Consider the following 144,179-nt stretch of genomic DNA (forward strand, 5'->3'; position numbering starts at 1 on the left):
AACAATCAGACCCAATATAAAAAGTCACAATAACTTTAAAACAATTTATATCAAATCAAGCAATAATAAATTCAATAAGCCATTAGAATCCAATAGTAAACACTAACAGATATGCAGTTTCTTCTGTGATTTTCATCAGTGCCTAACTAACCAACTAACTAAACACCGGTTGCGGGATGTTGGAGGGGGAAGCAAGCAGCAAATTCTGAGAGGCTTTTCCTTTCGGATTATTGGAAGAGGTGCTATTCTGCATTTTACGGTAGGGGCGACCCTCTCGCTCCTCCCACCCACCCCCTTCACTCTCTCGGCCGCCGCAATCGCAGCCGGGCTTAGTGTGGCGCTGCGCGCCGCAAACTCTCTCTCTCTCACTTTTGCGCGCGCGCTTACAGGAATGCCTCGGGCGGCGAGAAAGGCGCTTTAGAAGATGCCCAGGCTGGAGCCAGCTTGCTGGCGGGCGGGCGGCATGGCGACGAGCGGCGAGGCGGCGTCTCCCCTTTTGCGGGGCTGAGGCTCTGAGGCTACTGCCGCCGCCGCCCGGCGCACAATGAAACTCTACTGCAAAGTGGTGGCCCTAGCGCTCTGCCTGGCGCTCCTGCTGCTGCTCTACCTCTTCGTGGGCAGCGACGCCGACGAGCCGCCTTTGAAAGCGGCCGCGGGGGGAAGCCGCCCGGCGCGCGCCTCTTCCTCCTCCGGCCCCGGCGGGGAATTCGCCGCGGGGCGCTTCCGACCCGTCCAGGCTGCGGAGCGAGAGGAGGAAGAAGAAGCGGCGGCGGTGGCGGCGGCTCAGGTTTCCAAGAGGGAGCCACGTCTCCACAGAAAAACGGGCAGGCGCGGCGCTGCCCGAGGGAAGTTTGCGAACGTGAGGTAAAGCCTTAAAAATTAGGCATTTTAAAATATGCATTTTTTAATGCATTTTATTTATTTCTCCACTAATTGCATTGTCTTCTGCATGCTCGTCTGTAATGAAACACTCTAGGATCTGTTTTTGGCTGGCATGGGGAGTTTGCAAAGATTGGAGGGGGGTTTGTTTCTTCAGTGTCATGTGGTCTCGTCACGCTCCCGACTCGCTCGCAGCCTCTGATCCTGTGCACCCCGTGAAAGTTTCCTTGGATTGCATAAAGAATATAAATCGGAAGGATGTTCGGGATTACAGCGCTAAGGGGCTGCTCTGCAGGGCGCAGATTAGCAGGCGGACCTGATGCGCTTTCTGGGTACCTAAGGATGTGTGAAAAGGATGTCCTCTCTGTCTCTCACTCAAGCACACACGCTTGATATATGTAGCATGCACCCACACTTACAAGGAGCAACGATTGGTCCGGGCAGTGAAAATTGTATCCCTTTTTACACCTACCTCACATTGCTCAGCTGCCTGCCTGCCAGTTTTGTAATTTCCTCTGGGCTGCTTCCCCTTACCTTTGGGGTTGGTGTAGCAGAGTCACGCTGTCTGAATTGTGCTCCTACTTTTTGGGAAAAGATGATAAGGCTGTTGACACATGGTGCTGCGCACGAGTGCAACGAGTAGCACAGATGCTCATGTGAATGGAGTGTATGCTTGGTGAATTTGAAAAGTCAACGCAAGGACTGAACTCCAAAATGCGGAGTACTGATGGAATGAATGCACTGTGACTGCCCATGCGTTGAATGTATATGATCATGCGCAGTGTTGTGCAGAGATGGGACACAGTCCTTTGCTGAAATGAATATATGTACCACACAGGACAGCACAATATGATTTGTTCTATGGGATCTTACCATAGTACGTGCCAAGGGAGGAATGATGGCTTTTAAAGTTGCACTCCAGTTAAAAACCCATTTACTGAAATGAGAGATAAATAATCTGCCGCCTCAGCCAACAGTGATGTGAAAAATAGCCCTTTCCAGAAAGGCTTCCTGGATCAGCAGCTGAAGTCAACCTCACTTTTAATTCATTTTGTGGGATATTTGTGCCTTTCCCTGTTTAGGTTTGCCTTATGTTTGATGGTTTTGCTACACAGCCATGATCTTCATATTAGGGCAGATGGGCAGAATGTACACTTGTTACTTGGGAAGGGTGGTATGCATCATCTTCAAGTATATACTTGTCCCAAAATAAACACTGGCAGTTCATTTCACAAATGCTACTAACACATATTTCTGAATGTTACGTGTGAATCAGCTTGCAATTCCAAGTGCAACTTCTTTTATGTCTGCTCACTAGTTCAGCAAATTTCCATTCCCCAGAGCAGAAAAACTTCTGGGGTAGGGTTCAGTTTCTCTTCCTTGGTTTTATGGGTTTTTTATATGCATTTCCATTTCCATTTTCTCATTATTCTTGAGCCTGGTGAGTCAATTGATGGCTCTTTTAAGATAAGCTTCCGGCAGAATTTTAAACAGATTCTCTTTTTTGGGGGGGGGGTGGAATTGTATTTTCCTTGCCTGGTTTTCTTTTGAAATAGTCATGGCTAGACTTATGAAGATAATGTTAATATTAGACACAAGAACATGGGCTATAAAGATTTTTTAAAGTATTTCACACAGGACTGTTTCAAACAGGAAACAAAAACATTATTGTCTGCCGCACTATGAAAATGTTTGGAAGTTAAATGCACCTTTCTGTATCTATGAAGTCCAAGTAGATGAGTCATTAGAGAACTGTGTTAGGGGTCGCCCCTCTAATAATAATAATAATAATAATAATAATAATAAAGCAAAGATGGGGGCCATTTGGATATGGATAGTGGTTCTAGCAGAAGGGGAGCATTTCCCCTTGAAAATCATGCACATAGCCCCCAATTTGCTATTTTAGGGGGAAATGTAGGTTAAAAGCTAAATTTATGCTGTCCCCCTCCCCGTCGCACAAATATGCTCTAGTCTAGTGCATCAAAGTGAAGGAGAGGGGGCCATGACAGGTGTGTGGCTTTAATGTTGCTGGCAGAATAATATGAAGCTGAATAAGACACCTTTAATCCAGACATTTGATTAAATGTGTGTGAACTGCAGTTAGGAAAACATATTGTAATTTACTTTAAAAAGAAAAAAAGAAAAAAGGTGAAACTAGAATGCTGGAACATAACAACTTTTTAATTCATGAAAGTATAGATAATTGCTATGTGGTGTCCCTGAGCTGGGAAGCTGCTCTCCCATTCCTTTTCTAGCTCAGTGTGACCTCATCTATCAAACAAACCCTGTGTGTCTTTGATTCATGATTTCACAGAGATGTTCTGAATGAAAGACTGCCCCATTCTCCGAGGTCTTATTCTTCACCCTATTAAAGCGGCTGGTTTCTTACCAGCATTGTATCTGATTGTGAGCAAGGGATGTTTATTGTGACCGGGAGTGGATCATGGACTGAATTCAAATGGGTGTATTAAGGCAGGCTTATCTTCCATTAGCAACTATACCTCCTGAAGTTGTTTTTCTTCAGAGCATATCTCTTGAGTTTATCGTGGACAGTACCAAACGAATGAGAAGCAAATGTGGTTAAAAACTCGCTGTGAATGGATAAGCGAGGGTGCGATAGTTAATGCTGGACATAAAAGGCTACAAGGATATGGCACAAAGGCCCCTATGCCAGCAGAATGTGACCCAACTGTGCTGGCTGGGGCTGATGGGTCTAGAATACCTGGAGGGCACTAGCAGAACTGTGCGAATACCCTGGGGCAACACTATGGCACCTTATCCTTCTGTACCAAAGCAACTGTGCCAATATAGCACCAGAAAGAGGGTTACGACGCAGTGGCTGGAACTGGGGAAGAGACAGACTTGTGCCGTCCCTTGAATGAAAGATTGGGTATACATAACAGAGCAAATAAATAAACAGTGCACAGGGGAAGGGCCACAGCTCAGTGGTAGAGCATCTGTTTTGTGTGCAGAAGGCCCTGGGTTCAATCCCTGGCATCTCCAAGTAGGCCTGGGGGAGACTCTTGCCTGAAACCCTGGAGAGCCTCTGCCAGTCAGTGTGGACGGCATTGAGCTTGATGGAACAATTGGCCTGACTCAGTGCAAGGGAGCTTCCCGTGTTCCTTTGTATATATGCCTGGCCCCAGGTTAGGAGCACTTAGGAGAGTGCTCCTAATGGTGATGGGTGAACCGGGAGGTGGAGCACTTCTTTGCACAAGAAAGGAGCACCTGGCGACGGAGTCCATTGCTGGCTCCTGTCTCACTCAGGCTGTGTGCCTCCCGTCACAAGGAAGCACTGACAAGCAATCTCTCTCTCTCTCTCTCTCTCTCTCTCTCTCTCTCTCTCCCTCCCTCCCTCCCTCCCTCCCTCTCTCTCTCTCTCTTGATGACGCTGGAGCACATTGCTAACACTTCTCTGCCTAGAACCCCAACAGGCACCTCCGTATGGGACTCCCAACAGCCAACAGTGACCCCAGCCCCTCTGCGAGAGCTGGGAATGACGGGACAGAGCACCCCACACAGGTAAGCAAGGGGAGCGGGGTGGGAGGGAATGTTCTGCAAAAAGCGTATCTGCTGCAATCGTATGTCCCTTGCTCCGTGTGAATATTGTCTCTTGCCCAAGCTGTGCAGCTGCAATGCCGTCCAGAGCGGCATCTGCTACATGGGGCAAGTGCTCACCCACCCCACTCCCTGCTGGCAAGCTCTCTGTCTGTGAATGCAAGGCAATCCATTCCAGCCACTGCCAGCCAAAACACTCACCATTATTTTGGCCTTGCAAGATCACCGCCCAGATGCATGGTGGAGTAGAGCAAGCTGTTGTCATGTCTACTGCAGCCCCTGAGGGCAAAGGAGCATATGAGACCCCAGTCACTGTAGACTGACGCATGAGCACTCATGTATGAGCACTGTAGACTGCATGAGCACCTTTGTTTCCTTTTCTCTCTCACCTCCATGCATTTATCTATTGTGCATCCAAGGCTAATACTATTCCTGCCTGTTTTGATCATTACCCTCTCTCTGCCTTCCCTTCCACAGGACCTTCTCCCACACGCTGCTTTGTGCAGACTAGGATGGGATACCTACCTTGTGACCAGCACTAGTGGCCAGGATGCTCCCAGACAGCTTTGACAGCTGCGTGATACCTGCGACGGTGCTCATGACATAGCGCTGGAGCCACGAGGGACGTGGCTACCGTCCGGCCTTTGGAGAGCCACTGCACCAAGGCACAGGAGCCCTAACGCAGCGATTGGTTGGCAACCCTACACAACCCTGTGTACCTTTCTCTCTCGGGATTTCCTCCACCAATAAAAGCTATGACTTCGCCACACGGCCTTGCTTCTTTCTTGCCAGGGACCCCTTTCCCTCGCGAGTATGACCTTTGCTCCACTAGCCTCTGAGAGGGGGAGTGGATAGCAAGGTGAATGATTTCTGGGCTGGCGGCCCCTCCATGCTGTGCTGACTCAGGCTGGTTTTACTGTGAGGGGGCAGCAAGCACAAGTGGGGTGGCCGTGCTGTATGGGGTGGTCATTTAGGAGTGGTGGAAGAATTGGTGACAGAGAGCACGAAAGGAAAGGCAAAATAGCAGGAGAGGTTGACCACATGGGCTGCCAGGGGAGAGGAGTGGACAGAAAGGGCTGTTTGTGCCCTGTCTCATGCCTCCTGATTGCTAAACAGTGCCTGCATGGCTTGATTGTGACTAAGTAGAAGGCAATCCCTCTTTGCCTTTTGGAGTGGCTATGATTGGTGGGCGCACTGGTGGTCTTGCTGCCGACGTTGAGGATGCTTCTGTTGAGATCAGGGTGTTTCTTTCATCCTGTTTGGGGTGACTGCAGGATAGACATGGCGCAGGAGTCGTGGCTGCATCTCCCTCCCCTGGCGCGTTGGAGTACAGGACTGCTCTCCCAAGTCACCCCTGCATAAATGAATACAAATAATCTGTTCCAAAGTTTGATTTTATCTGGGTGTTATTTATTTGCAGAAATTTCAAGTGCTACTTACGAAGTCTCTGTTGGCAGGCGCCGTTCATCAGTGGAAACCTTCAGAATAAAGAAGCAGGGGCGCAGATTTTTTCAACTCTCCCATCTTCTTGTGCTGTGAGAGTTTTTGTCCAAATCTTTATGGAGCAGTAGTTCATTCTGTCCAAAGATCCATTGATTAAAGTGAGAATAATGCTAATGAGGGACACGGAGAAATATATCCTTTCAGTTATTTACAGTTTTCATATCAGTTAAATATGTTTATATAATACTAGGGAGGCTGTTCTATTTTTAATGGAAGTTAATAGTTTTAACAGATCTGAACCCTAAGCGTGGTTGGGGAACCATGTGGCATGCAGGCCAAATTAGGCCCAGCACATGTCCCAGGTTGGCTCATGGGGCCATTTCCCCCAAACCACAACCACCTGCCATACACCTAAAATTGTAGAGTAGGGAGGGGCCACGAGGGTCATCTAGTCCAGGGGTTCCCAACAAAATTTTCTCGAGGACCCCTCATCGAGCCGCTATTGTGACAGGGACCCCCATTAATTCCTAATCCTAAAATTAAAAAGTGAGAGCCAAATTAAGAGTCTTTTTATATTTTATATTTATACGTTTTTTACAGTTACAACAGAGTACTCCATCAGTATACTCCAGCCTACTGCCTTTGTCGTTTTAACGAACCACTTTTTTTACCAACGGTCCATTTTTAACTACGCGAACTGTAGCTTCCGTGAAAAACAACACTTTGTTTACAAACACTACTGTTTTGCATAGAGGCAGCGCGCGCCAGGGAGGAGGGAGGGGAATGGAGAAGACAGGGTACCTGCGCAGTAGCGCACAAATGAAGCCGACACGCGCAAAGCATCTTGGGGAGGTGAGCGTTAGTAGAATGCGCGCGCTGCCTCTTTGCAAAACAGTAGTGTTTGTAAAGCGTCACCTAACGGCATACAGCAGAACTACTGCCTCTATCTAATTCTAGTTTTGCGCTAGACTCTGCTCATGTAGGAAGTGGCCAAAACAAAAAATCTGTTATCATACGAAATATATTTAATATATTTTTTATTCTAATAGCATCTTGCGGACCCCTCTGGCATAGCTCGCGGACCCCTGGGGGTCCCCGGACCACCTGTTGGGAACCACTGATCTAGTCCAATCCCCTGCAATGCAGGAATCTTTCGCCCAGTGTGGCACTGGAACCCACGACCCTGGGATGAAGAATCTCATGCTCCACCAACTGAGCCATCCAGCCTGATCAAATGATTGCTGTGATAACAGCTAGAGAACCCCTTCCATTGATTGCAGTCAGTGAAGCAGCAGGGATGGCAACAGGAATACAGGTGGGGAAGAATTTGGGGCTAATTTGCTTGAACGTGGACTGGAACTCATTTTAGAGCTGGCTCAGGAGCAGCAAAAGTAGTGACTCACTCTTTTTTGGCTACCATTGCACTGGCTTGTTGTCATACCTTTTTCTGGGTAGCCGAAGAACGCAAAATAATTCTGCTTTGTGCTGGAAGGAACGAGTACTTGGTGGCCCTCTGCAATATATTTGCGTGGCACTTTGCCTAAAATTGTTCACATCTGGCTCCGATTTGGACTCCACAGCATATTGTATAACAGTCCCTGGAAGCGTCCATGGCGTCTCCCTTTTGCAGTTGTTTAGATGAGTTTCAGTTGCTGCAGGCTGGAGATAAATGACCAGAGTTTGCACAGCTGTTTATCCAGTGACCTGTTCTTTAGAATGCTGGCCATCCAGGGTAATTTTAGTTTGCTGGGCTGAGTTTTGTGGTAAATCCTTTAGGGAGCAGTTGGATATATTAAAAGATATACATATAAAGGGATAGATCGGGCTATCCCTTTATTGATGTATTCCATAGGGAACTTTCTCTCAAGAGGAATGTTCCTGGCAAACTTGTTTGTAGGGGGATTTTTAAATACAAAAAGGAGTAAAAGAGCTTTGTCTTCAGCAGAGCTTGTGGCCTGGACGAGGTGTTTATCGTTCTGTATGTTTGGCTGAAAACCTGCTGATTCTGTTGCTACTAAAAATGACAGTCAATTGCCTATTTTAATTCAGATTTTATTGCATTCATTGAGCTATTTATTAAAGGTGCTCCAAGAGCCCATTGAATGAATAAGAACAGAATGAACAAATGCATGTACCGGTAGTTCTGCATAGAATTGGCCTTCATACATATTAAGGACTGCAATACACCTAACCTAATACAGTGAGGCATGCATAGGATTGTGCTGTATGTGTCTCACTAACATTTCAGTGAGATTTAAGAAGATGAACGTTATATAAAGCATAAGGATGCCACCTTGAATCAAGTCACCCTTAATCGCATGGTTACTGCTCGGCTGAAAGGTTTCTAGGGCTGCCTTTTGGCAGATACCATAAGAGCACTGTTTTGTCTGGATCTGGAATAGTTCGAGACTGACAGGAACCAAGCTGTGCTTAAGGACGGAGTGTGGTTTATCTAACCCTCCTGGCAAACAAAAACATTGCCTCATGCTTGGTCTCTTGCCACAGAGCACACACTAGGTGAAAATAATCTCACAGAGTTGCTGGCAGCGGTTGGTCCACCTGGGGGGCTGAAACAGCTTTTATGGCCCTTCCAGTTGCATATTTGGTGGCCAAGTATCAAAGTGATATTCTTAGGAAGTGCTCCTCCAGGTCTTTAAGCAACGTTGTTTGAAGTGCTTAACACACAACTGCTGTCTGTTGATTAGGCTAGCAGCCAGTTTGTATCTTAGGAGATACTGCCTAATAAAGATGCTCTTCAAAGCCTCGTTTGTGTAACTTAATTCTTACCCAACCACTATTCCCCCCCATTATTTTATAGTTTGTCTGCTCTACTTCCTCTCCCAATATACACCAGTATAGGCTCTTGTTTATGGGATGCAATAAAAGGAGCACAAAACAATAACCAAATATTCCTGTTTATATAATTTTGCTGAGTTTCTCCTCCAAGGCTGTTCTTTGCTAGTTATGTCAGCTGGCATTCCAAAGGAGACTTAGCAGCCTGGTCTTAATCATGCTTATTCAGAAATCTCACTGAGGGCCAAACCACCTGTCCTTGTCTTTCTCCCCTCCCCATGCAGCACTAATGGAATATGAAGGGGGGTGAGGGGAGCGGAAATCTGAAAATGAACATAGAACCAAAATATTAAATTCTCCTTCCGCTGTGGCTGATGGTTGCTCCTGTTTCTTTTGGCTCCCTCTTATTAATTGCATTTTTATTGTGTATTGTCTTTTTAATGTTTCAAGCTGCCTTGTGAAAAAGCAGTCTTGTATTTACAAAATAAGATGCTCATACCCTCCCCCAGAGCACCCCTTCCATAGTCTTCATCCCACAGGGATGCTATTCAGAAGGAGAGCACCTAACCTGGTTCAGGTCTCCAGTGTCCATTGGAGTACCTAGGGGTTGACCACCTCCAGGGGCACAGGCCCAGTGGGGTGCAGAAAACGTGCCTCTCCACGCTGGCTAGGAGCCAGCTCACCCACACTCTTTCTAGGCCATTCCTCTGCAGCTCTGGGTGGCTGGGTGAGGCATGCAGGCTCCTTTGAGTGTCTCAGCGGAGGAATCCGGTTGCTGGCGTAGGCTGTCACAGTGGCCCTGCGGAGTCATCTGAGAATTACCAACTCCCTCGTGCTTTGGGTACTTACTTGGAAACAAGACATAGATGTGCAGAGAATGGAGGTGATTCCATAGGATAGAGCTTTCTAAACTTTTCATGTTGGTGACATACTTTTTAGACGTGCATCCCTTTGCGACAGTAATTCAGTTTTACTTAGTGAACTAACCCTTTTCCACTGCAGCCAACACACTAACATGTCACAGCACACAGTTTGGAAAGATCAGCCACAGGACTTACCTCTGTCCTACTTCTCAGGTGCTGAGTCAAAGCCAATTTAGCAAGCGGCTGAATGAACTCGTATGTTCATTTTAGTTTATTCCTCGTGTTAACCCCAAAGGCTCGTGGGTAGGTAACAGAGAAAAGAAAACTTAAGATATCCCTTCTTAATTTAGCTTCAGCCTAATTAAAATAGTCAAAAGTGTAACAGATGTTAGGACCTGCAGGTTTCTACCTGGTTCTTTGCTTCCCAAACACCAGATGGAAGAAGAGGGCAACATCAATTTATCAAACAAACAAGCAAAAAAGTAGAAGGCCAGAAATAGTGCAGGCACAGCTCATTTATACTTTTTTTTTTTTTAAGAAAAAGCAAAGCTGATCTGTAAACAATATGATTTTTATACTGCTCTACAATAATGCAATTCTCACAGTGGTGAATGGGAAAAAATACATTGAAGCTTGTTGGCATGTGCCTGTCTCAAGATACAACGGATTGCGCCTCTATGCACTGAATGCACCGAAGTGACCTCCCCAGGGTGCAAGATCCATGCGTCTCAGCCTCTCTGATATGGTCCAAAGGAAAGCAGAACAATGCATTTGGCACCAGCTTGGCTGCAGGAGTTGCCAGAAGGAGGCGTGCAAAGCGTTATTCAACCTTCTTACGGACTCCTCCAGATCTGTGCAGGGTTTAGCCTTTTCTCCAAACACCCCAGAACAGTGAAACAAATAGTCTGCAACCTGAAATGCAGTCGTTTGGGGCCCAATTTTCCCCAATCGAAAGGGTTATCCTCTGTATCAAACCCGAGGGGGAAAGCATTGAGAGTGGTATTGCTCAGAGGGTAACATCATGTGGGCAGTGCAATTTAAATTGGAATGCAAAGTGCTGCAAACACAAAATAAACTCGGGTGGACAAGTCTCAATACTTCCTGCTTAACTCTTTGTTGTTTTGGTGACAAATTACATGCTTTGTTAATCATGCTTTCAAAAGAAAAGTGTGCTTAGCCTTTTCACTTTTATTTTGAAACTAAAGCAGACCAGGGGGCCTAATCCAATGCCATGCCCTCAGTCAGAGGCCTATACTTGGTTTCCCACCGTAAATCACTCCCCTCAGTGCTATTGTATTTGCCCTTGAAGGTGCTATTTGTGACATGTGTGTGTGTGTGCGTGTGTGCATGCGTGTGTGCTGTGGCCAGTAAATACTGTTTGTTGTGTTAGCAGCGGTTGCCAAACTTGGCCCTCCAGCTGTTTTTGGACTACCAACTCCCATCACCCCTAGCTAATAGGACCAGTGGCCAGGGATGATGGGAATTGTAGTCCCAAAACAGCTGGAGGGCCAAGTTTGGTCACCACTGTGTTAGAGGTACTGCTAGACTGTGGCAAGCGCATGTTAAATTTCAAAGTTGTTACTGTGTTTCGTAGTTGCTGAGGGGAGCCCTTAGTATTTTTGTGTGTGTGTCCTGGTGTGGTGAAGTGGGTTAGTTTTGTTTCTTATGAGATAGGCAGAGCGGCACTGGCTGCTTTGTGCTACATCTTTTGTAGAAGGCAGAGTTGAGAGCTGTGGCTATTTTGTTGTGGTATTTTGTAACTGCTGCATTTCGGCTTCATATAGATAGCCAAACAGATAGGCTTCTAATCGAACGATGTATTGTCCCATGTGTTGGGAACTGATTTCACAGTGTCTTAAAAGTCAGCAAATGTGTTTTACCGGCCAGTACAAAAGAGGGTGATCCTCTGGTTTTCAGCTGGTGGAACGCCCTACTGCAGGAGATGAGGGCCCTGCGGGATCTGACATCTTTCCGCAGGGAAAGACTGAGTTTCTCCGCCTGGACTTTGGGCTGGACTCAATCTACTCCCCCCCTTCATTTATTTTTATTTTCTTATGGAACTTCTTATATGGCATTTGTCTATAAATTTTCCCTCGGTTCTTTTGCTGGCCCATGTAGGACCAGCATGGGTAGTTGGCCCCGGTGAATATTTGACATTTTCTCCCTCTATGGCTTTGATGTACAGGCTACCACTAAAATGAGGCTGCATTTTAAGCTGCATTTTAAACTGTATTCTAACTTATACAGTGGTACCTCTACTTACGAATTTAATGCGTTCCGAACGCACATTCGTAAGTAAAAAAAAATTGTAACTCGAATCCCATAGGAATGCATTGGGAGAAAAAATTTGTAAGTCGAAGCAACCCTATCTAAAAATTCGTAAGTAAAAAAAATCCTATCTAAACCGCATGCAAGATGGCGGATGGAGCTCCGTTCGTAAGTAGAAACATTCGTAAGTAGAGTTATTCATAAGTAGAGGTACCACTGTATTTTATATTTCAATCAACTGTTTTTTGTTTTGTTTTGCTTTGTTTTTTTTATGTTTTTACTGTATTTATATTTAGTGTTAGCCGCCCTGAGCCCGGTCTTGGCCGGGGAGGACAGAGTATAAATAAAAAATTATTATTATTATATTTATTATTAAGTTCATTTTCAGTTGTTCTCAGTTTTGCCACACCTCAGTCAAGCTAGCTATACCAGAAGTCATGTTTTGGGGGGCATAAATTAAACCCATAACAGTTATTGGAACCTAATCTTAGCAACCTTTTCTGATCTTTCCTGGCTTAGCACCAAAGCTTGCCTTGCTAAAAAAAAATGAGGCGGTGGAGTGCTTGCACGCTGCCCTGCGAAGTCCTCTGAGGGTGAATTCCAGGGAATCCCCCTCCAGCCTACTCAGCCCTGACACAAGAATCATGGAGTGGCAAGAAAGGCGGCATTGTTGAGGCTGACAAAGGCAGCTTTGTGGGTGGAACAGCTTTGTCTTTGTCTTCTCTCTCCCATTATCTCTCCAGATCATCCTCTCTCTGCCCCTGTCTGCCACCCTCTGGTTTTACTCTCCAGCACTCCCAGTACTGTACCCCCCTCTGTTACAAGTCAGTTCCTTACAGCTTCTCTCCCATCCATCCCACTTCCCATTATCTTTCACAACCCATCTTCTTCTGTTTTAGGAGAAATGGCAAGCCTGGTGGAGTGTTGGTTGCTTTGTGCTTCACGGAAAGCTGCGCTCTTTGCAGCTGTGTGGGCATTTGTTGGGTTGCACTTTATGCGGTATTCCTTGTATTCCGTAATTTCTGCCTTTCAGTGCATTGTTGCACCGTGAATTGACTTTTCCTTGCTAGAATCAAAGAATCATAGATTCATGGAATTGTTGAGATAGAAGGGACCCCAAGGGTCAAATAGTCCAATCCCTAGCATTGCAGGAATCTCAGCTAAAGCGTTCATGACAGATGGCCATCCAACCTCTGCTGAAAAACTTCCAAGGAAGGAGAGTCCACAACCTCCCAAGGGAGTCTGTTCAACTGTTGAACAGCTCTTACCATCATAAAGTTCTTCCTGATGTTTAGATAGAATCTCCTTTCTTTGTAACTTGAAGCCATTGGTTCGAGCTCTACCCTCCAGAGCAGGGGAAAACAAGTTTGTTCCCCCTTCTATGTGACAGCCCTTGAGATATTTGAAGATGGCTGTCATATCTCCTCTCAGTCTCCTTTTTACCAGCCTAAACATACCCAATTCCCTCAAACTCATAAGGCTTCGTTTCCAGGCCCCTGATCATCTTGGATGCTCTGCTCTGCATAAATTCCACCTTGTCAATATCCTCCTTAAATTGTGGTGCCCAGAATTGGACACAGCATGGGCGTACCCAGGATCAAAACTGGGGGGGGGGGGCACACCAGCCACGCCTCCACCCCCAGCCACCCGATTGGCTGGCTGGCAATGATGTGGCCAGGATCCCCCAGGAGGCGTGGTCAGTGTCCACGCCCCCCAGAGGGAAAGGGGCCATTTTCCAGACATTGCTGAGGCAGCGCGCTTGTGCTTCTGCCTCGCCCGCTCCTTTACCGGCAGCGGTGACTAAAACGAGGCAGCAGCAACGAAGCTGCCTCCTTCGAGAGAAACCTGGACCTGGACCTGGGCTAACTTCAGCCCACACTACTTCAAGTCACAGCGAGCACAGCACAGAAAGTGCTGCCCCACAATGCTTCGCGGCACCTCATTTGCAAATGAAGTGCCGCAGAGCATTGTGGGGCAGCACTTTCTGTGCTGTGCTCGCTGTGACTTGAAGTAGTGTGGGCTGAAGTTAGCCCAGGTCCAGGTTTCCCTCGACGGAGGCAGCTTCGCTGCCCCTGCTGCCGTTTCGCTTCAGCTGAGCAGGCTGAGGTGAGGTGGAGCACAGCTGGCAGCATCGTGCTGTGCTCTCTCTTTTTTGCTTCTAGGGGGGGCAGCTGCCCCCCCGCCCCGTGCTGTGCCTATGGGACACAGTATTCCAGGTGTGGTCCGACCAAGGCAGAATAGAGTGGTACTGTGACTTCCTTTGATCTAGGCACTAAACTTCAGTTGATGCAGCCTAGAATAGCATTGGCTTTCCCCCCTGCTGCATCACACTGTGGACTCATGTTAAGCTTGTGGTCCACCAGGTTTATCACCTGTTGACTCCCGAAACTAGATCCTTTCCACATGTAAGAGTCCCGGTGCTTTCTCCATTAGCTGTTTAAAAGGAAGCAAAGCTCTACAACCCCCAGCCCTGGCAAGCCTTCAGGGCTGAAGTTGGCTCCAATGCCAGCTCTGTGGCACCAGACCCAAAGAACCTGCGGCCAGGAAGATGAGAAACCCCCTTTCCACCTTCTAGTACTTCAGAAGCAGAAGGAAGCACATTTCCACTCTGGGAAGATGCCAGGGATAGTTTCTCTGCGATGCGCATAGTTATTTTATTCCAGACTAGACCAAACTAAACACTATGTTGAGTCCCTTAAAAATAAAAAAGCAAATAGCATCAGTGGGTGTGGTAGTGCAGGTAATTTTCAGTATCCCAGCAGGTGGAAAGGGGGAAATTATTTATTACATTTTATTACCAACCTTATATCCTAAGGTCCTAGGATGAGTTACAACAATTAAAACACAGCAGTACACAAAAACGTTTTAAGGTAACTTAAAATTACAGGAAAAAAGGTGGATCCTAAAAATTAACGTAAATGATTTAACGCTTTCTTCCCTGATGCAGCCTATTGAGATCAGTGCCGGTTTTTTCTTTCCCAGCGATTCCAGGAGTTCATTGTGCTAGGATGCCACCTTTGATTATTCAAGGCTATGCATAGTGTTAGTGGCCGTGCTTAAGGGCTACATTGGTGGCACAAAAACACTCTTAACATCGCAACATCAAGGTGTAATGAGCAGCTGGGGTTTTCTACCTGCTTCGATTGTAGCACGCAGGGGCGAGCTATATCAAAGCTTTCATTTTCTGTGTACAGCTTGATTTAATGATGCAATTAAGAGTAAGAATAGGAGAAGTAGGCAAAAAGCAGTGCCATAAGAAAGGGGAAGGAGCACAATCCATGCAAGCAGCCAATTATGCACTTTAATAATTCAGCGGGTTTTGCACTAATTGGCTGGAAAGTAAATACTATTTGCATAAGTGCAGTGTGCCATTATTTATCCACTGCAAGAAATTGAGCTTTAATTAAGACAAAAGCCCGTGGACTTTTCAGCAATTAATGAAATATATTGCGTTCTTGAACCAGTCAGGTACCAAACGCTTGTGTCCCTTAAGGCGCGAGAAGATTTATGTTGCAATACAGAGCAGCAGCTATTGCATGCAGACTTCATTTTAGTTTCGGTGGGGGGGAGAGAAGGGGGGGGGATCCATTCCGCTTACAAATGAAGTACCCTAGTTGCAGGACTGTTTATATCCTTGCACCAAGGGAGCCATGATTCTGTGTTGAGAATAAATTGTTCAGATGGATGACGTTGTTTTGCATAACATAGTTTCAGAGAGCATGATCGCTCTTTGCAGTTCCACGTAATTTTGAATTTTGGAGAAAATGGTGGTGTGGAGCAGGAGGGAGCATTTGTAAGTAGCAGAGAGGTGACAGAGAGGGTATGAGGGAGGGGGGAAGTGTGATAGAAAGCCATGGAAGAAGTAGCTATGCTGGGCATATTAGAAACCCTGTCTTCTGAACACTGAGGCCTTCGGTTTACATTCACTTTGTTTTAGGGGTAGTTTCTTAAGAGTTCCCACATTCTCTTTTTGTACATTGCATCTCTTCTTTCTTCCCCTCTTGCCCACTTACAGGCTGCTCCCATTACAGGGATGGTTTTATCTCAGCTGCTCAGTCATTTGTCACATCTTGTTATTCACGAGTAAACGATGGGTAGCTAATCTGTGGAGCGAGCAAGTACAGTAGTAATTTTGAGAGCTAGGCAGTTGGCAGAATGAGGATTGGAGTGAACAAATGACTACTATTTAGGCATAGGGAATCAAATACAGTGGTGCCTCGCAAGACGAAATTAATTCATTCCGCAAGTCGCTTCGTCTTGCGATAATTTCGTCTCGCGAAGTGCGGATTGGCGCGGCGAAAACAAAAAAACCACAAAAAAATCCGTCTTGCAAAGCGCGGCCATAGAAAATTTCATCTTGCGAGTCACCAAACACATCGCAAAATGCTTTCGTCTTGCAAGTTTTTCGTTGCGCAAGGCATTCGTTTTGCGAGGTACCACTGTAAGTAGGATGCAAGTCAGAAAGGTTCCATTGGGAGTAAGCATGGACCAATGGTACCAAATAGTATGGGAAACAGTCATATTAGAAAAACTAACCAATAAACTGAAACTGACACAGGGACAAATGGAAGAAGAAGAAGAGGAGGAGGAGGAGTTTGGATTTGATATCCCGCTTTATCACTACCCGAAGGAGTCTCAAAGGGCTAACATTCTCCTTTCCCATCCTCCTCCACAACAAACACTCTGTGAGGTGAGTGGGGCTGAGAGACTTCAGAGAAGTGTGACTAGCCCAAGGTCACCCAGCAGCTGCATGTGGAGGAGCGGAGACGCGAACCCAGTTCCCCAGATTACGAGTCTACCGCTCTTAACCACTACACCACACTGACTCTCAGGTGAAGGCGCTTTCACCCTGGTATGGCTCCTTTTTTTCACGTATCACAGCCCAACAAGACAATGACAAGAATCCACCAACAGCATACAAATCCCACTCACATATGAAAACACAGTTCACCACAGCCAATCACAAACAAACAACCACACCCTAGGCCCACCCCAACCTCTCTCACCACCAAAGGAACACAAGCGAATAGCAAAGAGAACCTGCACAAGCGACGCTGACACAAAACCCCACACATACATTAAGTAAAATAGAAACATCGCCACTCGACCCCACCCCCACCCACCATGGCCCCCTCCACCTCTTCCCCCCTTTTCTTCCTAATGTAACACTAATGTCTCAACAAATGAAACTGATCTGTAGAAAATGTAACTTGAAAAAGGAGGCATTGCACAAACTTTTGTAAACCAATAAATCTTTAATAAAAAATACGTTCTTTTTTTTAAAAAGAAAGGTTCCAGTGTTTTTGTGTTACGTCCTCCTCCTCCTCTCATGGTTGCAGGAGTCACTCAGCAAAGAGCTCCGGAAATTCACTCCAAAATCTCCTAGAAACTTGTGCCTGCACGTTTGCAAGCGTATCTCTGCAATCAGAAAGGGCTGCTGACCAGATGTGAGAGTCCATTCAACATTTGGCACTGGTGACGACGCTTCCTGTAACATTTGAAGCCACTCAGACTCTTACTTGACAGCCAGAGTTACATTTCTGAATTTGCTATTTGAACCTGAAACTAAAACCAAGCTATACATAAGGAAACAATTGTGACGATGGGAGGTAATAAAGGAAAGCTTTAGGCACCTTAAAACTGCTTAGGTAACATGATTAAAATTACCCTGGCAAGCTCTTTGGATCCAGTCTAAGATCACAACTGCCTTGGAAAGTGGTGGACACTCCTTCCTTCCTTGGATGTTTTTAAGCAGAGGTTGGGTGGCCCTCGGTCATGGATACTTTAGTTGAGATTCCTGCATTGCAGGGGGTTGGACTAGATGAGCCTCGGGGTCCCTTCCAACTCTACAGTTCCCTGATTCTTTTCATATTTATAGTATTTTGCTTATTTAATATAAAACCTCCAAAGATGATGATTTTTGTCTCACTTTAAATGTATATATTTTTAGGAGACCAAAGGACCAGAAGCATTCTGCAGCCTCGCTCTCATCTCCACAGTGGATGCATCTTGCGGTTGTAGCATGTGGCGACCGGCTGGAAGAAACTCTCGTCATGCTGAAATCAGCAGTTCTCTTTAGCTACAGGAAACTCAGATTTCACATCTTTGCTGAGGATTCCCTGAAACCCCAATTTGAGAGGAAAGTGAGTCCCCTGCACTATTTTCTTTCTTTCTTTCTTTCTCTCTCTCTCTCTCTCTCTCTCTCTCTCTCTCTCTCTCTCTCTCTCTTTAAAGAAACACCAACCAAATCTAGATCTTTGATTATAAGCTTGCAGATTCACTTGGAAATGCTCTGACAGCCACAAGTTAATGAGCGGATAAACTCTCTTTCTAGTAGTAAGCCCTCAATAGAGCTCTGCCTGAGTAAGAGCTTTGTTTTAATTTGTTTGACTTTGTAGAGCAATAGCATTTCCCACAAAAACAGCCTCCCAGGAATTCTAATCCCCTCACTTTCCTCCTTGTGCTTTTCAGCTACAGGAATGGCCCCCTTCGTACACAAAGAAGTTTGAATATAATGTCTACCCAATCGCCTTTTCAGTGGGAAATGCTCAGGAATGGAAAAAATTATTCAAGCCATGCGCTGCCCAGCGGCTCTTTCTCCCGGTAAGGCACTTGGGGGGGAAGTTCACCACCCTGGCCCCACTTACCTAGGAGTAAGCCACATCAAATTCAGTGGGACTATCTTCTGAGTAGACGTGCTGAGGACTGCAGCCTGAGGTAGCTGAACCCAAGAAACTGCATTGGCCTTAGAAATGTTGAGAAATGTCCCTCGCGCACAAATTGAAACGGTCTGTTTGCTTGCGGACCTGTCAAACAGCTCCTCCTATCCTACCCGTCTTTCCAAAAGCCCAACAAGGTGCCAGTCTCAGTGATGTTTTGTTTTATGTTGGGGAGCACTTTAAAAGCCCCCCTTCTTAAGGCCCTTGCAGGTGAGGGTTTTGCTCCAATCCAAACCCCCATCCAAGCCTGCTGCGAGTGACCGGTGCCTCCTTCCCAGTTAACGCTTATTTGTGCTCAGTGTTCAGGTTTTTAACATCATGGCCCTAGCACACACCTGCTGTTTACTGGTTCATGCAGAGAAGCAGACAGCAGGCAAGACTGAGGCGCTTTCAGCTGTAGCAGGGCTGGGTCAGAGGGTGACAAGCAAGCTGGCAGTAGCCAAAAGACCACCTCCTTCCCATACTTGCAAGGGTTCCATATATGGGCAAACTCAAAAAAACTCAGACCCAGGGGATTCTGAAGCTCGTGTCAGGTCCCCGGGGATGCTCTTGCAAGATCTCACAGGACCTTCTGAGATCTTGCGGGAGCATCCCAGACTTGGCATGTTGAGAGGGCCTTGCTTGCCAAGCAAGGTGGAGAGCTTAAAAGCTCCTCTTTTTTACACTGAGTTTTTTTGGAGCAAAAAGAACTTTTAAGCTCTCCGCTTTCCTTGCATTTAATTTGCAGTTTTTTCAGTCAGCGGCCCTCAACCATGTACAATTGAAATTGCGCAAGTTAAATGTGCATAAGGCATGATCGCACTGTATTTTCGGGAGCCACCCTATATTTTTGTGATTGAATTTTTAATTGCAAGTTTCGAAACTGCCTTTTAAATTGTGGAAACCTGCCCTGGTCCCTCAGGGCGAAATAGTTGTAACAATAGCTAGTCTGTAACAGTGCTAGCCTGATGTAAAGATCTGGGATCACACATCATAGGAACCGGAGCCAAGACTTAAGGCTAAGTGGCAAGGACCTAGGCCAGAGAGCACATAACCCAGGCTGTTCTTTCCTCCAGCACTGATCTAAAACCTACTGTGATCTGAAACACTCTGTTGTTGAACAAAGCACTGCTGTGCTTCTGAGGCCATGCACTCCAGCAAGATTGGCATGACCCCTGCTGTCCCTGGGATTGATGTGCGGCGAATATTTGACACCTAGAAAAATGTTGTACAGTGTGTTCAGAGTATGCATTTGGAAGCTTCCAGTTGGAGCAGAAGTTTCTGTCTTCTTCCTCTCTTTAATCCATCTGAGCCGGCTTCTTAGCCCCATGTGCACACATCAAGGCAAAACAAAGATGAGTAAAGGCGAAACAGCATTCTTTTAATCTGGCCAGTTCTGATGTTGCTGCTTGCTACACTTATTTGGACTTGCCTTGTCCAGCTTTGCTCTGCTGCTGAGTTTCTTTGGGCCTTCTTTTTTTAAAAAAAATATGTATGGAAAACAGATGCTCCACCACTGAGCTACAACTCTTCCGCACAGCCTTAAGTTTAACCTAAAACTATTGTGACAAACCTGCAAATTCTCTACCTTGCTAGCAGGCAGATGCTCCAACTTCTCATTAGGCATAGCAAGCACGCAGCAGCAGCAACAGCAGCAGTTTTACATGTGATTCCTGCCCAAGCATACAAAGAACATCATGAAGTTATTAACTAACTTCCTCACTGCAAAACCTGGAACTGGAGCCTTATCAAGAAACACCACCTGGGAAGACTTGTAGACAGCACCGGTCGTTCCCAGGATGTATCTCAAGAGAACCAGCTGGCTCATATGTACTATAGAGAGCAAAAAGGTCCCAGAATGTTGGCATTCTGCAACCAGAGATGTTTTCTTCGAAGAACCGCAGCATCAAATTACAGTTTCAGCCCATGTCCTTGCTGCTTGCTGCTTGTTCCCTAGTTTTGAAATAATAGTGTTAGTTGCCAGTCAATAAAAAGCACAGTTTGTTTCTCTCCCCTCCTCCATTCCTCCAGTATACTGTAATAAGTACCGTGTGTTCTCTGACAGACATAATATGTTATTTTCTCACAACATAGCCCTTATTTTGGAGTTCTTCAAGTGGCAACCCTATCACCAGCCCATAGCTATCATATGTAAAGATGGGAGCAAGTTTTGGTCATGTCTGCCTTTTAAGCAACAAATAGTTCTCTGTCACAGACTGGTTGCCAGTGCGTGGAGTTAAAAGGGGGGGGGGTGTCCTCTGCTTATAGCAGCTTTGTGACAGGGGAAATATGCTTTCTTCTATCCCCACAGCACTGCAACAGGGCAAGTCACAGCTACTGACCATCTCCCATCATAAATCTGCTAAAGGCGTATAAGAACTTACCCTCTGACCAGGAGCCAGGAACCCGTGTCACAGGACTGTTTTAATTTTAGCAAAACCTAATTATCTCAGAGTTTCTTAGCTCTTGCTTGGCCAAATCTTTGATTAACTGGATCTCATCCAAGGAAGAGTTGGTCCATTCTAGGAGGAGTTTCCCTTAATAAACCCATGCTAAAACACCTTTCCCTAGATTGCCAAGCCTTAAAGTTCATCCAACGATATTTGGCTAGCCTCAAATGTTGGTGCATTTAAAACAGGGCAGGGAATGGTGATACTGTATTGGGAGAGGCCATGATAAATGGCAGTCGTGACTTTGCTAGAAGTTTTCTAGATTCTGCTGCAACAATACATATGTGTTGGAGAGACTGGAAAGAATATGTGCAAAATTATGAAGGTGCGGGGAAAGCTGTGAAAGAAGCGCAATTTGTAGTCATAATTGTGCGGCAGAGGTGACATCATTGTCATAAGTGGAGTAAAGCACATTGTCTTAATTGAAGCTTTTCAATTACAGTGTCTCCTGTATAGAACGCTAACTTACTCTACCAGTTGTGGAGCATGTGCCGCAGATCAAAAACAAAGCCAAAGATAAAGCAAAGTTTTAAAAAAAACTAAAAATGCCTCTCCATAACCATTAAATAGGCTGGAATATTTTCTCCAGAATTATTTATTGATGCATTCCAATATGCTATATCAGGGGTGTCCAACCAGTGGATCGCGATCCTGGTAAATCGCTGGCTGATCCTGGTAAATCGCTGGATCCTTATCGTGTACAAAAAGCTATGGAGAAAAGCTTAAAAACTCTGTGCAATCTTCCCCACCCCCACCCCCCCAAAAAACTCAACCACTCTGGGCACTTCTCTCCTAAAAAAAGCTCAGCAACTCTGGGCAATCCACCTACCCTACACATGCTCCTCCTCCCTCCAATGACTATGGTTAGGTCACTGCCTATTTTTTCATACTGGGAGTAGATTGCAGTCTCTTGGGAGTTGGACCTGCCTGGTCTATATCTTCCAATAAAACAGATATTAATTTTATTTAAGAGCCAAAGTACTGATTACTTTTTTTTTGTTTATTCCAACCCTTTTCTCTCTGCCCAGCCCCCACTTTCATGCTTGGAAGCTTTGGGCAATAATATCTTGAGCACCTAATTGCAGAAGTGGAAAATTGCTCTTATTAAATTTGAAATTCAAATACTGAGACCTCAAGGGTAATCTAATGACAATCAAGGCTTTTCCTCTGCTGAATATGTCCCATGAGTGTCAAAGTAAATGCGGCCACACACTTTGAGACATGCTATTTTTATACCAATTTAAAAGCGCACGGGTTTGTGATATGTCACATTCTCTTCTTCCAAGGTGGTATACATGGTACATCCACTCTCCCCATTGCAGGTCTGGGGAAGAGTGGGAGACTTCCCCAATGCATTGCATAGAGTGGGAATTTCAACCACGGTTTCTTCCCACACCTGAGGCATTCTGCTGGCCATCGAATAAGAGTTTTGTGGGAAAGAAGGCAAAAAAAGGGAGGGATTTTCTGCATCCTTAGAAGTGAAGGAAAGTAAGATGGGGACGGGACTACTGTGCTGCTTTTGAAGAAATATTGAAACCTACCTACACAAGTGGGGTTTTTTAATAATGCAATTACTGAAATTATGAATGGATACGTACAGAACCAAGTGTCCACAAGAGGGCACACTGTGAACAAGAATCAACAGCCTGATTGTTATTATCCCTTTCGATATATCCAGGTAACTCGTGCATCAATCTTATCTCTCATTTCCAGCACTTCGAAAGTTACTTTGAAAACCCACTGCCAGTCAGAGTAGACAGAGCTGGGTAGATGGACCAGAGTTCTGAATATGTTCAAATGATTATCTTTTTTTTGCTAATTCTACATTCAGACCACACAGTGGATTCTGGCCATTCAGCAAAGTTCTTATTCAGAGTAATTCATGTGATCAGGCAAGCGATGGCAATTATCAGGAGGGCAGCCTGAAAATATGAAAATTATCATATTGTGCCTCTCCACAGGGTGGTCTTTTCCTTGCCTGAAATGAGGACCACCATTTCATTTCATAACCCACTGTCCAGCTAAGCTGTTACCTGTTACCCCATCCTCTCTCAGTACAAACTTAAACTAGTCTTGTCCTTTTAGTAAAACATGTTTTGTTGTTTATATTGATTTTGTTGCTCTGAAGCTTCATGATGTGATGTGAGATTTACTTTTATTATTTCCTGTTAGTTGTTTTTAAAACCAAACTATAAGGCAGAAATGCTTCAAATGAAAACCAAGAAACGTTCCCTGTGGCAAACCCCTCATTCCATCAGCTTCTCATGCTCCCTAATTCTCTTGAGCGCCAGAACATAGTAGTTGGCTCAGTTCACCCAGTTGACCCTGAGGAGCTTATTTATATTGAATGTCTCTATACCGAGCAGGAATTTGGATCAAAATGGTATGTTCTTTTTTGTCTTGCATGTATACACAGAGTGAATGAGTTCTTGGCCTGTAATCTGTCTTCTTTGGCCTTCCTGACTTTGATGTGTATTTGTTTTTCCCTACACCCTTTACCTTCCAACCCCAAAGACCATTTTAAAAGATGTAGATTCCCTTCTGTATGTGGACACAGATGTCCTATTTTTGCGACCCATTGATGACATCTGGGGCTTCCTGAGAGCATTCAATTCCACCCAGCTGGCTGCCATGGCTCCAGAACACGAAATACCAAAGATTGGCTGGTACAGTCGGTTTGCTCGCCACCCATATTACGGAGTGACTGGGGTAAATTCTGGAGTCATGCTGATGAATTTAACCCGTATTAGGAATGCCCAGTTCAAGGTAAGAATGGCTTTTGATTTTGTTTCAGGGGCGTAGCCAGGATGAAAATCAGGGGGGCAAGGGGCGGGGGCAAGGGGAGGGGGAGGGGCCACAGCGGGGCAAGGAAAGCTCCCATCTCCCTTGCCAGCTTTCCCTCCTCCCGCCCCGGCGATCGCGACTCCCTCCTCCCTCGCCTCGAACGGCAGGGGCGAGGGGGCGCCAGGATCAGCCCGAAATTGGGCTGCTCCGACTCCCTCCTCCCCCTCCTTGAACGGCAGGGGCGAGGGGGAGCCAGGATCAGCCCGAAATCAGGCTGCTCCGATCCCCTCCTCCCCCTCTGCAATCGCCGGGGCAGGTGGAGGGAAAGCCCCAGAGCCGTGCAAAGCGGTTGCCTGGCTTTCCCTCCGCCCGCCCCACAGCCAGCCGGCTAGAAGGGACGTCTCCCTTCTCCCTTGCTGGCTGTGGGGCGGGCGGAGGGAAAGCCAGACAAACGCTTTGCGCGGCTCTGGGGCTTTCCCTCCACCCGCCCCACAGCTAGCCAGGGAGAAGGGAGACGGCACCGGGCAGCCAGCAGGGCAGGCTGGCCAGCGGCCCTGCTTCTAGGGGGGGCAATTGCCCCCTCCTGCCCCCCTGCCTACGCCCATGTTTTGTTTGTTTGTTTTGTTTCGGAAACACTTTTCTCTCCCACCTCAGCTGGGGATTGGTTTCCACTCCTGCGTGTATAAAACTTCCTCATGGTTTTATATACAGTGGTACCTCGGTTTATGAACACAATTGGTTCCAGAAGTCTGTTCATAAACTGAAGCGTTCATAAACTGAAGCAAACTTTCCCATTGAAAGTAATGGAAAGTGAATTAATCCGTTCCAGATGGGTCCGCGGTGTTCATAAACCGAAAATTCGTAAACTAAGGTGTTCGTAAACCGAGGTTCCACTGTAAATGATTTCCCACAGACTGAAAAACTAGCTTGGACTGTTGTTTTCCGAGGAATGTGCCTTGACTGACAGAATCAGTCCACTGGCTTCTCAAATTGGCCCAGAGTAGCATAGCCAAATGATAGTTAACTCGAGAGGCTTGTCACTGTAGGTCTTCAAATGCTGTCACACTGAGGACATCATTTTGTCACTACTGCTGGTGCATTTCACATCTTCCCTTCCACCGGATTAAGAATGGGCAGTATCCAATTAAATCGTTGCGTGCGTGGTGAGCGCGCCACCGAAATTCCTCTCCGTCTGCTCCCTTCTGCACCTCACCCTCCAAATCTAATCCAGGGTTCCCCAAACCTCTGGGGCAGTTTTGGGCACAGTGCAGTGGGAGAGGGAGGAAGTCACAGTCTTTGAAGTCATTCCATGTGTGCAATGATTTAATTGCATACAACTGCATATTCTTCAGGCAATGTTCCTGCCAATTATTGAGTACCATCATCTCAGAGGACTTCTGGTTTCATTCATGGATGCAAATCTTCCCCCAAAAGATTGTATAACCTTCAGATGAGACCTTAGTACTGGGGATCATAGGAACCTGCTGTTTGTCCATCCGGATCAACTAGGGAACAGACTCCCTTGGAAAAGTAATGGACTCTCCTTCCTTGGAGGTTTTAAAGCATAGGTTGGGTGGCCATCTGTCAAGGCAGCTTTAGCTGAGATTCCTGCATTGCAGGGGCTTTAACTAGATGACCCTTCCAACTTTACACTTCTAAGTGCAGTATTTGCTCAGACTGGCAGTGACATTTCATAACACCCCCTGTTAGGGTTGCCAAACTCAATAGAGGACAGGACTTCTGTGCCTTTAATTGCCCTGCTCTCTTTTGAGTCTGGAAACCTTAAAGAGAAACCAGCAGACCCTTTGCTTGGAAATTAAACAAAGGGTCTGCCGGTTTCTCTTTAAGGTTTCCAGACTCAAAAGAGAGCAGGGCAATTAAAGGCACAGAAGACCTGTCCACTATTGAGTCTGGCAACCCTACCCCCTGTTCAGTTCTTTCAACTGGAGATGCGAGATTGAATCTAGCCCTTCATGAAAAGTACATGTTTTGCCACTGAGCTATGGCATCTTCCTGTAAAAGTGTTAAAGCTACAGTAAAATAGCAGAGCTGCTCTGGAGGCTTTTTCCAGCACCCAGTACGGACCACCAGCTGACCCTCTCTGGCTTTGAGCCACCTTTCTTCTCTTGTTGTTGTTTAGTCGTTTAGTCGTGTCCGACTCTTCGTGACCCCATGGACCATAGCACGCCAGGCACTCCTGTCTTGCACTGCCTCCCGCAGTTTGGTCAAACTCATGTTCGTAGCTTCGAGAACACTGTCCAACCATCTTGTCCTCTGCCGTCCCCTTCTCCTAGTGCCCTCAATCTTTCCCAACATCAGGGTCTTTTCCAAGGATTCTTCTCTTCTCATGAGGTGGCCAAAGTATTGGAGCCTCAGCTTCACGATCTGTCCTTCCAGGGAGCACTCAGGGCTGATTTCCTTAAGAATGGATAGGTTTGATCTTCTAGCAGTCCATGGGACTCTCAAGAGTCTCCTCCAGCACCATAATTCAAAAGCATCAATTCTTCAGCGATCAGCCTTCTTTATGGTCCAGCTCTCACTTCCATACATCACTACTGGGAAAACCATAGCTTTAACTATACGGACCTTTGTCGGCAAGGTGATGTCTCTGCTTTTTAAGATGCTGTCTAGGTTTGTCATTGCTTTTCTCACAAGAAGCAGGCGTCTTTTAATTTCGTGACTGCTGTCACCATCTGCAGTGATCAAGGAGCCCAAGAAAGTAAAATCTCTCACTGCCTCCATTTCTTCCCCTTCTATTTGCCAGGAGGTGATGGGACCGGTGGCCATGATCTTGGTTTTTTTGATGTTGAGCTTCAGACCATATTTTGCGCTCTCCTCTTTCACCCTCATTAAAAGGTTCTTTAATTCCTCCTCGCTTTCTGCCATCAAGGTTGTGTCATCTGCATATCTGAGGTTGTTGATATTTCTTCCGGCAATCTTAATTCCGGCTTGAGATTCATCTAGTCCAGCCTTTCGCATGATGAATTCTGCATATAAGTTAAATAAGCAGGGAGACAATATACAACCTTGTCGTACTCCTTTCCCAATTTTGAACCAATCAGTTGTTCCATATCCAGTTCTAACTGTAGCTTCTTGTCCCACATAGAGATTTCTCAGGAGACAGATGAGGTTATCAGGCACTCCCATTTCTTTAAGAACTTGCCATAGTTTGCTGTGGTCGACACAGTCAAAGGCTTTTGCATAGTCAATGAAGCAGAAGTAGACGTTTTTCTGGAACTCTCTAGCTTTCTCCATAATCCAGCGCATGTTTGCTATTTGGTCTCTGGTTCCTCTGCCCTTTCGAAATCCAGCTTGCACTTCTGGGAGTTCTCGGTCCACATACTGCCTAAGCCTGCCTTGTAGAATTTTGAGCATAACCTTGCTAACGTGTGAAATGAGCGCAATTGTGCGGTAGTTGGAGCATTCTTTGGCACTGCCCTTCTTTGGAATTGGGATGTAGACTGATCTTCTCCAATCCTCTGGCCATTGCTGAGTTTTCCAAACTTGCTGGCATATTGGGTGTAGCACCTTAACAGCATCATCTTTTAAAATTTTAAATAGTTCAGCTGGAATATCATCACTTCCACTGGCCTTGTTATTAGCAGTGCTTTCTAAGGCCCATTTGACTTCACTCTCCAAGATGTCTGGCTCAAGGTCAGCAACCACACTACCTGGGGTGTACGAGACCTCCATATCTTTCTGGTATAATTCCTCTGTGTATTCTTGCCACCTCTTCTTGATGTCTTCTGCTTCTGTTAGGTCCTTACCACTTTTGTCCTTGATTATGGTAATCTTTGTACGAAATGTTCCTTTCATATCTCCAATTTTCTTGAACAGATCTCTGGTTTTCCCCATTCTATTGTTTTCCTATATTTCTTTGCATTGCTCATTTAAGAAGACCCTCTTGTCTCTCCTTGCTGTTTTTTGGAAATCTGCATTCAGTTTCCTGTATCTTTCCCTATCTCCCTTGCATTTTGCTTGCCTCCTCTCCTCCGCTATTTGTAAGGCCTCGTTGGACAGCCATTTTGCTTTCTTGCATTTCCTTTTCCTTGGGATGGTTTTCGTTGCTGCCCCCTGTATAATGTTACGAGCCTCCATCCATAGTTCTTCAGGCACTCTGTCCACCAAATCTAAATCCTTAAACCTGTTCCTCACTTCCACTGTGTATTCATAAGGGATTTGATTCAGATTGTATCTTACTGGCCCAGTGGTTTTTCCTACTTTCTTCAGTTTAAGCTGGAATTTTGCTATAAGAAGCTGATGATCTGAGTTACAGTCAGCTCCAGGTCTTGTTTTTGCTGACTGTATAGAGCTTCTCCATCTTTGGCTGCAGAGAATATAATCAATCTGATTTCGATGCTGCCCATTTGGTGATATCCATGTGTAGAGTCGTCTCTTGTGTTGTTGGAAGAGAGTGTTTGTGATGACCAGCTTGTTCTCTTGACAGAACTCTATTAGCCTTTGCCCTGCTTCATTTTGAACTCCAAGGCCAAACTTGCCAGTTATTCCTTTTATCTCTTGATTCCCTACTTTAGCATTCCAATCCCCTGTACTGAGAAGAACATCCTTCTTTGGTGTCATTTCTAGAAGGTGTTGTAGGTCTTCATAGAATTGGTCAATTTCACTTTCTTCAGCACCGGTAGTTGGTGCATAAACTTGGATTACTGTGATGTTAAAAGGTCTGCCTTGGATTCGTATCGAGATCATTCTGTCATTTTTGAGATTGCATCCCATTACAGCTTTTGCCACTCTTTTGTTGACTATGAGGGCCACTCCATTTCTTCTACAGGATTCTTGCCCACAGTAGTAGATATGATAGTCACCCGAACTGAATTCGCCCATTCCCTTCCATTTTAGTTCACTGATGCCCAGGATGTCGATATTTATTCTTGTCATCTCATTTTTGACCACATCCAGCTTACCTCCATCCATGGTTCTTACATTCCAGGTTCCTATGCAATATTTTTCTTTACAGCATCGGACTTTCCTTTCCCTTCCAGGCATATCCGCAACTGAGCGTCCTTTCGGCTTTGGCCCAGCCGCTTCATCAGCTCTGAATCTACTTGTACTTGTTCTCCGCTCTTCCTCAGTAGCATGTTGGACGCCTTCCGACCTGAGGGGCTCATCTTCCAGCGTCATAACTTTTATATGCCTGTTGTCTTTGTCCATGGAGTTTTCTTGGCAGGGATACTGGAGTGGCTTGCCAGTTCCTTCTCCAGGTGGATCACGTTTAGTCAAAACTCTCCACTATGACCTGTCCATCTTGGGTGGCCCTGCATGGCATAGCTCATAGCTTCTCTGAGTTATTCAAGCCCCTTCGCCACGACAAGGCATTGATCCATGAAGGGGAAAACTTTCTTCTCTATGAAATGGTAAAGTAAAAGGAAGGGCTCATGTGAATGTTGACATAATAAGAGTGAGCAAGTGTTCAAGCTATGTTGCTTCACGTTTTCTTTAATTGCATGCATGTAAATCATGATACCACTTGGGGCACAGAAAAAGGAGGATAGAACCCATGCTTCTGAGCGCTTTTGGATTTGATGGCCTTTCAGGGTCAGCCAAATGAATGGTCAGTTGAGGATACAGAATCACCTTATCTGAAGGTAGAGCTTGCATGCTGGCAGTCGACACGGTTCCCCTTCGCTGGCTCCCTGTTCCGGCATGCAGAGCAGTTCTTCCTTTCTGTTCTGTTTGGTTCCAGGAACGCTGAGAAAGGTTGCTGCTCAGAGCTGCTACGCCTTCCTCCTGCTGTGATTTCTGCTGGTTTCTACTTTTCTTTCTTTATCGTTTATTCCTGCCTTTCAGAACAGCATGATACCAACAGGCTTGACATGGGAGGAGATGTTGTATCCTTTATACCAAAAGTACAAAAACTACATAACTTGGGGAGACCAGGACTTGCTCAACATCATATTTTACTTTAATCCAGGTACACGATGCACAGACTATATATTATAGGCATGTGTAGATATATGATGATGATGATGATGATGTCTCATTGGAATATGTGACAGGGTGGTGTATAGACTCTGCCTCATTGGCCTGTGCTACCAATCCTGCAGATGAGAACAGGTTGTGATTGTTTTATTGACGGAAAGTGATAGACAAACACTTGCATTAAATAAATAATTTCCCCTCACCCACTTCATGCAATTTGCATGGTAACTATAACCGTGCTGCGAGCTGTTAGCTGTTGCGTGGCTCGAGCCCAAAGGCAAAATATTGCCATGGTACTATAGAGATATGGAGGGCCCTGGAATGACCATCTTGCTGTGTGAGTAGGGCCAGGAACTGATTGCTAACCACACATATTTACTACAGTGAGTAAATGGCTGGCTTCTTAAAATCTGCATGTGTGGAATAGATTTGGACAAATTAGCCCATCTCCCTGATTCGCATAGGTTTGGGGCTCATGTTGTTGATTCCCCTTTCCCTCTGTCACAGACTCAAGGAGGTGGCTTCCGATTTCACCAATCTTCCATTACCTGCTATGTTTGAGCCAAGAACTGTGATTAGTGTTAACTATGGTTTAGAGCTGGGGTCGGTAACAAGTACAGTTTAGTGTTGCATCCAAATGCAGCCATGGACTCTTCCACATGCTTACTATTCATGTCATAAAGTATTTTCTCATCTGTTACTCCACAGGCCCTAGAAAATTTCCAAATTCTGCCATGCCTTCTGTTCCTCCTCTCTGCAAAACCCCTCACTCCATATTATGTAACCAGGGAAAAATTGTATTGGAAAAGCAGACACATGATTCGTTTCCAAATTGTGTAGCTTTCCTTATTTCAGAATTTCTGATAACATTTTGAAGGTTTTGTGTTTAGTGCCAAATTCTAGATGTTGATTAATAATTGTTGTCATCCCCCCCCCCCATTTTTGCTCAAATTGGGCTTTCTAGAGTGTCTCTATCTGTTTCCTTGCCAATGGAACTATCGGCCGGATCATTGCATGTATGGCAGTAACTGTAAAGGAGCAGAGGAAGAAGGTGTTTCTATTCTCCATGGGAACAGAGGTGTCTACCACGATGACAAACAGCCTACTTTCAAAGCACTCTATGAAGTGATACGTGATGTAGGTGTTGCCCCGCCCAGGGAGACAGTCTCATGCCATGTTTTCACATGTGATATGGTGCATCTAGTTGAATTACCTTATGCCATGCATTTCTGTTTTCATGCAAAGAGCTCAAAGCAGCATAAATGGTTTCTTCCCCCACTATTATAGCCTCAGAACAAACCCTGTGTGATGGGCTGTTTTCACAGCAGGCAGTTCATTGTGTAATAGCAACACTTTATTTTTTAGGGTACTTGGTTAAACATCATTAACAAAGCATCTTTGTGTGTGTGTCCCGTTCAGGTTCTGTTCCCCACCTCACCCCCACCAGTAGTTCAAAAGACCCCTTATTTAACTAAATGGAATGGATGTGTAACTTCCCCAGATGTAGATCATGTTTCTGTTCCACCTGGGTTATGGCCCTTATAGATTGCTCATCCATTTTTTCTAAACTTCCTTCTAGCCATTTCATTCACCATGCTCCACAATCTCCTCTCTAGGAACCAACTTTGCCGCTTTAACTCCTCACTTTCCAAACAGAACTGCCTTTATTGCCTTTTCTTTTCTATCCGCCACCCTCCCCGGCAAGAGAGGAGAATCATGATCTGAAGCTTATTGAGTGGGAAACTTGAGTATTTAAAACTATTCCCACACACAATGGACCCAGTACAGATAGACCCATGTTCTAGCTGCAGTGCAGCCCAGTTTTCTCACCAGCCTCTCAGCATGCAGGCCTAGATTCAAAAAAGTCCGAACGTAGTTCAGTATCTGCAGTAGCTTGAGATGGCATCACACACACACCACACCAACTTAGATGGATTGTCTGAATTTGTAAGTACCGTGGTGGTAAAGGGGGAAGGAGGAATGAGAGCTATTCATGGCCTTTTTTTGGAGGGGGAGATGTTCAGGTTAAGATCTTTGTGACAGAGTGAAACTGTGTGTGTGTGTGTGTGTAAAATTCAATTCCTGGTGTTTCACATTGCAATCCTGGGATAGGCCCTTGCCTAAGATCCTGGACACTATTTGTAATGGTGTTGGTAGCTTCCTCACGAGTAAGCAGCTCGAAACCCCATGCTTGGTTTTTACAGGGTTTTATTACCGTATATACATATGTACAAGACAGAGCATCAAAAAGCATGACTGTATTAATCCGATTTAGAATCTGGAAGCGCCTCCCTTCGTGACTTCCGCCAACATAGCTCCCTGGGCACCCTGAACCTCCTCCGTTGGTCCCTCCTCCTTTCCCCCCATCTCTGTTGGGGTGAGGGTGCTTGTGGAGCACCTTCTCCACTAGAACTGCTCAGTTGAGGGACCGGTGCTGTAGCTCCTGGAGCCTTCCCCTCTTGAGTGCTTTGTTCTGCCCTCTGCAACTCTCCCTCTGGAGCTCTCCTCTCCTCTACATCCCTAAGGGTCTGCATCTCCTCCTGATCCCCAGTCCCACCTTCCAGAGGAAGCTGCCAGGCGCTAGGCCAGGCATCCCCAAACTTCGGCCCTCCAGATGTTTTGGACTACAATTCCCATCATCCCTGACCACTGGTCCTGTTAGCTAGGGATCATGAGAGTTGTAGGCCGAAACATCTGGAGGGCCGCAGTTTGGGGATGCCTGCACTGGCTCTGGCAGCATCCAAGAGCCCTCGCTCCAATCCACCAGGCTCTCCGCTGACCCCTGGTGGTCCCCTGACACTATTGGTCAGTTAATTGATAGAACTGACCTAAATGGACTAATAGTGCAATTTGGTGTAAAGTTTCTTATATTTTGATCAGGAAGCTTGGGTGGGGGGAAAACAACTTTTGGAGCAGGTAACTGCATAGAATAGGGTTGCATGAGACAGGAGCACATCAGCAGCATGTAATGTTGTACCACAGCGTGTCTTGACAGTCAAGCTCCCTGCCTCCGCAGTAAAATCTATAGGAAAAAACTCAGCAAAGCAATGATTATAATAGTTATTACTTGTCTGTCTTTTAATCCCTTTTCTTTTGTTCTTTAGTTTCCCTTTGAAGACAATCTCTTCCAATCGATGTACTACCCTCTCCAGTCAAAATTCCTTGATACTGTACACACTTTATGTGGCCGAATTCCTCAGGTTTTTCTGAAACAAATCGAAAGAACCATGAAGAAAGTCTACGAAAGCCGGGTGATCGTCAACGTTGGGGCCAACTTCAGATTATAAGCGCAGCAATATATTTTGATACGGTTTTCATATTCTTATCCAGTCCTCCTAAGGTACATTAGGCTATTTTAGGCTGCAATCCTATACTTCCCTGGGAGCAAGTCCAACCTAACTCAGTGGGGCTTACTTCAGAGTAGGCATGTATAGGCCTGTGCCATCGGACAGTTTGCAGCTTGAGCAAAAGTGCCAGTTGGGGTATTCATTTATTGGTTTGGTTTTAATGGTGCACACACACAATTAACGAGGTTGATGATGATGAGAGTGGACATGGGTGAAAGTCTAGGGATTTCACTGGAAGATGTCGGGATTTTTCTGCAATTGATTGCTAAAGCACGGAGTCTGGGCGTGTAAAAATTTTTAAAATTTCAGCTGCCCAGGAAAATGAATGCCTTGAAGTAGGTAGAGACAGATATTGGGTGAATCCTGAATTTCTGTGAGAAGGTCACTTTCTTCTTCAAAGTCATTACTTCTACTTGAAAGAAATTTTGTTGACTATGCTCACAGGTATCACTTAAGTTTTACAGTGGCAGAGGAAGGAAATGCATTAACTTTTCCTCACGTAATGAACTTGTTGCTCTTCTCTCTCTACTTCCTAAGACTGGTGTGAGGAGCCTTTGGCCCTGCAGATGTTGCTGTACCGCAATTCCCATCAACTGGCCATGGTTGCTGGGGCTGAAGGGAGTTTTGGTTCAGGAAGATCTGGAAAGCCAAAGGTTCCCCATGCTTGTCCTAAATCTTATCAGCATTTTGGACCTTGATACTTCCCTCGTGAACATCTTTCCTCCATGGTGGTTACCAAAGCTAGTGTAGGAAGTACCAATGAAATACAAAAGTTTGTTAAGTTAACAGACTAGCACCAGAGCCAGATACAAGGAAACAGTTTTGCAACAACAAACATACCATCACAGCAATCTATCAACTGAGCATTAATTAGGATCAGTGTGTAGGCTGCTTCCTTTGAGCCAAACATGAAACTGAGGGAAATTCATCCTGGCTGTACGTTTACATTGCACTGTTATATTTGAGACAGGGCTATCTATCTTCTCTACAGCAACAGGGGAACTTGCTGCTGCAGAAGCGCACTTGGTAGATTGTAGTTAGAGGTCACAAGCCACTTGGAACATCTTCCCTGCAAGCCCCAATGGGTGAATTGAAGATGCATAAAACCCTTGCTCAACTCCTGTGCATTTGAAATTCAGTGTGGCTGTATAAGGGGCAGTTTATGAACTGTGCAAAAATTAGAGGTGGAGTGGGAGAGATGTTAGGTTAGTAACAGATCTTGAAACAGGCTGATGGCTTTGTCTTTTGGGTTTTTTTAAAGTAAGCTGTAAGTAGATTTCATACTTGTCTAGGCTGAAGTCAGCCTGAGGACTTGGATCCCTTCCTCTACTGCTAATAGCAAATGCCTACTAATTGCCATGGCACCAAGTGCAGACTACCTGCTTTTGGTTGCTTTTGCCATGCCAAGACCCCACTCCCCCAGAGACACATTTGTCCTCAAAAGTATATTATGGATACCAGTACTGTATAAATTTATAGTGTCTCATTGATTTGGGATACAAGCCCTCCGATTTAGCAGCCGTCTTCCATGCACAGAAACTGTTAATGACTTCTTGCTACACAGAATAAATAAGGAGCTGCTCCACTGTTCTTTCTTGCACACAGGGGATCCTGTGTAGGAAGTTCCTATGTGTGGGTAACAAATGAGAACAAATGGTAGAATAAAAAGGCGATAGAATAGATTCATCTATACCAAGTGTTGTCCATGTGGAAGTTGCTGCAGTGGCACAGAGCAGTACAGCTAGTCAGTCTGCATTGCCGCACTGCCTGTGCACATCTCGAGGCTCATTCAGACCTGGAGAAGCCATTTTCAGGGTCAAATATATGCAGCCATTTTGTTTAAAGCATCACCAGCATTGATAGGGCTCTGGCTCAACCACCCTCACTAGTGGATGCAAAGTTCAATGGTGCAAAGAGGAGCATTTCTATGACTACAGCACCAACAGCGGCAAAGGAACGAGCAGTGTTGATAGTGCAATATACGACACTGTTATAATAAGTACCAGTGTTGTTCCAGCACCATCTCTTATCATTTCATAGTATTTATTACCACCTGTGGGAGAAATAATAACTTACTTTCTCTCTGCCAGTGTTTACGCCACTAATGAGAATAGCAGGCACTGCCGGTGCTATTTCCTTGCCACATGTTGTTGTTGTTTAGTCGTTTAGTCGTGTCCGACTCTTCGTGACCCCATGGACCATAGCACGCCAGGCACTCCTGTCTTGCACTGCCTCCCGCAGTTTGGTCACACTCATGTTCGTAGCTTCGAGAACACTGTCCAACCATCTTGTCCTCTGTCGTCCCCTTCTCCTAGTGCCCTCAATCTTTCCCAACATCAGGGTCTTTTCCAAGGATTCTTCTCTTCTCATGAGGTGGCCAAAGTATTGGAGCCTCAGCTTCACGATCTGTCCTTCCAGGGAGCACTCAGGGCTGATTTCCTTAAGAATGAATAGGTTTGATCTTCTTGCAGTCCATGGGACTCTCAAGAGTCTCCTCCAGCACCATAATTCAAAAGCATCAATTCTTCGGCGATCAGCCTTCTTTATGGTCCAGCTCTCACTTCCATACATCACTACTGGGAAAACCATAGCTTTTACTATACGGACCTTTGTCGGCAAGGTGATGTCTCTGCTTTTTAAGATGCTGTCTAGGTTTGTCATTGCTTTTCTCCCAAGAAGCAGGCGTCTTTTAATTTCGTGACTGCTGTCACCATCTGCAGTGATCAAGGAGCCCAAGAAAGTAAAATCTCTCACTGCCTCCATTTCTTCCCCTTCTATTTGCCAGGAGGTGATGGGACCAGTGGCCATGATCTTGGTTTTTTTTGATGTTGAGCTTCAGACCATATTTTGCGCTCTCCTCTTTCACCCTCATTAAAAGGTTCTTTAATTCCTCCTCGCTTTCTGCCATCAAGGTTGTGTCATCTGCATATCTGAGGTTGTTGATATTTCTTCCAACAATCTTAATTCCGGCTTGGGATAAGGTGACATGGGACTCTTTGGTCATGGTGCAACACAGAGTTAAGTGTCCCTACATTCATTAATCTTGATGGGCTTAAGCTCGCTTATGTCTGTGACAGATTGTGCCTCACTTTCCTGGCAACAGATGAATACAGCTGTTCTTCTGAAGCAGAAGTGTGGTAACAGCCCCATTCCTGAGGGAAAATGCAGAAAACGCAGAAATGGGATTGCATCATTCCACCTGTAGAATTTGAAGAACTGACAGAATGTCTGCTGTAATTCCCCCCTCCCCCCTCAACCACCCCCATCCATACTCTGTGCCACCCCCCAACCCGTTTCCTGAAGGTTGAAGAACCTTTCAGAACAGATTTGGGAAGAGGAAGTTCCGTCATGCAATGAAAAATCCTTCCAGTGATGGAACATTCACCATAGCGCTACTTTGAATATAACCTCAGGTTACTTAGCAGCTGTCTTTTGGAGATGTCTGGTGTAGCGTATGGCTTCAGAACAAATTCTGAATATGTGCAGTTTCTTTTGTGAAAGGGGTTCCTGTTACCCTACATATCTTTTAAGATTTCTGTGTGACACCTGAGAGCATGCCCATGTTTCGAGCTCTGAAAGGATCTTCAGTGTGTTCTGAAAATTCTGAAGGCCGCCATGTTTCAGGTAACATGGTCTACAACACAGAGGGAGAAGTGTAGTACAAGTAACTGCTACATACACAAACCTAGCATTTGATTCAGGCCAGTCTGACAAATGTGTGTGGTAATCTGATCTCGGACTCTGGAGAGGAGGACAGGTATGAAACTTCTGCTGAAATTCAGTAACAAATGCTGGTCATATGCCTTCTGCTTTCAGAGTCAAGCGTTTAAGTCCTTCTCGTGTATTCAGATATTGAGTTCCAATTTCATGATTATGGTAAAGCAAAAGGGGTAATGAAGGAAGCAAAGGGCTTGAGTTGGGTATGGAGCAGGGATGGGTGTGACCCTCCAGATGCCATTGGACTATAACTCCTATTTTTCCTGACCATTGATAATGCTGTCTGGGGCTGATGGGAGTTGGAGCCACCAATATTTGGCTGGCAACAAGCCCTCTGCCCCTGTTGCAGAAGAAAACATCCTCACTCCTGGTGCTTGATGGATTTTCAGAAGCTGCAATGTTTTTTTGTATTTTTGTTTTTGTTTTTTACAAGGAAGCGTATTTTCTCCAATGTCTGCCTTTGGTATATGAAGGATTTGGTTTAACATTAAAAAACCATTCTGCACAATATTAATGGAATTATGCAAAAGAAATTGTTTTCCATATGCATTTTATTTGGCTTGGGAGGGTGTAGCCGCTAAAGTTCTTAAGGGGATATATATTATATAAATGTTTACTTTTTCGCATAGTAATTTATACTTTGCTGCAATTTATGGCACTATATCACATTTACGTTTTTAACAATAGTTTGTTTTTGCAATAGTTTGTTTTTGAAAGACTTTTATTAACATTATGCCATACCCATTGCTGATTTCTTTGAAAAGTGCTTCACTTATTATAAAATACTGGACATATACAGTTGTACCTTGGTTCTCAAACAGAATCCATTCCGGAAGTCCGTTCGACTTCCGAGAACGTTCAAAAACCAAGGGGCGGCATCTGATTGGCTGCAGGAGCTTCCTGCATTCAATCAGAAGCCATGTCGGACGTTCAGCTTCCGAAAAACGTTTGCAAACTGGAACACTTACTTCTGGGTTTGTGGTGTTCGGGAGCCAAAATGTTTGGGTCACAAGGCATTAGAGAACCAAGGTACAACTGTATAAACCTCTTCCTCATCCCCATGTAGTATTAGTATATTCTCAACTAGAATAATCTTGCCGGAAGAGTGTTTTCCACCTATTGTGATTTAGAAGGAGGAGGTGTCATCAGAATGCTTACTAACCAACCCAGAAAAGGTCACAGTTTTAAAATATTTGCAGCAAATGCATCCATCTATTCCAACCTTGTTGTGGATGGGCTTGTGATGAAGCCACAGCCTGATTGATTCACCACCTACCTACCCATGAGCTATTCATGATATGATGAGCTCACTGTGCATTAAATGCAGTCAGTGAGTGAGCAGCAAAATGCTAAAGTGCTCAGTGGTGAGCACATATTTTATGTGCAGAATATCTCAGGATCACAGGTGACGCCTTGAAGAACTGTCAGCATAGGTGGCACGAGGCTAGACAGATCAATAGCCTTACTTTATACATTCACACTGCACACCTCCAGGTGCAAAAAAAGACAAACCAGCATGTTAACATGTGGCGCAAACAATATAATCTAGCCTTGCACTCTTTAAATCTTACCTATGGAAATAATTAAACGTACAACCCTAAGCATCCTTATGTATGCAGATTTAATTCAGTTGGAGTCACTGTCCAGTCTTGGGCAGAGTTAGGCGTGGTTCTTGCTTTCAAGCTTAGATGTGCCTAATTGTGCTGTCAGGCTGCAAACATGCTTATGATTTCAGCAACTGCCCAAACCTTATCTCAAAGAGTTTGGCCATTCAAGCTCAAGAGATCCTGTTGAGGGCAAAATAAGCTATTTAGCATTAAGCTAGTGCATAACCCATTTTGATCTGTGTAGCGTTCCTCCAGTTGCTTTAGTATACTCAGCTAGACTCTCTATGACCTCGCTGGATTCCAAACCCCCAAGTACGAGTCGATGGAGTTTTGCCAAGCAAAAACTCCTGCCTTCCCATTTTCCCTGGTGTAAAACACAACACCTTAATAACTGTGACGCCGCAACACTTTACATAAAAATAACCCCTACAGTCCATAGGACTTTTGAGTAATATTTTTAGGAATTGGGAAGTTCAGTCATGAAGTCTAGCATAAACTTTGTAAGCACAAATTATTTGAAATAATTTACTCAAGAATAGTAGTTGAGCAGAACTGAAATATTCAAGGTGTTGTTTTTTTTAAAAAAAATTCTGCCAAGGTTGATCAATCCATTAGAGCCCTGGTCTTATGTAGCTATTTGATTGCATGTGGAAAAACGATACAGATTTCAATGGAAAGCGAAAAATGCAAATTACTTTGTGTATGTATAGTTGCATAAGGTATGTCTGTAAGGAATTGCAATCAGTGTCATGCTACTTAAGTGTCTTGTATATTTGTATTTGACAAGTGCACCAAATTTTTATAGCTCCTAAGGAGATGATTACAGTGCATTTCTAAGTCATATGCAATTTTAGGCTTACCGTGTAATTAAATGAACTTTTGAGCAAACCTCATATTTGAGTAGCCTCTTTCTTTTATTCTAGGAAAGAAAATTAAGTCTTCCAATAATCAGGCTGCCTATGTGTATGCAAACATAAAATTGTCCAATCCAGAAACTCCCTCTTTTAAAATGGGACCTAATTCTTGATTTTAGTCGTTACCTGAAATATAAGCCATGAAAGTGTTAATAGTATAAGCAATCTGTGCTGTAGAACATACAGTGAAAGGTTCTTTACCTGTCGGTTACTAGAGAGTGTAAACAAACGAGTCATAAGAAAGCGCAGAAGAACAGAACGTACAAACAGAATGCATGATGTGTTCGAAATATAAAGCCTTGCATGTATTTCAGGCTGTAGCACAGATTCCCCTCTTTATATGGAGGAAAAGTGTGAAGTGTAATCTCTACACTTAATCCCTACCTGGGGACCCATCAATGCTACAGACAGATTAGATTTTACATGGGGGGGGATGAATACCTGATTTCTCTGATGCCACCAGGCAGTATGCTAGACAGAGCCGTTCTCCAATTCAAAACTGCAGGTAGAACGTCTGTGGCCAAAAACAATATTCCTCCCTTCATTTTTATTCCTGCTGCTATTTGGATCGGCATTCTCTCATTACCTTCTGGCTGTCCCTTTCGCTGTCCACTGTTTTTCAAAGGTACGGGGCTGAACAGAGAACGCCATAGGGTTGCCTCTAGACAGGTCCAGACTTGTGAGACTAGTGCAGCGTGTACTTGGCTATGTCCCATTTAACTGTGGGACATTCTTGCATTGAGATTGCCTACAAATGCTAATCAATACTTATTTACCTATCTAAAATACCAAGTACTGGAGCCTGCACTATCAATATCCATAACTTGTCAAGGACAGCACGTCCCTTGGGCGAATGAGCATTCAAACCTTATTCAATGCTTTTGTTGTCAGAACTGCAAGACGCGCACTCTAAATTTGGATGAGTTGGGCAAGCAGCTTGCACAGTTGTGCTGAGAAAGGAAAGACCTTGAGCAGATGAATGTGTATCTTGGAAGGGGGGTGGGAGGAACAACATGGGGAAGAACAGAATACCCAGTTTTGTAGGATAGCTAGATGGAGGAGAGAACCTACGCTCACATTTGCTATTGTTACTTCAGAGTAGTTGGAGATGGGGGAACTTAACTTGTGGCCCTCCAGAAGTTCATAGATCATGGAAGGGATCCTGCAACTCCCTGCAATGCAGGCATAGGCACCTGGGATCAAACTTGCAACCTTGGTGTTGCCAGCACCATGCTCTAACCAGCTGAGCTATCCAGCTGTTGTTGGACTCCTAAATTCCAGAAAACGTAACCAATGGTCAGGGGTTGTGAGCTGTAATCCAAGAATATCTAGAGAGCCACAGATTCCCCATCCCCAATGTGTTAAAAAAAAAGCAACTAGCTACACACACACCACAGAAAGATGCCCCTAGAGCAGGGGTCCCCAGACTACGGCCCGGGGGCCGGATGCGGCCCAATTAGCCTGCCAATCCGGCCCGCGACGACCCCCGCCGCCCGCTCTTACGGCGCGCAGCGCGGCAGCGCTCTTCCGGGTTGGGAAAAAAGCGCCGAAAATCCTTTCTGCGCATGCGTATGGGCCTCTCCCGACCCGGAAGAAGTCATTTCTGGTGTACTTCCGGGTCGGGGGAGGCCCACGCGCATGCGCACAACGGATTTTTGGCGCTTTTCCCACCCTGGAGGCGCGCCACTGCGCCAGTAAGCGCCCATGCGCACGGGTGCGCACTCCCCCGCCCGCCAGCCCGCACAGGCGCGTGCGACCGGCGCAGTGGGAACCAGCCCAAACGCCGGTAAGTCTGGGGACCCCTGACCTAGAGAGAGATTCTAGGCAAGTAAAGCTGTGTGTGGGTGTGGAATATTGGCCCAGTAACCCTGTGCCCCAGAGCACCAACCAAGCAGATGGCACAGGTTGGTAGTGATGGGTTGTTGCTATGCCCTTGTTCTCAGTAAGGTGATAAACCTGTGTCTGGTGTGTTCCACTTTTAATGTATGAGCCCAGAAGTGTGGCTTATTGGATGATCCTCTATACAAAAAGAAGACCAGCGTGTCAGAGAAAAGGCTAGCTTGGAATGCATTTTCCCCAACATCTAGATTTCTACATGCAGGGATTTTTACTGTATTTTTTTATAGAGAGAGAGGAGTGTTTACCTGAAGTGAGATACAGTTTTTCCACCTCAGTGTCTGCTTGCCCAAAAGAGTACATGAGAATGGACTGGAGAATTAGAAAGGCTCCAATTTAACTCCTCTCAAATTATGTACATCTCCTTGGGGAAGCTCATCTCATAGTTTGAAAACCACTGACCCAGATCAAACCATCCATTTCCCCCATGTATCAACTATATTTCATTTCCAAGGCAGCCAGTGTCTTAATTCCGCTAATAGTATATCTTACTTTTCTCCTAGTCAGTGCTAATACATGATACACATGTATCACTTTGTTTCTGTTGCAACCTATGGTCAATACAAAATTGATACAACTGCATTCATCAGGATGAGATTTAAAGCTGCTAAATTGTATGGGGTGCACAGCACTCCATTTACCCTGGACGGAATTACTACAACAAACTGCCTGTATTGGACAAGTTATGGTTGCTGGAGATGTAAATAAATTGCTTATATGAGCCTTTTTTCTCATTACACCATTGCATCTTCTATCATTATATTCCATGTTTCTGTATACAGGTCATAGATGTGGGAGACAGCATTAGAAACAGTGACAAGAGAAGAAAACTGTTAACAGGTTGTGTTCAGTGACTTCTCACCTTGGAGAAGTCCCCCTCTGCTATTGCCTCTAGGAGCTGACCACATAGTTGTCAGAGGGGACTGTCCATGTCTTAGTAGCACCAGCAGCCATAATGGCACCCTTCACCATAGAATCATAAAGTTGGAAACGGACCATGTGGGTCATCTAGTCCAACCCCCTGCAACGTAGGAATCTCAATGAATGCATCCATGACAGGTGGCTATCCAACCTTCTCCCTCCTGAGGGAGACCATTCCACTGTTGAATGCTAGGAACAAAAGGTAAGAGTCAACGTGAACATACAAGAGTGAGCGATAGCTGATGCTAATGTCTGCACTCAAAACCACCAGAGCTGGGGAGGAAAGGACACATTGTTCAACTTTTGTGACAAACTGAACATTTCTGCTTTGAATGCAAAGACTGGACTAGATCCATGCCCTTTGTCCATTTGCCATTGACTACTAAGGACCTGTACAAATAGCCAAAGAACACTGGTCTAGATGACTCTATTTCTGTTCTATTTTTGTCTGAGAATTGGTCCATAACTATTAGTGTTGACAGACCAACTCTGGCATCTGCTAGTTAGGGTTGCTGTAGGTGAAACATCAAAAGAAATAGAAAATCCATAAATTTTGTTTATACATAGCATTTACTAGGATATATTACAACAAAGCAAGCTCACATACATGGAAAGAACAAGAAAATAAGCCATTTCATAGACCCGGTGAAACCTTCCAAAGGATTAAGCAAGCATATAAATATATTGCATTTTGTCGAAACAAAATAAGAATAAAAATTTCTTCCAGTAGCACCTACTACTACTACTACTACTACATTTATTTATTTATTTTGTTTCGACTACACCAGACCAACACGGCTACCTACCTGTAACTATTGCATTTTGTGTTACTGTTTTTTTTATAGATCTCATTAAAAAGTCACAAACATTAACATATACTAGGGGGTCAGACCTTGCCATACCTCTGTGACTCACCTGGATCACTCATTTCGGCGGTCCATCTGCTTGCCTTTCTTCCCTCTGGTTCCTACCTCACTTTGCCCTGGGCTTCTCACCTGCATCTCCATACTCTTGAGTGTCTCCTCCTCACCTCGCCTGTATGTCTTCTCCATCCTTCAGTTCCTTCCTCACCTCACCTAGAGCTGCCTTTCCCTCCAGATCCCTCCTCTCCACACCTTACCTGGGCTGCCCACCCAGTGGTCTAGCTACTACCGGTAGCAGCTTCTCACCCTGTAGTTTTCAGCACCATCTGTCTGTGGCCAAGAAAACTGCAGTGTGATGGCATCCTTATAAATATATATATTATAGATAAGATATTGTGAGCTGAGAGGGTTAATGGCTCAGCAGTCGTCCTGTATCACGAGGGGCTTTGTGACTTGCTAACAGATATCAGTTCTGAACTACAGGCCCAAGGGATACCAAAGAAAAATGACAAAAAACAGCAGAATTGTGTAAACTTAAATCACAGTATGCAGAGCCTCGTTTCCTTTACATACGCAGAACGGACACTGCAACAGTGAGTGTCAAATCACCCCCCAGAAATCAAGCCACAGAATGATCTCATCGGTTCTGACCTTTGGAAAGTCCCATTGTCAGCCTGAGAACTTTTCAGATTTTTAATAATAGCTGCTGCGGTAGCTAGCTGCGCTGACAGATGTGAGTTTGGTAACCCACAAGGAGATCAATGGGGCCTTAATCCTTACTTTCCAAATGTGGCTCATGGATCGTGACTGAAACTGGGCCTAAAAAAAAAAGATGAAGAAAATGATCACAGAATACGTCTGGTTGCTAGGTACTCGTTGAGTTTTGGTCATGAATGTGAATCGCTGGGCTCCAAGCAGTGAAACATGGGTGCATTATAGGATGCCAAGTAAAGAAGAGTGCTAACTTATTACAGAGTGTCAATTGCAAATCCTCCAAAGTGGAACCTCCTCAAAACAAATGCTACCGTAAAGTACTGTGTACTTTTGTGCCAGGAACCTTACTTTTGTGCCCTCATAAGCATGTAATAGACAATATCCACCTGGTGTTCAAAGTCTTGGAGTAGGGTAGGGAAGAGGCCATGATGAGAGGGGGGGGGGATAAACATCAGAGGGGAGCCAGCTAGCAGTCGAGATGCTAAGGTAAACCAAAAATGCATTGCTGGCTTAGTTTCAAAGAAAGATTAAAGGTGTGTTTGCTATCACCCCCATCATCTTTTCTACACAGCATCATAATGGCAGCCTGGTTGCCCAACATCTTCTGAGGATGTAGCTCCATCATGACTTCTCCCCCAAACAGACACAATTCTCAGCATGCAGTTGTTGGTGAGGGCTTAAAAGGAGAACTCTTTCCGTCCATTGAAGCAGTTAATGAAACCCAGACAGATCTATGGTGTACATGCCTAACATTGGTGTACATACCTAAACATTAGGAAGAACTTCCTGACAGTAAGAGCTGTTTGACAGTGGAATTTGCTGCCAAGAAGTGTGGTGGAGTCTCCTTCTTTGGAGGTCTTTAAGCAGAGGCTTGACAGCCATATGTCAATAATGCTTTGATGGTGTTTCCTGCTTGGCAGGGGGTTGGACTGGATGGCCCTTGTGGTCTCTCCCAACTCTATGATTCTATGATTGCTAATTGTTTGCTGTTGGGTTTTTATTTAGATTTAATGCCTGCTTTAATCTTTATTTGATTTTAGACGTTTCTAACATTTTATTCCGTGAACCACTTCAGCATCATTGGATGAGAAGCTGTCCAATATACAATTATAAATAAATACACACTAAATAATCAGAAAGAAAAACCAGGAAGTCCCAGTTGGCCCTGGAGAGATCTGAAGACACAAAGAAGAATGCTGAGGGAGATTGCGAAGGGCAATGCAGGTAACTGCTGCCCCTCCAGTGGAGCTTTCTTCACCCATATTTATGGAGCAGAGGACTCTGGAGAGTGGGAAGGTGCCCTTTTTTGCTTTCCTTGCTCCTGAAATATCTCTGTACAGAGCAGAGGTTTCAAGAAACAACCAAAACCCTTCACAGCCAGCATTCCTTTCATTCTTCCCCCAAATAATCCCAGGAGCTGTAGTTCACCCTCATAGAGTTACAATTCCCATAACGCTGAACAAACTACCGTTCATTGGATTATTTGGGGAAACCCATGTGCTTTAAATATAGTGTTTGGATATTCATTTGCTTTTACAGAGCTTGAGTAGTTCTGTGCTCTCTTTTCCCATACCCTCCATTATATTTTATTTTATCCCTTCTTCCCACCTCCATCCTCAACAAATACCGGTATCCTACAATTCTGTGTCTCTGCCCTCAGTCATAGATATTAGGTTAAAATCCTAACCTCACTGACCTGGAACTAGGCACCACTGAATTCAATAGTGCTTCCTTTCAAAGTAGACATGGTTAGACGTCTGCTGTTAAATGGCAGATAAACAGTAAAGGTAGCCATGGTAGTTCATAAGAGGAGGGGGGTGGATTTAAAATCCACAGTTGGGCAATACATTTTTGGGGACCAACCAAAATTTCACAAAAGAGGGACAAGCTTTAACGTTTTTCATAACTCTTCATAAGACAAGATGTTACAGAAGGTACAAAAATTAGGCTGAGGTTCAGTTTGCAGACTCAATTTCAAGTTGGAGATTGGAAGCTGAACAAATCCCTCCCAGGTGCTAGAGATATCAGGTTACACCTGGGATTCTGAGATTAAGAAGCAAAGGCTGCTCCATATTTCTGATACTTAAAAGTCTGGGTTGTGGTTGTCCACGTAGTTTGCCCACATTCTGGTTCGAAACCTTCCCCAAGGCAGAGATGAGAAATCCAGGATTTTTGCATGCCGGTAGGTGTAACTAGGGCGAGGATGTAGTCCTCAGGCAAAAAGTAGAAGCAAAGTCCTTGTCTTTGATGGTTAATGGGAGTCCCCAGAGAAGGTGAGTTATCTTAATTTTATTTTGTCTTTATAGGCTCAATTGCTGTCAACATTCCCTAAGTTGTGAAAGTTCACAGATCTTCCTGGGCTATTTCTTTTTTATTATTTAAATCTGTTTGTTTTAATTTGTGCAGGGATACTTTCAAATATGCAGAAACTATTATTTGTGGGTGTGCCCATTTTATTTCCAAATCTTTATTCAAGTTAGCTATGCAGTGGGAATGCTGCTAAAAAGGTGCTGGTTAATATGACAGTTACAAAACCTGGTTTTGTTTTGTTTTAATTAGGTGGGGGGAAACCTGTAATTCCATAATGTTCTCATACACAAAAGTATTCCCACTCCATGGTCTGAACTAAGCAAATCTTTAATTCACTAACATTTTAATAATACATTTTTGCACCCTGGACAGCAATTGTTCCTCTCCTTATTGGACATTACTGAAGCATAATATGCGCTGTCACCCGGAAGAATGCAAAAGATGGACGAGCCTTGTCAGTTACTTCATGGAATGACAAATTGGCTCTGCCCTCCTGAAAACTGGGGAGATGGGGTGGGGAGGTTTTCTCCAACAGCCTGGAGGATGTTTGAGAAACTACTCCCACTTGAATTGTATGATAATAACCATTAAGATGGTTCAACAAAGAGAGGCTATCATCTCAAGGTGTTATCTCTAATTCTATTCAGAGACGGTGATATATATTAACACTTCAAGGACGATTCATGGGTGTTTTTTCCCTGTTTACATCAGTGGTACTACATTTGCGTTAAGGGAAGAAGTGGAGCGGTTTGCAGCTGCTGCACAGTGTGTGTGTGCGTAGTGCACATGCACCATGCGGTGATGCTGCACATGTGCGCTGCGTGGTGATGCCCCGCCCCCGGGTGCCGCTCCGGGTGCCTGAGTGGCTTCCTCCGGCCCTAAACAGACAGGGTCTCAGATGACGTCAATAATGTAGTCTACTATAAATGTGGTCCTACTATAATGGACTGTGGCCAGCCCCTAAACTGTGTGTATATGTTTGTGTGTGTGTATTATGAACTCAGAGGTATGCAATCTCCATGGTGCTGATCATAAATGTGTTGTTTATGTGTTCAGTGAAATGGAAGGTACTGTGGTATAAATGGGGCTTAATTTGATACTGGGGTGCACTGGAGCTTAATCCAGGAACCTGTTTTCTGGGCCAGGCAGAGTCTTTAAAAATGCAAAATAATGGCCTTCCATTTATTATTGATTTTAAACAATCAGCACATTCAGGATTGACAGTAGGATTTACTTATCAAGGGATAAGAGCAGGATTTACATTCCAAGGGTACTTTACTTTATCTCCGTTCATCACAGGCCATAAGCTCCCATGGCTGTTATTTTAGAAATTAAGCACTGGGTATATAAGGTTATTAAAGCCTATCACCACAAATCAGAAGATGTGGCAGCAAATCTGTGTCTGGCTAATACCAACACAGGCTGACTTGGGACTCTCTTTATGCAATGTTATTTCATTTTCCTGCTTATGGAAAATAGACTGGCAGGCTGATAGCCAGACTAGAACCATTCTGATGACATATTTCTGTTTACAGACTGACAGACAGACAGATACAGTACTGTATATTCAACCTGAATAGGCAGAGCTGGCTCAAGAAAGTTTGGCCCTGGAGGCGAAGGCGTGAGTGAAAATCTGCAGCAAGAACAGGGGGGGGGGTTTGAATAAAAAACTGCACTGGGATCTGCTGCCCCTGTGGATCCTGCCACCTGAGGCAGTCACCTCAGCTTGCCTCATGGGTGTGCCAGCCCTGTGAATCCACTCAAGATTTACAACCTCATGTGCCTGCCAACTAGGCCTGAGTCTGATGTAGTGAGGGAGAAATAGTAATTTATAGAACCCTTGCTTGCCTTTAATACTGTGATATGAAATAATCCTCTTTCCAGCCCATGTTATAGAATTAGCTGGATGCTGTAGCTGCTATTCATCAATCTATGGCCTTTCAAAACACATGGGGTGTTGTCTATTTATTTTATTTTACTCTCAATATATTATGTATGTTGTTTTTTATGCTGCAAACCTTTCTGTGGTCTATTGATGAATGGTGGTATATAACAAAATCTATCTCTGCCCATCAAAGGCCATTACACAACGAAAACAAATTACAAAAAATACTGTGGGTACCGGTATGTCTATGTCATGAGTCTCGCTACTCAGCACCATTCATGAAAGTGAACGAATTCCAGGTATAGAATGATGCAAGAACTGAATGAATTTCAGCTGCCCTCAAGTTTTACAACTTTATAGATTGTCGAAATAATTTTAGCGCCATCCAGCGTGAAATTTCCTCTTCTGTGTAGCCCCGTCCTTAATCTGCAAGGCGATGCGCCATTATATTCTGACGGTTGTTTTATTTCAGCTCACGCAAATAACCGGGACGAGCACATGTGGGTGCTTGCTTCGGGGGGCACCGAAAGGGGAAACACCCTTGTCTGTGAGGTGGGGTGGAGAGGGGTCGTGTCTGATACAGGGAGACCGGGACGAAAGAAGCTCGTTCTAGTGCGTAACGCCCGACGCAAGCCCGCACCCAAAAGCGGGAGAGGTGCCTGGAGAGAGAAAAGCCGCACGTCTGCATCTCAGAACGTGACGCAGCCGGGAGAGTGGGCGGGGTGAGCCGAAGGTGAAAAGCGCGCCTTCCGACCAATCCCAAGCCGAGCTGCTTTGCCGGCGATGCGGCTCTTCCTGCTCGGCTTGTTTGCCCCACCCCCTGGCTGGGCGGTGACGTCATGTCGGCGGCCCCTCCCCCGCCTCCTCCCCTCTCGAGCGCGCCCCCGCCCCGGCGGGAAGAGGAGAGGCTCATTTCGGTGCGCTTGCGAGAGGGCGTCGGGGGCGCGCACGGCGACGGCCTGGGCGCCATGTTGGAAGGTTGCTGAGCCCGGCCGCCGGGGTTTCTGTGTTTCTCTCCGTCTCTTTCTCGCTCTCTCGTCTCTGTCTGTGGTGGAGGCCGTCGCTCCCGCGGCTGCTGGTGCCTGCTTCCCGTGAGGGCCCGGGGGGCAGGAGGAGGAGGAGGTGGTGGTGGTGGAAGAAGAAAAGGAGGCAGCAGAGGATCATGGATATCGAGAGGCTGCAGGAGGCGCTGAAAGGTGAGGGCTGCTCGTTTTATTGTGGGTTGGGGGGGTGACCCCGGGGTGACCCCCCCCTCAAAAACATGTAAGAGGTTGGTTGTAAAGGAAGCCCTGAGGGAAGAGAAAGGGAACGGGGCGGCGGCAAGATGACCTGTAAAAAAAGGAAAAGAAAAGCTGTGTGTGGATGTGGAGATAGTCCAGCCAGAGTCTGATCAGTCTTGCTTTCCAGGCCCCTAATTTCTGGGGTGAGGGTGGTGGTATGGGGATCCTGAAACGACCCAGAGGTTTCTCTCTCTCACCGCCACCGCCTTCCTTCTATCTTGATTCCCCCCTCCCTTAAAAAGGCCCTCTCCACGTGAACTGTTTCTTCTCCAGTCCGTGGCCCCCAATGGATTCCCCGTTTCCTTTCCCTTTCCCATTTCCTGTTACAGTACTTTCTGCTTCCATAACCCCCCAGCCCCACCTCCAACCCCACCCACAAGAAATCTCTGGTTTACACTGGCTACAGCTTTCACCTCACCTGAGGCAGGTGGCCTAGTATGAGAAACCGGCTTTGAAAGAGAAGTTGGATATGAACTTTCCAGTCATTGAAGTGTATTTGTTGTCCTTTGGAGGCCTATAAGGCCCTGGCCTTTTGTGTGTGGGAGTGAGTGTTTCTTTTGCTCCTTTCTCCATTTCTCTTTACCTTTTTGCAGATTTTGAAAAGAGGGGGAAGAAGGAAGTGTGTCCTGTACTGGATCAGTTTCTTTGTCATGTTGCCAAGACTGGAGAGACAATGTGAGTGATTTTTTAATTGACTAACAGCTTCTTGGTGTGGTTTTGAACATGACAGAAAGTTAGTAACCAAGTGTTTTTCCATTATAGGAATACTTGATCAGTTAAGTTTCTACAGAATTCTACACTAAGAACTCTGCAATCTGAGTTTCTCAAGTTTTTCTGTTCGGGTAACTTACTTCCAGACTTAAAAGTTGCTGCACGTTCATTGAAGACTAAGAATTATCTAAGTCCCTGTGGTTCCTTATAGTATCACTTGTCAGCCTTAATTGATCCTACTGAGTACATTAAGCCTGCTGTTTTTTTCCTTTTAAGAAGACAACCACCCACACTTCTGACCTCTGCTTTTATAGTCAGAAACCAGAAAAGCATGTGTTTTGCAATCAGTTTTTGGAATTGCGAGTTAATGAAAAGTACAGACATTGAGTCTCCAGCCTCTTCTAAGTTTGGTTCAACTTTTCACACAAGCAGCCCCAATGTGATGCTTCCTGCACACAGCTGTACACAAATGATGACTTTCTGTTCTTTAATAGCTTTTGATTCACTAGCTAGCATAAGATACTGTCCCGTCCCCCCAACGGTTGTAATTGTGCATTGATAGTTCTACTTTAGTTACCAGCACATTGGGAATTGTTCACACAGTAGCTGGTTTGTGTTGCATGCATCTTGATCCAGTAGGATACTTAACCACACTTCCCAAGCCTTTGTTGGTCACCTTCAGGCCCAAGGCAAATATCTATGCTTTTCTGTTGGTCTGCCTTTCTCCTCCACACCACTTCCCTCTAATCTCTGCAAAATCAGGGAGCAAATCCCTCTCTACTAGATAAGATATCCACGACTGCCTCTGCATAGGTTTTTTTTTAATGATTAAAATGTTTCTGAGTGGAATTACAGTTGTTTATTTGTTAAGATGAGAATGCCTACTATTATTTGAATTGCTCTTATTTGTCCAGGAGGATAATTTATTGGCTTGGCAGCCCTCCTTCTCTAATCAGCTCTTTGAAAGGACATTTATTCCTTCCAGAATGGCTAGCCATGTGCCTGGGAACTACAGGACTGAGATTCCAGGTAAAACCAAGTGCTTGGTTTTCCCAGATCTCTCAGAACAATACTTATTTCATACTTGTTCATATCATCCCACACAACCAGGCAGTGGCTTCTGTTCTGGTGGGCTCCCTTGTATCTCTGTTTTATCTTGTACCTTAAATGATAACTCTCCCAACTTCCAGCCCTGCCCACTACATCAGTTTCCAGAAGCAGTGGGGTTGAATTTGAATCCCTTCCATTTAGAGAGTGTGGGTAGTGGAGATTGGCATAGTGCTGTGCATTTGTAGTAGTCTAGGGTGCCAGCTGCCCAGAGCGCTGAACGATGCTCCTGGGCTCTCCTGCTTCTCTTTAAGCTGGTGTGATGCAAATCCCTGCTTCTTATATTACGTACTTGTGGCACATGTGTCTGGCTTGAGGCAATGTGGTCAGTTGTGTGTTATTTAATATATAAGTAACATTTATTTATTGGTATATAGTGTCATCACTCTGCATGGTCCTTTATAAAGTACACGTCCTTGTCCCAAGGGGGTTACAGAATAATTCAGGACAAAGAGACAATAGAGGAAGAGGCTGTAATTGATAGTAGGATCAAATAGAGGAGAAATAAATATTTATTTCCATTACACATATTTAACACTCTAATGTCTAATCCCATACCCTGCTATAGCTAAGTTTATGCCCAAAGGAGTCTCAAAAAATGAGTTTTGAGGAGGGATTTGGTGCATCTCCAGTGTTCTGGGAGGTAGTTCCATTCATAAGGGTAACAAGAAGTAAACTGGGAAATAATTTGATGGTGCCCAATGCAGACAGTGAAGAGGTGTGGGGCAAGGCCATGGTAGGATTTGAAGATAAATATGAGAAGCTCGTGCTGGATACCAAGAGAGTACAGGAAGTCAGGATAGGAATTTAAGGAGGAGCTTTATGTTGTCAGAGCAACAAGAAACGTGAGGGTGGGGGAAGGTGAGACAACAGAAGACTAGAGAGGTGGTTAGGACCATAGGAAGCTGCCTTATTGCATAGTACACTGACTTGACCGACTGTGGTTTTCCAGGGTTTCAGGAAGCAGTTTTCCCCAGCCTTTCCTGGAAATGCCAGGGATTGAAACTGTGTCTTTCTACATGCAAAGTTTGGGCTCTGACTCTGAGCTGCAGCCCTTCCCTAAGGCTGCAGTAGAAAAGATGAGGAAGCACAGTTATTTAACACACTTTTTATATATCTTAAGTTTTTCTTTCCTGTATTTTATTATTATTATTATTATTATTATTATTATTATTATTATTATTATTAAAGTTATAGACTGCTTATATACTTCTCTAGAGCTTCCCTGACTTCCTTATTGTCTCACTATTTAGCATGAAGGGGAAAGGTCTCCAGTGTGCACTGTTAGCAAGTGCAAATTTTCTTGCTCCCAAGCTATCCTAGTGGGGGAGGGTAATGCAAGATGCAGGCTTCAGCAAGGAATGTTTATTTCAGTGAGCATCCTTTTAGAGTTTATATCTAGCTTACCAGAGACGCTTTACTTCCCTTTGTGACTGGTTTCTAGGGAAAGCTGACATCATCAGTTTTATTTGGCTCTTTGAATTAAAGGGTTCAAGCTCAATAAGAAAAGAAAGTTGCTCATGTCTTACTCTAATATATATTCAAACTAAACTACAAAGACATTATTTTTCTATACTTAGCTGCACCAGTTTAAACTTCATTGTTTTGTTTTTTGTCATCCTTCCATTGTTAACTTGACAGTGTCGGTTGCAGGATCAGTTTAATGCAATGGATGCCAGACAATTATGCCTCTACTCACGTAATGAGTCTTCATCCCCCAGGCATCCTTCCCAAATCTTCTCCCGTGGCTTCGAGAACCTTCCAGAGCAGAATTGTATGGATTTAGAGAGGAGGACAGGGAAGTCCCATTGCAGAAGCAAGAGTCCTAGAAGCATAGAGTTGTAGAGATGGAAAGGGGACCCAAGGGTCATTTAGTCCAACCGCCTGCAATGCAGGAAACTCTATTTAAGCATCTATGACAGATGGCCACCCATCCTTTGCTTAAAGCCCTGCAAGGAAGGAGAGTCCATCACCTGAGGGAGTCTGTTCTGTTCCACTATTGGAACAGCTCTTACTGCCAGAAAGTTCTTCCAGATGTTTTGTTGGAATCTCCTTTCTTGTAGCTTAAATTCATTGGTTTGGGTCCTACCCTCCAGAGCAGGAGAAAACAAGCATACTCCATCTTCCATGTGACTTCGTCACCCTTCTCTGCACATTCTAGCTTGTCAAAATTGTGCCCAAAATTGAACACAGTATTCCTGGTGTGATCTGACCAAGAGTGGTACTATTGCTTCCCTTGATTGGAACAACATACTTCTGTTGATGCAGCCTAGAATAGTATTACCTTTTTTATGCTGCTGCATCACACTCTGGATTCATGTTAAGCTTGTGGACTACTAAATCTCACACATTTTTGGATATTGTTGTTGTTGTTTAGTCGTTTAGTCGTGTCCGACTCTTCGTGACCCCATGGACCATAGCACGCCAGGCACTCCTGTCTTGCACTGCCTCCCGCAGTTTGGTCAAACTCATGTTCGTAGCTTCGAGATATTAGCCAATGTTTATTAAAATTTGTGTCACTATGATAGAATGGAACAATGATTGTGAAAGCTTGCATACAGGCAACCCTTGATTTGTGCGGGGTTATGTTTTGGGTCATTTTGCGCGACGGTGGAGCATGTATAAGCTCACCCACTATGCCTCTTTCCTGCCATTTCCATGTTCGCAGCAGTTCACACGTGCACCGTCACTTGTTATTTGAACGCACACAAAATGGTCATTGCCTGTATTTCTTACTTATATACTTAGAATCATAGAATCATAGAGTTGGAAGAGACCACAAGGGCCATCCAGTCCAACCCCCTGCCAAGCAGGAAACACCATCAAAGCATTCTTGACATATGGCTGTCAAGCCTCTGCTTAAAGACCTACTTAATAGTAGCCTGCATCCTATGTGACATTTCTTAACACATTTTATTTGTACAGTATTAGCTTTAGTATCAGAATTAGTCCTCTTTGACAGTTTGGCTTTAGAAAGTTCATATCTAGCATCTTAACATTTTGGTAACCTTAGACTATATTAGCTTTCAGGATAAAATGCCAGGACATATTTTCAGGATTATTGTTGTACCTTTTTAATGAATATTAGCCTGTTGGTTGAAAGTCCACCGTAGTAAGAAGCACCAGTATTGAAAATGTAGCTGTTAATTTTTTTGTTTTATTTTAAGAAACACTTGATAATTTCCTGAAAGAAGAATTTCTGTTGTTGGTTGGCACATACACAAATGATTGTATACATGTCAACCATGAAAAAGGGTTGTATAATAAAGTGGTGGCAAACTGTGCCTCATAGACCATATATGCTCCTCAAGACAGTTTTAGTGGACTGCAAAGACCACACTTTTCTTTTTGATTTAATAATATATATATATTTGGGGGACGTGAGTAGTTTGTGGCATTATTTGTGGGTCTTACAGTCTTGGTCGAGTGCCCCAGTGCTATTTTGTGCTGTCCTCTTGTTTTCATTCAGACTCCCCAAGAGTCTGCTCTGATTTCAAGTGGTAAACTTCTGTATTCACAGGTATCTTGAACCCTCTTGAACACTGCACACTGTCGGTCGTAGCTTTGTCTTTGGCTGTTTCCAGTAGCTGCGATGTGGGGAGGGGGCAGCTTGTAGCCCCATCATGGCAGGATTCCATTCATTCCCCTTTCCCTCCTCACCATCTGCTTCAGCAAGCAGAGACATCCCCTTTAGCTGCACAGGTGGCTGCATTTTCTCCCCCTCCCCCGATTTCTTTAGTGTAGCCACCAATATCACCACTGTTGTGGTACCAAAGGAAAGGTCGCTTTTTACTTTACCAGTGCTCATCAGGGCAGAAGGACTACAGAGACCTCGGAGCTTATAAATCCGAGGTTACCATGCATAGTGGCCATCCTGGGACCTCCTTGAGACTTGGTTCTTGAACCTTGAAGATATTGACAGGAATACAGCCGGTAAAAGTGAGGGCAGGGAAGCATAGAGAGAGTAAGGAGGCAGAAAGTGGGGAGGAAGTAGATCTGTCCCTCTTTTGCTAAGAGGTCTGTGTGTGTGTGCGTGTGCGTGTGCGTGTGTGCGTGTGCTTGCTTGTTTCCTTCCCCCACCCCCTGTGTGTGATGTCTATGTGCTCTGTCGGTGGGGGCATGCACACATGACATAAGCATGTTGGAATGAAGCCTTTGAAGGTGAGGCCTGTACCTTGAAGTGAAACAGGCTAGGGGCGAAGGCTTGTAACCTCACTGAGAATTGTGTATCTGTGCAAGGGTTCATAGGATGAAGATGTGCAGTTCCCTTTCAACAGTGAATAGGAACGCGTTGTGTATTATTAGGTAGTACATTGAATAGGAGTATGGCCTGCTTTAACAACAGATAATGCACTTACTGGTTTCCATGGGTTAATCAGTTAGGAAAAATGATTGTTCTGGAAACTTGGTGGAGGCATAGCAAAGCTTGAGGCAAGACTTTTTCATAAAGCCAGTTACTGTCTTACACACAGACGTCACATAATTAATGCTTCATTGATGCTATTGGTTAGACTTGTACAATACATTCTGTTGTGCATTCTGCAGACATTTTGAAGGAAGATAAACAGATAGTAAATGTGTATGTTTTACTGTGGTGTTAAGCCATAACAACAATTCAAAAAAGTACAAAATTTCAGTCATTCTGTTTAGTTTATTTGGTCTTCAAACTATAAACAGCAGGTACAATATAGTGTTAAGACAACCGTAGCAAAGATGCACGCAGTATGAATGCACACATATTGTGCCTTTAAAATAAGAGTATAACAAAATTCATGAGCAATGAAAAGTAGTTTAAAAATGCAGACATCTTTAACTCTGAAATCATTCAGCTGTGGTCTAGTTTTAATGGGTACAGCAAGGGACTTTGCTATATTTTCATCAATTTTGGGGTTAGTGTCTGTCATTAAAATTGAAACATAAAATTCATCTGAGTTCCCCAAATATAAGGAAAGTACTGGGGAGATAAAGTAGGAGTTTATATGGTAAACATCACAGTATAGAAGAGCATTGGCCAATGTTTCAGCTGAGCCACTTTCACAAGGACAAACTATTAAATGCCAGAACAGCATGATAAATCAACTTTTCATAATTGCTTATGGTAAAACAATGGATTTTTCATTTCTTATATATAGTAGTGAATTACAACTTGAATTCTAAAGAATTCAAATTATAATGCAATAAAATACAACATAAAATATAAAAGCAGCTAAAATACAATTTAAATGTATATGAATTTAAATGTGGTGGACATGTCTTCAACCACAAATTCATATACATGTCATTGACCACCTGAATGAAACTGGTTGGTCACTGCTTGTCTTCAGATCACAGTTTGCAAATCCCTGTTGTAGATCAAGGTATAGTGGTGAGCAAACCCTTTTTGCTAGAGCTAATGAATTTTGGAAATTAATAGCTAGAAATTTAATGCAGTAGTTTCTTTTTCTAACCCAGGTGTCAGAAAATGGGACAGTGAGTAGCCAGTGGTATTAAGTTGGTTATTAACAAGTTTTAGCCAAGAGCAAGCATAATTAGTAAGCAAAGCCAGGGATTTGTTGTTGTTGTTTAGTCGTTTAGTCGTGTCCGACTCTTCGTGACCCCATGGACCATAGCACGCCAGGCACTCCTGTCTTGCACTGCCTCCCGCAGTTTGGTCAAACTCATGTTCGTAGCTTTGAGAACACTGTCCAACCATCTCGTCCTCTGTCGTCCCCTTCTCCTAGTGCCCTCAATCTTTCCCAACATCAGGGTCTTTTCCAAGGATTCTTCTCTTCTCATGAGGTGGCCAAAGTATTGGAGCCTCAGCTTCACGATCTGTCCTTCCAGGGAGCACTCAGGGCTGATTTCCTTAAGAATGGATAGGTTTGATCTTCTTGCAGTCCACGGGACTCTCAAGAGTCTCCTCCAGCACCATAATTCAAAAGCATCAATTCTTCGGCGATCAGCCTTCTTTATGGTCCAGCTCTCACTTCCATACATCACTACTGGGAAAACCATAGCTTTAACTATACGGACCTTTGTCGGCAAGGTGATGTCTCTGCTTTTTAAGATGCTGTCTAGGTTTGTCATTGCTTTTCTCCCAAGAAGCAGGCGTCTTTTAATTTCGTGACTGCTGTCACCATCTGCAGTGATCAAGGAGCCCAAGAAGGTGAAATCTCTCACTGCCTCCATTTCTTCCCCTTCTATTTGCCAGGAGGTGATGGGACCAGTGGCCATGATCTTGGTTTTTTTGATGTTGAGCTTCAGACCATATTTTGCGCTCTCCTCTTTCACCCTCATTAAAAGGTTCTTTAATTCCTCCTCGCTTTCTGCCATCAAGGTTGTGTCATCTGCATATCTGAGGTTGTTGATATTTCTTCCGGCAATCTTAATTCCGGCTTGGGATTCATCTAGTCCAGCCTTTCGCATGATGAATTCTGCATATAAGTTAAATAAGCAGGGAGACAATATACAACCTTGTCGTACTCCTTTCCCAATTTTGAACCACTCAGTTGTTCCATATCCAGTTCTGACTGTAGCTTCTTGTCCCACATAGAGATTTCTCAGGAGACTGATAAGGTGATCAGGCACTCCCATTTCTTTAAGAACTTGCCATAGTTTGCTGTGGTCGACACAGTCAAAGGCTTTTGCATAGTCAATGAAGCAGAAGTAGACGTTTTTCTGGAACTCTCTAGCTTTCTCCATAATCCAGCGCATGTTTGCTATTTGGTCTCTGGTTCCTCTGCCTTTTCGAAATCCAGCTTGCACTTCTGGGAGTTCTCGGTCCACATACTGCTTAAGCCTGCCTTGTAGAATTTTAAGCATAACCTTGCTAGCGTGTGAAATGAGCGCAATTGTGCGGTAGTTGGAGCATTCTTTGGCACTGCCCTTCTTTGGGATTGGGATGTAGACTGATCTTCTCCAATCCTCTGGCCATTGCTGAGTTTTCCAAACTTGCTGGCATATTGGGTGTAGCACCTTAACAGCATCATCTTTTAAAATTTTAAATAGTTCAGCTGGAATATCATCACTTCCACTGGCCTTGTTATTAGCAGTGCTTTCTAAGGCCCATTTGACTTCACTCTCCAAGATGTCTGGCTCAAGGTCAGCAACCACACTATCTGGGGTGTACGAGACCTCCATGTCTTTCTGGTATAATTCCTCTGTGTATTCTTGCCACCTCTTCTTGATGTCTTCTGCTTCTGTTAGGTCCTTACCACTTTTGTCCTTGATTATGGTAATCTTTGTACGAAATGTTCCCTTCATGTCTCCAATTTTCTTGAACAGATCTCTGGTTTTCCCCATTCTATTGTTTTCCTCTATTTCTTTGCATTGCTCATTTAAGAAGACCCTCTTGTCTCTCCTTGCTGTTTTTTGGAAATCTGCATTCAGTTTCCTGTATCTTTCCCTATCTCCCTTGCATTTTGCTTGCCTCCTCTCCACCGCTATTTGTAAGGCCTCGTTGGACAGCCATTTTGCTTTCTTGCATTTCCTTTTCCTTGGGATGGTTTTCGTTGCTGCCTCCTGTATAATGTTACGAGCCTCCATCCATAGTTCTTCAGGCACTCTGTCCACCAAATCTAAATCCTTAAACCTGTTCCTCACTTCCACTGTGTATTCATAAGGGATTTGATTCAGATTGTATCTTACTGGCCCAGTGGTTTTTCCTACTTTCTTCAGTTTAAGCTGGAATTTTGCTATAAGAAGCTGATGATCTGAGTTACAGTCAGCTCCAGGTCTTGTTTTTGCTGACTGTATAGAGCTTCTCCATCTTTGGCTGCAGAGAATATAATCAATCTGATTTCGATGCTGCCCATTTGGTGATATCCATGTGTAGAGTCGTCTCTTGTGTTGTTGGAAGAGAGTGTTTGTGATGACCAGCTTGTTCTCTTGACAGAACTCTATTAGCCTTTGCCCTGCTTCATTTTGAACTCCCAGGCCAAACTTGCCAGTTGTTCCTTTTATCTCTTGATTCCCTACTTTAGCATTCCAATCCCCTGTAATGAGAAGAACATCCTTCTTTGGTGTCATTTCTAGAAGGTGTTGTAGGTCTTCATAGAATTGGTCAATTTCACTTTCTTCAGCTCCGGTAGTTGGTGCATAAACTTGGATTACTGTGATGTTAAAAGGTCTTCCTTGGATTCGTATCGAGATCATTCTGTCATTTTTGAGATTGCATCCCATTACAGCTTTTGCCACTCTTTTGTTGACTATGAGGGCCACTCCATTTCTACTACGGGATTCTTGCCCACAGTAGTAGATATGATAGTCACCCGAACTGAATTCGCCCATTCCCTTCCATTTTAGTTCACTGATGCCCAGGATGTCGATATTTATTCTTGTCATCTCATTTTTGACCACATCCAGCTTACCTCCACTCATGGTTCTTACATTCCAGGTTCCTATGCAATATTTTTCTTTACAGCATCGGACTTTCCTTTCGCTTCCAGGCATATCCGCAACTGAGCGTCCTTTCGGCTTTGGCCCAGCCGCTTCATCAGCTCTGAATCTACTTGTACTTGTCCTCCGCTCTTCCTCAGTAGCATGTTGGACGCCTTCCGACCTGAGGGGCTCATCTTCCAGCGTCATAACTTTTATATGCCTGTTGTCTTTGTCCATGGAGTTTTCTTGGCAGGGATACTGGAGTGGCTTGCCAGTTCCTTCTCCAGGTGGATCACGTTTAGTCAAAACTCTCCACTATGACCTGTCCATCTTGGGTGGCCCTGCATGGCATAGCTCATAGCTTCTCTGAGTTATTCAAGCCCCTTCGCCACGACAAGGCATTGATCCATGAAGGGGAAAGCCAGGGATAGGTAACTCAAATGGGTTGAGGATAAAGATAGGTGAGGCAGTAACATATTGCAAGGGATAACACTCATGTTTCCAAAGAAAAAATGCCTGCCTCAAGTTGTGCTTCCAATGTAGTTTTACATCTAGCTGCACAGAAGAAGGATCTTTTTCAAAAAGTGGTTTGCCTGTCTCTAAGGGACACGGGTGGCTCTGTGGGTTAAACCACAGAGCCTAGGGCTTGCCGATCAGAAGGTTGGCAGTTCGAATCCCGTTGCTCGGTCCCAGCTCCTGCCCACCTAGCAGTTCGAAAGCACCTCAAAGTGCAAGTAGATAAATAGGTACCGCTACAGCGGGAAGGTAAATGGTGTTTCCGTGTGCTGCTCTGGTTCGCCAAAAGCAGCTTTGTCATGCTGGCCACATGACCTGGAAGCTGTACGCTGGCTCCCTCTGCAACCCCAGAGTCGGTCACAACTGAACCTAATGGTCAGGGGTCCCTTTACCTTTAAGAATCAATTAAGCCCTAGTACCATCTGGTTTGCCAGAAGCGGCTTTGTCATGACCTGGAAGCTATATGCCGGCTCCCTCGGCCAATAATGCGAGATGAGCGCGCAACCCCAGAGTCGGTCACGACTGGACCTAATGGTCAGGGGTCCCTTTACCTTTACCTTTATCCAAAGTTGGTAATCTTGGTAACTACTTTGACTTCATACAACTTCAAAACTGAAGGTATATGCTGTTGTCCTTAAACCTTAAGAGCAGTACTTCTCTAGGAAACGTACTATGATTTTTTTAAAAAAATGAAGTACTTTTCACCCACTGTTTTAAAGCAATAAAATATTTGCAAGCAATTAACCTTCATAGGTATCTGTCCAACTTTTTGTTTTTTAAAGACTATGTATGGAAAAAGACTCACCCTCTAAATCAGTTATGTAGACACAGCCCCCAAAATTAACTTATTCCCTCAGAAAGGATAGTAGCTCTCTTACCTCACTTGCATTACATTTGTGGAACATTGTAGTTAGTGTTGGACTGGGACCTGGGAGATGGGGGTTCATATCTCAGTTATGAAGCTCATTGGGTGATCTTGGATTTTCAGCCTAACCCTAAATCATAGGATTGTTGTGGGGATAAAATAGGGAAGAGAGCAATCTATGCAAGTATGAGCTCCTTGAAGGAAAGATGAATTATAAACATAATAAATATCATTTGCCTGGAGGTATGTGGAGGGAGTGGGGGATGCTAACCTTTCCAATTTCATAAAGCTTCCTTTGTTGGAAGATTCTCACATCCCATGAATGACTAGGCTAGTGTGACTATTTACAAGACTGCATTTAATTATTGTTAACTATCTTAGGCAAGCTAAAGTTCATATGTGAAAGTAGATGAACAGGACTTGAGCTGCCAAGTGTTGCAAAATCACGCTCCCTAGGAGTACTTATTAGACTCCCAACTCCTTTCAGCCTTTGCCTATATGATCAGTGATCAGGAATGAAGAGAGAGTTGTAATCTTAAACATTTGGTGGGTACCATTTTGGGGAAGCATGCAGCACATGGTGTAGTTTAAATTTGCCTGATTTCTTTGGCAGTGTAAACATTATTGCTACCAAAACTGAAGTTTGGATCACATCGAGATACCACTCTGCTTTTTGGACCATATTGGGAATACAGTAGCTCCGTTGGTGGAGCATGTGAATCTCAGGGTCATGGGTTCAAGCCCCACGCTGGGCAAAAGATTCCTGCCTTGAAGGGGGTTGGACTAGATTCCTGGCGTCCCTTCCAACTCCATGATTCTTAGGTCCCATGGTAGCATGTAAAACTTCACATATTCAATAAATAACAGTAGTGACCATGTGGTTGATGGGGGCAAACAAGGTAAAGGGTGTGTGGTTTTTTGTTTTTTGTTTTGCTTACTTTCACATCGCTTCAGATACTTTTGTATTTGATGCAGAGTAACTTTACTTCTTACCATGAACATTTTTTTAGCTGAACTGTTGGAACAGCTTCCATTATCAAATTGTTGGTTTCTGATAATAAGCATATGCTTTTTAAATGTAATTTTTTAAAACTTAAAATGCTGCCAATTTGCTGCTAGTGAACCATCAGTGCAGTTCTTCTAAACTGAAGGCTATGCGTGTGGGGAATGTATAATCTGTCAGTCTGTTTTATCAGCCACATTATTTCAAGGGAATGTGTGAAAGGCATGTCACATTTTGTGCTTTTTTTGCACTAGAGGATTTCCTTGCACATAAATGAGCCTCAAGTGATAGATGCGTCAAAAAAGCGAACAGACCCAAAGCTTTTGCTGCTGTTTCAGAGCTGGTTGCTGTACCAAACACTTGTGAAAATTTGTTTTGTGAAATTTTTCATCTTGGCTCTTAATTCTTAATGAGGAAATAAGAGCATTGTAACAAGTTGTTCTAATTCACACTGCTTTCTTTAAGTATAAAGGCATTTTCACAATCTTTGAATGAAGTTCTTGTTTGTACCGGAAATAAAACTGCATGCCTGGACATGTCAGTGAGTTGAAGCTCTTCCCAATTTTATGTTCCTTGTAGTTGCACATATTGTGTCTAGTGTGACAAAACACAAAGCAATCGGAGCACCTATCGTGTCTGCTAATCTAGTTGCATGCTAATTCATTCTCCTGCGCTTACTTGAGTCTAAGAATGAACATGAACAACTTGTCTATCTGTTTACTTCAGTTTTTTTAAACTACTGGTTTGTTTTTTTACTACCATGTTGGACTTTCAGTGTACTTTTCAATGGCTGCATATCCAGGTAGGTCAAAATTAACTGCCAGTGGTGGGTATTTGTCAATTTTACATTTATCTATGCTGCCCAGATACTGTTGAGTGCTGTTATGAGTTAAGATATTGTGAGAGGACACCTTAATAGTGTCGTTTTGCCTTTTTTTGAACCCCCCCATCTTATTTGGAGGTTGGGGGGGAGGAACCAGGACATATTGGGTGGAGGAAAAGGAGGAGTTCTGTTGTGCAAGTGGAAATTGTTGTGCCTAAAGTACAACTTCATTGGATACAGCCCTTAGTGGTTTTCCTTATTTATTTAACACTTCTTTTTCCCATTAAAAACTCAAGAATAAAATGCAGCACATAATAATAATTTTCACTGCATTTTACAAGAAAAGTTTCTAAGCAACTTATAAAACATTAAAATTCAAAAATGCCCTAAAATCTTTTTAAATACAAAATATTAAGAGTGTTGATCAACTGACAAGACAATAACAATGAAAAATATCCTTCCCTATCCTAGTTAAAGATTAAAAGAAATCCTACTGAAATCAATTTGCCTTAATTCCTAGTATTGCTTATGTTGAGATACTATTCTTCCTTATATGTACATAACTCATGCACAGGAAGATTGTTAGGCGTGCATGCAGTACAACAGGCCATCTTATTATCTGGGAGGTCTGCACATGCTTCCTATGTGCACTCAGAGGTTCTCTTACAATCAGGTAGTATATAAATTTAGTTAAAAAAAATTGAAATCCCCATTTTGCATTTTTCTTGTCAGCCATGTTACATTATAATTATTATGTTTTAGTAGCTGTTGTTATTTATAAACCACCCTTCATACAAGGATCACAGGATAGTTTACAGTATAAAAACACAAAATACATAACATAGTAGCAAACAGAGCAATAACACACACACACACACAGAGAGAGAGAGAGAGATTAAAAGGCCATCAATTGTTTAATTAGCCAAAAGCCTGGGAGAAGAGGGATGCTTTTGCTTGACACCTAACGATAATAGCTTGGAGTATACATTATCATTGTCATTTACTTGCCCTTCACCTTAATGTTCCAAGGTGGTTTGCAACAATTCAAACACAATATTAAAAGACAGTTCAAACAACTTAAACCTGATCATGCGGAATAAGAGGATTGTATAGGGATGGGGGAAGTATGCACAGATGTTTCATTGTCTGGACTTACATACTAGAAGGGGTGTGTGTGGAATAGAGCTCTTTTAAGCCCAGTGGGGATACTTCCACACATGGGCAGAGATTATCATTAATTATCACTCTAGGTACTTTACAGCATTTTGTTTGCTCTTATCCTTCTATTGGGTCTCTTTATGCATTTTATGAAAGCTTTAATCAATTGCAGTAATTCATAATTAGGTGTAAGAGAAATTACCACAGAACATATGCATATTACTGAAGAAATTAGTAGTGGTAATGGTACTATCCAAAGCTCATGGATGGGGTTCAATTTGAAATGATCCCACATGCTGCAAACACTGTCTAATCAGTGCCTGTATGTCTGTGATCCTGACTATTCTTTGTTCCAGAAATCACAGTTGCGCTCTGATGTTTTCAGCAGCTAGTGTTAATTTTTAATCTGACCCCTCAAAATATGTGGTTTTCTCAGATAATGTATGGTAGTCATGGGTGGCGCTGTGGTCTAAACCAGTGCTCCCCAACCTTTTTATCACCGCAGACCAGTCAACGTTTGATAATTTTACTGTGGCCCGCTGAGGGGGGGGGGCGTTTATTGTTTATATTTTATTTAGATTGTTTTGATTTAATAATTTTAATTTAATTGTATTTAATGATCCTTAGGCGGCCCGGTACCAATTGATCCACGGACCGCTACCGGTCCGTGGCCCGGGGGTTGAAGACCACTGGTCTAAACCACTGAGCCTTGGGCTTGCTGATCAGAAGGTCAGTGATTTGAATCCCTGCAATGGGGTGAGCTCCCGTTACTCAGTCCCAGCTCCTGCCAACCTAGCATTTCGAAATTACGCCAAAAAGTGTGAGTAGGGAAGGTAAATGGCGTTTCCGTGCGCTGCTCTGGTTTCGGTGTTCCAGTGCGCCAGAAGCGGCTTAGTCATGCTGGCCACATGACCCGGAAGCTGTACGCCGGCTCCCTCAGCCAGTAAAGTGAGATGAGCGGCACAATCCCAGAGTCATCCGCGACTGGACCTAATGGTCAGGGCTCCCTTTACCTTTAAAATGACACTTGTTAAGGTGGTTTAGAAGTCTGTCAATTGGTGGGAATATGTTGGAACTAGATGATGTAAAAAACTTAAAACTTATCTAAAGATATAATAAGCTCCTGTAAGACCTCATGAATGCAAACGGGGTGGATTCTCCCCCCCCCCTTCCACCAATCAGTGTCTAAAAGACAGTTGAGGATTGTTACAAAACTGAAGACACATTGAGGATTCAGTCTGAATGGAAAGGCTTGATTGCTAGAGTATTGGGGATCTTGTGATAAACTATCCAAAGCTGTCAATATAATGGAGTAGTTAATGGAGCCTTTGTTGTGGCTGTACTTCTGTCTCTTGCTATTTTACAGATTTCCTTTGGCATATTTATTTTACTTGCACACACAATCCGTAATGCTGAAATTAATAGGAAGCCCTCCTTCGCACAGAAACTTCTGCACATCATAGCACCAATGTAATTTTTTAAATCAGGATGAATGAGAATCTAATCTTTAGAATAGATGGAAACGAAAGCAGTTACAGTACTTGATAAATGAGACTCAGTTCCCTTTTTCTAGGATGAATGAATGACTACTAATTATGGTGCCAGCCCAATATTGTTATAAGTGGGAAATATGTCGAGCTTTTCTAAAAGATGTATTTGTTATACATCTTCTAAATGGGGCTCCAGGGGCTCTTATGTAAGAGGCAGATTGCTACAGCTAAAGATTCTTCCAGACCGCTCACTGGATCACTGCTTTCTTTTAATGCTGTGTGTAAAATTGTTTACACAATATCTTGTGTGAAGAATATAATACCACAAATTATATTTGCTAAGATACTTTGAAATCCTGAATTCACAAAAGGTGGTCAGTAGTCACTGCCATATAATTCAACTTAAGTAACTGTTGCCTGCCACTCTCATAGACACCCACCAAAAGGTGAGGGACCCCTGACTCTCCCAATTCTGCATGGATCACAGTGAAGCCGGTTCTCTCACTTCAAAGTAACTTTTAAGGAAAGGCAGAGCAAGCATGATTGCAGTTTCCAATCTTTTCTGATTGCTGGTACAAGTCACTCACTTTGAGTGATGGCAGAATATGACAGCTACCATGAAAAGCCAAATTTTGGGAATCCCTGCCTACAATACAAAGTAAACATTCAACAGATCAAAGTTTTAAAAGTTTTAAAGATATACATGCTGTATACCTGCCTTGTAGAAGAAGCTGTGATGCAACTCCTACCACTACTGAACAGGGAAAATACTTTACTGTATCTGCTAGTGAAGACAAAAATACCTCCCCTCCCCACAAAAGAAAACACCTTTAATGTGTGGTGCCCATCTTATTCCTGTATGATGCTTTCATCACCCCCACAAAATAGCCACAGATGTTACTGTAGTGATATACAGTTCCCTGTCAAATATATCCACAAAAATACAATCTTGGTGGTAAATAACTCTTTAGACAAATTGTACATATTATTTATCTGAATAAATCAGGGGGGGGGGAGTTAGAAATGGATCTAGTGGCACAGTTGCAAAATATCAGCATTCAGATAGTTCAAATAAGGTAGGGAATGAATACTATTAAATGTTGGAATTATATGTGCTGAAATATGCTTGGCTTCTCTGCTACATTATTTTCATTTTTCTTCCATGGAACTCAAGGATTACCAGGCAGTCTTCCATTCATGCATTGACAAAAAATAGATATGCTTAGCTGCTTCATCACTTGCCTTCTGACTATGCCCAGAAACACTAAAATTAGTTCTCTGTTGGTGTTCATTTAGATCTAGATGGGTGGTTCACAGCAGTTCTTGCTTCATGCTTCCAGGGTTCTGCGGTGTTGATTATAGTTTGGTAGTACTTAATGTCTTTTGATGTATTTTTCAGCTTTTAGGTAAAAACAGGTAAAAAAGGAGAAATAATAATAAATAGTCGGCAGACATTTTAAATTGCTTGCACATTATGGGTAGCTAATTTTGAAAATACAGGAAATTAATACAGATCATGTGACTTGCCCAAAGACTGCCACAGTTACTCTGTAGCAGAAGCATTAGTCTTTTTACCCGTCTTTCACATCCCACATCCAAACCTGACTATTCATTATCTATACCAGTGATGGCGAACCTATGACACGCGTGTCAGACGTGACACGCAGAGCCCTCACTGCTGGCACGCGCCCCATTGACCCATTCACGCTGTTGTTGCTTCCCCCCCATTTGTTCTCCCGCTCCTCCTACAGCTTGTCTCCGCTAGAGCTTGTCTCCACTACAGCTTGTCTCCACTGTTAAAACCCGGATCCTTTGTTGTTGTTGTTGCTGCTGGTAGCCAGAGATTGGTTTTGTGCTGTTTTTCTGGCGCTTTGGCAGACTATGATTGGGTGTAACAGCGTTCGTTTTTTAACCCGTTCTGTGCTGGTTTTTTCGCGCTTTGGCAGACTATGTCGGTGCTGCATGTTAGTTCCAGCGAAGGTATTATTCGTCATTTATTTCTGTTCTCCCCCCCAAAAGCACAGTATTTTTGGGGCATCCCCCCAAAAAAGCAAAGCAACTTTTGCACCCCCCCAAAAAAACCTCCAAAACTTTGGTTAGCAGCTCCCCCCAAAAAGCTCCACAACTCTGGGCACTTTGTGATAAATAAGGGTTTTTTGGTTTGGTTTGGTTAAATAATTAGTTTTTGGTTTATTAAATACAGTTATATATTACAATTATACATTTTTGTTATTTAAACTATAAATATCGCGAAATTATGGTTTTTGTCTGAAGTGACACACCACCCAGGTTATGCTTGGTTTTTTGGCGAATTTTGACACACCAAGTTCAAAAGGTTGCCCATCACTGATCTATACTGTATATGCTCTTCTTCACCATTGTATGAACTGTATTTTGCATAGGCTTTACCCTGAATCTTCTCACTTACCACAATCTGTATTAAGTTTAACTTTAACCATTAAAACTATTGCATTCTTCCATGTAAAAATATATAATAGAAGATAACTGAAGAAGATATTAATGTAAAGCATTTTAGGTTATTTTCAGGATTATGAAGAGCAGATCTGCTGTACTGACATGAAGCTGATAAATATTAGTTATCTGGAAAATTAGCATTGCCAATAACAAGTTGCAAGATCTAACCAAGTGAAAGAAGCGTCCCAACTTTTCATCTTAGGGACTTGTAAGGATGGCAGTAGGGCTTTTCCCATAAGATAAAAGGCAAATAAGAACAACTTTTCGGTCTGTAAATTTTAAATGAAAAACTCTCCTACTGCCACCTTGTTACCCCAATTGCCTAAAGAATGATAGCAGGGTGACAAGGCTCATTGTATGTGCAGTGAAACTTTGAATTTTCTATATGCATAGGATAGCATCATGCATTATGCATGATCTGGCCAAACTTGGGGATAACTCTGAAAAGCAAGTGTGGTACACAAAGAATTTGTGCTAATTGTTTTTGCATTAAAATATAGCCCTTGGTTGCTGAATAAGCTACTGTACTGTTTTCCGTGCATTCCTCTGAGAGGCTGGTTGCAGCATTGTTGTGATGAAGCCATGGTAACAAGAAGAATGAAAATGTCAGTAGGCAGAATCAAGTTAAGGGTGAAAGTGGCCAGCAAGGAAAACAGTCTCTCAATCAAACTGATAAAACCACTAAGCTGGTTTAAGCTCATGCTGGCACTGACAATAGCTAAAAGTTTACTATCTTCTAATCGGTTTTTGTAGATGTTAGTGTTTTGAGACCAACTGGATTACTTTTGATGACTTCTAAAAATGCATGTTCTAAAAATATTGCTGCTTTCTTGTAGTTGAGTCTTGTGCTGCATAAAATTCAAAAGTTTGCAAGATCACGTGCCCTTGCACAAGTGCACCACAGGTATTGGCGCTACCCCAGTAGAGCACACCACCAAGGCTTTTGCATGAGTGCAGCAACCTGGGTCGGTTCACATGTGGACAAAAAGTGGATAGCCTGCCTCTTTCCTTGTGGGACTGCAAGTATGCTGCCAAACACGTACCAGCTGCTCAAACCAGGCATTTATTTTAGCTTTGAAGAGGCTGGAGTATCCTCCTTCATACTAGTTGCAGAGACTTAGGAGCCTTTTGATTCTCAAACTGCAAGGGAAAAATCACTAGGCATGTACTTGCCCCAACACTACCCTTTCCCTTACAGCTTGAAGGAGATAGAGCAAGGATGGGGAACTCTGGTCCACAAGATTGGCAGGTGAATATGGTTCTGGGGAACAATCAGCTGTCATCACGGGTGCTGTTTCGCCAACACAAAAAACTTAGAACATATTTAGGGGGTTGCAGGTAGAGGGAGTCTTCGCCGACTCCAAAGCTTGAACCTTATAAGTATAGCACAGGATAACCACATGGGAGAATGACAAGTCATATCACCTGTTGGAGAAATTGCCGGATTAAGTAGTTCATCAGCATTCACCCAAAGTGGGTCTAAACCAGGCATCCCCAAACTGTGGCCCTCCAGATGTTTTGGCCTACAACTCCCATGATCCCTAGCTAACAGGACCAGTGGTCAGGGATGATGGGAATTGTAGTCCAAAACATCTGGAGGGCCGAAGTTTGGGGGTGCCTGGTCTAAACTCTGGCACAGCATGAATGGCATTGGATAGGTATGCTTCACTATGCCACTGATCTCCAGAACAGATACAGCCAGAAAAAATAATATTGGGTTGGTTCACAACATCTGATAGAAGTTAAAAATAACCGTCTTGATTGCTCATCTGCTTAGCTCTGAAAAAGGTTCAGTTCTGACTCACGCTTTAGAAATTAAATGTCTCATTTTTGTTTGTGAATAAATTACATACAAGGTAAATACACAGGTTTCTACATGTTGAATTGCCAGTATACATGAAATTGCTTTTCAGCATTAAAAGCCTAAGGCAGGTAACTAATCAAGCTCTTAAACATAAGTAAGTGGCAATGGGGAAGATATGAACATAAAACCTTTTTTTTTAAAAAAATACTTCTATTCCTAAGTGTTTCCTGCAACTGGATAGCGCTTTTTTTCTTTTTTCTTTTTGCATGATGAAAGACCAAATTAAATTCAGCTGCCTAGTTTGTCTTCAAAATAGGAAACCCTCCTAATTGGTTCCTACTAGATAAACACGCTAACAATAGTCTTGCTTGACTACCCACTGCAGAGTTGTCACTATTGAATTTTCAGCTTTCAGTTTTAATGCCTTTTAGCTTCTTTAACATAAGGCCTTTGGTTAATATATTGTACTATGAAGGTGGCAATATCTTCAATAGGTTCCATTTTCTGTACTTTTACAAGAAATAGCTTTGCTAAACAAGCTAAATTTTGAAAGCTGTGATTTCCATGACAAAATCTGCATATTTCTTCAGAGTGTTAAGCAAATCACATGAAAATTGAAAAAAAAAAAACATCTTCATCTAGGTCTTGGACTCACAGCTCAGATGAGCTATGCAAAAGTCCCTGAAGTGTGGTTTCTAGGGTTCTTGGAAGCTGTACATTCCCTGAGGTAGCTATTGAGACACAGCTCAAGGAAAAAACATCTGAGATACTTAACAGAGTCCTTAGAATTAACATGGTTTAGTAGTTTAGTTCACTAACACAGGACATGAAATCTGATTGCAATAGAATTAAGGAACCAGAAATAATTTCCAATTCAAAATTTTCCAGAAAGCTCACATCACAGCTTGCATTTCTTCTAGTACATGTGACCACCTAGTGCCCAGAACTTGGATGAGAAAGACAAAATTTGAGGGCAGGTACTTGTTTCTAAGTACATAGAAAGGTTTAGGGGCTTTTTGAAAAAAGTAAAACTTAAAACTGTTTCATCTTTGAAGAACCTCCAATGTCTATTTTTAAAACGACGTTCTTTTTAAACTTGGGTGATTGCAGAAAGGTAACAGGCAGGTAGTATTTATTATTGGATATATGATGTATGAATATGTATGTGCACAATGCAAAACTGCTTCCGTATTGGTCTACATTAAAAATTGCGTAATAGGTATGACTAACCTGTGGCCCTGCAGATGTTGTACTTCAGTTCCCACCACCTGTTTAGCATTGGCCATACTTGGTAGGGCTTGTGGGAGTTGGAGGATCACAGGTTTTCAAACTATGTTCTAAAACATTTGAATCTTACCCTTGAATGAGTCAACTAACTTTTTCTTGGAGAAGACACATTGATATTACTAGATCTAGGTTAGCTGTGGTCATTAATTTAAACGGTTCTATTCTGAGTAAAGGTTAGCTGAACACAACCTCTTGTTTTTATCTGGCCTTCATTGTCTTTTATCTCTTCTTAGCCATAGAGTGAACAGGTGTCAGGTGCCTGCCCTTATTATGCATCTCAGATGCTCACTTCTCTGTATGAGTCAGACTCACCAAGTGGCAGTGAGCAGCAGAGGTGGAAAGAGAACCCCAAAGATTTCTTTCCCTATGGGTTGGCCTGCTCAAGTGAAAGTGGATGAATTACATAATATACTTAGGGTGGGGATTGGTGGGGATATGCTAGGAACTAGAAGGAAAGACGCTGGAAGTGAATTGAGGCATGGGTTCAAATTTAGCAATCCATAGTTTAAAAGCTAGCCCTACCCTCACAAGAATAAATTGCTCAGATATCTGGTCAGGTGATTTTCTCTCTCTTTGTAAGTACTGTATGCTTTGGGCTTTAACATTATAAAATAGAGACAACAAATCTTCCATGTTTTCTCATATGTTAAAGAGTACGCTTTGTGTTGGGCTAGCAGGCACGATTATTTGAGGATACTTGCAGGCATTATGTTTGAAAGTCAACAGAAATCTAATTTGGGCCATTCCAGGCACAAGGAAGTAGAATTTCTGTGACATAATTCGACAACTGGTATCTAGATTAGCTGCCAGTTGCAAGTGTGATACTGGAGATTTGAATCCCTTATGAGAATTGAAAGTGGTTTTCAGTGAGGGATTCATTAATCCCTCGTTCAGCCCTTCTTTCCACTGAGAGTAAGGACGGTCATGCCCCTCTGCATACCAACTGGTCCTCAGTTGGACAAAATTCATGCATCACTGGAACAACAAAAGAGCTGCTTCTCTGAACCTGCTCCTAAACTACTCTGGTAATGCCTGAATGGAGGAACCACATGAAAGGTCAAACAACTTTGTGTATTGTTCATTTGAATATCTGGAGTAAACCAAGCTTGACTGGGGGGGGGGAATGAGTGGTGGACAAGACTTTTATTAGAAAGCAGAAAATGTCCTTTGTCTTGTATCCCCCTCTTTGTGCTCTGGATGATGAATGCTTTTGCTGTTCAGGATTGAGGCATCTCTGCTTTCAAGTCTTATTTGAGCCTTGTTTTCATCTGATGTTTGACCTTATTTCTCTTAGCAAGATTTATTACTACTACCCTTTACTGGTTTGGGGGGGCTTAATAACCAAACATGCCCTGTTTGTCAATTATTTAAATTTGGTTCTTATGGCTCAGAGGTATTTTTATTTAATCACTGCTTGGAAGGCAGCAACACTCACCACTATACCCAGGTTCAGATCTAACAATCCATAGTTTAGAAGCTAGCCCTACCTACACAGGATTGAATGAATGGCTCAGATACCTGGTCATGTGATTCTGTCTGTCTGTCTGTCTGTCTGTGTCTGTCTTGTTTCGCCTGCAGGTATTTTTAAAGCTAACTGCTGTGCATGTTTTATTGCTTTAATATAAATATGGTTAGCATGTGGGTTTTTTGTGTGTGCTGTTAAGCAAGCTGCGTGTGTTTCTTTTTTTAGGATCCAGTGGTCGCAGTTCAAAGGCTATTTTATTTTCAAATTGGAGAAAGTGATGGATGACTTCAGAACTTCTGCTCCTGAGCCAAGAGGCCCTCCTAACCCCAACGTGGAGTATATTCCCTTTGAGGAAATGAAAGAACGTATTCTGAAAATAGTCACTGGCTTTAATGGGTATGCAATCTTAGATCAAACCTCACTTGTTGTTCAGACTGCATGATTTATTATCAAATTTAGACATTCTGTTTCTGTCTTTCATATTGTAGTAATTTTCTGCCATATGTTGAGCAAAATGAATATTTTCTATAAATAAATGTTTCTTGGCAAAGTTCAAACCATTGTGGTAAGCTTTCTGAATTGTCCTCATGCAAAAAATCACTTGCTTACATTATTTCAGTTCATATCAGGCTCTTCAAATGTTGCGCCTTCTAATTTGCATGATAGCTTTTAAATAACTTACTAGATGACTAAGTTCCATGTGAACCTACAGTGAGGACAGAATAGGAATCTAAGCTACTAATTCTTCTAGTTAGTATTACAGGTCAGAAATCTATGTGTTCTTTTCTACTACAGCTCCAACTATGAACCTAGCTTCTGAAATTCATTTGGTTTTAGTTCATAGGAACAAATGCAGGAAGCTACATTATACTGAGCCAGTCAAGCTCAATGTGGTCTGTGCTGACTGGTAGTGACTTTCAGTCTGGGGAACTTCACAGTCATAGAATCATAGAATTGTACAGCTGGAAAGGACCCTGAGGATCATCTAGTCCAACCCGCTGCAATGCAGGAATACAGTGAGGGGGGAAAGTATTTGATCCCCTGTTAAATTTGCCCTCTGATGAAGAAATGATCAGTCCATAATTTTAATGGTAGGTTTATTGTAGCTGTGAGAGACAGAATAACAACAGGAAAAAACCCAGAAACTCAGAAGACAAAAGTCAGAGATTGATGTGCATTATAATGAGTGAAATAAGTATTTGATCCCTTTGCAAAAGATGACTTAGTACTTGGTGGCAAAACCCTTGTTGGCAATTACAGAAGTCAGACGTTTCTTGTAGGTGGCCACCAGGTTTGCACACATCTCAGGAGGTATTTTGTCCCACTCCTTTTTGCAGATCCTCTCCAAGTCAGTAAGATTTCAAGGCTGATGTGTAGCTACTTGAATCTTCAGCTCCCTCCACAGATTTTTGATGGAATTAAGGTATGGAGACTGGCTAGGCCACTCCAGGACCTTAATGTGCTTCTTCTTGAGCCACTCCTTTGTTGCCTTGGCTGTGTGTTTGGGGTTATTGTCATGCTGGAATACCCATCCTCGACCCATTTTCAATGCCCTGGCTTGAGGGAAGGAGGTGGTCACCCAAGATTTGACGATACATGGTCCCGTCCATCGTCCCTTTGATGCGGTGAAGGTGTCCTGTCCCCTTTGCAGAAAAACACCCCCAAAGCATAATATGTCCCCTTCCATGTTTGACGGTGGAGATGGTGTTCTTAGGGTTGTAGGCAGCATTCCTCCTCCTCCAAACATGGCGAGTTGAGTTGATGCCAAATGGGCAAATTTAGCAGGGGATCAAATACTTTCCCCCCCTCACTGTATGAAGCTGTCCCATATGGGGATCGAACTTGCAACTTTGGTATTATCAGTACCATACTGCAGATTGAACCTGAGACCTTTGGTATGCAAAGTGGGTGCTCTACCCAGCGAGCTACTGCTCTTTTAATGTTTAGGGAAGTTTTAAATGTTTGATATTTTATTGTATTTTAATCTTTGTTGGAAGCCGCCCAGAGTGGCTGGGGAGACCCAGCCGGATGGGCGGGGTACAAATGATATTATTATTATTATTATTATTATTATTATTATTATTATTATTATTATTATTATTATTGTGCCTGTTTTTATGGCTTGCATGTTCAGGTGCAGTGCGGACAGAATGCTGACTTCATGTTAAGTGTGGTTAAGAAATAAGGAGACAGTCTCTGGACTGCGAGTCTCTTGCCCTTAGCTGTGGTTAAGCAGTTTTTGATACTACTAGGCACAATTATGATTAAGGGGGATGTCCTCTAACCTCCTCCAACCTCAAACAATGGGGTGATAATGGTTAGTCAACCCCAGAGTAGACCTATTGAAGTCTGTGGACTTGAGATCTATTGAAATAAATGTGCTTCTCTGGTTAAATGAAACCCAGACTAATGTTGGTATCAATGAGCAGCATAAACGTGGTTAAGGGGTAGAGGTGGAGAATGTTTTGTGAGGAAAGAGCATGTTCCCAATACTGTCTCCCAGTTGTTAGTGCAGTTACAGTGGTACCTTGGTTGTTGAACTTACTCCATTCCAGGAGTCTGTTGACTTCCAAAACGTTTGGAAACCAAAGCATAGCTTCTGATTGGCTGCAGGAAGCTCCTGTAGCCAATTGGAAGCTGCAGAAGCTGCGCCAGATGTTCGGCTTCCAAAAATCATTTGAAAACTGGAACACTCGCTTCCGGGTTTCGATTGTTCGGGAGCCAAATTTTTCGGAAGCCAAGGCATTCGAGATCCGAGGTACGACTGCATCTTGGAGCCAGGTCTCTGTATCAATCATTTGCAGCAATATATTAAGCATCTCCTTGAACAGTATTTGTTTGCTTGAGGTGGTCAGATGTTTGTGGCAGTTGAAGCCAAGTTAAAACTGAGCTTCTCGACCTGTTCTCTGATTTAGAAATCCTACATCAGTGTTAAATTTATTCCACCACACTAGCATCGAATTCTGTCCACCAAGAATACCATCATATCCAATTAACATTGCAGCTTCCTGGCTAAGCAAATCCAAATACCAAAATATTTTATTGTACATTCTAATTGGTATCCCACTGGTTTAGCTCAGTACTGGAATTATTATCTGCCCTTATTTAATAGACGAATGGATCTTAAGGCATCCTATAATGTGCAAACTCATAAATGCATGAGCCTTTTTATTGTTCAAAATAGGACTGTCTTGCCACAAGACATGAAACAGTGGTTAAGAAAAACTCGTGTTATATTCTAAAGTATTCTTTGATCTCTAAATTCAGAAATTTTAACCAGCTGAGGGAATAACATTCCATAAAACATAGCCTAGAAGAATGATAAAATTCAGAGCATTTGGAACTGTCTGCAGCTAACAGTGTAGGATTTAAAATAAATATTATAGGGTACGTTTTTCTAGTTTTTTTTCGTGAAAGGCACTGACATTCTTTGCAATCCTTCCAGAAATCTAAACCCATAAAAATAATATTTACATTAGGATTTTGGGAGTTGTACTGTGCCACATACCTTAATAATTGGACATAAGTTCTTCAGTTCTTGTACAATTGAGATTTGAGATTTATATTTGAGATTTATATGGAGAGAGAGAGAGAGAAATGCTTTGAGTGATTTAGTGTGGTAGGATTTAGACAAATGTAACAATTTTTCTTGCTTTTATTCAGGCTGCAAATAGCTGATTGCCAAGCAATCAGCTTGGCTTACACTTTCAAAGAACTGTGACATTCAGACTGCAGTCTGCTGACATCTTATGACACTTAGGAGTCCAAAAGACATTAGCAGTTTTGATAGACCTAAATTCCATTTCCCCTATTAAACTTTGGAGGAATTTTGTGCTGTCTTTAGAACTACAGTAATACCTCGGGTTACGAACGCGATCTGTTCCGGATCGCAGTTCGTAACCCGAATAGTTCGCAAACCGAGCGCGATGGGCGCCGCCATTTTGCGCATGCGCAAAGCGCGCGATTGCGTGTGGTTTATGCGCGCGCGCGCGCGACGAAAACACTTCCGGGTTTGCGCAGTTCGTAACCCGAACTGTTCGCAAACCGAGGTGGTCGTAACCCGAGGTACGACTGTACAGTGGTACCTTGGTTCTCGAACAGCTTCGTTGCCGAACAAATTGGCTGCCGAACGCTGCAAACCCAGAAGTGAGTGTTCCGGTTTGCGAACGTTTTTTGGATGCCGAATGTCCGACACAGCTTCTGCAGCTTCCGATTGAGTACAGGAAGCTCCTGCAGCCAATCAGAAGCCGCGCCTTGGTCTTCAATTGGTTTCGGGAGTTGAACAGACTCCTGGAACTGATGAGTTTGAGAACCAAGGTACCACTGTATAAACACCACTTGCAATATTAGTAAATTGCAAATATTTTTGGGTCCAGTGATTCTGACCTCTGTAGTATCATTCTCTTCAGGGTCCATTAATTTGAGAATTGTGTTGGCACTAGTATATAAACCTTTGTCATGTTCTTTTTTTAAACCTGGCTTCATCCAGCTCTCCTTACATATTATTGCTTACCTTCTTTTAAAAATGTTAATCTCAAAGTAGAAAGGGGGGAAATTCAATTTCCACTAGCCTCATAGCAAGTTTTTTTGGCGTTTTATGTGGTGGGTTTATTAGGCTCAGATATCTTTGCACATGTTTTTCACAAACAAACAAACCAAATACCTGTGGGGTGGAAGAGCTTGTTTGAAACCAGTATTTTGTCTTTTATATCGTTCTTTACCGTACCATTTGTGCCTTGAAGCTTACACTGTTAGCTTATTATTATTTATTTGTTTTTTTAAAAAAAACCCTAATGAAAACCCTGGTCTGCTTTTCACATTTATTTAGTGTGAGGTGTATATGAGATTTTTAGGCCTTACCATTTTCCCACTAAGATTTTGAACAATCTTTCAGAAGAAACAGGTGATGAGGATGTTATCTAATTTATGGTGGTGGCACCAGAATAATGCTTACTGGTACATAACTCCTGATCATGTGAACCTTTTCTGATTACCTTGAGCATCCTGAGGAATTCTGAAGTGAATTCATTGGCCAGCAAATGAGTTTGTGATGCTACAGTGCCATCTATTGTCCATAAAGCCTAGCACAATCCTAGAGGTACTAAATGGGATAGTGTTGAATTTATGTGTAGTTAAGCACTCAGTGGACAAAATTATCAGGGTTGTTCCTTTTCCATTAATTAAATTTTTTAAAACTTGTTTGTATTTTGTTCTAGTATCCCCTTCACTATTCAGCGACTCTGTGAACTGCTGACAGATCCAAGGAGGAATTACACAGGAACAGACAAATTTCTCAGAGGAGTAGAAAAGGTAATGTCATCTTATGGCCAAAATGGCAGTTGTACCATTTAGCAAATATCCTCAGGATGGTTGTGTTATGGTCAACAGTAATTATGGTCAACAGTAATTTTACCCCAAATGAGTGGTTGTCTTTAGCCATTGTTTAGAGTTCGCCATTATTTGCCTTCTACTATTTATCTTAGATGGTTCATTCATGTTCAATATTCTCATGTACCAAGTGGTATGGAGGAAGTAGCATGTGACTCTCAGGAGCAAGCCTGCAAAAAATTATAACACTTCATTAGCAAAAGCAAGATCTGCCCTGGAGTGTCAGGCCTAATGAGCACAGCAACTCATCTCCAGCAGGTCTTGCCCCCATGAAGCAGTTGCTCAGATTGAAGGTCTCCACCTCCCCACAGTTGCCTGTCCCCTCCTCTCCAGGGTTTTCCCCAAGCAATAGGAGACTGTGTCTGTGTCTTCTCTGCCCTCTTCATGCCTCTCCTGGTTCTGGTAGACCAGCAGGGAGGGGAGCTTGTTGCAGCAGGAGACACCCTCGCCTCTGCCTCTTGACTTCCTCCTTCCCCTCTACTCTCTACCACAGACTGTTCCCGCTCACTAAGCCCTGTTATGTCCTCAGTTTCTGACACCTCCTCCCAGTCTTCTCCCTCTTTGTCGTCCCACCACCAATCCCCTGTCGCTGAGCCTTCGCTGGGTGGGCCAGAACCACCAACCTTCTGGTTAGTAACCCGGCATACTGGTCCATCGTGCCAATAGTGTGGGGTGGAAGATGAATGTTGCTTACTCGTTTGAAGAAGCTAGCCAGAAGACTTTTTCTCAATAGACTTTATTTAAAAGATGCTGTTCAGGACCTTGCATGGGGCTCTGGTGTTCATTTCTGGAAGAAGTGTATGTTGCAAAAGGCACAGTCACTCCATAGCAAGGATGAAAGCCAGAAATACTTTCCTTTGTCTAAAAAAACCTGGCCTCTTGTCTTTTTTTTGTCTTCCAGAATGTCATGGTTGTCAGTTGTGTATATCCATCTTCAGAGTAAGTGTGACCTTGTTTTCCGTATTTTGACTATGCACTGCATAAAGAAGTGCTTTCTTTTATCTTCCCTGAATCTTCCAGCAGTCAGCTTCATAGGATGTCCATGAGTTCCAGTGTTATCAGATGGGGAGAAAACCTTTTCTCGACTTTCTCCATGTGTGCCATGCACAATTTTATAAACTATCATGTTGCCTCTTACTCTAAAAAAGACCAAAAAGTCCCAAACGCTGCAATCTTCCTTCATAGGGGAGTCCTTCTACCCCCTTGTAATTTTGGTTGCCCCTTTTCTGAACCTTTTCCAACTCTTCTTTGGGGTGGGGGGCAGAGGTGAGACAACCAGAACTTTACACAGTATTCCAAATATGGTGTCTCACCATAGATTTGTATAATGGTATTATGATACTGGCAGTTTTGTTTTCATTGCAAATGGGCGACTTGCCACATGAAGCTGCTTGCATATTTGCATGCGTTTCATCTTTTGTCTTGTGGAGGGCAGCATTTTCAGGCCCAAAATTGATCCCAAAGCACATAACGTGGAGAGGACAGACATTCAAAATGTAAAAATGCTGGTTGGCAAATAATTGCACAGTTTTGATATATGTGTGTTAACATAAGGAATGAAGAATACTTAAGAGAGTTCTGAAACTCTGGAGGTTTTAAAAAAAACAACAACAACCAATCATCTTTGTTAGAAGCATTCCACAAGCAGTTCGCAAGACTTAACAACACTTTCATTTCTTGTAGGAAAAACAATCCCAATAGTTTAAACAGGATGAATGGCGTGATGTTTCCTGGAAACTCGCCGAGCTATTCTGAGAGGTAAGAGAAAGTGCTTAAGGAAAACAGTACTCTGAAAAATAAAATCTTATGATCTTTTTGATCAGTCCTTTATCCTGTAATGCCAAGGTAACCTCTGTGAAGGACCAGGTTTATTCATATATAAATGGTCCAGGTTTATTGGTGTCCCTGAGAAAATCTCTAGCAAGATGCCTTTCTAGGCCTATTCTTTTTACAGCTTATTTAGATTCTCGTAGATTGAAAGAAATGTAGAACTCCATAAAATGGTTTGACATGTTGAAAAAAATGATCAAAATTTAAATGCAATTAGACAAGATGAATTGGGGAGAAAATTTTCAGATTTCGGAATAAGAAGTTAAAAGAATGGGAAGTGGCTTCATCTAATAATACAGTAATAGCTCTGTGAACGTCTGCCCCATCAAGTGTCCATTTCGGCAATACCGGAAGTACCGGAATGGGTTACTTCCAGGTTTGCCACTGGCGCAGAAGCACAAACCGCTTCGTGCACATGTGCAGTGCAGCGTTTTGTCGAGCGTCCCTTTCACCGAGCATCTGGGGCTCCAGAATGGATCCTGGACTCAAATCAAGGTACCACTGTAGTATGTTTGGCACTCAAACATTTTCTAAAACATTTCCATTGCTTCCTGAAATTAAGAGATCCATGCTGCAATCTAGACTCGCTCATTAGGTGGAAGTCCCATGCAGTGCAATGGAACTTACTTCAAAGTAGCTGTACTTAAGATTATGCTTTTAGATTCTCCCTGCTTTCATTATGTGATCATATTCAAAACTGTCCAAATACAAGCATGTAGCTATCTTCCTGTCAAAATAGTATGAAGCAAAAGAACCTCCTTGTCTTGAACCACAGATCCAAGAAGTCTTGCGATTCAGTAGCAATTTGTTTCCTAAGATGTAAAAAATTCCTGTTTTTGCAGATCCAATATAAATGGTCCTGGAACACCCCGACCCATCAATCGACCAAATGTTTCTTTGTCACCTCCAATGACAACGAACGGTTTACCAGACAGCCCAGAAAATAAAGAGTCAGGTCTCTCACAAGCAGAAGAGAAAATTAGCAGGTTTGTAAGAGGAGTATTTGGTTGGTTTTTGTGTTTCCCATAGACAGGTTTATAATTTTCAATCCACCTTCCATCAGTCAGGCTGTATGTATGTTTTCTTTGGATCTCTTGACATGCTTGTGCTCTGAGCTGAATATTTCGATGTACTCCGTATACACACACAGATTTCTTGTGGACATGGGCTATCCCTAAAGTTGAACCTGTTCCATAAATCGCTAGATCAGAACAGTAGGATGCTATTTATAAATAATGTACCCCAGAGTGACCCAGTTGTTACCATGAACATCAGTAAGGCTACTCAATTACGTCTGAGGATAGTGAGGAATTTTATAAAGTGTAAACTGAAGAACTAATAACCTTAACTATTGAGATCCACATTTCCTAGCGGAGTTTTATTGGTAGATAGTCCTGTCATAGAACTCAATGTGGAGATGTGACACCACAATCTTGCTTTTATCCTTTATAAATTATAATAAACACACATTTGAGCAGAGTAGCAGATATTGAAACGACCCAAGGAGACTAGTACTGTAAAAGCCATATGCCTCTGCCTGCCTGTTGATAAGAGATATGAAGATTTTTGTCCACATCAATTCTTCTCTTTCAGTGAAACGTCGGCATCTGAACCCGAAAGGGTCCAAAGCAGTTCTGTAAAAAATAAACACCCTGACGAAGATCCAGCCGAAGTTGAGGAGCGTGAGGTAAAAAGACTTAAATTTGACAAAGAGGAGGAAGCTGAAGGGACCTCCAACCAAAGTGGCTCCAGCGATGTTTGTTCAGCAATGGTAGAAGAGACCGAGACACCCTCTGAATCCCAAGAGAAAGAGAAAGAAACAGTTTGTGAGAGGCAACATTGTAAAGAAGAAGAGGAAGAGGAGGAAGGTATATCGCTCATTGAATATCACTATTTCATATAAGAAAATTTCTTTGTACTTGGGAATATGGCTTGAATTCAGAAACTCCCATCAATCTACATTTGAAGATGCTTAACATTGAATTAAATAAATAACTGGGGGGAAGAAGTGAAGGAATGAGAGGATCTTAATGTTGGTCTTGTTATGTGTGGTAGTGGAGAAACCAGTATCCATAGAGACTGCCCCTTAAACTCTGTGCAGAATCTGTTGCATTCAGTAACTTATCCAAAATTGCAGGTAGCTCAGCTCATGCCAGAACACAAATTTGAAGGTATGTTTGTAGATTAGGTTTGGGAATATGCGTCTAAAATAGTATTCCCACAAACCTTGAGTTCACCCAGGTATGGTCTGCTACTTGGTCACCCTGATGGAGATTTCCCCCTTCTTGGCCTTAAGGGCAAAGAGGATGCTACGTCACAGTGGAGTTGAAACAGATTAATTCTTGCTTCTCCTTTCCTCTGTTGGGTAGGTTCAGAACTGACTCTGCCATTAGGCCAGGGGAAGTGAACCACCTCAGTTGACAAGCTGCTATTAAATCATAGCAAATTGTCCAGGACTCCCTTTATTATAGTTCTATCACTGAGGGGCAGTGCAGAATTTGCTTGCTCAGGCTACAAGATACCACGACTCATCTCTGGTTGGGCGACTCAGTGTGTATATGTGTGCTGCAGGAAACTCGCAATTTACACTGGGGTTACGTTCCGAGGCACCACATGTTTAAGTGAAGTTGCGTACATTCGTACCTCGTTTTACGCTCCGGAGCCCTGGCTGCTAGCCGAAAAGGACACGGCAAAGCGCCATGTCTGCGCACGCGCGTGGAACAGTTTGCGCTTCTGCACATGCACAAGAGACAAACCCGGAAGTAACCTGTTTCGGTACTTCTGGGTTTGCCGCGGACATTCGCCGGAATGGATGCCAGACAAGGCGGACGTTCGCGGAGGTATTACTGTATATTTGAAACACCAATGAAAAAGCTTGCAAACACCCTGTTCTGCCCCCCACCCCATTATGCCCCTTTTTGTGATGTTGCTGGGTCACTTCTGGGTTCGGCCCAATGCTCGCGGTCGCACGCATATCAGACGTGCCTAAAACAGTCGCTGTGCTAATTGGTTCCTTTGCGGCAGAGATTATGACAATGGATGCATATGCATGGATTGGGAGGAGAGAGCTTTATTGTGTGTGTACTGTACACAGTCGCTACTTTGGTGAAGGAAAATAAAGAATAATTTCTGGGTATAACAACTATATTGCTTGGGTTGAACTTGAACTCTCGATACTTAACGCTAAATTCTAACCCTATTCCAGAATCCCTCATGACGCCCAGAGAGATTATTCCAGAAAGAAAAGATCAAGATAAAGACAATAATACTTCCTTAACTGTGAAAGAAGACGTTTCTGAGGAGAATAATCAAATGGAGGAATCTGATGAGACTCAAGCAGAGAAGGACTTGCCTTCTGAAGACAGTGAAAGCAGTGGGTCTGTCAGTAGCAGAGCTGGCTGCAGTGAGACGGAAGAATTGGGCTTGTATGCCAGTGAAACTCCTGAAATGGCGGCAGAGACCCCTATGGAAAACAGCGATGAAGCCACAGAAGCTGCAGAAGAACCTATGGAACAGGATTAATAATTTAAATACACTTAGAGGCAGTATTTTCCATAAGGCTCTGGTTTTACACTGTATAAATAATTTTATGTAATAAAAGTGGACCTTTAGTTTTACAACAAAAAGCAGGCTGTAAATTGAACTTGTCATTGAGTTAAATCCTGAAGAGCTGTACTAATTAAGAACTGTGAAATAGCAGCTCCTTTCAGGTCCTGCTTTACCGCTGAAATTTCAGTATGGTCAAATCAGTGGTCTGTGTATAGTTTTTTTATTTAGAATTAAAAGTTTTTAAACTGGAAGGTAATTATAATTTTGACAACTTTTTGGAGATTACCATGCTTAGCTATCTGTACGCAAGGAAGCTTTTGTCCCATCTTGTCTCTTCTCCCCCTCGCCCCCTCCAAGTAATAATAATGCTATAGCAAATATTTTTCCTCTCTTTTGGTTACAGTTTCAACATTCAACTTGTGAATTGTAGGCTTCTTTTTGGTTTTCAGGTTTTCATTTGACTGCATTGTGTACTTTTTAAAAAAGCTACACACCTGACACACAATGCTTGAAAACATGCTAATCTAAAGAGAACCTATTATCTCACTCTTAAGATGTATGGTGTTGTTTTTTTAATGGAAATATTTGAGCTCATTTCACAGAAGGCAACATTTTCACCTCCGAATAAACCAAATAAAATTTGGCCCGCCTGGTATCCTGAAGATCCGAAAGCCGTTGAAAGTACCCGGTTTAAATACATTCCAACAGAACTGCTGTAGCAAAACACTTGCGTACATTTCTGAGGTGCCTGAATGAAAAGTTTTAATTCTGAGAAAATGTGTTGAGGACAGCCTTCAGTTTTAGCTTTCTGTAGGGGGAATGCTTGCAAGCCTGAGGAAGACAGTGTCTCTGAACTGGAGAATTTTCGGCCTTTCTCCGATAGCTTTTTCAAAGTAGGGAGATCAGACTGGAACAAGAGACTGCAACATTTTCAAGACTATTCCCCTAGTTATGTACCTGAGGTGAACGGCTGACTAGCGTTTGTAGGCATACATAGGAACTACCATAATTTGTACATCATTTTGAAAGTGCACTAAATATTTTTAAACATGTTACTTTGACAGCCAGTGTTAACCCTTTCTTTTCCAAAGCCAGCTCAAAGCACAATGACTGCTTTAAATTCTTCATATTGTCTCTCTCTCCCCCCACCCCACCCCCCGGCACCAAACATGTAAAAAACATTCAAGATGCAAACCTCCAGTCTCATTTACTGGCTGCCAAATTTATACCTGTTTCTTCAACTGTACCTTTTTGATATTTAGAATTTTTAAATTTCTGTAAAGTAGATTTTTTGTAGATTGTAAAGAGTGCTCACTGCCATTGTGAAACGGTATATAATTGTATAATTTGTGTGTAAACTGAATGCTTGGGCTTTCAATACAGTATTCATATAAAGCAATAAATATTAATGTTATAAAATGTTTGAGTACATTTTAATCAAAATATAAAAGGAACCCCCCCTTTTGGAGGTGAAGTCACATACCATGGAGTACAAAAATAACCATCAAAAATGCATGCTAACAATTCTTGTACTTCCACGGTGTGCTTCCTTTTGGAGAAGGGTGGGACTGAATTCTGTTTGTATTCCAGAATAATTTGGCTGAGCTTGCATATTTATACGGTGGTAATAAACTGTGCTGTCTTGTCAGGTTCAGACAAGGGGATGCTTATGAATTAAGTTCAGTTGCTGTTCTGTATACAAAGGAAAAATCAGTTATTCTCCATTTCCTCTTCTGCAGAGGGTTGGGTGTGTGTAATAAGCATTAAGTAGCACTAAAACCAAACTTAGAAATTAGAATTTCTTTCCAAAAGTCCAAGGCTATAAAACATTTTTCTCCCCTCACCTTCCCTTTTTTGCTCTTTTTTTTTCCTTCAGGGATATTTTGCCAATGAGAACAAATTTTACGTTTTAGAGATTTCTGATTTTTTCTTTAGATGTTTGTTTGTGAAAATATTGTTAATAAACCTATTCTTTAAGCACCTGTGCTCTTTTGACATTGTTATTTTTAACAGAACCCACTGATGCCAGATTTCAACTGTCTTGTAAATAATGAATTTATAAATGTACTAATACAATGGCAGCAGGAGCTTGGAAAATAAATTCTTAACAGCGCAGAGTTGTAAATGTCTACTGAGAAGTAAATCCTGTTGACTCAAATGAGACTTTTCCCCCTTCTAAGATGGCAGCCTGAATTGGAGTCCACCCGTATTAGTTAGATGGCGGAGCTAATTTCAATCAGCCTGCCTTGGACAGCACAGTTGAGATTTGGTTTCAAAGGCACAATTTAGTTGCTGACTCCATAGAAACCTGGGAGCTTGCATTCATTGTCAGTGCTTAGTCTCTGTTGATTTCTGTTGGAGTCCATGAGTTCTGCTGCCCAGGCAATCCCCATTCTCTTCTTTGCAGGATTTGGAAAGTGCAGTACAACGTTCCCTGGAGCACTTCCTCCTCCTCCAAGAGAATAGATTGCCCGGGCATCGACACTGGCAATTCACAAAGATGGCACCTTGTTATTGAGCAGTTCCATTCAATCCAGGGACACTTGCTTCCAAGTAACTGTTTACATCTGGAACAATTCAGACCCCTAATTGCAATGCTTATTGTTGGGGTGTGGCTGTGTTCTGTGCAACTTAAATTAATCACAATGAGTGACTATGGAATGTAGCCAAGCCACAAACACTATTGCCCTATTAAAATGCAATGACTCCTCCCGACAGTAGACAGCCATGTAAACTGCCTTACACATAATTCATAATTCGTGTGGAAAGGGGGGGAAAAAGCCGTGATCTCTGCAATTGGGAACAAATCACAACATATCCTGGCTGAGATATTTCTGTGTGGTGTTCTTGACTACCACCTTATATAGGAATGCTGAGGACACATCCCAAGTTAATTGTTTCTGACTTTTGGTGATCGTCTGCATTGCTTCCAAAGATGCTGTTGCACAAGCAGTCCAGACTTTGCTTGTGTAACAGAACTTCCTCTCCCCCCTTACAGAGGGCCTTCTCGGTAGTGGCACCCGCCCTGTGGAACGCCCTACCAGCAGAAGTCAAGGCAGTGAGTAACTATTCTACTTTCAGAAGAGACCTGAAGGCGGCCCTGTTTAGGGAAGTTTTTAATGTTTGATGCTGTACTGTTTTTTAATATTTGGTTGGATATTCAGAGTGGCTGGGGAAACCCAGTCAGATGGGCGGGGTATAAATAATAAATTATTGCAGCCTCAAAACCTGCTCCAGAGAGTTGGGGGACTCTCTAAAACAGGTTTTTTTGGGGGGGGTGTTTGCAGAGGTAGAAGTAGTCCCATTACACAAGTAGAAGTTGTTGGCTTACAGCCCAATATGGGTTGCAGTCTTCCAGGCAGACATGGTCTACCTTTGAGGCAAGGTGAGGCGACCCCCTCTGCATTGCCCTCCGCTCCTTGGAGACCAAATCTGCCATCACCTCAGCAGCCCCTGCCCCAATAGGAAGTGCTGCTGTCCTCCTCCCACAATTGTTCCCATTTCAGATCTTTATTCTCTTCCCCCCTTGTTCCTGATGTAGTTCTTCACTCACCCCCTGTTGCTGTGGCATATGGAAAAAGCATCACCAATTCAAACAGGACCATTCTGCCCTCTGCTGGGAAACGGGGCTCTCTTCAGCCAGAGAGGTGCCTTGCTATTTTTGGTGACTGCATGTGTTTTCAGTCAGCAAGCAGTTTTGAAATCCTGACAGTTCAGTCAAAACAATATAATTCAAGGGACTTAAAAGCAACCACAACAGAGGAGTCACAGGGAGCATTCAAGGTGTGTGTGTGTGTGTGTGTGTGTGTGTGTGTGTGAGAGAGAGAGAGAGAGAGAGAGAGTGCAAATGCTTGTTTTATTAGAGGAGCCAAAATATTTTTGGAAGAAAGGGGTGGGGTGGGGGAGAATGCTGGAAAGGAAAGGAAAGGAAAGGGTTATACTGGCAAGGGAGAAGCAAAATGGGATAAGATGAAGCCCTTCGGATGTGAAATAAAAATTTCCAGACCAAAAGAAAAAATGCAAACCTTCCAGGAAGGGTAAAAAGGTGGGAAAGGGGGTCTCAACAAGTAGTCTCAGTTATGGGGAGGCAGACACAATCCTCCCCTCATCACTGATCCAGAAAAGCAGTAAACGAAAAGACCAGCTGAAATGGCTGCCAAATATTTCACCTAATTCAATATTACACCCCATGGCTGCTAATAACGAACTGGTGGCTGGGAGTGTCTCTCTCCAGGACGGTCTGTTTTTGAAACCTTTCATGGCTCAAGACCTGGAAACCTGAAAAAAGTGTCTATTCCCACATCGTTGTTTCTCTGCACATAGGTCACTCACTGTTGTTATTATTATTTATTGTTATTTACAGTGGAACCTCGGTTTATGAACACCTCGGTTTACGAATTTTCAGTTTACGATCGCGCGGACCCATGTGGAACAGATTAATTCACTTTCCATTACTTTCAATGGAAAAGTTCGCTTCAGTTTATGAACGCTTCTGGAACCAATTTCACCCATGCTTCAGGTTCAGTACGCTTCAGGTTGAGTACTCCGCGGACCCGTCTGGAACGGATTAATCCACTTTCCATTACTTTCAATGGGAAAGTTCGCTTCAGTTTATGAACGCTTCAGTTTATGAACAGACTTCCGGAACCAATTGTGTTCATAAACCGAGGTACCACTGTATTAAATTACTACCCTGCCCTTTCTTTGAAAGGGGCCCAGGGCAGCAAAGACTAAGAAGTTTTGAAAAATCTCAAAACGTTAAAAACATTATTTGTTTTGTTTCTTTGTTCATTCCAGGTGAATGAATGAATATTCAGAATTTCTCCATATGCTTTCTTTAAAGAATTGTTGTTGTTTAGTCATTTAGTCGTGTCCGACTCTTCGTGACCCCATGGACCAGAGCACGCCAGGCACTCCTGTCTTCCACTGCCTCCTGCAGCTTGGTCAAACTCATGTTCGTAGCTTCAAGAACACTATCCAACTATATCGTCCTCACCTTAAAATGCTTGCTGAAAAAGGAACGTCTTTGTTAAGCACATTCTCAGTTGAGAGGGCCTTTCACAGGTACAGTATGGGCCACAATATATGAATGTATGGTGGGGGTTTTTTTTGTAGCTGCAAGCTGTGGATCTGAACCACAGGGGATCACTAACATCTAAAAACAATCACTTACCCTCCCAGGCAAAAATTTCAAGGCTGTCAGTAACAGTTTCTTTCAGCCATCAAATACCTGGGTAAACAGGAATATTTTATTTTATTTTTTATTTTTTCTATAAGTGGGGAGCCACCACCGAGAAGGCCCAGTCATGGGTTCACACCAACCCATGGTTGTAGGCTGATTGTAGGGCCAGAAATGGTTGCTGTTAAGGCTCTCCGCTAGTTACCTCTACTGCCTTGGGTGAGCTGGATGGTGACTTGGAAAGAGGCTCTACCTTCCCTGTTCTCCTTTAGGGCTTTTAGGTATATGGGGGCAGGGACGTGGCAACATGACACGCCATAGAATCTGCTTGCTTCCTGGAAGTTGTAGTCTCTGCCTTATAGATTACTAATGTTGCCAATGGAAGTTCTCTCTCTCATCTGAAGGCAGCCCTGTTTAGGGAAGTTTTTTAATGACTGATGTTTTAATGTATTTTTAGTCTCCTGTTGGAAGCCGCCCAGAGTGGCTGGGGAAACCCAGCTGGATGGGCGGGGTATAAGTAATAAATTGTTATTATTGTTATTATTATATTATTATTATTATTATTATTATTATTTGACTTTTTGTGTAGAAATAAATTCTCAGCACACACAAAAATAAGTTTTAAAGCTTTACTTGCAGAAACTTGGCTTAAACTTTACAAAAACAATAAATGGCACATTGTCTCAGTTATAAAGTTCTGTTCTTGCACGCATTGATCCTAGCATAAGGCACAGGAGCAAATCTTTGCCAAAAAACAGCATTTTCAGCTAAAAAGCAAAATAACTCCTGCTTTTCCAACTTGCTGCATTTTGGTCAAGGCCCAGGCAGATCTGTGCCTGCCTGCTTGCAAAATGACTCACGACTCTTGAGTGCTGTGGGCTAGTTCATTAACATAAGTAAACACTTTGAAACTCTATCCATAAACCTGTGACTCAAGTCATATGGATTAGCTCACCCCACCTTTTCAATGGAAAACTACAAGCCTTCATCCTTCGTTCAAACATTCTTCACAGTAACTTGAATACAATACAATTATAATTATACACCATTTTAAGTAACATGAAATAATTTCAACTTGCCCTACCTGCCCCTGCCCCTATTCTGACATAGTTGTTGAGGTTACTCAGCAATGAGGTTAAAGAAAAAAAATTATTGGAGACAATCTAGAATGCTGAGCTGGGAGGCCAGACTCAATCCCACTTAGCCGTGAAGCTCTCTGCCAACAATAGGAATTCAGTGCTATTTTTCTAGAAAAAGAGGTGCCAGAATTCACCATGAACACCTCCCCTAGTTCTCTTGGAATGGCTGGTACCTATTAAAGACTGGAACACACCTAGGATATTTGCCTAGGTTAATTAACTCTTCACTGGCTAATTGCTGATGCTCAGAAGTAGGTCCACACATTCCAAGACACATGGCTCATGATTATATCCTCAAAGTCTGACACACGGTGTCTACACATAAACACTAATTAAACCCCTGAACCCCTTGCATAGCTGCCTTTCTAATACACACTGAGACCGTCTTATATCCCAGTAATAACATACAAGTTCTAATTAAATCCTAATATTTAGTATACCTAAACATTTAGAACCACAGATCTACTACAATGTTTTCTCTATTTATTTTTTTCCGTTTCTTTGCTCCCTGCTGCAGCAATTGAAAATATTAAGTGGTGAACAAGCTATCAAATACTGTAGGGAAATAATAAATAAAAACCGGGAAAAACAAAAATTGACAGACGCTTCCATTACTACCCGAGACCCACAGAAAAAGTATGAAATATGAATAGAATAAATGAAGTTCCCCTGCTCAAACACATTGATAGGACTCCGCAGGTTTCAAGCCCTGCACTTGAAATTGGTTCCTGCCTTTGAAATGGTCTTGGTATTCATGCCAGCTGGGTAGGAACACAGCTTAGACTGTGTACTCATTACCATTTTACTCTGGCTATGGTGTGCTCCTGTTGCTGGCTTTTGAATCCTTGTACACACAGTCTTACCCATAGCTGCCAAGTTATCCCTTTTTTAAAGGGATTTTCCCTTATGCTGAATAGGCTTCCTCGCGAGAAAAGGGAAAACTTGGCAGCTATGCTTACCCACAATTCAGTGCTATCCTGCTGTTTGGTGCATTTTCCTTCAAAGCAGCTTCCAACTGTTATAAGAAAAAACTGCTCCTTTTCCCTTATGGGGTACCTAAGAGCCCGTATAGAGTCCTTACATAGTTTCTCTATCGGTAGGAGAAAAATTAACAGAGACCAATCAGAGAATATCAAGAAGCAAAGCCTGATCTTTATTAAACTGTTGCAATGGGGTGCTCACACCCCCCCACGCAGGAGGGAGGAGGAACCCAGAACATTGGTGTGCAAGCTCTTATACAGTGGTACCTCAGGTTGCATACTCAATCCGTTTTGGGGTGCAATTTGCACCCCAAAAAGTACGCAGCCTGAGCAGCGCTTCCGCACATGCACAAAGCGCCAATAGAGCACTTCTGCGCATGCGCGTGCGGCAGAACCCGGAAGTAAACACTTCCAGGTTCGCCACATTCTTAAGCCGAAAGTACGCAACCCACAGTGTACTCAACCCGAGGTATGACTGTATAGACTTTTGAAATTGCCCACCCTGTAGCCCAAGGCCACCACCCTGAAACATCATACATACATCACAGAAGGAGGTGGTCAATAGCAGAGGAGGCGGTCTACAGCAGAAAATGTGTCTGTCAGAGACCTGATAATGGTCACTGATTGCATTTTATGGGCAGACTGGCCATTATTTTGTGATGGTAAATACTCAGTTCCTGAATCTCTTACGCATATTGATAGTATGCTCAGCTTAACAGATACTTGCCAGACTGTATTAGAAAAGAGAGGTGTAAGCCCCTACAGTTCAAAGACAATTAGAAAGCTTTCCCCATTTCCTTCTTCCTTGCAGAGAAATATTTGAGGTCAATTTGGGAGTCAAAATAGCTTCAGAATTGTTCTCCTGTACTATTTCAGACGCATGATTTATATACTTATGTATGTGTTTGCCTGGTACATTTATTAACATTTAGTTTATATCTTAGACCTTATAATTCCCATAATGCAAGCAAAAGGAAAACTTGAGCCATTGCACATGCACAGATGAACAGTTTCAGGGAACCAGGCAGAGGGCCTTCTCGGTGGTGGTGCCTGTCCTGTGGAACGCCCTCCCATCAGATGTCAAAGAGAAAAACAGCTACCAGATTTTTAGAAGACATCTGAAGGCAGCCCTGTTTAGGGAGGCTTTTAATGTTTAATTGTTTTATTTCATTTTTCTGTTGTAAGCCGCCCAGAGTGGCTGGGGAAACCCAGCCAGATGGGCGGGGTATAAATTATTATTATTATTATTATTATTATTATTATTATTATTATTATTTCATGAATAGGAGTTAATGGCAATGTGCAAATATGCCTTGGAACACAGCTAATGTGTGCATAGCCTATATGTCCATTGAGCCCAATATGACATGACAGTTGTGGTTCTCGAGAATTTTCCACAGAAGTCTTATCACTTGGAGGAGGGGATTATTGGGTTGCTCTTGTTTTTGCTTTTATTATGTCTTTTGTGCTTTTATATTGTGATTTTATGCTGTGAACCGCCCTGAGACCTGTGGGTATAGGGCGGTACACAAATTTAATAAACAATAAGATACTATAATTGCTCCCTAAGAACATTTTACTGGAGGCTGTGAGGACTCAACTTTGGGGCTTCCGGCACAAAAAACACCTCGTCTACTGCTAAGCTATGGCTCCTCCCATAAAGAAGTAGGGGGAAGGCCATAGCTCAGTGGTAGAGCCCTGTTCAGGGAGGCTTTTAATGTTTAATAGATTACTGTGTTTTATTTTTCTGTTGGAAGCAGTCCAGAGTGGCTGGGGAAACCCAGCCAGATGGGCGGGGTATGTATAAATAAATAAATAAATAAATAAATAAATAAATAAATAAATAAATAAATAAATAATAATTATCTGCACTGCCTGCAGAAGGTCCCAGGTTCAATCCCTGGCATCTCCATGTAAATCTGGGAGAGAACCCTATATAAAATCCTGGAGAGGTGGTGTCTGTCAGTTGTCTGTCAGGCATCCCCAAACTGCGGCCTTCCAGATGTTTTGGCCTACAACTCCTATGATCCCTAGCTAACTGGACCAGTGGCCAGGGATGATGGGAATTGTAGTCCAAAACATCTGGAGGGCCGAAGTTTGGGGATGCCTGGTGTAAACAATACTGAACTAGATGGATTAATGGTCTGGCTCAGTATAAGGCAGTTTCCCATGTTCCCGACCAGGGCCGTCTTAAGCATATCTGGCGCCGTGGCGCAAAGATCCCTCTGGTGCCCCACCCCCCATTTCCCAGAGCTGTCGACCTTTTCCCAAGCCTCTGCGGGGATCGCTCTCCTCCCGCGGGGGCTTGGGAAGGAAGCTGCACGCCTGCCGGCCATATAGTTGGTGGGGCGCAGCTGGCGGGTGTGCAGGAGGGAAAGGGGAGACCGCCGGCAAAGCCGCGCAGCTCCCCCACTCGCTGGGGCGCCCCTGAGAGGCTGGCGCCCTGGTGCAATGCGCCAGTAAACCCAATGGGAAAGACGGCTCTGTTCCCAGCTTTTCAGTAAAGAACTGAGATGTTGTCACAGCAAAAGAAATGTGGGACAATGCAACTGAGGACCAGGAGCAAAGTGTCTCTTGCTGCCGATGAATGGCAGGAGTACAGTGTGTCGTCTGGCAATGCTTATTCAGCCAAGCCATTGACAGGTTGACATTAAACAGCCTGTAAATCAAGAACATCTCTCTGATTTTTTACAAATAACCTGTCTGGTGCCTGCGCCTTTGTGCACTCCCTTGGGTGACGGCTGGATGGCTTAGTAGCAGCTAATTATTTAACTAGAGGAGAAGTTTGATCTCCGTAATTGTCTGATGGTATCAGGACGGTGTTTTGTGTCTCCCAGCAATTCTCCAGGGAGGTCTGTGTGGCAGCCCAGCAAAAGGCACACTGTAATTTGCTAATGCAGAGTTTGGTTCCGCAAAGCACAGAAATAAGTGCTTGCTACTTGTTGTTTAAATAGGTGAACTTATTAATTCCGGCACTCCGTTTAAGATGGTGAGTACTGTAATAGTAATAGGTACATTCTCAACAAAATCTGAAGCTAAGGGATTAGCAGGGCTTTGGTAATACTGGCAGCGTTATTTTGGAAATGCCTGAGAGGCAGCCATGCAAATTTGTATTTAAAGGCAGCCATTGCTAAGGCTACTGATAGACCACTTGTGTTGTGATCCGTCTCCCTCTTTTTTTAAAAAAATGAAGCAATGCAAACAGCAAATAATGGGTATTGGTCAGCAGAAAGTCAGGATGTGTATAAGGCAGAAAATAATAGCAGCATGTTACCAGACTTCTAGAGGACATCTGAAGGCAGCCCTGTTTAGGGAAGCTTTTAATGTTTAATAAATTATTGTATTTTAATACTTCTGTTGGAAGCCGTCCAGAGTGGCTGGGGAAACACAGCCAGATGGGTGGGGTATAAATAAATAAATAAATTATTATTATTATTATTATTATTATTATTATTATTATTATTATTATTATTAAATAACCTAGCCAAAAATATGTTTGAGTTACTGGAGGTCTAGGTTCTCTTCCCCCTCTTTTATGGCACCATTTATTACAAACTACTGATCTAGAGTAGAAAATATTTTTTATTTCAGCAGATTTCGTTCCTTTGACTTGTAATACTGTGCTCAATTATGTGCTTGGAAGCTCCACCGAGACCAGCACAACTTAGCTGTACATGGAACCATAATGAATGTGCAGGTCTGGATTGATTGCAACAGAGTAAATACAGTGCATTAATACATATGTTTCTGGGGATAAAATGCATCTATCTATCTATCTATCTATCTATCTATCTATCTATCTATCTATCTATCTATCTATCTGCTGGATGGACAGCTTCACATGCTTTTTTCTGGTTCTGGATATGGGAGCTAAATTTACATAATAATAATACATCTGGCTGGGTTTCCCCATTTCAAGTATAGGCTTGCCATACGTCAGGAAAATTCCTGACATGTCCTGGTTTTTGAGTGTAAAAATGGCGTCGGGGGACAATTTCGCTGAATCGGCAAAGTGTCACGGAAAACCCAGATGTATGGCAATGCAATGGAAGAAGCAGCGGAACCACTGCTTTGGTGGGGGGTGTTTCCCCAAAAAAGCTCCACAACTTTGCGGGTGTCAGAAATTTTACATGGCAACCCTAAAGTTACATCCCCACTTCCAAAAAATTCAAACTACTATAAGCATGTTCTCTGGTGAGTAAAGTCTGGCACTGTGATTCATTCAGTACTTTCAGAGACTTTCAGAGATTTTAGTTTGTTAATCTTTATGTTTTGAATTATTCTGTAAAGTTTCACATTGTAATTGTTTTTGGCCATCGTGTTGCTTTTGATATTGTTGGAGTTTTTTCCTACAGCATTTCCCCCCTTCTTCTGCAAACCTTGCACTTCTCCCAACCCTTCTGATACCTCCCTTTCTGCGTGAGTGCTGCTGTTCTGGCTATGTAAGAGCAACACTCACCCCTGAGCACTGTGAAATAGATGAAATGATGCCTGTAAAATTATTGATAAGAAATTCAACAACTTACTGACTACCGGACAGTTTTGCTATCTGGGTGCATCACTCCCATGTGCCTAAAGGGGTTAGTAGGTGCTTTCCTCATTCATTTGAACAGCTTTTGCGGGACAACCCTAAAGTTACATCCCCACCAATGACCAGTAGAGGGAGCACCATGTTTGGAAATTGGAGGAAGAGGGATTTGTTATGCAAAAAAAAAAAAATCCACAAGGAACATTGAGGCAAAAAGACATTTTCTGCCTCCTATGTCCTAAACCCAATAAAGTGTGTAAAAAGTATTTTTTTCGGATTACCTGGCATCATGCAATTGATGCCTTTTCCCCGAACCCCCTCATCTACCTATGCCAGGGTCAGCCCAAGACATTTTGACACCTGATGCAGACTCTCAAATGATGCCCCCTCCCCACCAGGGAAGAAAGAGTGAGGAGATACCTACATCAGGAGCAAGGGAGGAAGGAAGATTGACATCAGGATCTGCTGCCCCTGTAGATCCTGCCGCCTGAGGCGATTGTCTCATCTTGCCCCATGGGTAAGCCGGCACTAACCTATGTGCAGGTGACAGCTTTTCAGAGAGCTGGGGAGCAGTATCTTGGCCTCTTGTTAACATGCACGCCTTGCCAGGTTTCCCGGCAATTACTGGCGGTGCAGACATTTCTAGAACTTCAAGGTCTGCTCGTTCCAGAAGCATGCGACAGAGCTTGCCACAAGATAACCGTGTACCTTTTAGTGCAACTGTTGTGGGTGCCCTGTGCCCAGTGCACTTTTGGAACTTTTTAAAAAACTTATTTAAAAAGTACACAACAGAGTGGGATCCATTTACATGACTGATCACTGCGGCAGTTCAAAAGTGGGTGTATGCAGAGTTAATCCTCTAAGTAACACCCTGCCATTCCAAAACATTTTAATTTCCACATTACTTTTCTTAAAGTGTCCCTTAGGAGCGTGGAAATTAACTAGATCAGAGGCTGATTACAACGTGGTTTAGCAAAACACATTGACTTGCATGAGATATTTAGAAGTTGCTGCCACGAGGCCTTAGGGAAATGGGCCAAACCTCCTTCCCCTCTCCACCTTCCCCCAGCCATACTTCCCTCCTTTATTACATGTGTACAGTATATATTTTCAGTGACTTCATACAAGCATTTAAAGCATATTTAAACCACATGCCCCCCCCTCAAAGAATACTGGGATCTATAGCTTACCCCTTCACAGAGCTACAGTTCCCAGTACCCTTAACATAACACAGTTCCCAGGATTCTTTGGGGGGGGGGGCGTCATGTGCTTTAAATGCATGATGTTTATGTTGCTAGTGTGTTGTTTTCAGGCAGAGTGAATCAACAGTGTGGGGAGAGACTCCTAGCAGAAATCCTGGAGAACCACTGCCAGTCAGTGCAGACAATACTGAACTAGATGGATCAATGGTCTAGTAGTATAAGGCAGCTTTCGATGTTCTTGTCCCCTTAAGCCCAGTCTTGCTGTCCCCTTAGTATGTTTTAAATGTTTTCATTTTATTGAAACCATCTCCTGTCCTTTCCTTTTTAAAAAAAACCCTCTAGGCAGCTAATAAGAAAGGAAAAATACAAGAGAATTTTAAAAGCAACCAGCCTTAACAGCCATCTGCACTATACGTTTAAAGCAGCATCATTCCACTTTAAAGAGTTGTGATTCCCCCCTCCCCCGAAAAAAATAATAATAACAGAAACTGAAGTTTGTTAAGGGTGCTGAGAGATCTTGGGGACTCTTATTCTCCCCACAGAGTTAAAATTCTCAGAGTGGTTTAACAGTGAATTGATCTTCGCAGGAAACTCTGGGAATTGTTTCTCTGTGAGGGGAATAGGGGTCTCTATCAGCACTTCCAGCAAACTATAGTTCCCAGGATTCTTTGGGAAGTGGGGAAGCCATGATTGTGGCATGTGGTATGATCCCACTTTAAATATACAGTGGTACCTCGGTTTTTGAACATAATCTGTTCTGGAAGTCCATTCGAGTTCCAAAACGTTCAAAAACCAAAAGCAGAAGCCTCAGAACTCAAGCCTCAATATGGAAAACTCAAAATGGAAGCCGTGTTTCCTGTTTGAGTTCCAAGGAACTTACTTCTGGGTTTTCGGGGTTTGAGTTCTGAAACGTTCAACTACGGAGGCGTTCAAAAACCAAGGTACCACTGTATAGTATATTATAAACCTGTTTAATTATAAACCTGTTGTATTGTTGCTAGTGTTGATTTTATTTTTTAGTTCCTACCAGAGAAAGACTCAAAATGACCTTCAGCGTGCTAATGCAATTCAGCACAAACACATTGCTTACAAAACAGTAACAACACACTAAAAGTATTCACCCACAACAATCAATTTAGGAATAAATTATCTTTCCCACACAACCCCATGATGAACATCAAAATTTAAGCCCAAATAGCCACAGAAGCAACAAGGCCCACATGTCTGGGAGAATGAGGATGTTTATCTACAGGGCGAGTCTTCTAAAAGAGGCCCTATGGAACAAGTGTACTCTGTATCCACGGGGCCTCTTTTAAAGGACTCACCCTGTACTTTACCAGACAAAGCTGGCCATTCCTGTGTGAGAAACCGGACTCCATTAGTCAAGGTTCAAGATGCAAGGCGCATGTTCCACCCCATACATTTAAAGCACATGCCTTAAAGGAACCTGGTGACCATTTCCCCCCCCTCTCAGAGCTACCATTCCCAGCAACCTTCACAAGCTACAGATCCCAAGATTCTTTGTGGGAAGCAATGTGTTTATAGAATCATAGAGTTGGAAGAGACCACAAGGGCCATCCAGTCCAACCCCCCATGCTTTAAATGCATGGAGTAGATGTGACCTGAAACTACTTGTGTTGGATTAGAGCAAGGCCGGCCCACCCATGAGGCAGGGTGAAGCAGCTACCCTGGGTGGAGGAAGATGAAGCGGCAGCGCCCCCAAGGGTGCACCAGTGGAGAAATGGCTCTAGCAATGGCACCAGTTTCTGCTCTTCAGCTTCCCACGTATGGCTTCCCAGAGGTGGGGAAACTGCGGCACATTCCTGTTTTGCCTCAGGCGGTGAAATGGGATGCAGCCTTACCTTTCAAGTCCCGGGTTGCAGAATCCGGGACCGGGAGCCGTGTGACACCGGAAGTTGCGTCGACGTAACTTCCGGTGTCGCTTTGCCCTTCTATTGGCACCAAAAATGGCCACCGCCGGCTTCAAAAGTAGCTTCTACGCATGACCGGAAGGGCGTCGCCACAACTTCCGGTATCGCCCCGCCCATCTATGGGCACCAAATGGCCGCCGCCGACACCGGAAGTCGCACCTTTGCACCTCCGTTCATGCGTAGATGCAACTTTTTAAGCCGCCGGCAGCCATTTTTTGTGCCCATAGAAGGGCAAATCAGAAAAAATGGCCACCGGCAGGAGAAAATAACGGAGAAAAACGGGAGACGAAGTGATACGGGGGACCACTGGGAAAAGGTAAGTAAAAACGGGGGTTTCCCGGGGAAAACGGGAGACTTGGCAGCTATGGATGCAGCCCCTCTGGATCAGAGCCAGCACTGCTATGGCGTTAAGAGGTGGAACAGCTTCTGTTGCTCCACCAGAAAGGCTTGCCTGTCCACAACCTCGGTTTCCTCAGGCTTAGACATCTCTTACTTTTGCAGGGGAAACTTGCCTCACTTGTCATGCCGGTGAAGTATCTTCGAACAGGCGCAGGAGTGTGTAAAAAAAAACCCCCCTCTGAATAATGGAAAAGCAGCATTCAATCACCAACTCTGCCTTATACAGGAGCAGCTAATGAGATAAACCTTAAGGGCTCTTCTCTAACACTTTGGAGAATTTTTAGCATAAACACAACCAATGTGCATACATTAGCTGCTTTGAATAATTAATGGGCAGAGTGTAACTATATGAGTAAGGTAAGATCCTTAATTGTTCGATGTCGAGATGCATACTTATCGCTTAATGAATAAATGAAAGGCCCCCTGCCTCACAGGTCTGGCTGTTGTGCCGCGCAAAGTGTCGTAAACAAATATCAATTAATATCAGCTTAACATGCGGTATCTCAATCTGATGATCACTCTCATGGATTTATAACGGCTGTTCAGGGACCAGTGCGGGGCGAGCGCTTGGCTGAGAGTGAAATGCATCTGTTGGGTGTGCGGGTTGAGAGCCAGCCTCGCTCGAGGAAGGACATCCAGGAGGAACGAGGAGGACCAGAGCAAGTTTGGGAGACCCACAGCCTCTTTGATGTTGCTGAACTATAATTCCCACCATCACCGGCCATGCTGTCTTAGGCAGCTGGAATCAAGTAACCTGTGGAGGGACACAGGTTTCCTCAGGAGTGGAGAAAATGGGTTCGAAGATTGTTTAATGGGCTGTACTTTCAGTGGCTGATACAGGTCAGCGGCTACACTGGGTGAGCAGTGAAAGGAATGCAAGTTGTGAATGGATTGTATGGTGGGTATTATGCAGGTGAAGGAATGGCTGGGTAGTGAAGGTATCTTGCTTGCTTATTCAGCACTCTTATCATTATAACGCCTGAAAATCCTTGTCCTCATAAAAATCGCCATTTCAATATGAAATTTGGCGTGACTGCTCAGGTTTCCGTGAAATGACAGACTGTATAAAGACCTCTTAGTTGAACTCTATTAAAAGGTGCAGACCCTCCAACATTCCTCAGGTGAAAATAGGGACACTCCCCACCAACTGACCGGCCCCCCGTTTTTTGTCCCCTCATAGCATTTCCTATCAGAAGAAGGGCAAGTGACGCCACCACTGCGCCCATGGGACTCGGAAGTAAGTCCCAATGAGTTTAATGGGATTTACTGTCCAGTATTCTCCCGATCATTCTCACAGTTTCCATTATTATCATTATTATTGTTGTGTATTGAGTCAAAGGATTTTATATCTGCATTACTATTGTCTGTATGTGCTTTAGGGTTAGTAACTGCATTTTGGTTCCAGAAGGTACAGCTACTATTGGTTCATTTAAGCTGCTGTATTTGGATCCTCTGTCTTATTGGTTTCCTCCAAAAGGCCGCACTGTGATTGCCTGATATTGTTCCCTCCAAAATGTATCCCTTTCTAGCTAGTTCCCTGTCCCTATAAATGTAGCCTCTGCCCTCAGAGTCAGTCCTGTTTTGCCCTGAATAAATAACTGTTCTATTGAAGATGCGTATCTGGACTTCTTAAGCCACGACACAACAATTATTATTATTCTATCCTGCCACAAGGCAGCTTACAGTTGAAATTTTGTTTCATTCCATTTATCTGCGGAAGGTGTTGTACACGATCCCTTCCCTCGCACATTTCTTCTTTATGGCAAACTGTGAGGCAGGTTAGGCTGAAAGGTTGTAATTGGCTCAAGTTGACAGAGGTATATATGGGTACATATACTGAGGTATATATGTGTACATATACAGAGGTGTGTGTGTGTGTGTGTGTGTGTGTGTGTGTGTAGCAAGTTGAAACATGTAAGAAACTTCCTGATGTAGAATAGGATGTCCCTATTTTCACTGGAGAAATGTTGGAGGGCATGGAAGGGCCATGTCTGGTCTCGGGCTGCCCACCAGGCATTGAAATCAGTAGGCCTCGGCCTACAGGCCCTTTCTCACCCAGATCTTGCCTAAAGCTCATAATACTAAAATGGAAGACCACAGTTTGAGCAGCACCTCACAAAAAACTCCTTCCCTTTGTCTTCCATGTCTATGCTAAACCCACAGCAACACTCTCTGCGTTTTGCATTGCAGGCCATTAGCTTTTCACCTGCCCTCACTTTAGGACCACAAGCAATTGGTCTCTTGCTGACCATTATTTAGATGTCTTAAAGCTTTTATTGTAAAAGGGCAAAGGATCGTTTTTATGTTTACATTTTTTATTATTTTTTTAAAGCATGTTTATATATTCGGAGCGATGAAAACTGGGAGGCGAGAGGGGGACCAGTAAGGAGAACATAGTTATCACCCTGCTGGCCTTTATAGAAAGCTTATTTATACACTCTCTCTCAAAAGGCTTAGTCTGGTAGAGTGGCTCTAAGGTAAGCTATAAAGTAAGGATAAGAGGTGCCCTGGTGGTGAGCTGAGGGCTCCCAAACCTTTGCTGCTTGTGACCTTAGTGGGGCTTAAGTGTAGGCCTCACAAGGTGAAAGGTTAGTTGCCTTCGCTCGGCGCTCGGCAGAAGCCAGCCCTCTGCCATTTCATTTCCTGACATGACATTATACCAAGGGTTTCTGCGGAGCGTTTCCCTGAAAGTCACACACCGCTGTGAAAGGTTATTGTGGAGCTGAAATTATTTTCAGAGGCTCAGCTGGACTGTGTCAATAAGATGCACCGGACGGATTTAGCGGTGGCAGGCAAGCATCCTTCTAAAAGCTTGTAAATTGGGATCACGTTTACGACGTGGCAATAGAAGGGCTCGGGTGGCGTGAACCGTTCCAGCAATTTATCTTGTTTTCAGAGATGAGGTGTGCCATAAGCAGCCAAGAAGTAATTTGATGTATCACCGTTTTACTCTTTAGACAGGACTAAGAGCTATGTATCCTAACAACATGAGTGAGAGTTATACAATTCCCAATGAGTTTTAACTGGCAGGGCCAGCACCTCGTATGTATCTTTGTTAACCTCCCCACCCCACCCCACCTTGGTGATCCAATTAGTATTGGGAAGCTGGGTGTAGCTACCATTTGAATTCCCTCCTCTGATACCCCTAATTCAAGGGCATTGTGGGAAATTTTAATGGCGGCCCCTCCAGCCACTACTTTCTGGTAAGTGCCTCACACAAAGAGAACACTGGATATTGAGAAACAAAAGTCACTTTTCCATTTCCAAGGAATGTTGCTAGTCTAATGATGTTCACCCAGAGTAATTTATCTTCACGTTATAGGATGCCACACAGTAAGACATGTTGCGGCAAAGTTTACCAATTTTCTCTGTGTGTGCGTGCCGTTTAGAGCTACACAATAGGCAGAAATTCAGCAGAGGAAGCTTTCCCCACCGTAATCACTTCATGTTGGGAAAAACTTTGCCTAGCAGTAGTAGTCATCATTGTCATGATGATGGTGATGATATCATTAAGATAGACAACAAAAAATAAAGGCAACTACGGTATGTATAATTCACAGTTTTAGCATGGACTATTCCTGAACTTTTCCATTTATTAGCAGGTTTTCCAATCCTAGAAAAATACCAAAATGCTCTTGTCTTTGTTTTGCATTTGCAGGAAAAACAGACACCTAGATTGCTTTTAAATTGCTGGTGGTGAGATTCTGCCTGTGGTTATAACCTAGACAGACATAGGAGCCAACTCCTAGGGGCCGAGTTCCCTTTGGACACCCCAATAAAATATCTGAGGGGCTGCCCTCCAAACATTGATGAGCATAGCCATTCAAATGGTGCACATGTGTCACATCATGTGATTGATTATGTGGGGCAGGGCTTCCCTGCCCCACCATATTTTACTCAAGTTGGCACCCCTGTAGACAGGAGAAGCGAGAACCTTGGGCATAATAAAAGTGTGAGAATCTACATAATATCAGTTGATTGGCTTTTCCTGGATTAAGCAGTTATTGGGGGTGTCTTGATCACAAATACAGTCAGGGAAATGCTATCCAAGGCAGGTTGCGGCTACAATATTCACTTGACACAAGAGCACAAACTGTGTGCAATGTTACACTTAAAACGACATGCATGAATTTGCTTTCATTTTGCTTTTTGCTTTCAAACAGCTGTGTGTATTCATGCACTGAAAAAGGTGGAATATATTTCAGAAATGAGCACTCTTTTAATCAAGAATAATTCCTATCATTAAGTGGTGGGAAGATTTGTTTACATTCAGTGACAGGTTTTGTGGGAGCTAGAAAAGAAAGAAAGAGAAGATCAGCAACGTAACTCCTGTGCATTTTCTATGTACAGTATTTCAAAGAGGGAGATTACACATTTTTCACTAGGGTTACACAGTTGCTATCCAGAGAACTGCACTGGGCCAGAACACTAGCCGCAGACATCTGCTGTGGCTTCCCATGCTAGTCTTTTTTTACACCTTCCCTCTCCACCTATTACAGGTAAAGGGACCTCTGACCATTAGGTCCAGTTGTGACCAACTCTGGGGTTGTGGCACTCATCTCGTGTTATTGGCTGAGGGAGCCGGCGTACAGCTTCCAGGTTACGTGGCCAGCATGACAAAGCCACTTCTGGCAAACTAGAGCAGCACACGGAAATGCCGTTTACCTTCCGGCTGTAGCGGTACCTATTTATCTATTTGCACTTGGATGAGCTTTCGAACTGCTAGGTTGGCAGGAGCTGGGACCGAGCAATGGGAGCTCACCCCGTCGTGGGGATTCGAACCGCCGACCTGATCGGCAAGCTCTAGGCACTGTGGTTTAACCCACAGCGCCACCCGCGTCCCTCCACCTATTATAAACAGCTCAAAATGGGTAGGAAAGTATGAACGGGGAAGGGAGGAGCTGGGTAGCAGTGGCCACTGCTGTCAGGCCCTGATTTGGTTGAGGAAGTGCAGTTTGTAAGCCCCAGCCCAGCAGTCTTCAACCCACTGGCAGAGGAAGAGGGGTGCAGAGGGAGTGCACCGCCCCCGGCAACGCGATCCTGGTGGGGTCCCATTGAGGCTGCCTTCCCACCGGCGCTGGGCGCCATGTCCCTGCAGGCAGTGCGCCACACCCCCAGGACGCGCACCACACCTGTGGGTGGCATGCCATGCCCCCGGGACGTGCTTCATCTCCTCAGGACGCGCGCCAGCCATGCCCCCGCCTGCTCTCCGCCCCCCGGTGCTGGAGCATGAAGCTCTGCCACTGCTTCAAATTTTCAGCCTTGGACCCACCTTTAAGCCAGCGATGCATTTGACATCCCTTTTCTTCTTCTTTTAAAATTAAGTATTGATGTGGTGGTAGAGATGTTGCTGCAACCCACCATAGATCAGGCTGCAACCTGGGAGTGGGTCCCAATCCACCGGCTGAAGACCAGCGAGTCTGTCTCAGTTCCTCAATATTATCTCTGCACCAAGGTTTTACTTTTGCAGGATTTCTTTCTTTGTGCAAAGAACGTACTTACAAAAATGCTTTTGGTGTCATACCCTGAGTTGTTGCCCCTTGCTTAGAGCAGACATTGGAATATGAATTCAAATTGTATGGTTGTGTCAATGCTTTTTTGATGACTTTGAAGGCAATAAGAAGACAAGGTAAAGTGATGAACCTGAATATAGCAATAGGACTAGCAAGGGGTAATTTTGTTAAAATATGTTAATTCTTGTTTATGTCTGTCTTCATGGTTCCCCCATAGCTGCCAAGTCTCCCGTATTCCCCGGGAAACCCCTGTTTTTCCAGCTGTCCGCAGCCGAAAAATGGATTTTTTTGTTTTTTCCCGGTTTATTCTGGCGCGGCGGCCATCTTGGAACTGGGCGGAGCATGCTCAGAAGCGACTTTTGATGCTGCTTTGCCCAGTTCCAAAATGGCTGCAGCGTGACTTCTGGTGCGGTGGCCATTTTGGAACAGGGCAGAGCAGCATCAAAAGTAGCTTCTGAGCATGCTCTGCCCAGTTCCAAAATGGCGGCAGCGCTACTTCCGGTCTGCTACTTCCGGTCCAGTCCCTTATTTCTCAGGCCGGAACTTGGCAGCTATGGGTTCCCCTGGTCAGCTTGCTCCATCAGTATTCTTTTTATATATTTGTTTTACAACTGGTGACCTTTAGCCACCTTCGCATGTAAAGCAACAAGATGTCTGATGCAATTTGAACACCTTGTGGCTTGTTCCTTCCCTCAGTGGCCTTCATAAATGAGCCTATCCCTCAATCTCATGGCACCTTTTAAAAATAATAATAATATTGAAATTAGATGATGTTTCTGTCAGGTTTCTCTCTGGAAACTGAAGCTTCCCTGCTTCCCCGCTGCTTCTAACCTGTTGGCTTTCTGTGGGTTTTTTTTATTTAAAAAAAATATATCTGTAAAGGCACCTATTGGTATAAATATTACTAATGCTGGCAGTAATTGAAGGTGAAATTGTCAAATGCATGTACCAAGCAGTTTCACGAAGTAATCATTTATGAACATGGCTCTATTAATTTGTTTAGTCAGATGCAGGGAAGCAATAAAAGTGATTGACTAAAAACAATTAAAACAGTAAAAGTAAATTGTGTCCATTAAAACCTGCTGAGCCTGTCAGAGGGAAATTGTGGGTTTAAATGTGAAAATTAAAGCTATTGATTTTATCCAGTACATTTGTGAATATCTGAGTTCTAATTTGTTTTACTTTTCCCTACCAAAAGCCCCTGAGGTCAGAATGAAGGTGTTCCCCTAAATTAGCTTCCGCAGATGCTGCTTGTAAACCTTCTAAAAGTCACACATGATAAATAACGTCTTTAAGATGGGAATGTTTTTTGACAGGGGAGAGTTATGTTTGTTATCAGTATCTGTGCTTTGCAGGACTGAATGCAAATGTTTACCAATAATGGTAATTTATTGTGTGTTTTTTCTAGCGAGTGAGGAATAAGAAATTGACATTCGAGAAATATGACAGCTAGAGTTTAGGGCTCTTTCTTAATAAAAAAATAAAAAAAGTTTATGTGCCAAATTTTATGGTTGCTTTATTTTTTTTAATGTGTCGCACTAAATCTTGTATTCACTGAACTATTATTTGATAGTAGTCAATTAAAATGATAGAATAAATGGAGTTTTAGACAGTTATCTAATACTTGAAACATGTGCGGGGAGGGTGACAATGAGAGCATCTGAGCCTTCCAGGATTCGACCAAGGTCCTTTCTGTTTCTGATTCCTGTGACCAGCCAGAGGATTTTGAAAAGCTCTGAAAACAAGGCCACAGTCACTCCAAATGCCAACTAGTTAAATCAATGCTTTCAAAATCTTTTGGGCCACTGTCCCCTTGGTTCCATAAACTCATCCCCAGTTCCTCCAACCTATTTAGAATAGTGGTTTGCACAACCCACTAAGGAAGATAACAGCACAATAAAATTCAAAGCTGTAACAATTTATTGCACGTGTATTCAAAATCCAATAAAAACTATTTAGTTTAATTAATTCAACAAAATAGATGGACTTCGAGTCAGTGATACCAGCTTTACAAAGTCTGATTGTCATTTACATCTCTGCTGTACCCTTGCTGCTTAGCGCCCCCAGAAGTGGGTATTCTTTTGTGGGAGAAGCCCCACCACTCCATATCAGGCTCCAATCCAAAACTCCACCTGCTTTTTGGAAAAGGAAACAATGTCTTTAGACTTAGCCATGGATCTTCTCTCATGTTTAGCTTGGCCTTGAGTCCAGCGCTGTAACAAAGACGCAGAGTAGCAGGTGTGATGCGTTGAAACAAGATCTTCAGGAAACCTCCAACTGTTTTCTACCACAGTTGGATGTAGAATATTGATTTAATGGTCCGCCGGAAACTTAAGTGGGGCTGGGTGGTTGCTTAGAGAGAAATTGTTAGAGAGGGGAGCCCATACCTTGAGCAGACCAAAGCAACAATCTATGTCCAGTACAGAAACATCAGAAGGGAAGCTGGGCTCAATAAATTAGGGCTGCGCTCATCATGGTGTCTGTCACAAAAGTTGGGTGCCCCCCCTCCACTCTCTCTGCCAGAATCCAGGGGGGTTCCAGGCACTCACCCAGGGTCTGTGTTCCTTTGGAGAACACACACACAGTGGAGTCGGTTGTAGCTTTAAGCAATATGGTTTATTCACCTATTTACACCTTCAGTCTGCGTGGAGGGAGTCCAGATCTTGCAGCATGGTCATTGTAGCCCACAGTAGTGCAGCACTCCAGGCTAAGGTATCTCTCCTCATTCTGCTGTCCCTCCTTTATTCAGTTTATTCAGTTGCATTCCAATGGTCAGTTCTGTTGGTGCTTTGAGGTACTGCTGGATAATCTCCTCAGGTGTCACCTAACAAAGGAGTTCCGCTTACTTCATCAGTGGATGACTAGGATTAAAGACTGGAACACACTAAGGATATTTGCCTAGGTTAATTAACTCTTCACTTGCTGATGCTCAGAAGTAGGTCCACACATTCCAATACACATGAATCTTGATTACATTCTCAAAGTCTGACACACGGTCTTTACACATAAACTCTAATTAAACAACTTGAACCCCTTTCTAATACACATTGAGGCTGTCTTACAACATATCCCAGCTATAAAATACATGTTCTAATTAAATCCTAGTACTTACTAAAGCTAAACATTTAGCACCACAGGTCTATTACAATGCCTATGAATTTTAGTGTTAGGCCACAAGGTTAGGCTGAGAGCCAGTGTGGCACAGTTGTTAAGAGTGCTGGATTGAGACCTTGGAGAATAGGGTTCTAGTCCCCATTCAAGCTTGAAGCTCACTGGGTGACCTGCCAGTCGCTGCTGTTGAGGTTCACCATCCTGAAATGCTGTTCCTGAAAGCTGAGGAATTGTTCAGACTCCAGAAGCAGCATGAGGTGTTGCAGACCATGGAACGTCTGGTGTATGACTGGAGTTTCTTAAAGTGCAGTGGACCGAGTGAATTTCATGCTCTTTATTCAGCTCATATTCATCAAGGAGAAGAAGAGAAGACGAATGGCTCTTTCCCCAAAACCATCTGCTTATATACATTATTTACACAATGGGCCTTGCGTGATTGGCTACTTCAGGGCTACACCTGTGGGCCAATTATATTGTGGATTGACTTCTGCCTGCAGCCTGATTGGCTGCTCCTACAGGCCAATCAGGTAGCAGATTCACTTCTGCCAGCCGCCTGATTGGCTGCTCCAGCAGGCCAATCAGGTTGCGGATTCACTTCCACCTGGAGTTGGATTGGGTAGCTCCCGCTGATTCTGAATCCTATTGTTCTAGGATTCAGCTCAGTACATAACACCCCTCCCCTCTAAGTTCCAGTCCTGCCCGGGAAGTTGCATTCGTAGTCCCCAAGGTCTGCTGGCCGCCTCCGTGTGCGTTGTGGCCTGGGGTGTTCCTTGGTCAGGGGTTCTGGTTCTGGCTCGTGTTCTGAGGCTGCTGGCTGTGCCGGGGCTGTCTGGTCTGGCGCCACTGAACCACTAGGTTGTGACTCTGGTTCCGGTGTCCTTCCAGCCTCGGGGCGCCCCTCTGTGCCTACTGCTTCTGCTTCCCCTGCCCACCCCTCTCGCTCTACAGGCCTCACTGCCCTGCTGTCCCCTTGGGACCCCTCTGTCCCGCTCTCCTCCCGGGTTCCTCCTGGGAATCGTCGCCGTAGCTGGTCGCAGTGGCGGCACCAACATTGCCCCCCTTCCGTTAGTACCTCGTACGACACGGGACCGGTCACCTTGGTGACTGTGGCGGGTACCCATGCTGGGCCTGCCCCAAAATTCTTTGCATACACTGGGTCCTGGGCCACAAATGTCCGGGGGTTCCTGCCTTTCCCCACCACTACCTCATCCTGAGCTCTGTCGGGGTGAAGTCGGTCCAGTCTAGTTGCAAGGCGCCGGCCCATGAGTAGTTCAGCTGGGCTCCGGCCCGTCGTTGTGCTTGGGGTGCTGTGCTGTGCTAGAAGAAATGCGGCAAGGCGGTATTCCCAGTCCCCTTGTGTTATGCGGCGGAGGCTGTCCTTGGTGGTCCGCACCATGCGCTCCGCTTGGCCATTGGTGGCAGGGTGGAATGGTGCTGAGCGGATGTGGCGGATGGCGTTCTGCGCTGTGAAGGTCTGGAACTCCTCTGACGTGAATGCGGTTCCATTGTCCGAGACGAGGGTGTCAGGGAGCCCGTGGGTTGCAAACAGCTTACGTAGTACCCGGATGGCTGCCGCCGTAGAAGTGGACGGTACCAGTGCGACCTCCAGCCATTTGGTGTAGGAATCCACCACTATGAAGAATGTTTTTCCCTGGAAGGGGCCAGCGAAGTCCACGTGCAAGCGTGACCATGGATGTCGGGCGGACTCCCAGGGCTGGACTGGGGCCCTTGGGGGATCCGGGCGGGATTCTTGGCAGGTCTGGCAGTGTTGGACCCAGGCCTCTATCTCTCTGTCAATCCCCGGCCACCACACATAACTCCTGGCAAGGGCCTTCATCCTCACTACCCCTGGGTGTGTCTCGTGTAGGGCTGTGAGGACCCTTTTGCGGAGGGGCTGGGGAACAACAACCCTGCTTCCCCATAACAGGCACCCCTTGTGGGCCGACAGTTCATGTTTGCGGTTTGTGTAGCCAGCGAATTCTGGCCCGGGGCTGCTGCTGGGCCATCCTCGCCACACCCAGTCCAGGACCCGGGAGATGACCCTATCTTTTGTGGAATGGTGCGCAACTTCTTGTGCCTGAATGGGTCGGTCGGGAAGCAGCTCCAGGGTCATAACCTCTTGCGCAGGCGCTGGGTCGGGGCCTGTTTCTGGTAGTGGTAGCCTGCTGAGTGCGTCTGCGTGGCCCATCGCCTTCCCAGGGCGGTGGATTAGTGCATACTGGTAGCCGGCAAGGAAAATTGACCACCTGAGGACACGTGGAGACAACACTTGGGGGGTCTGCTTCTCGGGGGCAAACAGGCCAAGCAACGGCTTGTGGTCAGTCACTATGGCATGGGTGTCAAACACAAGGCCCGGGGGCCAAATCCGGCCCGCCAGACCTCGTCATGTGGCCCGCCGAGCGCCCCAGCCAGCGGGACCCAGCAGCGGGACCTTGCTGCTGAAGCGCCGCGCTGACAAAGCGCCGACAAACAGCTGGTGCTGGGGGGGTCCCTTCGCACTCTTTTCTGGCGCTGAATCAAGGCGGCGACCCCCCCCTTCCCTTTCTTTCTTCCTCTCTCTCGTTCTTATTCTTTCTTTCCCTCTCCTTCCTTCCTTCTTTATCTCTGTCTTCTCTCCCTCTTTCTTTTTCTTTCCTTCTTTATTCCTTCTTTCCTACTCTTCTTTCTCTCACCTCTTTCCTTCCTCTCTCCCTCCTGCTCCCTCTTTTCTTTCTTCCTTCCTTCCTTTCTTCCTTCCGTCCTTCCCATCTTTCTTCCTCTTCCTCATTCTTATTCTTTCTTTCCCTCTACTTCCTTCCTTCTTTCTCCCTTTCCCTCTTCTCTCCCTCTTTCTTTTTCTTTCCTTCTTTATTCCCTTCCTTATTTCCTACTCTTCTTTCTCTCCCCTCTTTCCTTCCTTCCTCTCTCCCTCCCACTCCCTCTTTCCTTCCTTCCTTCCTTCCTTCCTTCCTTCCTTCCTTCCTTCCCCCCTCCCCTCCCCTCCCTCTCCTCAGAAACATAGGATGCTGCTTTATACTTCTGGCCCTTAAACCCTGGAACCAGGAGAGCAGCTCCAGTGAGTCAACCTCAGCCAGTCCCTTTGGTGAAGGGTGGTGGCTCACTGGCAGAACATCTGTCCTGCATGCAGAAGGACCCCAGCATCTCCAGGTACTAGTAGCTCTGCAAAGCTCCTGCATGAAACCCTAGCGAGCCTCCACCACCCAGTGCAGTTACCAAAAATCATTTTTCAATAAATTGTACAATAATTGTACATTTGAATATCTACTTGCCATTATTCTGACAATGTTTCTGCTTTCAGAGCTAGTTATTACTTACATTATTACAAAAAACAGTAATAATTGAATGCAGTGACAATAATTTATGATAATAAGGAGTGGACACATAGTCCTACAGATACAACCGGCCCTTTGAGGGTGACCAAACTGCTGATGCGGCCCCCCGATGAATTTGAGTTTGACACCCCTGCACTATGGTAAAGGGCCGCCCGTACAAGAAATCATGGAATTTTTTTACGCCCTTCACGATTGCCAGACCCTCCTTGTCAATCTGTGAGTAGTTTCGTTCGGCTGCAGCAAGCGTCTGGGAGAAGTATGCCACCGGCACCTCTCTTCCATCCGGGAGTTGGTGTCCCAGGACAGCGCCGATGCCATAGGGAGAGGCGTCGCATGCCAGCACCACTGGCAGCCTCTCGTCGAAGTGTGCCAAGACCGAGTTCGAGACGAGCAAGTCCTTGACTGCCTGGAATGCGGCCCTTTGTCGCTGGCCCCACACCCAAGGGGCCCTTTTATCTAGGAGTCTGTGTAGGGGCTCCGCTACCGCTGCCTTATGGGGAAGGAAGGCATGGTAAAAGTTCAATAGTCCCAAGAATGACTGAAGTTCGGGCTTGCTCTTGGGCGCTGGGGCCTCACAAATGGCCTTGTCACTGGTTGGATGGACCCCTTCTGCGTCCACCTTAAATCCCAGAAAGTCCACCTGCGGCACTCCCAGTAAACACTTTTCCCGCTTCACCTTGAGGCCCGCCGTCTGGAAACGGTGCAGGACGGAGCGGAGGCGGTCCTCAAATTCCTCTGGTGTGGGCCCGGCGATCAGTACATCATCGAAGAAGGGGGTGACGCCAGGAATCCCTTTAAGGAGAGAGTCCATTAGATTCTGGAATATGCCTGGTGCCACGCTAACGCCAAATTGAAGCCGCTTTACTCTGAATGCCCCTCTGTGCGTCACAATCGTCTGAGCCTCTGCTGTGGCTTCGTCCACAGGCAACTGTTGATACGCTTGGGCCAAGTCCAGTTTGCCAAAGATTTTTGACCCAGCCAGGGTGGCGAGGACATGGCTGACCACTGGCACTGGGTATGCATGGGCCGTGAGAGCCTTGTTTATGGTGCATTTGTAGTCTGCACAGATGCGGACCGAACCGTTAGGCTTGACGGGTGTGACAATTGGAGTTTCCCAGGGGGCGTTGGGCACCGGCTCCAGCACTCCTTGCTCCACGAGCCGGTCCAATTCCTCGTCTATGCGGGGTTTCAGGGCGAACGGGACCCGGCGGGCCTTGTGCCTGATGGGTCGTACAGCGGGGTCTAGCTGTAGGGCAATGGGGGGTCCTGTATATCGTCCCAATGCCCCATCGAAAACCCCTGGAAACTCTTTGCATATGGCGTCCACGTCCACTTGTAAGCTAGTGCGGTTCACCCCGGTAACGGCTAGCCCCAGAGGTCCAAACCATGCCAGTCCCAGTAAGCTAACGTAGGGGCCCTTAACTACCAGCAAGTCCAATTGTTGCTTTCGCCCTCGATATTGCACCCTGAAGGTCCCCACCCCCATTGTAGCGACCTTACGTTTCTGGAAGTCCCGGAGGGTGAATGGGGCCGGCCTTAGTTTGGGACCCCCATTAGGGCACAGTTCCCTTAATGTTCGGGCCGAGATTATGGATAGAGTTGAACCCGTGTCCAGCTCCATGCGGCATGGGGCTCCCTCTATCTGTACCTCTATATAAATTTTCTCTGTGCTGGGATGGGGCAACTGGAATACCTGGTAGTCCGTGATCTCCGTCGAGTTGCCTTGGTGCATGGTGCCGTGTGACCTGGGGCTCCTGGGTCGGTCATCTGATGCTTGTCGACGGGTGAGTCGAGCCCGACACACCCAGGCGATGTGTCCCAATTTTCTGCACTGCCTGCACTCTGCGTTGCGGAAACGACAGGTCCTCCTCTCGTGGTTCTCCCCGCAGCTTGCACAGTTCCCTCCTTCTCGTCGAGGCTGCTGTGGTGTGTGTGCTGCTTGAGTGCGCCGCTGTACTCGGTGTACTTCCTCCCTGTCAGATTCGGATTCATCGGTGAGGTCTTCGTGGTAGACCCTCGGTTGGGATGGCGGGGCCGGTCGTGCCTCTTGCGTTGACCTCTCGGCGGCTTCGGTTGCCAGGGCTTCCTCCAGAGCAATCTGGAACGTGAGGTCTTTTTTGGCGTAGAGGCGTCGTTGCAACATCTCGTCCCTCAGGCCACCGACGAGGCGGTCACGAAGCATGTTCTCCAACTCTGAGAAGTTGCATAACCGGGCGGCTTGGCGGAGGGAGGTCACAAACCCAGTTATGGTTTCCCCTGGGGCTTGCCGCTTTGCGTAGAAGGCATTTCGGCAAGCTACCACCGAGGGCTGTGGTGAAAAGTGCTCCTTCAGCCGTTCCATTATTGTTTTGTAAGAGACGGTAGCGACATCTCTAGGTGCAAGGAGAGCCCGGGCGATTTCAAACGTCTCCTCTCCACAGACGCTGAAGAATGTCGCCCTCTTCATGGCATCGTTGGTGACTTCTTTCGCTTGCAGGAGGAAGTTGAAACGGGCGGCGTACCCTTCCCAGTCTCCTGATGCTGGTTTGAATGGCAAGAAGCTGCTGTCGGTTGCCATTCTGGGTTCCTTGGGTCCTGGAGCTGAAGCCTGGATGCACGGTGCGATGCAGCGGTGCAGCAGGTGGCGGTGCTGCGGTGCAGTGCGTGGTGGCGGTCAGCTCAGCAGGATCCCATCCTCGTCGCCAGTGAAATATACTCGGAGTCGAGAGTGAATTTCATGCTCTTTATTCAGCTCATATTCATCAAGGAGAAGAAGAGAAGACGAATGGCTCTTTTCCCAAAACCATCTGCTTATATACATTATTTACACAATGGGCCTTGCGTGATTGGCTACTTCAGGGCTACACCTGTGGGCCAATTATATTGTGGATTGACTTCTGCCTGCAGCCTGATTGGCTGCTCCTACAGGCCAATCAGGTAGCAGATTCACTTCTGCCAGCCGCCTGATTGGCTGCTCCAGCAGGCCAATCAGGTTGCGGATTCACTTCCACCTGGAGTTGGATTGGGTAGCTCCCGCTGATTCTGAATCCTATTGTTCTAGGATTCAGCTCAGTACATAACAAGATCAATCTACAAACATGGCTGATCAGGAAAGGAATAGATATTGCAGGTGCAGTGAAAGGGTTAAGTTTCATGGGTCTTCATGCAGCAGATGTTCTGACTGTGCATTTTTATATAAATAATCATTTATTCACACAGGTTTTATTTTGCAGTCTTAAAAATCTGACATGTTTTATGCTTTGCATTATCACAGGAGGGGACTTATTCCCTTGGTGGCCAAAGCACGGTGCATTTTTACATAAGCATCGTCCCCAGCATATCCTTCCTTGGGAAGACTGCAACATTCAGCGTTTCCAATTCTGCTGGGAACCATAAAGCAGTGCCATTATAGCAAATAATTCGAGCAGTTATGCTCCTAAGTAGTGTTACCAGCAATTCCATGCTGAGCATTTCAGGCAAAAAAGCAGGTGTGGTTTTTATTTCTGGCTTAAGAACAAGAGGGTTTTATTTTATTTTTTTCTCCCCTCTTCTCTTCCTGAAGATCCACCAGGAGGCAAAATGCAGAAAGGATGAAAAAGAGCACACACCTGATGCTGTGCTAGAGGAGGTTTTTTCCCCAGAATAATGTATAGATTGCAAGGGAGAGAAAGGGGGATAACCCAGAATTTTGAATCTTTCACAGGATACAGGCAGGTTGCTTCCCCCCACATCTAATTCCTTTTAATTGTTTGCTTAACATCCTATCAGCTGTGATGGAAAGGTCCCTGCTACTAGGCTTCTATTTCTCCTTCCCTCTGAGACTCAGAACTCTGGCTGATCTGTAATGCTGTTTCATTAAAACCCTTAGCTGGGTTGAATGCACGATGTAACTTAATTTAATTGCTCTGTGTATTTTGCAGCCAATGACATCAGAAGGCTGGGGTTGACACAATGCAATGTGATTTGAGGTCACATGATAGAGGACAGAGAAGGGCCAGCCGAGCTGTTAGGCAGAGTGAGAAAGCACCCCCGTGGCACCCCTCTGCTGCCTCCATCAGTGCCAATTTCAAGAAGAACAAAATTGCGTAAGATCTTCTGGAGTGCACGAGATCTCCCTGAAATCAGCGAGGTCTCACCCAAAATCATCATCAATGCCAGCATTGCTTCTCTGCCGGCGGCAGCAGGAATGGCAGTGAAGGCAGCAGCACACCAGGGGGGTAGTGTCCCAGGAAATAGATGCCTGTGTGGCTCTACCCGAGATATATGGAACGATGGCTGTTCTTTGTTTCTTGCAATTTTTTTGTTGGAACAGGCCCTCTCTACTTATCCCCAAAGACTTTGCCCCCATCACACCCCTTCCTTGGCCACAACCATCACCAGCCTGATTTGCATTCTCTTGAGTGTTTTTGCCTGGCTGGAATGTGACCTTGAACTCTAATCATGCCTCCTGGTAAAATGCACATGTGTAGCTCTGCCACTTCTGCCTCTGGTCCCAGCCACCGTTGGCTTGTGTCCCTCAACAGGTTGTCTGGGAATGGATGAGGCCCAGTGCAGTCAAAGGCTTCCTCAAATTCGGCCCTCCAGATGTTTTGAGACTACAATTCCCATCATCCCTGACCACTGGTCCTGCTAGCTAGGGATCATGGGAGTTGTAGGCCAAAAACAGCTGGAGGGCCAAGTTTGAGGAAGCCTGGACTAGGGAGACTAGGCTAGTTCCCTAAATGTTCCTGGTAAATTGGAGTATTAAAGTATTAAAGTCACCTTCTTCCCAAAGCCTGAGAAGCTTCTGCTCAGCTTAGGGAGAGAGGCACGAGGCTTACATTGTTATACAGTGGTTCCGCTCCTTCCTCCTGGGCCATGTTCAGATAGTGGTGGTGGGGATGAGTGTTCAGACCCCTGGGCTCTCACTTGTGGGGTGTCTCAGGGTTCTGCCCTCTCCCCCATGCTTTTCAACATCTACATGCAGCCGCTGGGAGAGATCATCAGGGGGTTTGGGCTGGGTGTTCATCAGTACTGTATGCGGATGACACCAAACTCTATCTCTCTTTTAAATCAGAACCAGTGAAGGTGGTGAAGGTCCTGTGTGAGGGTCTGGAGGCGGTTGGAGGATGGATAGTGGCTAACAGGTTGAGGTTGATTCCTGACAAGACAGAAGTACTGTTTTGGGGGGACAGGAGGCGGGCAGGTGTGGAGGACTCCCTGGTCCTGAATGGGGTAACTGTGTCCCTGAAGGACCAGGTATGCAGCCTGGGAGTCATTTTGGACTCACAGCTGTCCATGGAGGTGCAGGTCAATTCTGTGTCCAGGGCAGCTGTCTACCAGCTCCATCTGGTACGCAGGCTGAGACCCCACCTGCCTGCAGACTGTCTCGCCAGAGTGGTGCATGCTCTAGTTATCTCTTGCTTGGACTACTGCAATGCGCTCTATGTGGGGTTACCTTCGAAGGTGACCCGGAAACTACAACTAATGCAGAATGCGGCAGCTAGACTGGTGACTGGGAGTGGCCGACGAGACCACATAACACTGGTCTTGAAAGACCTACATTGGCTCCCAGTACGTTTCCGAGCACAATTCAAAGTGTTGGTGCTGACCTTTAAAGCGCTAAATGGCCTTGGTCCAGTATACCTGTTTCTCCGAAAATAAGACACCGTCTTATATATATTTTCCCTAAAAAAACACACTATGGCTTATTTTCAGGGGATGTCTTATTTTTTTCTCCTCCTCCTGCCGCGACCAGCATTGCTGCTCCACCTATCACTATGTCTTATTTTCGGGGTATGGCTTATATTCCTTGAATGCTTTAAAATCCTGCTGCGTCTTATTTTCTGGCTACGTCTTATTTTCAGAGAAACAGGGTACCTGAAGGAGCCTCTCCACCCCCATCGTTCTGCCTGGACACTGAGGTCCAGTACCGAGGGCCGTCTGGCGGTTCCCTCGCTGTGAGAAGCCAAGTTACAGGGAACCAGGCAGAGGGCCTTCTCGGTAGTGGCACCTGCCCTGTGGAACGCACTCCCACCAGATGTCAAAGAGAAAAACAACTACCAGACTTTTAGAATGGTACGTTTTTCCATGGCTATCTACAAAAGGTTTTAAACAGGCCCTGTACTTCTGTGTATATCCAGTTGAGCTACATCTGACTGGTCAAAATAAATTAGGTTTTGCCATTTACAGCAAATGATCTGTCTGAAGTCAGTGAGGCAGTGGATTTTTTTTTACTGGTATCGCTGAAAGGTTTTCCCTTCACAGGCCCATTCTGAGGACACTTTAAACCTCAGCCTAAGGACAAGTTCCCTTCTGGAATGGTTCCCTTCTGTTGTGAAGACCTGCCTGTAAAAAAATAGCTTAGAATGGTGGAAAAATATAATGTATTCATTGGGAAGGTTGAAGATGCTGCAAACGATGAGCCAACTGCATCCTACAAAACAACAAAGGACATAAAAAAGGGGTAAGTCTATTACTTTAGTTCTCTTTCCACTCAAAGGATGAGGAGGGACCCATTTGAGCAAGATGCTGTAAAAAGCAATAATAGAGGCATCCCCCACCCGCTTCTCCCTTTGGACCGGCCATTATTGGGAGCTAATGTGTGCTACTTTCAGCAGTCCTGTATAAATGCATGCTGTGACTAATGTATATGCAAATAATTTGCTTTATAGAAGCAAAACTTCATATAAATTAAGGAGATAATTAGCGACGCAATATGGGGGCTGTAATATGCACCATGAAATTCTCCATTAAACATCGGATATTGTTCCATAGCCAAGGCGAAAATAAATTGAAATGGTGGCTATGGGGGGTTGGGAGCAGATCTTGGTAAACAAGCATATGGTACAAACTTGGTCCCATTGAAACAGAGAGCAGAATGGACAAAGCTCCTTAACTTAGAATTTATATACGATCTATAAACATACCAAATTAATACAGCATTAGGGTTTACAAGCTGGCTGTGATGAGATCTATCTGTTTGTCAGGGTATATACACACACACACACACACTCACACACACACTCACACACACAATTGTGCTGTAAGTGTCACACTATAAGTCAATGGGGAAATGGTTGAGCTGCTGATTTTGACAGATCTTTATTTGAATCAGGAGTGCAAAACTCAAATGACCCTGAGGTCCACTTTAATATTTTTATTAACTCAAACCGCACCATGACATCAACTAGAGGGAAGCATTTTGTTGCAATTCAAACAAAAAATTATGCTTGACGTATTTACTTCAGTCTTTTCTCTTTGTGTCCCCTGAGTGCTCTTTCTCTCCTTTCCCTTTCTGCAACCAGAGGGTCTTTGAATCCCTCTAATTATTGACTTTCCCTCTTTTTCTTTATCCGCTCTATAGCACTCTTTCTCTAAGGCAGTTCACACAAGAGTGGGGGGGGGGATTTCAGATTGACCCAGGATCTCACTTCATGTGAATGAACTGGACCCTTTCTCACGCTCGCTGAACATTCCAGGTAGCATTGCACTTAGGTGTGCTGGTATTGCAAATCTTCATATACATTATTTTAGCGGCATTTGTCTGAAGCTGACTTCTATTTATTCATAGGTTGAGATTGCACATCAGAAGAAGAAGAAGAAGAAGACTCTGGACATGCTGAAACATGCTGAAACTTTCATTGATAATTCCCTCACAGCAACCCTAGCTCCATTCACCCCTTTAAGGTTTTACCATTAGTGTATAAACAGCTTTGGACAACAATATTTGTTCCTTTCCTCCTACATTCTGGCCATTCAAATGACCTCCTCCTGGTGATGCCGCACAGTCTTGCCTTTCTTTCATCTTGTGGCTTCCCAGAGCAGGGGCTTATGTGCGGTGGCACATTTTTGGAAGAATCTTCCCCTGAAAATAAGGCATGCACCCACAGTGTTTCTGGTGCATGCTAAAAACATTTTCCCCCATCCAGGCTTACTTTTCATTGCTGTTGTTCGTTACTGCTTGTCACTATGAATATGCAAAAGTGTTTTTTTGTTGTTTTGACATTTGATATATATATATATATATATATATATATATATATATAATAGAATCATAGGATTGTAGAGTTGGAAAGGACCACAAGGATCATCTACTCCAACTCCCTGTAACGCAGGAATCTCTTGCCCAACATGGGGCTCGAACCCATGACCATGAGATTAAGAGTCTCATGCTCTACCAACTGAGCTATCTGCTGTTGTTTTCTCTTTTTGCATGCCACTAGGGTATTTTTAATGCAAAGCAATTTACAGATCATTTTAAATAAAGTTCCATGTGGAATAAATTCACAGAAATGGGGTGGGATGATGGCACGCCCGCCCTGTGCGTACAAGACTCTCTGGTTGATCTTGATTTTTCTGGCGGGATGCAGAGATTGAGGCCAGGAACAGCTGGTGCAATGCTGCCTCTTTCCACACACTGATTCTACATGGAACCTGAAGATCTGAAAAGGGCTTCTGGGATGCAGGCGAGAGAAAGACAGAGGTCACAAAACGGACCTGCATAGCATCCAAACCACAGTCATCTAGTTTTAAGTTTCTCTCTTGGAGAAAGACTCACCGTTACATTGCAATTTGCATTTTCATTCTATAGCATTTCACATATTGTTATTTGGTAGAGAACAGGGCCGGCCCTACGGCCAGGCTGGGTGGCGCAGGGCGCCACGGCGCCGGCCCGCCAGGGGGGGCGCCACGCAGCTGTGCCCACCCGCCGGCCGCTCCGCCATGCAGCAGCGCCCTCGGCAGCCACGCTGCACGCTCAGCCCGCCCGCCTGACGCGCAGCAGCGCCCGCCCGCCCGACGCGCTGGGAAACGGGGTGGGGAGGCGCCGGAGGGATCCGTCACACCACGGCGCCAGAGGTGCTTAAGACGCCCCTGGTAGAGAAAAAGGAATAGCTATGTACAGCAGCTTTAACTGTACACCTGGTTGGGGACAAGGTTGGGGGCGTCAAACTACAAGAAAGAAGATTCCACCTAAACATTAGGAAGAACTTCCTGACAGTAAGAGCTGTTCGGCAGTGGAATTTGTTGCCAAGAAGTGTGGTGGAGTCTCCTTCTTTGGAGGTCTTTAAGCAGAGGCTTGACAGCCATATGTCAAGAATGCTTTATTGGTGTTTCCTGCTTGGCAGGGGGTTGGACTGGATGGCCCTTGTGGTCTCTTCCAACTCTATGATTCTATGATTCTAGTTTAATAACACATCAGTCAAGCTCAAGAACGTTTTGGATCTGCATGTTGCTATTTTAAACCACCTTTAACTCCTCATTTGAATTTGGCGCGCATATATATATATATATATATATATATATATATATAATTTCCAGCTGCAGTTTTGATAAAAGCCACTTTGGTAGCTTCAGTGAAGTTGTTTTTATGGATCCATATAACATCAGCACTTTAATTACTCCAAATGGATAATAAACCCTTTCTCATATATGAGAATGGGAGACACACAGATTGAATGTCATTAAGAACAATTGGATTTTCACTTGATAATTTAGTAAAAAATGTAAATACTACAAGCAAATGCCCGAGGGGAGGTTTGATAACTGCACCAGGAACCATAGAGCATAGCTTTTTTTGTTTTGTTTTAATGGAGACTGTTCTTTTTGTTGTCTGTGTGTATCGTATGAAAAAGGCAGAAGCCCACTCCCATTCACAAAAATACATTCTTTTGAGGAAATTACGGTACTGGTTCCCCCATCTGCTCTGGAGAGTCCCCATGTCCTCTGGAACGCAGGAGGTTACATAGGGAAAGGTGGTCTCCATGCAAATTGTCACCTCATTTCCATTCATGGAAACCTCCACTGGATCAAAAGCCCTTCTGTGAATGGAAAGACAAGACTGAATGCAGCAGTTGCATAAAAGCAAATAAAGCCACCATTTCTCATTTTAAGAACAGGGCTACCTGCGGTGTCTATGTTGTTCTGTTCAGTTTGCAAGGGCGGGGAACGCTTTTTCAGGCAGAGGGCCACATTCCCTTCTGGGCAACCGTCTGAGAACCACATGCCAATGGTGGGCGGGGCCATGAATGTGAATTTTAGTTCTGTGCAGTAGGCTGGTGTCCACATGTGGTCACACAGCCCTCTCTGCCCTCTGTCAAGACAAACAAGGAGCATTATCAGAGTTCAAGGACAAATTCCAGCCAGGCAGAAACAGTCAGAGGCAAAGGGGAGAGTCACGAGGGCCAAACAGAAATGCATAGAGAGCTGCACTCTCCTCACCTCCCTGGGGTTACCCTTGTGTACTGGATTGCAGACCAAATCCCCACTTCTGCTAAGGGCTGATTTGTATCATTTTTGTGACAATATAGAAAGTGCATCTTACACAGGAGGAACCTGTACAGGCCGAACGACTAATTGGACAGTTCTTTAAGAAACAAGGGATGCTTCTGTTTGGGAAGGCAAGCCTATATTTCCACAGGGGCTCTGCTAAGGTTGTAGTTGGAAGCTAGTGCTGAGAGGATTAGCCGTTGTGATAACTGCCTAGGTGTACCCATTCACCTTGCTTCCCTGCCTGCCTCTTTCCCAGCTCTGTTGAAGGCTGCTGCGGTGCTGCCGCATCCCTGATAGGCGGACGAAGGCTCTGTGTGTGGTGGTGACACATATTGATTTCCCAAACGACAGTTGTGTTCTTTTTAAGTGTCCCTTTCTCTCCCTCCTCTGTTTCTTCTCGGCCTTTCAGAAACCCACTTAACTCGCTATGTAGCTTTTCTTAGCTGCTTCTGATATTTCCCTTCTAAGCAGCAATTCGTTTCATTGTGGGCCCTAGGTGTTCGCTCTTCCATATTTAGCTGACACTTGTCTGGTAGAAAGTGCAAACAGCCCTACAGGGAACATGTGGATCAATACTTTAGAAAAACAGGCATATTGGTGGAGCAGACTCTTGTCCTCCTGTGGCGAATGAAGGCAATTAACGCTTAGGGCAAGTGTTGCTGGGTGAACATTTTCTTCTCTCAGCCCAATGCCTTCCTCGCTCTTTTCTTTCCATTTGATAAACATAGCAGCATGGTTGTGTTTTACTGTTTTTCCAAGGACGCTTCTTAGCTTAGAAATAACCTTAATGGCCCATCAGTATCTTTTTAGCTTTTTTTTCTATTAAAAACTGAAATGGTTCAGCACAAAACACCGAATATGGTTTCTTAAAGGAAGTGGGGTTCTAAATCACATGCTCTTAGCAGCTGGTGCAGATCCAACATACGTTTAAAGAACATAACTTCCCCCAAGGAACCCTGGGATCTTTACCCCTCACCAGGCGACGATTCCCAGCACCTGTGACAAACTATATTCCTCAGGTTTTTTGGGGGGAAGGCATGTGCTTTAAATGTATGGTGTGTGCACAGTCTTATCCAGAGTTTTTTTATATAAATAAATAGGTGACAACCCTTGGGATTCCATGCTCCATCCCTGAAGTAAAAATCCTTCTTTCTGCCTCAAAGGCTGATACGAATCCTTGGAAAGCAAAGAATTTGCTTATTGTAACCAGGGTTGACATGGGGTTCATTGTGTTGTGTATTGAGTCAAAGGATTTTATATCTGTATTATTATTGTCTGTATTTGCATTAGGATAAAGTAACTGCCTTTTGGTTCCAGAGGGTACAGCTACTATTGGTTCATTTAAGCTGCTGTATTTGGATCCTCTGTCTTATTGGTTTCCTCCAAAAGGCAGCACTGTGATTGCTTGATATTGTTCCCTCCAAAATGTATCCCTTCCTAGCTAGTCCCCTGTCCCTATAAATGTAGCTTTCCTCTCCTCAGTCTTCAGTCTTGTTCACTTTAATAAAGAGCTGTTACTAGAGAACTGTCTCCAGCATGTTATGTCAAGAGAGCTGAAATCACAAACCCCACGTCACAACAACTGGCGACGAGGATGGGATCCGGAATGCTGAGGAGCGGTTAAACACAGCCCTGCCTCAGAGTCCGGATTGCAGCTTAGAACAAGACTCACTGGCCAGCTGAGAAGACGACCCTGCCCGCTAGGACAATGGAGAGTCCAAGGGTATTGGAGCCCTTCCAGCCATCAGAGCCCCACACATGGGAAGACTACGTCGAACGCTTCGAGTTCTTTGCAGTGGCTCAAGGGATCACCGATGCCAGCAAAAGAAGGGCCACATTCCTGAGCTACTGTGGGCCCGAGACCTTCAAGCTGGCCAAGGCATTACTTGCTCCAGCGAAGCTGAGTGAGACATCTCTCAAAGATATTCTTGCCTGCCTAACAAGCCACTTGGCGCCTACTGAGACCAAGATGGCCCGGCGGATGGAGTTCCATAAGAGGCAGCAGCATGCTGGGGAGTCTGTATCCACATTTCTGGCTGAACTCCGGAAGCTCGCTCAGCACTGCGGCTTCCAAAATCTGGAAGAGACTCTCCTGGATCGGTTTATTGGTGGTCTGAGCAGCAAGAAAGCCAGAAGACGCATCGTGGCTAAAGAAGAGGTTACCCTTGCTTCAGCCTTGAAGGAGGCCACCGCCACGGAGAATTATGAAAGAGAGGAGCTTGATGCCAGTCGCAAGGCCACTAAGCCACAGATAGAAGTTGCGCATGCCATGGACGAGCTAGAGGCTACTCCGAGCCAGAGCCCAGTCCGTGGGGTCGAGTTGGTGCGTCAGGCCTGCACAGTGCACAAAGATCGCCGAGGCAGTTGCCCAGGTTGTGGCGGAAACCATGAGCGGAAGAGTTGTCGTTTCAGGGATGCTATGTGCCGGACGTGTGGAAAGACGGGTCACATCGCCAGGGTCTGTAGATCGGCGGCGTCGGGAGCAACAGGAGCACCTAGACTGGAGCATCGCAGACCGCCCACAGCAACTCGTTTTCTAAAGGACTGCCACTACGTAACGGAGATCAACGGGAGGGCCGTGCAGTTTCCAGCGCAAGGCAAGGCACACGTCAAGGTGAAGATTGAGGGTCAGCAGTGCGACATGGAGGTGGACTCCGGATCTGCATTCACCATCGTGTCGGACCAGACCGCGAAGACATTCTTTCCCAGGGGTAAGTTGCCCCCTCTGGAGCCCTTCCCGGCAACCTTGCAGTCGTACTCAGCAGGCCGCATCCATGTTATGGGAATGTGTGCCGTGAGAGTACAGTTCCGGGACAAACAGGCTGTACTCAAACTGGTGATTGCGAAGGGCAGTCGCCCCAGTCTCCTGGGCACTGACTGGTTCCCCGCCCTGGGACTGAGTATCTCAGGGCTTAATTCAATCCAAACCTGCCCTGAGATGAGCGAGGCATTATGCAAGGAATTTGCTGGTCTCTTTAATGGAAAACTGGGTTGTTATAAAGGGCCCCCAGTTGACTTCGAGTTGGACCCCGGTGTGGCCCCAATCCGACTCAAACCAAGGCGAGTGCCATTTGCACTGCAACCCAAGATCGAGGCAGAGCTGGATAAATTGGTCAAGCAGGGAGTTCTCTCACCCGTGGACTCTGCTAAGTGGGAGACTCCAATCGTCACGCCCCTTAAAGCAAATGGGGAAGTCAGGATATGTGCAGATTACAAATGTACTATCAATAAGGCACTCAGGGGAAACTCATACCCCATTCCAGGCGTATCACATCTGTTGGCTAAACTGGCTGGGGGCAAGGTGTTCGCCAAAATTGACCTGGCACAAGCTTACCAACAGCTGCCAGTAACCCCACAATCAGCGGAAGCACAGACTATTGTCACACATAAAGGGGCGTTCAGAGTTAACAGATTACAGTTCGGAGTTTGTGTGGCCCCAGGGATTTTTCAAGGGCTCATGGAACGCCTGTTAAGAGGTCTGCCGGGGGTCTTGCCATTTTTTGATGACGTTTTGATTGCTGGAAAAGACCCACAGGAACTGGTTGCGCGTGTCCGTGCAGTGTTGCTCAAGTTCAAGGAGGTGGGGTTGCAACTGAAAAAAGAAAAATGCAGTTTTGGGGTGCCAACTGTGGATTTCTTGGGGTTTAAAATTGATGCATCAGGCATCCACCCCACAGATGCTAAGATTAAGGCCATCATCGAGGCACCACGACCACAGAACAAGACGGAGTTGCGGTCATTCCTGGGACTTATTAACTTTTATCATTCGTTCTTACCCCAGAAAGCTTCGGTAGCTGAACCATTACATAGACTATTGCAGAAAAAGAATGTGTGGCGATGGGGGCGGGAGCAGCAGAAGGCTTTTGACTCCTTGCGAGGAATGCTGAGTAGCAGGAGCGTCCTTGCTCATTATGATGAGTCAAAGCCGCTGGTCCTGGCATGTGATGCCTCTCAATACGGTCTGGGGGCTGTGCTGAGTCATAGGGAACCGGATGGGTCGGAAAAGCCCATCTCTTTCTATTCCCGTACGTTGTCGCCCACAGAGCGCAACTATGCTCAAATTGATAAAGAGGCACTGGCTATTGTGTCCGGAATCAAAAGGTTCTATGATTATTTGTACGGTCGCCATTTCTCCATTGAAACGGACCACAAACCACTGTTAGGGTTGTTCAACCCAAACAAACAAACGCCACAAATTCTCTCCCCCAGAATGTTGCGTTGGTCAATATTCCTGAATGGGTTCCAGTACACCTTGACCCATGTGCCGGGGAAACAGTTGTGCCATGCTGATGCGCTGAGTCGATTGCCCCTTCCTGGCGGGAGCAATGAGGATCCTGCTCCGGCGGAGCACATTATGATGCTAGAAACACTTCCGGGGGCTCCTGTAACAGCTACGGATATAGCTGAGAAAACTAGGAAAGATGCTGTTCTCTCCCGTGTGCTCACTTGGGTGGGGAGGGGGTGGCCAGGTGGTCCGCATGAAGAAAAATTCAGGCCTTATGCGACAAGGCAGCACGAATTGTCCATGCATAAGGGTTGTCTCCTATGGGGAGATAGGGTGATCATCCCAGCACCACTGAGAAACAGGGTTCTTGAGACGCTTCACATGGGACACCCGGGAATGGTCAGGATGAAGTCGCTAGCCCGATGTTATGTGTGGTGGCCTGGAATGGACCAGAACATAGAACAATGGGTACGAACATGCAAGGCATGCCAAGAGGTGCGGCCAGAAGTGGCCAGAGCACCAGTCCACTGGTGGGAGCAGTCCAGGACTCCCTGGAGCCGGCTGCACATAGATTTTGCTGGGCCATTCCAAGGGAAGGTCTTTTTGGTTATCGTTGATGCATATTCCAAATGGTTAGAAGTGGCGATGGTCCCTAGCATGGCATCAGCTGCCGTAATCAAGGTGTTGAGGCAGCTGTTTGCTACCCACGGGTTACCTGAGACCATTGTATCAGATAATGGGGCAGCTTTTGTATCCCAAGAATTCAGGGCATTCTTGGCTGATAACTTTATAAGAGGGGTCACATCCGCGCCCTTTCACCCATCCTCCAATGGGCAGGCTGAGCGCATGGTAAGAACAGCCAAAGAATCCATTGCGCGCTTAATGGAGGGTAACTGGAGGATTCGGAAAGAGAAGAAGAGGAAGGAGTAGGAGAGGAGGAGGTAGAGAGATTGGGGGTGACAACGTAAAACGAAACATAACAACGAAGAACCATTTTATAAGTGACTTCGCTTTCTTTTGGTTTAGAATTTCTGTTGGTGACTCTGTAAGGTATTCAAATAAAGTGATTAAATATCTTCGATTGTAGTGAGTATAAGAAATGGAGCTTAGGATAATATCCTGGAACGTAAATGGCCTAAATGATAAGAAAAAGAGGAACAAAATAGAACATATATTAAAAAAGGAAAAATGGGATGTGATCTGTCTGCAAGAGACACATATCGCACAAAAACACGAAAGGATTTTGATTAACAAAAGATTGGGGGAAGAATATATAAATTCAGATAAGGTAAAAAAAAGGGGAGTTGTCATGTATATAAATCCCAAATTAAAAGCTGAATATAAATTTAAAGATCAGGAGGGAAGGATATTGGGGGTACAAGTAATCAAAGAAAACAAGAAATTACTCTTAGTAGGAATATATGCCCCAAATGGGAATCAAGGACCCTTTTTTGAGAAATTGCAAAAGATGCTAAATGATTATAATAATGATGACATGATATTAATGGGGGATTGGAATGGGGTGACATTAGTAGAGTGGGATAGATCCCAAAACAATGCTAAACCAAGATTAAAATCAGGAAGGCTACCGGGGACCTTCTTCCAACTGGTGGATGATCACGGTTTGGAGGATGCATGGAGGGTGAAAAATGATAAAGTGCGACAATTTACATTTTATTCGGAGGCTAACAAATCTTGCAGCAGAATCGATGCCATATGGGTTTCAAAAACTTTAACGACAAAAATTTCTAAAGTTGAAATAATGCCAAAATCCATCACAGACCATAACTCGATGAAGTTGGAGCTAAAAGGGAGCAGTAGAAGGTACAAAAGTTGGAGGATGAATGAGTGGTTATTAAACGATGAAAAAATAGTAAAAGAGGCACAAAAAAGAATGAAGGAATTTTTTGATATAAATATGACACAAGATATAGATATAAGAACGGTCTGGGATGCGGGAAAAGCATATATAAGGGGTTTCTATATTCAACAGAATATAATACAAAAAAGGGTGAAGGAGTGTAAGTTAAAACAGATACAGAAAGAGATAGAACTGAATGAGGGGCTATTAAATAAGAACCCAAGGGACAAGGAATTAAAAAACAAAGCCAAATTATTGCAGTCTCAATTATCCGCACTTTTGTCGGAGGAGTTAGAGAATAAACTAAAGTGGATGAAGCAAAAAACATTTGAAAGCGGGAACAGGCCTGGAAAATTGCTCGCCTGGCAAATAAAGAAAAAACTTAAAGAAAGATATGTGAACAAAATAGTATATGGAGGGCAGGTATTAGATACAGAGGAGAAAATTAAAGAGGGTTTCTTGAAATTTTTTAAAGGATTATATAGCAAAGGCCAAGAGACAGAACAAGAGGTAACGAAATATCTACAAGGGAAGGAAATCCCCATGGTAAATCAGGAAAACATGAAGTATTTAAACGAACCAATATCGCTGACGGAGGTACACCAGGCAATTGCAAAGATGAAAATAGGAAAGGCACCTGGCCCAGATGGGCTAGCTGCGGCACATTATAAAAAAGTTGAGGACTCGCTAGTATTGCCATTGAAAATCTTGATGAATAAAATCATGAAAGAAGGCTCAATTCCAGAATCCTGGCAAGAAGCCTCTATTACACTAATACACAAACCAGGAACGGATGGAGAATTGGTAAATAATTACAGACCGATCTCTCTGTTAAACAATGACTACAAGATCTTTGCGGGAATCCTGGCTGATAGATTAAAAAGGGTTATGAAAGATGTAATAAATACAGATCAGTCAGGGTTCCTGCCAGGAAGATATATAAAAACTAACATGAGAGTAGTGATTGATCTAATAGAATATTTGGAACTTAGACCCAGTAAAAGGGCGGGTTTTGTATTAGTGGACGCGGAAAAAGCGTTTGATAGCCTATCAAGATCATTTCTCTATAAGGTTTTGGAAATGGCAAGGCTAGGTGAAGATTATTGTAGGGGAGTTAAAGCAATATATCAAAAGCAAATTGCAAACATAATTATAAATGGAGATAAAACAGATTGGTTTGTAGTAGAAAAAGGAACTAGACAGGGGTGTCCTCTTTCTCCGATATTGTTTATTTTATCATTGGAAGTACTGTTGAATCAGATAAGGGCTGAGGAGGAAATTACTGGAATCACATTAGGAAAGGAAATTTTTAAGGTAAGAGCCTTCGCGGATGATATCCTAATAACGACAGAGGATCCAGAGAAGAGCATTAGTAAAGCATTGGAGGTAATTAGAAAGTTTGGGGAAGTATCCGGATTTAAATTAAATAAAGAAAAAACCAAATTATTAATAAAAAACGTACAGGAAAAAGATCAAAAGAAATTAGAAGAGGAGGTGGGGTTAAAAATTGTGAATAAAGCTAAATATTTGGGAATAGATATCACTATGAAGAATATAAATTTATTCAAAAATAATTATGAGAGAGTTTGGAAAGAAGTTAAAAGAGATTTGGATAGGTGGAACAAATTGCATTTATCATTGTGGGGAAGGGTTTCAGTTATTAAAATGAATACATTACCAAAAATGCTTTATCTATTCCAAACTATACCGGTGATAATAAAAGAGGATTGTTTCGATATCTGGAGGAAAGACATAACTAAATTTATATGGCAGGGGAAAAAACCTCGTATAAAATTTAAATTGTTGACACAAAAGAAGGAAAAGGGGGGGCTCTCACTACCAAATTTACGATTATATTACGAGGCAGAATGCTTAATATGGATGAGGGATTGGATGAAATTAGAAAATACAAAAATTTTGGACCTTGAGAGCTTTAACTCTAGCTATGGTTGGCACGCATACTTGAATTATGGAAAAGCTAAAACAAATAAAGAATTTACCAACCATATATTAAGAGGGGCACTATACAAGGTATGGGTCAAATATAAAAGGTATATTGAATTGAAAACGCCGCTATGGATCTCTCCCATAGAGGCTTATGCACGCAAAAAATTAACTACTGAGATAAAATGGCCTGTATATAAACAATTAATAGTAGAGCACCATGAGGGGTATAAATTAAAGCCATATGAAGAATTAAAATGTTATGGTATCAGTAATTGGCAATATATACAGTTGGTCAATATATTTAGAGCAGACAAAAAGATAGGTTTTGCAAAAGAAGATTCACTATTTGAAAGAGAAATCATTCAAAATAAAAGTAATCTGTTATCCAGAGCATATAATTTACTACTGGGGTGGGACTTATTTCAAGAAGAAACGACAGAATCTATGATTAAATGGTCCCAGGATCTCGGTCAGACAATACAAATTGACCAATGGGAGAAATTGTGGAAGCAAGACATAAGATTTACGGCTTCTTATAACATAAAAGAAAATTTTATCAAAATGTATTTTAGGTGGTATTTAACACCTGTAAAGATGGCCAAAGTATATAAATTGAAAAATAATTTATGTTGGAGATGTAATCGGGAACCTGGCACATTTATACATATGTGGTGGACGTGTCAAGAAATAAAAAAGTTTTGGTTAATGATTCATGAAGAATTAAAGAAAATGATGAAAAAATCGATAAAGAAAAAACCAGAGATTTATCTATTAGGTTTATTAAGTGAAGAGATCCCCCAAAAGAACAAGACAGTGTTCTTGTATGCGTGCACAGCAGCCAGGGTTCTAATAGCTTCTTATTGGAAGACATCCAAAATACCAACGAAAGAAGAGTGGATAAACAAGCTTAGTGAGTATTTATTAATGGCCAAGCTAACAGTAGCCTTGAGAAATCAACCGAAACAAAAATTAAGAAGCGAATGGGAAAGTTATGATGAATATATAAAAAAATATTTTTTAAAAGTGGGCATGCTCACATGCTTAGAATAAAAAGATATGAGGGGTTATAAAAACAAAGAGTGGAGATACAAGATAAGAGTGATAGAGGAATACAGGAAAGACAGAATGCATGCAGAGAAAATACATAAGTGATGGATTATACTTAGAAATGGAAGCAGAAGTGAAAATAGAAGTCGGGTAAATAAAGGAGGGAAGCTTGTGGGGGTGGGTTGGTGTTGGGGGGTGATTGGTATTTGGTGAAATTTGGTATATATATTTATTTTTATTTTTTATTTATTATTATTATTATTATTATTATTATTATTATTATTTGTCTATCTGTTTGTTTGTTTGCTTTTTTCGTTATTATTATTATTTATGGATATTACGGATTATTCTTTATGTTTATTGGTTTACAGATTATTTGTTTATTGTTTATGTTGAGTTGTATAAAGATTGATGCTTAATAAAAAAAAAAAAAAAAAAGAACAGCCAAAGAATCCATTGCGCGCTTAATGGAGGGTAACTGGTCGGCTCGCATTGCGCGAATGTTATTTTTGCAGCATGCGACGCCGTGTACTGCGACGGGCAAGTCGCCAGCCGAGCTGCTCTTAGGTAGAAGACTGGTAACGGTGCTGGATTATGTCCACCCAGATAAAATGCCAAACCGTAATTCAAGAGCAACCCCCCAGGCTGAGACTGACACAACAAGGTATCTCGCCCCTGAAGATCTGGTCTGGGTGAGGAACTATTCACGAGGTCCGCGGTGGGTGGCCGGTGTGATCACCCGGGCTAGTGGACCTGTGTCCTATTATGTGACCTTGGAAAATGGGCAAGTTTGGAAGAGACATATAGATCAGCTGAGGCGCCGGGCGCTCAGCAGGGAGGAGTCAGATAATTCATCCCTGGCTAATGACGCACAGCTGCAAGACCAGAGTGAAAATGGTCCAGAGGTACAGTCACCAGGGGCTTCAGCAAATGAACCAGGGTCTGCTAGTCCTCAGGATGACGAGGTACAGGTCGGGGACCCTGAGATGTCTGGGACTCCATCTGTTCCTGACGAAACCCCTATAGCAGCCCCTCCACCACAGGTAACACCCAATCCAGAACCTGCAACACCTGTTGTCAGGAGATCAGGTAGAAGTTGTAGGACCCCACAGTACCTGAGGGATTACGTCTGCTGTGCTCACTAGGGGGGGAGGGGTGTTGTGTATTGAGTCAAAGGATTTTATATCTGTATTATTATTGTCTGTATTTGCATTAGGATAAAGTAACTGCCTTTTGGTTCCAGAGGGTACAGCTACTATTGGTTCATTTAAGCTGCTGTATTTGGATCCTCTGTCTTATTGGTTTCCTCCAAAAGGCAGCACTGTGATTGCTTGATATTGTTCCCTCCAAAATGTATCCCTTCCTAGCTAGTCCCCTGTCCCTATAAATGTAGCTTTCCTCTCCTCAGTCTTCAGTCTTGTTCACTTTAATAAAGAGCTGTTACTAGAGAACTGTCTCCAGCATGTTATGTCAAGAGAGCTGAAATCACAAACCCCACGTCACAACACATTGATCCTTTAATGCTAAGATGAAGAGGTATTCGCTCCAGAGGAGAAGAGCGTTTCAAGTGAGGGAGCTTCAAGTGCACCTACTGTATTTCTGCACTCTGATCATGGCTCAACAGTTGGATCTATATGGGTCCAAAATACAGTAAGAGAAACCATCATTATGCTGATAATTGCATACTCATGAATTTAATTTGAGTGAGAAGGTGATGATTTATATCATTTAGCAAAAAATAAAAAATGGAATGCTCTTTATACTGATTGATATTTGATGTTCTACCGACTCTGAAATAAGCTTGCCAAAAAGATTCCTGTGCAGGAAAACATATGTAACTCTCTCTCTCTCTCTCTCTCTCTCTCTCTCTCTCTCTCTCTCTCTCTCTCTCTCTCTGTGTGTGTGTGTGTGTGTGTGTGTGAATTTAACCTGAGAAACAGGCCAGGTATTCCAAGAACGTTGCTTAATTTTTTCAAACAGCTAGTGGACCCCCAGATGTGGTTCTGGATTCTCTAGCACACTCAGTTAATTATCAACCCATTAAGGAGCTCAGAGAGCTCTTCTTCACTTTCTCGAGCTTCAATGGAATCTTCCAGTTAAACCCTTTCAGTAATACACACAGGCATTTTCCAGTTCAGCGTCAATTAAACAATTACATCCCCTCCAACATTTCTCCAATGAAAGTAGGAATGTCCTATTCCACGCACCCCCAACCTTCGGCCCTCTAGATGTTTTGGCCTACAACTCCCATGATCCCCAGCTAACAGAGCCAATGGTCAGGGATAATGGGAATTGTAGTCCAAAACATCTGGAGGACCGAAGGATGGGGATGACTGTCCTATTCCATAATGATGATGATGATGATAATCACACTATTTATACCCCACCCACCTGCCTAGGTTGCCTCAGCCACTCTGGGCAGCTTCTAACATATATAAAAACATAATAAAACATTTCACTTTAAAAAACGTCCCTATACAGTGCTGCCTTCAGAAGGCTCAGGGGTCGGATAATTCCATACCCTCCAACATTTCTCTGATGAACATTGAGGCATCCTACCATACCCACCAACATTTCACCAATAAAATAGGAACGTCCTAAGGAAAAGAGGGACATTCTGGGATCAAATCAGAAACCCGGACGGCTTCCGTGAATATGGGACTGTCCCATACTTGAAGGGTCTGCAATTATACCTAACATTCCCCACCCCAGCCAGTGGTGGAGCATATGCCTGTGCTCTCCAGGGCAGGTGTGCTCCCGAGGGGGGTGGGGTGCGCTCCCAAGGGGGGGCGCGGTGCGGAGGGTGGCCTCCCACGCGCCACAGTTCAGGGTAGGAGAGGGACAGGGAAGCTGCTGCTTATGAGAGTCCTGCTCTCTGCCGCTGGGTCAGAAGAGCTGCTGCTGCCCGGCACAAGGTGTGCCACCCATTGGCTGCCACTTTGTCACCCCCCTTAGTCATGACACCCAGGGTGGACCGCACCCACAGCACCCCCCCTTCCTACGCCTCTGACCCCTGCCTCGTGTTAAAGGTAAAGGTAAAAGGACCCCTGAGCATTAGGTCCAGTCACGACCGACTCTGGGGTTGCGGAGCCGGCGTACAGCTTCCAGGTCATGTGGCCAGCATGACAAAGCCGCTTCTGGCAAACCAGAGCAGCACACAGAAATGCTCTTTACCTTCCCGCTGTAGCGGCACCTATTTATCTACTTGCACTCTGACATGCTTTCGAACTGCTAGCTAGGTTGGCAGGAGCTGGGACTGAGCAACAGGAGCTCACCCCGTCGCGGGGATTCGAACCGCCAACCTTCTGATCGGCAAGCCCTAGGTTCTGTGGTTTAACCCACAGCACCACCCGCGTCAATGCCTCATGGTAATCACATATAAATGTACAAATATGCAGTGCTAATTTTTTTAGAAAAAGAGGTTCACCATGAACACCCCCCTTGTTCTCTTATAACGACAATGGGCACCCACCTGAGAGGTGCTGGAACTGCGTTCTGACTGAAAAAAGCCCTGCAAATATGGACTGGTAAAAGCTGGGTAGCCGGGAGGAGTAAGTTCTACAGGGGATTGAAACCCAGTCCCCTTCCCCTATCTGGACCAATTTTTAGATCTTCAGGTGATACACTTGTTTTGATTTTGGAATTAAGAGTGCTACTAACTTGCTTTTTTGGGGTGGGGGAATGATCCTGGAGAGATCAGAGTTGGTCACATGTACAGGAGGATCCCTGCCTCCAGACAAACACATGTGCACCCAGGGGCTTTCTCAGAGCCAGGACTGGACCCATGAGCAGGGCTCCAGCTATCACAGCAACCTCCTTACATGTGATAAATGTAGGAAGGGTGACCAGGAAAGGTGGCTTGGGTTGATGCACTCGGGAAGTGAAGAAGGGGAGACCGCCTGCTTTTATATACCCCTTCACCTATTAATATGCAGCGGTATTTCCAAGAACAGACGAAAGCTTAGGATGGCAATCCTAGTGCTCTTGCTTTGGAAGCAAGCCTTGCCCATGTGAATAGAGATTTAGCACCAAGTAAATGTGTTTTAAGACTGAGGAGCAAAAACTAATTTCTCATCTTGATTCGCTGAAGTCAAGCATAATCGCTTACAATATTTCTGGGGAAGGAAAAAGACAAATGTGATTCTAGTAAGCAAGGTGATCTATCATATTATTTTTATGCTAGTCACCAGGAATTACAAGCTTGGAGTAAGCCCCTACTTACCATTAAAGAATAAATGAACCATAAGTTTGATAAATGAAAAATTAGAAAAAAAACATACTGATGTCCCCAAGGGGCTTTTCTTAATGAAAACCAATAGAGTGTGTTTTCTCATTTAAAAAATAGTAGCAATTTTTGAGTGGGATATTATATCTCTTAGCATCTATTATTGCCTTGGTGTAGGATTTAATGGATATTCCTTTCCAAGTCGAAATGGAAAGCTTTTGTTTAGAAGTATCCGGCTGGTAAAATTATTCCAGGGCAGATAAAGAAATACAAATAAGCTGCTTCTTTGCTTTATTTCTTATTTTGCATTGTATCCTTCAAATGGGTTGATGACAGGCCAGTGGTTTGTTTTGTCTTTGGCTTATTGATTGTCCCCTTTTGCTCCAAGATTAGCAAGCAGGCAATTTGAAATTTGCATTAATTTAAAAAATATGCAAATTATTAATGGCCTTTCACCATGGGCGATAAAACGGCTGGGGCAGATGCCACGACACACCAAAGTGTACAGCTTCTGTATGAACCCGTCTCAGCAGCTCACTTCAGATCTAGGCTTATATGTTTCCCAAGTCCAGTGCCCAATTCACATAGCAAAGGAACAATGTGACCCTGGTTCTAGACTGTGCATGTAAAGCCTGTGTGTACAGGGTAGATCTGTATGGTCTGTGCACAAACCACTATCAATGTGTAAAGGTCAACAGTGGGACCTGCCACAGCAATCCGATTTACCCTCCATGTGTTCACTTCCACATAACTTGTTTCCACTTATCTGAACAGGACCCAAAACTCCCATATAACATAGACATATAATAAGAAAAGCTTGTTGGATCAGACCAATGGCCCACCTAGTTCAGCATCCTGTTATCCCAGTGGCCAACCACTGGGTCTGATGAGGCCCTAAGCTACTGAAGGTAATGGGGCCCTTTATATGTCCAGCTGTCCTTTGTCAACAACAAATGGTCGCTTTTTTGTGTTGAATATATGCTATATGGTAATTTATGGACCTAATAGGTATCTAAAGCCATTTGCACATAACAAATAGGAGCCTACACAGCACAAAACACTGTTGCTGTATGTAGGTTTTATTTTATTTGTTTTTTTAATCTTATATTTTGGAAATGTACACCCAGCTTTTTTTCTTTATCGTAATTTTTTTGGGGGCCCCCAGAGAGTGGGCCCTAAGCTATAGCTTGTTTAGCTTATACGTAAATCCAGCACTGTCTGAAGTTCATACTTGTGCATTGTCTGCTTATTTAGGACATAGACATCTGTAGGTCTCTGCATTATTCTAAATCCAGAAGGCCAAGCAAGTGACAAATGAACTAAACTTTAATAGTAGAAAGGAGATACCAGGTTACATTATCAATAGCCCAAGTTGTTGCCACCAGTACCTTTCCATATAAACATGTTACCTGTATATATTTTATACATGAAGCAGGGTGAGTAATGGCTCACAAAAGCCATAAATACATAATGCAACATCACCTTTGAACTTTGCAGCTTCTGCCAGGGTCAAAGATTGTATGGACTGTAAACATGATTTATGCAGCAAGTCTCTCTGTCTATCTATCTATCTATCTATCTATCTATCTATCTATCTATCTATCTATCTATCTATCTATATTGTACTGTTCTAAGCCACATGGCCATTTAGCTTCATTTAAATTATTTAATTAAATTATTAATATTATTAACCAAGAAGCTTCCTGGAAACTTCAATATCCTTACCACTTTGACTTTTGAAAGGGATATGTTCTTGTCCTCATGTTTATTTCTATAGCTTACATATTTTTAAGTGGGCAGTTGCTTAAAAAAACATTTTAAATGGAATTTGCTCTTTTTAGTTAGAATTAAAAAAAAAACTATTGCAAGTGCATTAAATTCTATGTATTGCTTATTCTCAAGCAAAGCTACATACTGGTTAATCTTCATAATCACCCTTTGTATTGTAAGGAAATTCATTAAATTATGCATTTGTGCTCTTATCCAGAAATCTCTGCCCAGGTATGTCTTTTTCGTTCATTTCAATTGAGAAAGCCAATCCACTTGCCTTGTTCTGAAAAGCTAGCTTTGACTAATGGGTGGTGAACGCATAACATGGATCACCTCCAAGAACAATATTGTTTGAATTTAAATGACATTGGTCAATGAGCTTTTCTTTTGAAGGCATCATTTGATACTGGTATAGGTTTATCTTAGACAATGCCTTCCAATGATTTGGCTTTATGCCCTGGCTCCAACAACCTGCCATTTAAGTAGCTCTGATAAATTGCACCGACAGACAACGTAAGTGTCTGCTTACAGAGTTAGCTTCACAGAAGTGTTGTTCCATTGCAGGTTGGATTGATTAGCAGGTCAACAAAACCATTCTCTTCATTCTGCAAAGGTTTGTGTGATGGGACTGTAGGATAACCAGTCTCACATAACCAACACGCTTACGGTAAGTCTAATTAATGCATGAAGGGGTTAATACCATAGAGTAAGCTGTCCTTCCAGGCTTAGCTATGTCACTTCCCCTTACCTTGGGAGGAAATAGGTAATCAAGCCTTTGTTCCCCACCTTGTCTACCTATGATTTCAGTGTATGAGGAGGTCTCAACTGGTGGCTCCAGCTCAGCTGCATGGCTCTCTTGTGTTCCTATAGCAATAATTTAGGAACTTTTACCACTTTGTAACTAAGCGATGCTTTACCGCCTGTGCAACTTTCCTGACTGATTTATGGAAAAGCACATGACTCTGACGTCTGGAGAGTTTGTAAGTACTGTAAGCCATTTTTCAATTTACCAAACATGGTCATTTCTTATGCTCGGGAGAAGAGGGAAACGTTGGAAGGAGCTTGTAAAGGGGACAATTTTGGAACTTACTTGGAAGGGCATATCTTGGCTGTGAGTCCTGGAAGACCTGCTTCCTGCCTTGCAGGCTTTCCCCACCTGGTTGAGGAGGTAACCATAGTTTCCTTGTTTGGACAAAATGGACACTGGTGGTTAATTAGAAACTTCCTGGTTTAACTGAGGCCCATGCATGTCTCAGCTTAATAAGAGCATCTGAAACAGCTCACTGAGATTGCTTTATCCAGTTCAGTACTACCGTATTATGAGCTGACTAACTCAAAACATCCAATGGGGAAGGCATGTAGTTGGTGGTGTGTTAGACAGAGTATTTGGGTGTCCCCTAGCTTGTCTTGTATTTCTTGTGTCAATAGGCATTTGTCATTTTTAGTAGAAGTCTAGTGCTAGGCAGTATAGGCCTTTGGCTTGCCAGGTTTTCATCTGGAAGTTTTGTGCTGCGTGATGGGAAAACGGCTGATGTGCCAGGGGGATTAGTTTGCCTACTTTTTCTGGACTGTGTGCACCTCTTTAGTGTTCCTAAGTTTGTTTTGGAGGAATGGGTATGCTGTGGTGGGGATGTCTCCAAGTGTACCCATTGTTTTGTCTAGAATGTATGGGATCATGTGGCACACTTGGTTGGCAATGTAGTATAATTCTATGTTGGAGATTCCCCATCCTCCTTCTGAGGAGGAGAGGCACAGCTTATTCTTGGCTTTTTGTGTGAGAAAATAAGTGTAATTTTTTCCTTCCATTATACTGTATACAACACTAATGTCTCACATCAAATATAACCGATCTGTAGAAAAGACTCTAAAGCCTGAAAAAGAGACAGTGCACGTAGTTTTGTAAATCAATAAATTCTTTAATAAATTATTATTATTATTATTCCATTCAATGGAGATGCCAAGGGTTGAACCTAGGCTGTTATGTGTGTGAACTGCTGTGCTCTCTATGGCTTTGCCCAAGGTGGCGTAATTAGCAAACATATTTATCTCAGATTGCATTTATAGGGTATATGAGTCACTGGCACAGTACCTTCTGGTGGAGAGCACTGTGAAAAATGATGCCATGCTTGTTTAGTGGCATGCTTCCCGCATTGCTCCCGTAAATGCCAAAATGATGCATTGTGTGTCTGCCAAATTGACACCGTATAATTATGACATTTTCATTTCTAAAGCACTTTAAAAAAAGTAAACAGTGCTTCGAAATTCTAACCTTTTCTTGGAGATCACCAACGCAGAGCTAACTAGATGCTTATCTTGTGGCATGTGAGTTCAACAAATGGGAGCTAAGATGGAGATCCAGGTGGTTTGCTTTTACAGACCTACGCACCCTCACATCTTTATACGTGTTCTTTGAAACAATGTTGTTGTCCGCTGCTGTGTGTTGGATGCAAATGAACTGGACTGCGGGGAGAGGTAGCACCAAAAAATGGAAGAACAATGGAATAGGCAAACCTCAAGCTAATGAAAAAATAAAAAAAATAAAAGAATTGTCCAGTAGCACCTTAGAGACCAACTAAGTTTGTTCTTGGTATAAGCTTGGTATAATCTGAAGAAGTGGGCATGCACACAAAAGCTTATACCAATAACAAACTTAGTTGGTCTCTAAGGTGCTGCTGGGACGCGGGTGGCGCTGTAGGTTAAACCACAGAGCCTAGGGCTTGCCGATCAGAAGGTCAGCGGTTCGAATCCCCGTGATGGGGTGAGCTCCCGTTGCTCGGCCCCAGCTCCTGCCAGCCTAGCAGTTCAAAAGCACTTCAAAGTGCAAGTAGATAAATAGGTACCGCTACAGCGGGAAGGTAAATGGCGTTTCCGTGCACTGCTCTGGTTCTCCAGAAGCAGTTCTGTCATGCTGGCCACATGACCTGGAAGCTGTACTCCGGCTCCCTCGGCCAATGATGCGAGATGAGCGCCGCAACCCCAGAGTCGGTCATGACTGGACCTAATGGTCAGGGGTCCCTTTACCTTTAAGGTGCTACTGGACAGTTTTTTTAAAAAAAATTTATATACTTCGACTGCGTCAGACCAACACGGCTACCTACCTGAATCTCAAGCTAATGAACAGTAAGAATTTTAATAAATACGACTTTTCTGGGTGAGTTTTAACTAGTGCTCCAGAATAAGACACATGAAAACCCTTTTCCTCTGAGGAAGACCTAGGGGGCAAAATGCACTGGGGAGTCTTCATATAATAAATTGCTATGTTCAAGCACCTCTTCCTTTGCTCTCCCCATGGGAAGGGACAAAATATCATTTCAACACTGGCATATTTGTTTCCCAGGCAAAACCTTAGAGAAGGGGTTGTGAGTTTCTGGGTGCTTCTGTTTCTTCATCTTCTCCCCCCACCCCACAACAAAAATGAGTGGGGGAGGGTTGTTCGGCTTCATGTAAGAAGGTTAACAATATCAGCTGAATGGAGTGGGAGTGGGCAGGATGGATTTGTAGAGGGAGCGAAGGCACAGGATTGGGGTGAGGAGGTTTAGGAGTATGAAGGTATGGAGCAGCAGAGTTTATCCCTCGTGTGCTACTGCTGAGAGCCAGGTCTGCCCCTGAGGCATTACTTAGCAGTGGAGCCTAAACCACATTGTGCGAGTGCAGAGCTAGTTAGTGGCGCGGAGCAGAAATGAAAAGAATAAGTTTTGGCTTGGACACCCATATTTTGGCCTGAGGCAATTGTGGCAGATGTAGTATCGGTTCTAATAAACTACAGGTCCCTGTTGTCTGTATTGTTATATAAGAAAAGTAATAATAATGGTCTCCGAGAGTGAAAACATCCATCAAAGGCCGAGAAAAAACCTCTGACATAATTTAGAAGGAAAATAAAGAAGCAACTTTAATTTTGAGGGAACTGCTCATAAAGAAACCCGCGGCGGGTTTAATGAAACATCATTTTGGGCTTAGCAGTTCTTTTATGTGAAACTGTTTTCTGAGAACTGAGCACTGTTGGAAAGGGGTGTTTGTAATGATGGAAGCATATCGCAATAGCAGGACAGAAAGGAGCGGATACAATAGCAGTAGTGTATTCCTAGACAGAGATTTGCTCCAAAACATTGCCAAGAATGAATTTACACTGGTTTTATTTTTAACAAATGGGCCGTGCCATATTATTAACCTCCAAGAAAACTTGGTAAACAAGGGCCCCTTTACAGTGAAATGTGGGTGGGCCATGCCAAAAAAAGTACACTTTTTTCTTGTCCTTAATCAAATGACAACTAAACACAAAGGAGCATACGTGGGAATTGTATCCCGTTCTAAATATGGAATATGAGCACCACTTTGCCACACGCAGCATTTTGATGATCAAAACATTCAGACGTCTGTTTAAATCTCGCTGATTTCTATGAGAGAGAGTCACAAGGGCATGCTAAATCAGTGGGAATGAACTGTGCTCAGCTTGGAGAGGGGTCCTGTAAGCACATAGCAATGTCTGTGCTGTATAGGTATTTTCTGGGGACCCCACACCCGGATCAGCAGCGTGTTGCTGAAGTCTGGCAGTACGGTTGGCCCTCCCACTTCATGGAATTTCTAGCTGCCATTTCCACACTGCAAGCTCTTTCTGGGTGGTTGTTGCGCAGCTGAGCTCAACATGCCTCGCACATCTTTATGTATCTTTTGAAGGCCGCTTCAGATATCACTCCCCACCCCCTCACATTTTTCAAAACCTTCCATATGTGGTTGCCAGATTCACCTTTTGCAAGCCTCCTGGGGCTTCCCACCTCAAGTGTGAGTCTTCATACTGGTAGCTGACATTTCCAAAATCAAAGAGACGTTCCTTTTTGTCTCGTTTACTGCATGCCTTTTTAAAAAAAAAAAAAAGAGAGAGAGCAGAGAAATATAATACTGGAATAACTTTCAGAAGGTATTTGATATGCAAATGGATGGTGTCCCATCTAGTGGTAATTGCAGACCATATATTTTAAAAGTCCTTAAAATTAACCAACTAATTAAAACACTTAATCTACAGCTTGTGGTGCTTCCACACCACAGTTTATTGTGTGCTTTTTTGTGTTGCTCCTACTCAGAAGATTTTTGCAGTGTCCACATAACTTTGTCCTAATCAAAATGCCAGTTTATACTTTTTCTTTCTTTAATTATTTTTCATTAGTTTACTACAGGTTACAGAATGCATGTGCATTCCTCTTTCCCAAATTCCTTCCCCAACTAGCATCCAACTGCAGCCTTAAAGGACCCTTTAAATCACCATTTTAAACCACAATCTCTGGCTTGTACATACTGCTAAGCCACGCTTCTGTGAAATTGAGTCACTTAACTCTGTTAGTCACCTTATCAGGACTTGTTCGAAGAGAACCACACCTTCTTTTAAAAACCAATTTATGCTAGTAAATCACAGCGTTTGGGAGCCCTGCTTTAGATACTGTATTACACTGTGTTTTGAATATTTTCATCGCCTTAAAATGGATAGAGGATGTGAAACGGTCAAGTGTAGCACAACTATCCACGTGATATTATGTATCTATAACAAAGTTTGAACTCAGAGGGCCTCACTTTGCTAGTCCAGTATACCTGAAGGAGCGTCTCCACCCCCATCGTTCTGCCCGGACACTGAGGTCCAGTGCCGAGGGCCTTCTGGCGGTTCCCTCGCTACGAGAAGCAAAGCTACAGGGAACCAGGCAGAAGGTCTTCTCGGTATTGGCACCCGCCCTGTGGAACGCCCTCCCACCAGATGTCAAAGAGAAAAACAACTACCAGAATTTTAGAAGGCATCTGAAGGCAGCCCTGTTTAGGGAAGCTTTTAATGTTGAATAGACTATTGTATTTTAATATTGGAAGCCGCCCAGAGTGGCTGGGGAAACCCAGCCAGATGGGTGGGATATTATTATTATTATTATTATTATTATTATTATTGCCAAGTGAATGATGCATCCCTCTGTGCCTTTTCATCAATTTAATAGCATCAGAATGGAACCCTCTGCTTTCTGAAACCAAAGGGAGACTCCATTTTGGCAGCCCAAAGCAAGCGACTGTTATTCATCTGTCCACATGGAATGATTTTCCTGAAAAGAAGCTTGCAAATTGTATTTATATTTGTGGTCAAATGGTCCCAACTGATTTCCAAATGGCCGGCACACTTGCAATTTCCAGTATGGAGTGTTTCCATTATGGCACACTTTTATCTGGTGAAGCTAATATATGAATTTCCCCAAAGGATAGTTGTGGTCTTTAATTAACTTCTTTCCCAATGGTCTGTGTTAACGCATTATACAATATTTGGCCAATTCCTTAGCTTGTCTTTCCCCTCCTGCAGAGGAGTTATTGGTTCTCATTCCCAGGGGGAGGCGCATAAGCACAAAGAAGTCGGATGAATTAAAGGAGGACTGGATAGTGATCATTAGATTCCCTTCCTTCCTCTTCCTTCTTGTTGTGATTTTTTTATGTAAATATTGCCCCGAATTGTTCACTTTTAGGCTGATTTAAACGAAAACTGCTTTCACTGGTAAAGCTTGAGAGCATTTGCACTTCAGAAACAGATGCCCATACATCAGAGGTTGGTAGGGAACATTTTTCAGACTGAGAATTGCACTGCCCCAGTGGAAAGCTGCCGGCTACTGCGTTCCAGTAGTGGATGTGGCCAGATACACAATCACACACCTTTTTAATAAACACACAGACACACACACACACACAATATTTCCCATGGAAACATTGACAGGTACTCTGCCTAACTCGAAAGCAGTGGTCACCAGACTTTCTAGATAAGTGGCCACATTTTGAAATTTGAGAGAGTGCTGTGGGTGCCAGTCATAAAATGGCCACCATGGGGCGTGGTAGAACATAAAATGGCTCCCATGGGAGTCATGGCATAACACAACATTGCTGCCGGCGTTGGGGGCATGACACAAAATTAGAGAGAGTGCAGCCAATGCAGACCCTCCAAGTGTCCCTATTTTCCAGGGACCGCCCCGGATTTACAGAAGCCTTCCCGGTTTCTGATTTGATCCCGGAATGTCCCGCTTTTCCTTAGGACGTATGTCTCTATTTTAATTGGAAAAATGATGAAGGGTATAGAATAAGACATCCCTATTTTCATCGGAGAAATATTGGAGGAGACGTCTCTATTTTCATCGAATAACTATTGGAGGGTATGGTAGGATGTCCCTATTTTCATCAGAGAAATATTGGAGGGTATGTCATTGCTGCTTCTCCTCACACTCACATCCCAACAACATCATGTATACCATGGGGAAGTCAGCTATGTCTTCCTAGCCCCACTTGTGGAGTGACTACTGTTAAAGGCACAAATACCCAGTTTTTTGCAATACAGTGGTACCTCGGTTTATGAACACAATTGGTTCCGGAAGTCTGTTCATAAACTGAAGCGAACTTTCCCATTGAAAGTAATGGAAAGTGGATTAATCCGTTCCAGACGGGTACGCGGAATACTCAACCTGAAGCGTACTTAACCCGAAGCATGGGTGTAATTGGTTCCGGAAGTCTGTTCATAAACTGAAGCGTTCATAAACTGAAGCAAACTTTCCCATTGAAAGTAATGGAAAGTGAATTAATCTGTTCCAGATGGGTCTGCGGCGTTCGTAAACTGAAAATTCGTAAACCGAGGTGTTCATAAACCGAGGTTCCACTGTACCTACCACCTTTTAAACCAAAGCCTAGGCCAGGCTTCCTCAACCTCGGCCCTCCAGATGTTTTTGGCCTACAACTCCCATGATCCCTAGCTAGCAGGACCAGTGGTCAGGGGTGTTGGGAATTGTAGTCTCAAAACATCTGGAGAACCGAGGTTGAGGAAGCCTGGCCTAGGCTGTCATTCTCTACCCACTTTCTTGGGAGTAAGCCCGGTTAACCCAAAGAGAAGTCTGAATAGAAATGCATGTCATTGTGAAGAACGGTGAAATTTTTGCAAAGCTTCTTTGCAAAGTCATCACATTTTGCAATTGCCATTGGTGGAGGGAAATATTTAATTATTGTGTAGTATTTGCATAAAACAACAAGGGTATCTGTCTAGGCTCCCATTCAAAGACTGGGACTCTTGGTTCAGGAAATCCTGAAAGCTTCATTGGTTGAATTCAGCACACAGTCTCAGCATCAGCTTTTCATACAGGATACTGGTTCACTAGTTCATGAGAAGAGTTATAGGAAACATGGCTAGGCATAAGCAGACATTGTCCCAACACTTATCCTTAGATGTGTGGATTGGCCCGTAGTGGAAGCTGGTATAGGACTCCACCCAGAATTTTGTCAAGATTAAGAGAACCAAAGGATTTACCACTGAAACTGCCAAGTCAAAGCTTCATTAGTCACAGCTCTGCATTGTTCCTAAGGGGGCCCAATGCTTTCAGCCATCTCCAACATATAAACTACCCCCACCCCCCAAAAATATGAAAAATCAGTCTCTAGACTGTCTTAAAATTTGGCTGAGATTTATGGAAATATCCCCACATGCTTCAGAAAATCTGGCTTCCATTTTCCATTTTTGCAGTGAAGAGGAAACAATCTAAGTCCAGGGGAGGTTTTTCAGAGTTCTCAACCTAATATTCCAACCTTTTCCAAGCCCTGCTTCCAGAAAAAGTGGGG

The 144,179-nt window shown here is 44.0% G+C and overlaps 2 protein-coding genes and 1 non-coding gene across 4 annotated transcripts; 2 read left to right on the forward strand and 1 right to left on the reverse strand.

Moving 5' to 3' along the window:
• The first annotated feature begins 355 nt into the window (after nucleotides 1-355).
• On the forward strand, nucleotides 356-39,615 carry GXYLT2 (glucoside xylosyltransferase 2). The gene is made up of 7 exons (XM_060271352.1): nucleotides 356-864; nucleotides 17,755-17,947; nucleotides 18,276-18,407; nucleotides 23,467-23,718; nucleotides 29,542-29,665; nucleotides 30,638-30,810; nucleotides 32,778-39,615. Exons 1-7 carry the CDS (start codon nucleotides 545-547, stop codon nucleotides 32,958-32,960), a joined length of 1,377 nt encoding a protein of 458 aa, XP_060127335.1. The 5' UTR covers nucleotides 356-544; the 3' UTR covers nucleotides 32,961-39,615.
• A 9,185-nt stretch (nucleotides 39,616-48,800) lies between these two features.
• PPP4R2 (protein phosphatase 4 regulatory subunit 2) lies at nucleotides 48,801-85,069 on the forward strand. 2 transcript variants are annotated; one of them, XM_035106620.2, is made up of 9 exons: nucleotides 48,801-48,825; nucleotides 49,721-49,802; nucleotides 72,415-72,585; nucleotides 77,406-77,499; nucleotides 78,479-78,516; nucleotides 79,261-79,335; nucleotides 80,250-80,393; nucleotides 81,001-81,275; nucleotides 82,613-85,069. In XM_035106620.2, the coding sequence occupies exons 1-9, from the start codon at nucleotides 48,816-48,818 to the stop codon at nucleotides 82,927-82,929; spliced, it is 1,206 nt and encodes a 401-aa protein (XP_034962511.1). In that variant the 5' UTR covers nucleotides 48,801-48,815; the 3' UTR covers nucleotides 82,930-85,069. The 2 variants fall into 2 exon arrangements, with proteins under 2 accessions (XP_034962511.1, XP_034962507.1); XM_035106616.2 differs by lacking the exon at nucleotides 48,801-48,825 and adding an exon at nucleotides 48,848-49,043.
• Nucleotides 85,070-118,353: 33,284 nt separating this feature from the next.
• TRNAK-CUU (transfer RNA lysine (anticodon CUU)) lies at nucleotides 118,354-118,424 on the reverse strand. The gene has a single exon. It is a non-coding gene; the product is annotated as a tRNA-Lys (tRNA).
• Between the last annotated feature and the right edge of the window lie 25,755 nt (nucleotides 118,425-144,179).

The sequence above is a fragment of the Zootoca vivipara genome, chromosome 2 (genome assembly GCF_963506605.1).
Source record: "Zootoca vivipara chromosome 2, rZooViv1.1, whole genome shotgun sequence".
NCBI lineage: Eukaryota > Metazoa > Chordata > Lepidosauria > Squamata > Lacertidae > Zootoca > Zootoca vivipara.

Bases quoted from the DNA above. Each gene is read 5' to 3' on its own strand.
- GXYLT2 (XM_060271352.1), top strand. From the start codon at position 545: ATGAAACTCTACTGCAAAGTGGTGGCCCTAGCGCTCTGCCTGGCGCTC. The intron at 17,948-18,275 runs GTGAGTCCCCTG...TGTGCTTTTCAG, and splicing joins AACCCCAATTTGAGAGGAAA to CTACAGGAATGGCCCCCTTC. The intron at 30,811-32,777 runs GTAGGTGTTGCC...TTTGTTCTTTAG, and splicing joins TCTATGAAGTGATACGTGAT to TTTCCCTTTGAAGACAATCT.
- PPP4R2 (XM_035106616.2), top strand. From the start codon at position 49,010: ATGGATATCGAGAGGCTGCAGGAGGCGCTGAAAG. The intron at 78,517-79,260 runs GTAAGTGTGACC...CATTTCTTGTAG, and splicing joins TGTGTATATCCATCTTCAGA to GAAAAACAATCCCAATAGTT. The intron at 81,276-82,612 runs GTATATCGCTCA...ACCCTATTCCAG, and splicing joins AGAAGAGGAAGAGGAGGAAG to AATCCCTCATGACGCCCAGA.